This window comes from Triticum dicoccoides, chromosome 3B (genome assembly GCF_002162155.2).
Source record: "Triticum dicoccoides isolate Atlit2015 ecotype Zavitan chromosome 3B, WEW_v2.0, whole genome shotgun sequence".
NCBI lineage: Eukaryota > Viridiplantae > Streptophyta > Magnoliopsida > Poales > Poaceae > Triticum > Triticum dicoccoides.
This window is the reverse complement of record NC_041385.1, coordinates 182,883,379-183,021,559: the sequence shown is the minus strand read 5'-3', so window position 1 is coordinate 183,021,559 and position 138,181 is coordinate 182,883,379. Positions and strand designations below refer to the sequence as shown.

The 138,181-nt window shown below is 45.9% G+C and overlaps 3 protein-coding genes and 2 long non-coding RNA genes across 5 annotated transcripts; 3 read left to right on the top strand and 2 right to left on the bottom strand.

Moving 5' to 3' along the window:
• Positions 1–55,403: 55,403 nt before the first annotated feature.
• Positions 55,404–57,354, bottom strand: LOC119275451 (peptide-N4-(N-acetyl-beta-glucosaminyl)asparagine amidase A-like). The gene has a single exon (XM_037556301.1). The coding sequence runs from the start codon at positions 57,340–57,342 to the stop codon at positions 55,540–55,542; it is 1,803 nt and encodes a 600-aa protein (XP_037412198.1). The 5' UTR covers positions 57,343–57,354; the 3' UTR covers positions 55,404–55,539.
• A 951-nt stretch (positions 57,355–58,305) lies between these two features.
• Positions 58,306–59,061, top strand: LOC119279450. Its single transcript, XM_037560683.1, has 2 exons — positions 58,306–58,446; positions 58,524–59,061. The coding sequence occupies exons 1-2, from the start codon at positions 58,306–58,308 to the stop codon at positions 58,905–58,907; spliced, it is 525 nt and encodes a 174-aa protein (XP_037416580.1). The 3' UTR covers positions 58,908–59,061.
• Positions 59,062–60,355: 1,294 nt separating this feature from the next.
• On the top strand, positions 60,356–60,801 carry LOC119282793. Its single transcript, XR_005138881.1, has 3 exons — positions 60,356–60,382; positions 60,469–60,621; positions 60,718–60,801. It is a non-coding gene; the product is annotated as an uncharacterized LOC119282793 (long non-coding RNA).
• Positions 60,802–61,058: 257 nt separating this feature from the next.
• LOC119281095 lies at positions 61,059–61,608 on the top strand. Its single transcript, XR_005138265.1, has 3 exons — positions 61,059–61,242; positions 61,370–61,438; positions 61,551–61,608. It is a non-coding gene; the product is annotated as an uncharacterized LOC119281095 (long non-coding RNA).
• Positions 61,609–80,135: 18,527 nt separating this feature from the next.
• On the bottom strand, positions 80,136–80,782 carry LOC119279449. Its single transcript, XM_037560682.1, has 3 exons — positions 80,592–80,782; positions 80,281–80,505; positions 80,136–80,139 (listed from the first exon to the last, which is right to left on the bottom strand). The coding sequence occupies exons 1-3, from the start codon at positions 80,780–80,782 to the stop codon at positions 80,136–80,138; spliced, it is 420 nt and encodes a 139-aa protein (XP_037416579.1).
• Between the last annotated feature and the right edge of the window lie 57,399 nt (positions 80,783–138,181).

Sequence of the window (138,181 nt, the reverse complement as noted above, 5' to 3'; positions counted from 1 at the left end):
GGTAGCGACGCGGATGGTGAGACTAGAGAAGAATCTGAAGGTACGCCGACGGACACCCCCCTTAGTTGTAACGGTCGATGCATCGCGAAAGTCGTGGCTGGAGTGGAAACCGACGAGATTGCTCAAGCAAGGCGGTAGCCGTTTGTGCCATTTGTCGATGTAGCCGAGAGTGTAGGGTGGTGTAGCCATGGTCGAGGTAGCCGTGCGAAGAATGTCATGGTCGATGTCGAGTCGGGGTAGCCGGTGTCGAGTATGTCGCCATGGAGCCACGGGCGCAAGGAGGCGCCAAGGTAGTCATGGGCGCAGTGCTTCGAAGTAGTGTGCGACGGGTAGAGGACGCTGTTGATGAGGCGTTGCGCCGGGTTTTGCCAAACCCGGGGACACATCGTAGACAAAGGCACGCGTTGGTGTTGCCATCACTGGACATGCGTAGAAGGACAAAGGCGAAGTTGACGAAGCACCGCACCAGGCTTGCCAGGCCCGAGGACACTTCATGGATGAAGGCACGCATTGGTGTTGCCAACACCGGGCATGCGTAGATGAGGGACCGCACGAGCTGTACGCCATGTTGAGGAGTCGGAGGGTCCAGCTGAGAAGGTGACTCGACGACAGTTGTGGCACCAATCAGTGTGGGGCCGATGTCACCAACGGAGGTCGGAGTAGACGAAGTGGTCAGGGAAGATGACGATGACGTTAGCGACGGGCTGGTGCTGGACGAAGAAGGAGGAGGTGGACGGGCGACAGCTACGGGGGTAGCGGCGACGGCGGCGGCCAAATAAGAGCGACGCCGACCTGACGGCGGCGGCGGAGGCCAGGTTAGGAGCGCGGTGGCGATGCTCGAAGTAGGCGAGGAACCCGGCAGCACGACAAAAACCGGCGTGAACAGTACCGTTCCGCGCCAACAGAGGTGGCACAGTGCATACCATGGGAAGTCGACGCGCGGGGACGGCGGTGCACCGCGGGAAGCCGAGCCACGACCTGAAGGGGCGACATGGTGGCAATAGGTGGGTCCGGGCGACGTCGAGAAGACCTTGGGGCGGTAGCGGGACCACGGGCCGCGGTGCTACAGCCCGAAGGGGCGGCGCAGCGGCAGAGCACGGGTCGGTGCAACCGCAGGCACGACCTTGGGGCGGCGGCAGGGACCGTGTATCACGACACTACGGCTGACGCAGTGGCGATGCGCGAGTCGATGCATCCGTGAGGAGAACTGATACGTCTCCAACGTATCTATAATTTTTTATTGTTCCATGCTATTATATTATCTATTTTGAATGTTTTATATGCTTTAATATGCTATTTTATATTATTTTTGGGACTAACCTATTAACCTAAAGCCCAGTCCCAGTTCCTGTTTTCCCCCTGTTTTTGAGTTTCGCAGAAAAGGGATACCAAACGGAATGAAACCTTCACGATGAGTTTTCTTGCACCAGAAGACAACCAGGAGACTCGGAGATGAAGTTGGAAGAGCCACAAGGCGGCCACAAGGACGGAGGGTGCACCCAGGGGGTAGGGCATGCCCCCACCCTTGTGGGCCCCTCGTGCACCTTCCGACCTAATTCTTTCACCTATATATTCCCATATATCCCCAAACCAATAGAGGCATCCACGAAAACACTTATCCGCCGCCGCAACCTTCTGTACCCGTGAGATCTCATCTAAGGACCTTTTCCGACGTCTTGCTGGAGGGGGATTCGACCATGGAGGGCTTCTACATCAACACCATTGCCCTTCCGATGAAGCGTGAGTAGTTTACCATAGACCTACGGGAACATAGCTAGTAGCTAGATGACTTCTTATCTCTCTTTGATTCTCAATACCATGTTCTCCTCGATGTTATTGGAGATCTATTCGATGTAATACTTTTTTGCGGTGTGTTTGCCGAGATCCGATGAATTGTGGATTTATGATCAGCTTTGAAAGGATCGATATAGTTGACTAGAGGGGGAGGGGGGTGAATAGGCAACTAACAATTTTTAGCTTTTCTTTAACAAATTAAACTTTGCATCAAAGTAGGTTGTCTAAATATGCAACTAGGTGAACAACCTATATGATGCAACAACAATAAGTGCACAAGCAAGCAAGGGATACAATACAAAAAGCTTGCACAAGTAAAGGCGTGAGTTAACCAAGAGTGGAGCCGATGGAGACGAGGATGTGTTGCCGAAGTTCCTTCCTTTTAAAGGGAAGTACGTCTCCGTTAGAGTGGTGTGGAGGCACAATGCTCCCCAAGAAGCCACTAGGGGCACCGTATTCTCCTCACGCCCTCACACAATGCGAGATGCCGTGATTCCACTATTGGTGCCCTTGAAGGCGGCGACCAAACCTTTACAAACAAGGTTGGGGCTATCTCCACAACTTAATTGGAGGCTCCCAACGACACCACGAAGCTTCACCATAATGGACTATGGCTCCGAGGTGACCTCAACCATCTAGGGTGCTCAAACACCCAAGAGTAACAAGATCCGCTAGGGATTAGTGGGGGAATCAAATTTCTCTTAGTGGAAGTGTAGATCGGGGCCTTCTCAACCTATCCCGAGCAAATCAACAAGTTTGATTGGCTAGGGAGAGAGATCAGCCAAAAATGGAGCTTGGAGCAACAATGGAGCTTTTGGGGGAAGAGGTAAGTCAACTTTGGGAAGAAGACCCCTTTATATAGTGGGGGGTACAATCCAACCGTTACCCCCCAAGCAGCCACGCACAGAGCGGTACTACCGCTTGGGCAAGGCGGTACTACCGCTGAGCCAGCGGTACTACCGTTCCCTCCTAGCGGTACTGCCGCGCACACGAGGATAGCAAGGACCTGGGCCCAGAGCGGTACTACCGCGGAAGTAAGGGCGGTACTACCGCCACTACTGCCACTACTAGTACCGCACAACCCGACACGAAAAACAGAGGTCTCGAGTCGAGGCGGTAGAAGCCCGGACCCTCAATGGTACTACGGCCGAAGACAGCAAGCGGTACTACCGCTTGGGGAGCGGTACTACCGCTTGGGGAGCGGTACTACCTCTTGACGTGCTTCGGCGGTACTACCGCTAAGGATCGTGGTACTGCCACTGGAACATGTTAGGGCAGGCAAGTAGAGGAAAGAGAGCTCCAACGATGCGGAAAGGAACAGCGGGTGTGATAAGGATGTGTACGTGTTGATTCCGCCCTAGCCTTACCAAAGCGGATCCCCTCTTGATAGTACGGTGACTCCTACGAAACTACTCCACAAACAGAGAAACGAAGGATCTACACCGTCTTGAATAAAAACACCGAGGGGAGGGAATCGTCTCGTGCCAACGGATGAATCTCTGAAAAACTCAACGCACACGATTAGTCCACAAAAGCATTGTCATCAATCACCAAAACACCTTGGGGATAATATGCCCTTACAATCTCCCCCTTTTTGGTGGATTGATGACAATACGGGATTTGCACAAACGGGAAAAGACATAGGACATGCGCAAAACTCCACCGTCCTAAAATGTAGATGGGCTCCCCCTAGATGTGTGCTATCTAGATAAGTGCTTTGGACTGCACGGCACACATACTAGGATCAATGCTCCCCCTACATTTTAGATACAAACAACCTAAGCAGGGTATATGAGAGCAAAGTAAATAAGAGGATAAGCATGCAACTCATAAGCTAGGTAGACATAGATAAAGATAAACTAAAGATAAGGTAGCATATGTCTCACACCATATGTCTGGAACTTAGGTCTCACTGACACAAAACCAAACAAAGCAAATGGTGAGAAAACACAAACACACCACACAAAAGACAGAAGACACACTCGCGAAACAGACATACAACGAAAGCGACACAAATCCCTAAACTCCCTCCCCCTTTGGCATCGAGACACCAAAAAGGAGAGGGAGTGTTGCTACGGCTCCAGGTGATAGCAAGCGAGGATCTCAAATACCAGATCTCAGCTGGATCGTCTTCGCCATCATCATCGGTCGGGAACTGCTCGGCATCAGAATCTGTCCACGGGCAGTGCTGCTGAATCCACTCCTCCTCCTCAGTAAGCTGGTCCTCAGATCCACTGTTAACGGTGGCACCAATCTGACGCATGAGCTCCTTGTGACGTCCCCTGGCCTTCTTCTCAGCCACATGAGTCATGTACTGACCGTGAGCCTCCATGCAGAACAGCTTCTTCATCTTGAGCTTGAGCTTCTTTTCCCAAGAGGGCTCTGCCCCAGAAGGCTCATAGTCATCATCATCCTCAGCCTCAGCCTCTTCCTCGGTCTCCATGGCAGCAGCAGACGAAGGACCTCCAGACTTAGGGACCTGAGTGCCCCAGTTGTCCTTCTTCCTCAGATGCTTGATCTCATGAGAGACCAACTCTCCAGTGTCTAGCATAACCTTGGGATAGACATGATCCCAGGCCTTCTCAATAAGGAGCATGATGAACGGACCATAAATCGGGCACTTGCGCTCGGAGATAACAGATAAGAGCTCAGACCACATAACATGAGAGATATCCAGGGACTCGCCAGTGTTTTCTTCCTTCTCACGCTGGCAGAAGAGAAGCATGTCCACGAGATAAGAATGAACCATATCCAGATTCCCAATGCGAGGGAAAAGAGTCTCACGGAAGACAAGGTGAAGAATGTATAGAAAGGCATGCAACTCATAAGTTTCCTTCTTAGTCTCAGGGTTGATCTTCAGAGTGCAGTAGTGTTGGGGAACGTTGCAGAAAATTAAATTTTTTCCTATGGTTTCACCAAGATCCATCTATGAGTTCATCTAAGCAACGAGTCTAGGGAGAGAGTTTGCATCTACATACCACTTGTAGATCGCGTGCGGAAGCTTGCAAGGTGATGATGTAGTCGTACTCGACGTGATCCAAATCACCGATGACCAGCGCCGAACGGACGGCACCTCCACGTTCAACACACGTACGGGACGGGAGACGTCTCCTCCTTCTTGATCCAGCAAGGGGGAAGGAGAGGTTGATGAAGATCCAGCAGCACGACGGCGTGGTGGTGGATGCAGGGCGTCACAGCAGCAGGGCTTCGCCGAGACTACGAGGGAGAGACGTAACGGGGGGAGGTGGAGGCGCCAGGGGCTGGTGTATCAAGTCCCTCCTCTCCCCCACTATATATAGGGGTGCCAAGGGGGGGCGCCGGCCCTAGTAGATGAGATCTACTAGGGGGGGCGGCGGCCTAGGGGAGGTTTCCCTCCCCCCCAAGGCACCTAGGGGTGCCTTCCACCACTAGGACTCCTCCTAGGGGGAAACCCTAGGCGCATGGGCCTATAGGGGCTGGTGCCCTTGGCCCATGATGGCCAAGGCGCACCCCCTACAGCCCATGTGGCCCCCCCGGGACAGGTGGCCCCACCCGGTGGACCCCCGGGACCCTTCCGGTGGTCCCGGTACAATACCGATAACCCCGAAACTTGTCCCGATGCCCGAAATAGCACTTCCTATATATAATTCTTTACCTCCGGACCATTCCGGAACTCCTCGTGACGTCCGGGATCTCATCCGGGACTCCGAACAACATTCAGGTTTCTGCATATCCATATCTTCATAACCCTAGCGTCACCGAACCTTAAGTGTGTAGACCCTACGGGTTCGGGAGACATGCAGACATGACCGAGACGCTCTCAGTCAATAACCATCAGCGGGATCTGGATACCCATGATGGCTCCCACATGCTCCTCGATGTTGTCATCGGATGAACCACTATGTCGAGGATTCGATCAAACCCTGTATGCAATTCCCTTTGTCAATCGGTACGTTACTTGCCCGAGACTCGATCGTCGGTATCCCAATACCTTGTTCAGTCTCGTTACCGGCAAGTCACTTTACTCGTACCGTAATGCATGATCCCGTGTCCAACACCTTGGTCACATTGAGCTCAATATGATGATGCATTACCGAGTGGGCCCAGAGATACCTCTCCGTCATACGGAGTGACAAATCCCAGTCTCGATCCGTGTCAACCCAATAGCTACTTTCGGAGATACCTGTAATACACCTTTATAGTCACCCAGTTACGTTGTGACGTTTGATACACCCAAGGCACTCTTACGGTATCTGGGAGTTACACGATCTCATGGTCGAAGGAAGAGATACTTGACACTTGCAAAGCTCTAGCAAAACGAACTACACGATCTTTTATGCTATGCTTAGGATTGGGTCTTGTCCATCACATCATTCTCCTAATGATGTGATCCCGTTATCAACGACATCCAATGTCCATAGTCAGGAAACCATGACTATCTGTTGATCACAATGAGCTGGTCAACTAGAGGCTTACCAGGGACATAGTGTGGTCTAAGTATTCACACGTGTATTACGATTTCCGGATAATACAGTTATAGCATGAATAAAAGACAATTATCATGAACAATGAAATATAATAATACTTTTATTATTGCCTCTAGGGCATATTTCCAACAGTCTCCCACTTGCACTAGAGTCACCAATCTAGTTACATTGTGATGAATCGAACACCCATAGAGTTCTGGTGTTGATCATGTTTTGCACGCGAGAGAGGTTTAGTCAGCGGATCTGCGACATTCAGATCCGTGTGCACTTTGCAAATCTCTATGTCTCCATCTTGAACATTTTCATGGATGGAGTTGAAACGACGCTTGATGTGCCTGGTCTTCTTGTGAAACCTGGGCTCCTTTGCGAGGGCAATAGCTCTAGTGTTGTCACAGAAGAGTTTGATCGGCCCCGACGCATTGGGTATGACTCCTAGGTCGGTGATGAACTCCTTCACCCAAATCGCTTCATGTGCTGCCTCCGAGGCTGCCATGTACTCCGCTTCACACGTAGATCCCGCCACGACGCTCTGCTTGCAGCTGCACCAGCTTACTGCTCCACCATTCAACATATACACGTATCCGGTTTGTGACTTAGAGTCATCCAGATCTGAGTCGAAGCTAGCGTCGACGTAACCCTTTACGACGAGCTCTTCGTCTCCTCCATAAACGAGAAACATGTCCTTTGTCCTTTTCAGGTACTTCAGGATATTCTTGACCGCTGTCCAGTGTTCCTTGCCGGGATTACTTTGGTATCTTGCTACCAAACTTACGGCAAGGTTTACATCGGGTCTGGTACACAGCATGGCATACATAATAGAACCTATGGCTGAAGCATAGGGGATGACACTCATCTCTTCTTTATCTTTTGCCGTGGTCGGTGACTGAGCTGAGCTCAGTCTCATACCTTGTAACATAGGCAAGAACCCCTTCTTGGACTGATCCATTCTGAATCTCTTCAAAATCTTATCAAGGTATGTGCTTTGTGAAAGACCTATGAGGCGTCTCGATCTATCTCTATAGATCTTGATGCCTAATATATAAGCAGCTTCTCCAAGGTCCTTCATTGAAAAACACTTATTCAAGTAGGCCTTAATGCTGTCCAGAAATTCTATATTATTTCCCATCAGGAGTATGTCATCTACATATAATATGAGAAATGCTACAGAGCTCCCACTCACTTTCTTGTAAACGCAGGCTTCTCCATAAGTCTGCATAAACCCAAACGCTTTGATCATCTCATCAAAGCGAATGTTCCAACTCCGAGATGCTTGCACCAGTCCATAATGGATCGCTGGAGCTTGCATACTTTGTTAGCGTTCCGAGGATCGACAAAACCTTCCGGCTGCATCATATACAGTTCTTCCTTAAGATGCCCGTTAAGGAATGCTGTTTTGACGTCCATCTGCCATATCTCATAATCATAGTATGCGGCAATTGCTAACATGATTCGGACGGACTTTAGCTTCGCTACGGGAGAGAATGTCTCGTCGTAGTCAATCCCTTGAACCTGTCGATAACCCTTAGCGACAAGTCGAGCTTTATAGATGGTAACATTACCATCCGCGTCCGTCTTCTTCTTAAAGATCCATTTGTTTTCTATCGCTCGCCGATCATCGGGCAAGTCTGTCAAAGTCCATACTTTGTTTTCATACATGGATTCTATCTCGGATTTCATGGCTTCAAGCCATTTGTTGGAATCCGGGCCCGCCATTGCTTCTTCATAGTTCAAAGGTTCATTGTTGTCTAACAACATGATTTCCAGGACAGGGTTGCCGTACCACTCTGGTGCGGAACGTGTCCTTGTGGACCTACGAAGTTCAGCAGTAACTTGATCCGAAGTACCTTGATCATTATCATGGTTTTCCTCTTCAGTTGGTGTGGGCATCACAGGAACGGTTTCCTGTGTTGCGTCACTATCCCGCTCAAGAGGTAGTACTTCATCGAGTTCTACTTTCCTCCCACTTACTTCTTTCGAGAGAAACTCTTTTTCCAGAAAGCATCCGTTCTTGGCAACAAAGATCTTGCCTTCGGATCTTAAGTAGAAGGTATACCCTGCAGTTTCCTTAGGGTATCCTATGAATACGCATTTTTCCGACTTGGGCTCGAGCTTTTCAGGTTGAAGTTTCTTGACATAAGCTTCGCATCCCCAAACTTTTAGAAACGACAGCTTAGGTTTCTTTCCAAACCATAATTCATACGGTGTCGTCTCAACGGATTTAGACGGTGCCCTATTTAAAGTGAATGTAGCTGTCTCTAGAGCGTATCCCCAAAATGATAGCGGTAAATCGGTAAGAGACATCATAGACCGCACCATATCCAATAGAGTGCGATTACGACGTTCGGACACACCGTTTCGCTGAGGTGTTCCAGGCGGCGTGAGCTGTGAAACGATTCCACATTTCTTTAAGTGTGTACCAAATTCGTGACTTAAGTATTCTCCTCCATGATCTGATCGTAAGAATTTTATCTTTCAGTCACGTTGATTCTCCACCTCATTCTGAAATTCCTTGAACTTTTCAAAGGTCTCAGACTTGTGTTTCATTAAGTAGACATACCCATATCTACTCAAGTCATCTGTGAGAGTGAGAACATAATGATATCCTCCGCGAGCCTCAACGCTCATTGGACCGCACACATCGGTATGTATGATTTCCAACAAGTTGGTTGCTCGCTCCATTGTTCCGGAGAACGGAGTCTTGGTCATTTTGCCCAAGAGGCATGGTTCGCACGTGTCAAACGATTCATAATTAAGAGACTCTAAAAGTCCATCGGCATGGAGCTTCTTCATGCGCTTGACACCAATGTGACCAAGGCGGCAGTGCCACAAGTATGTGGGACTATCGTTATCAACTTTAAATCTTTTGGCATCTACACTATGAACATGTGTAATATTACGCTCGAGATTCATTAAGAATAAACCATTGACCATCGGAGCATGACCATAAAACATATCTCTCATATAAATCGAACAACCATTATTCTCAGACTTAAATGAGTAGCCATCTCGTATTAAACGAGATCCTGAGACAATGTTCATGCTCAAACTTGGCACTAAATAACAATTATTAAGGTTCAAAACTAATCCCGTAGGTAAATGTAGAGGCAGCGTGCCGACGGCGATCACATCGACTCTGGAACCATTCCCGACGCGCATCGTCACCTCGTCCTTTGCCAGTCTCCGTTTATTCCGCAGCTCCTGCTGTGAGTTACAAGTATGAGCAACGGCACCGGTATCAAATACCCAGGAGTTACTACGATTACTGGTAAGGTACACATCAATCACATGTATATCAAATATACCTTTGGTGTTGCCGGCCTTCTTATCCGCTAAGTATTTGGGGCAATTCCGCTTCCAGTGACCCTTCCCCTTGCAATAAAAGCACTCAGTCTCAGGCTTGGGTCCATTCTTTGACTTCTTCCCGGTAACTGGCTTACCAGGCGCGGCAACATCTTTGCCGTCCTTCTTGAAGTTCTTCTTACCCTTGCCCTTCTTGAACTTAGTGGTCTTATTGACCATCAACACTTGATGTTCTTTCTTGATTTCAGCCTCTGCTGACTTCAGCATCGAGAACACTTCAGGAATGGTCTTTTCCATTCCCTGCATGTTGTAGTTCATCACAAAGCTCTTGTAGCTTGGTGGGGGCGACTGGAGGATTCTGTCAATGACCGCCTCATCTGGGAGGTTAATGTTCAGCTGGGTCATACGGTTGTGCAACCCAGACATTTTCAGGATGTGCTCACTGACAGAACTGTTCTCCTCCATCTTACAACTGTAGAACTTGTCGGAGATATCATATCTCTCGACCCGGGCATGGCTTGAAAAACCAGTTTCAGCTCTTCGAACATCTCATATGCTCCGTGATGCTCAAAACACTTTTGGAGCCCCAGTTCTAAGCTGTAAAGCATGCCGCACTGAACGAGGGAGTAATCATCAGCGCGAGACTGCCAAGCATTCATAATGTCTTGGTTCTCTGGGACGGGAGCGTCACCTAGCGGTCCTTCTAGGACATATTGTTTCCTGGCAGCTATGAGGATGATCCTCAGGTTCCGGACCCAGTCCGTATAGTTGCTGCCATCATCTTTCAGCTTGGTTTTCTCTAGGAACGCGTTGAAGTTCATGTTGACATTAGCGTTGGCCATTGATCTACAAGACATATTTGCAAAGGTTTTAGACTAAGTTCATGATAATAAAGTTCTAATCAAATTATGAACTCCCACTTAGATTAGACATCCCTTTAGTCATCTAAGTGTTACACGATCCGAGTCGACTAGCCCGTGTCCGATCATCACGTGAGACGGACTAGTCATCGTTGGTGAACATTCTCATGTTGATCGTATCTTCTATACGATTCGTGTTCGACCTTTCGGTCTCCGTGTTCCGAGGCCATGTCTGCACATGCTAGGCTCGTCAAGTTAACCCTAAGTGTTTTCGCTGTGTAAAACTGTCTTACACCCGTTGTATGTGAACGTAAGAATCCATCACACCCGATCATCACGTGGTGCTTAGAAGCGACGAACTGTAGCAACGGTGCACAGTTAGGGGAGAACACTTCTTGAAATTTTATAAGGGATCATCTTATTTACTACCGTCGTCCTAAGTAAACAAGATGCATAATACATAATAAACATCACATGCAATTATATAGTTGTGACATGATATGGCCAATATCATATAGCTCCATTGATCTTCATCTTCGGGGCTCCATGATCATCTTGTCACCGGCTTGACACCATGATCTCCATCATCATGATCTCCATCATCGTGTCTTCATGAAGTTGTCACGCCACCGACTACTTCTACTTCTATGACTAACGTTTAGCAATAAAGTAAAGTAGTTTACATGACGTTATTCAATGACACGCAGGTCATACAAAAAATAATGACAACTCCTATGGCTCCTGCCGGTTGTCATACTCATCGACATGCAAGTCGTGAATCCTATTACAAAGAACATGATCTCATACATCACAATTCATCATTCATCACAACTTCTGGCCATATCACATCACATGATCAATCGCTGCAAAAACAAGTTAGACGTCCTCTAATTGTTGTTGCATCTTTTACGTGGCTGCAATTGGGTTCTAGCAAGAACGTTTTCTTACCTACGAATCACCACAACGTGATTTTGTCAACTTCTATTTACCCTTCATAAGGGCCCTGTTCATCGATTCCGCTCCAACTAAGGTGGGAGAGACAGACACCCGCCAGCCACCTTATGCAACTTGTGCATGTCAGTCGGTGGAACCGGTCTCACGTAAGAGTACGTGTAAGGTTGGTCCGGGCCGCTTCATCCCACAATACCGTTGATCAAGAAAAGACTAGTAGAGGCAAGTAAGATGACAAAATCCACGCCCACAACAAAGTTGTGTTCTACTCGTGCAAAGAGAACTACGCATAGACCTAGCTCATGATGCCACTGTTGGGGAACGTTGCAGAAAATTAAAATTTTTCCTACGGTTTCACCAAGATCCATCTATGAGTTCATCTAAGCAACGAGTCTAAGGAGAGAGTTTGCATCTACATACCACTTGTAGATCGCGTGCGGAAGCTTGCAAGGTGATGATGTAGTCGTACTCGACGTGATCCAAATCACCGATGACCAGCGCCGAACGGACGGCACCTCCGCGTTCAACACACGTACGGGACGGGAGACGTCTCCTCCTTCTTGATCCAGCAAGGGGGAAGGAGAGGTTGATGAAGATCCAGCAGCACGACGGCGTGGTGGTGGATGCAGGGCGTCACAGCAGCAGGGCTTCGCCGAGACTACGAGGGAGAGACGTAACGGGGGGAGGTGGAGGCGCCAGGGGCTGGTGTATCAAGTCCCTCCTCTCCCCCACTATATATAGGGGTGCCAAGGGGGGGCGCCGGCCCTAGTAGATGAGATCTACTAGGGGGGGCGGCGGCCTAGGGGAGGTTTCCCTCCCCCCCCAAGGCACCTAGGGGTGCCTTCCACCACTAGGACTCCTCCTAGGGGGAAACCCTAGGCGCATGGGCCTATAGGGGCTGGTGCCCTTGGCCCATGATGGCCAAGGATCACCCCCTACAGCCCATGTGGCCCCCCGGGACAGGTGGCCCCACCCGGTGGACCCCCGGGACCCTTCCGGTGGTCCCGGTACAATACCGATAACCCCGAAACTTGTCCCGATGCCCGAAATAGCACTTCCTATATATAATTCTTTACCTCCGGACCATTCCGAAACTCCTCGTGACGTCCGGGATCTCATCCGGGACTCCGAACCACATTCGGGTTTCTGCATATCCATATCTTCATAACCCTAGCGTCACCGAACCTTAAGTGTGTAGATCCTACGGGTTCGGGAGACATGCAGACATGACCGAGATGCTCTCAGTCAATAACCATCAGCGGGATATGGATACCCATGATGGCTCCCACATGCTCCTCGATGTTGTCATCGGATGAACCACTATGTCGAGGATTCGATCAAACCCTGTATGCAATTCCCTTTGTCAATCGGTACGTTACTTGCCCGAGACTCGATCGTCGGTATCCCAATACCTTGTTCAGTCTCGTTACCGGCAAGTCACTTTACTCATACCGTAATGCATGATCCCATGTCCAACACCTTGGTCACATTGAGCTCAATATGATGATGCATTACCGAGTGGGCCCAGAGATACCTCTCCGTCATACGGAGTGACAAATCCCAGTCTCGATCCGTGTCAACCCAATAGCTACTTTCGGAGATACCTGTAATGCACCTTTATAGTCACCCAGTTACGTTGTGACGTTTGATACACCCAAGGCACTCTTACGGTATCCGGGAGTTACACGATCTCATGGTCGAAGGAAGAGATACTTGACACTTGCAAAGCTCTAGCAAAACGAACTACACGATCTTTTATGCTATGCTTAGGATTGGGTCTTGTCCATCACATCATTCTCCTAATGATGTGATCCCGTTATCAATGACATCCAATGTCCATAGTCAGGAAACCATGACTATCTGTTGATCACAACGAGCTGGTCAACTAGAGGCTTACCAGGGACATAGTGTGGTCTAAGTATTCACACGTGTATTACGATTTCCGGATAATACAGTTATAGCATGAATAAAAGACAATTATCATGAACAATGAAATATAATAATACTTTTATTATTGCCTCTAGGGCATATTTCCAACAAGTAGGGCCAGAGAGCTTGCTTGTGGGTGGAGGTTGTGTTGCGGTGAGGGCGAAAGCCGACAAGAGACGCAAGCCCGTGATCTTCCACCCAAGTAACTCCATGAATGCCTTCCACTTGACAGAAAGCAACTTGCCATTGGTCATCCAAGTCAGAGTCCTGTCCTCGTCAGTCCCTAGATGGACAGTGGCATATAATTGAGCCACAATATCTGCATCATAGTCCTTGTTGAATTGCATGATTTTGAGAATGTTGAGTTGAGTGCACATCTGAAGGGCTTCACAAAAGTACTCAGGATCCTTCTCCATATAGTCCGTGTCGATGGAGCACACATCAATATAGAGATTCTTCTTGGCCTTGAGCACATAAAAGAATATGGAAAACTGAAACCTGTTCCAGAACGGACGGTTGACCAAAGTGGGTTCTTGGTCTACCTCATAAGGATTGCGGCGACGTCTTGCCTAGAACTCCTTGGCATTCATTTGAGGCACGGTTTTGCCTGTTGGCTTTGGCTTGACAGCAGACTTCTTCTTGAGCTGAGGTGGAGGTGGAGCACTTGAGGAACCTCCCGCAGACTCAGTTGTGCGGTAACGCTTTGACGTGGCATGACCAGGGTTGACACGGCGAGCTTGATGTTCAGGAAGTTCATCACCTGGAACCAAACACAAGAACACGCAAAACATCAAGAAAGAATGAGCATAAGCCACCAAACTCAACAAAAAGATCACTGAATGACAGGAGCATGGTGGAAATTGGTAGGCAGCGGTAGTACCGCGACCTGGAGGCGACAGTACCGCTCCAAGCGGTAGTACCGCTCAAGTGAGAGCAGTAGTACCGCTCGAGGAGGGGAAACAGCGGTTTCCTACTGCCGTGGTCAGATCCGGCACTACCGTCCTACCAAATTCAAAAATAATCCTACAAATCACTGATCCAATCCGTCTAGTTGCCTTCTCCATCCTACTCAAGCCTAGATTTAGCCAAAAATCTAGAGATGCAACCACTATTGCCCCTAAAACGCTAGATTTGAAACCTAGACAAGAAGAGAGAGAACGGGGGCAATACCGGCATCCATGGCAAGAGGACGAGGTGGGGATCGACTCCACCGAAGGGAATGGAGAGGGACGCCCCAGAGAAGGAGATCCGCCGGAGCCCTCCTACGGCGAACAGTTGCTGGAGAGAGGAGGAGGAGCGAGGGGGCGAAGCGAATGGGTATGGGGGAGAAGAAACCTCCCCCTGCCCCGATATAACCCCCTGACCCCCCTGCAGCGGTAGTACCGCCCAGCAACTCAAGGCCACTAGACAACGCGGCTAAGCTCAAAAAGAAACTAAAAACCAATGGCATGAAATGGAGGAAGGGCAAACTCGGCAGCGAACACACTAGCAAGAGAGCAAGACACACCTATTCAAGAGAGGGCGGTGGCCGAGGCCACCTATGTTTGAGTCAAGAGGTATGGCGCCGCAAAGATTTTAACCTTGGGACCATGACCAAAACTCGTCCATGAAGCACAAAAACCATTGAAGATGGTTAAAAAGAAGGACATAATCAATTTATGCATAATGGGGGGAGGAAGAGTTCATTGAGAGAACAACACTCCCCCTATGTCCATGCCTACACCTAATGTAGACAACATGTTGAATGAGGAGGGGTGTGCAAGGGTTCAAGTCACATTGCTCGAATCAATGATATTTAGCTCATGCCTTAACTCGCGAAATCTTGCTTCATCCAAGGGCTTCGTGAAAATATCTGCAAGGTTATCATGAGTGTTGACATACTTGAGCTCGATCTCCCCTCGCCTAATGTGATCCCGGATGAAGTGATACCAAATCTAAATATGCTTCATCTTGAAATGTTGCACTGGGTTGAGAGAAATCTTGATGGCACTTTCATTATCACACCAAAGAGGCACTTTGTCACAAATGACACCGTACTCCTTTAAAGTTTGCCTCATCCATAAGATTTGTGCACAACAACTACCGGCCACCACGTATTCCGCTTCGGTGGACGAGAGAGACACACAACTTTGCTTTTTGGAAGACCAACTCACCAAAGAGCAACCAATAAATTGGCACCCTTCGGAAGTGGACTTCCTATCCACTTTTTCTCCCGCCCAATCAGAATCCATATATCCTTCAAGCTTGAAGTTTGCTCCTCTTGGGTACCATAAGCCAAAGTTTGGGATATGAGCCAAATATCAAAAGATTCGCTTGACCGCCACATAGTGGCTTTCCTTCGGTGCGGCTTGAAACCGTGTGCACATTCCCACACTCAACATGATATCCGGTCTAGATGCACTAAGGTAAAGCAAGGAGCCAATCATGGAGTGATATACCTTTTGATCCACCGCTTTACCATTGGGATCAATGTCAAGTTGGCACTTGGTAGGAATTGGAGTGGTAGTCGGCTTGACATCGCTTAGCTTGAATCTTTTTAGCATGTCTCGAGTGTATTTGGCTTGATGTATGAAAGTACCTTCTCTTCTTTGCTTGATGTCGAAACCGAGGAAGAACTTCAACTCTCCCATCGACGACATCTTGAACTTAGAGGTCAAGAGAGCGGCAAATTCCTCATTGAAAGCTTTATTAGGGGAACCAAAGATAATATCATCAACATATAGTTGGCATACAAACAACTCCCCTTTGACCTTCTTAGTAAAAAGAGTGGGATCGATTTGCCCCACCTCAAATCCACGATCTTGTAACAACTCGGTAAGGTGGTCATACCACACATGTGGGGCTTGTTTAAGGCCATAGAGTGCCTTATCGAGTTGATACACATGATCCGGGAAGTAGGGATCCTTGAACCCGGGGGGTTGCTTGACATAAACCAACTCATTAATAGGACCATTAAGAAAAGCACTTTTCACATCCATTTGTTGTAACTTAAAGTTGTGATGGGAAGCATAAGCAATCAACAAATGAATGGATTCAAGGCGAGCAATGGGAGCAAAGGTTTCACCGTAGTCGATACCCTTGACTTGGGCGTAGCCTTGTGCTACCAATCTTGCCTTGTTGCGAATGATGTTCCCATGAGCGTCTTGCTTGTTCTTGAATATCCACTTGGTTCCAATGACATTGTGGTTCCCCGACGGCCTTGGCACCAATCTCCACACCTTGTTGTACTCAAAGTTGTTGAGTTCTTCATGCATGGCATTGAGCCAATCCGGATCTTCGAGCGCCTCATAGACCTTTTGGGGTTCAACACAAGAGACAAACGCGTGATGCTCACAATAGTTTGCTAATTGTCTACGAGTACTTACCCCTTTCTTAGGCTTCCAACCACATTCTCCATGAGATGACCTTTGGTGGTGAGCTTGGAAGCAATCTTCGCGGCATGACGCTCTAATTCCTCCTCGGATGTGGAAGGAGGAGGGTTAACTTGATTATCTTGAGCGCCGTCTTGAGCTTGTTCAAGATCTTGAGTTTGCTCTTGATCTTGAACTTGCTCGAGGGGGAGAACTTGACCTTGGACATCATTTGGTGGTTCACCACCATCTTGAGGTTGATCTTGTCCTTGGTCTTGTTCACGAGGTTGAGGGCCTTCACTTTGTTCTTCGGAAGCGTGTGGGTCTTGGGGAGGTTATGGCTCCACTTGAGTGGAGCATTGTCCTTCTCCTTCAGCCACAAGGGGTTCCTCAATGGGTAGAATATGACCAATACCCATTCTTCTTATGGCTTGGGGAGGAATTTCATCACCTACATCACAAGTACCACTTTGCTCCACTTGGGAGCCATTATTTTCGTCAAACTCCATGTTACACGTCTCCTCAATGAGTTTGGTGGACTTGTTGAGGACACGGTAAGCATGAGAGTTTGTAGCATAACCAACCAATATGCCCTCATAAGCTCTAGCCTCAAATTTAGACAAACGAACACCTTTCTTGAGAATGAAACACTTACACCCAAACACCCGGAAGTACTTGAGATTGGGCTTGCTACCGGTGAGTATTTCATAAGGAGTCTTGTTCAAGCCTTTGCGAAGATAGAGACGATTGGATGCATGACATGCTGTGTTGACGGCTTCGGCCCAAAAGTTGTATGGAGACTTGAACTCCGCCATCATGGTCCTTGCCGCATCCATCAATGTCCGGTTCTTCCTCTCCGCGACACCATTTTGTTGAGGGGTATAAGGTGCAGCATATTGATGCTTGATCCCGTCATCACTAAGAAACTCATCCAAGGTGTAGTTCTTGAACTTGGTGCCGTTGTCACTTCTTATTGTCAAGATCTTTGCATCATGTTGACGCTGAGCTTCATTTGCAAAGTCGATGACGATTTGTTGAGTCTCACTCTTCCTCTTGAAGAAATATACCCAAGTGTATCTTGAATAATGATACGTCCCGAACGTATCTATAATTTTTGATTGCTCCATGCTACTTTATCTACTGTTTTAGGCAATATTGGGCTTTATTATCCACTTTTATATTAATTTTGGGACTAACCTATTAACCGGAAGCCCAGCCCAGATTTGCTGTTTTATGCCTATTTCAGTGTTTCAAGGAAAAGGAATATCAGACGGAGTCAAAACGGAACGAAATCAACTGGAGAAGTTAATTTTGGAAGGAAACCAACCTGATGGGCTTGGAGTGCATGCTAGGGGAGTCCCGGGCTGCCCACGAGGGTGGAGGGCGAGCCCCCTACCTCGTGAGCAGCCCGGAGGTCCACCGACGTACCCCCTGCACCCATATATACCTACGTACCCTAAAACTTCCAGAACAGAAAATAGATCGGGAGTTCCGCCGCCGCAAGCCTCTGTAGCCACCAAAAACCAATCGGGACCCTGTTCCGGCACCCTAACGAAGGGGGATCCCATCATCGGAGGCCATCTTCATCATCCCGGCGCTATCCATGACGAGGAGGGAGTAGTTCACCCTCGGGGCTGAGGGTATGTACCAGTAGCTATGTGTTTGATCTCTCTCTCTCGTGTTCTCTCTCGTGTTCCATCTATGGCACGATCTTGATGTATCCCGAGCTTCTCTATTGTAGTTTGATCTTATGATGTTTCTCCCCCTCTACTCTCTTGTGATGAATTGAGTTTCCCCTTTTGAAGTTATCTTATCGGATTGAGTCTTTTATGAACACTTGATGTATGTCTTGCGTGGGATAACCATGGTGACAATGGGTTATTCTATTGATCCACTTGATGTATGTTTTGGTGATCAACTTGCGGGTTTCGTGACACTTGGGAACCTATGCATAGGGGTTGGAACACGTTCTTGAATCTCCGGTAGTAGCTTTGGGGCACTCTTTGAAGTACTTTTATGTTGGTTGGATGAATCTGAGACTGTGTGATGCATATCGTATAATCATGCCCACGGATACTTGAGGTGACAATGGAGTATCTAGGTGACATTAGGGTTTTGGTTGATTTGTGTCTTAAGGTGTTATTCTAGTACGAACTCTTTTATAGATCGATCCGAAAGAATAGCTTTGTGGTGGTTTCGTACCCAACCATAATCTCTATGTTTGTTCTCCGCTATTAGTGTCTTTGGAGTGACTCTTTGTTTCATGTTGAGGGCTTGTCATATGTTCTATCTATGTTATTATTGTTGAGAGAACTTGCACTAGTGAAAGTATGAACCCTAGGCCTTGTTTCCTATCATTGCAATACCGTTTACGCTCACTTTTATCATTAGTTACCTTGCTGTTTTTATTATTTCAGATTACAAATACCTTTATCTACCATCTATTTTGCACTTGTATCACCATCTCTTCGCCGAACTAGTGCACCTATACAATTTGCCATTGTATTGGGTGTGTTGGGGACACAAGAGACTCTTTGTTATTTGGCTGCAGGGTTGCTTGAGAGAGACCATCTTCATCCTACGCCTCCTACGGATTGATAAAACTTAGGTCATCCACTTGAGGGAAATTTGCTACTGTCCTACAAACCTTTGCACTTGCAGGCCCAACAACGTCTACAAGAAGAAGGTTGTGTAGTAGACATCAAGCTCTTTTTTGGCGCCGTTGCCGGGGAGGCTAGGTAAGTGAAGGTATATATTTAGATCTTGCAATTGAATCTTTTTGTTTCTTGTTTTAGCACTAGTTTATTTTATAAAATAAAAAAATGGAGTTGAGTTTGTCTCATACGCTTCACCTTTTTAATATCTTTCGTGAGTATGATGGAAAGGATAATTGTGCTCAAGTGCTAGAGGAAGAAGTCTATAGAATGTTTGGTACTAAATCTTTGAATGATGAGAATGATTGCAATGTTGTTAGTATGAATTCCTTGAATATCCATGATGCTAATGATATGCAAAGCCACAAGCTTGGGGAAGCTATGTTTGATGAATATGATATATTTTGTCCCCCAAGCTTTGATGAGCAAATTTACTATGATGAAAGCATGCCTCATATCTATGATGATTATTGTGATGACACATATGCTTTAAAGAATAATGATAACCATGAAACGTGTCATCTTGATCTTAATTTTCAATCACATGATAGTTATTTTGTTGAGTTTGCTCCCACTACTATTCATGAGAAAAAATTTGCTTATGTTGAGAGTAGTAAATTTTCTATGCTTGTAGATCATGAAAAGAATGCTTTAGGTGTTGGTTATATTGTTGAATTCATTCATGATGCTACTGAAAATTATTATGAGAGAGGAACATATGCTTGTAGGAATTGCAATAATATCAAGTTTCCTCTCTATGTGCTTAAATTCTTAAATCTATGCTTGTGTTATCTTCCTATGCTAGTTGATTATTGTTCTCATAAGTTGTTTGCTCACAAAATCCCTATGCATAGGAAGTGGGTTAGACTTAAATGTGCTAGTCATATGCTTCATGATGCTCCCGTTATGTTTCAATTCTTATCTTTTTTGTTAGCATCATTGTCATCATCATGCCTAGCTAAAAGACATTAAAGGAAAGCGCTTGTTGGGAGACAACCCAATATGTATCCTTACTGTTTTTGTGTGTAAACATGATTATGCTACTGTAGTAATCATGTTTTATAGCTTTTGTTTCAAAAAAGTGTCAAGTAGAACCTTTGGGAAGACTTGGGTGAAGTTTATATGATCTTGCTGTGAAAAACAGAAACTTTAGCGCTCACGAGATTAGCTTCCATTTTTTTACTGGAGAGAGATTTTAGGTTGATTCTTTTTGAAGATGATTAATAGACAAATTACTTAGGTCCAGCAATTTATTTTATAATTTTTGGGGTTCAATAAGTATACGTTTTATACAGATTACTACAGACTGTTCTGTTTTTGACAGATTCTGTTTTCTATGTGTTGTTTGCTTATTTTGATGAATCTATGAGTAGTATCGGAGGGTATGAACCATAGATAAGTTGGAATACAGTAGATATTACACCAATATGAATTTAGGATGAGTTCATTACAGTACCTAAGTGGTGGTTTTATTTTCTTATACTAACGGAGCTTACGAGTTTTGTGTTGAGTTTTGTGTGGTTGAAGTTTTCAAGTTTTGGGTAAAGATTCGATGGACTATGGAACAAGGAGTGGAAAGAGCCTAATATTGGGGATTCCCAAGGCATCCCAAGGTAATATTCAAGGACAACCAAGAGCCTAAGCTTGGGGATGCCCCGGAAGGCATCCCCTCTTTCGTCTTCGTTCATTGGTAACTTTACTTGGAGCTATATTTTTATTCACCACATGATATGTGTTTTGCTTGGAGCGTCATTTTATTTTGTTAGTATTTGATTTCTGTTATTTATATTAGCGTTTTTCATCTTTAGTTTCAATAAAAAAGTCAAGGATAGCCTTTGCCATGCTTATTTTGCTAGTTTGCATGTTGCTGTTTGAAAACAGAAAGTTTACCGCTGTTGCAAAAATTCCCTAGAAAATTCAGAGCATGGTATAACGTTGAATCTTTTTGCATATTGAGATCTGATAAATTTATTACAGTGGGAATTTTAGTTCATAATTTTTGGAGTCAGGGAAGTATTGATACTCTTGCATTCTTTACAGACTGTACTGTTTTGGCAGATTGCTGTTATGGTTGCATTGTTTGCGTATGTTTGCTTGTTTAATGATTCTATTTGAGGATAGGAGTATTAAATATACAGAGGCATTTAGTATGCAATGTTGAATAATAATTTAAGTGATTTTCTACAGTATAATATGATAAGGTTTTGCATTGGTTTATACTAACCTATCTCACGAGTTCTTGTTGAGTTTGTTGTGAATGAAGCTTTTGATAAAAAGAGAAACCATGATATGAGAGGAATTAAGGAGACACAAAAGCTCAAGCTTGGGGATGCCCAAGGCATCCCAAGATAATATTTCAGGAAGTCTGAAGCATCTAAGATTGGGGATGCCCCGGTAGGCATCCCACCTTTCTTCTCCAACAACTATCGGTTACTATCGGTTGAGCCTAAGTTTTTGCTTCTTCACATGAGTTGTGCTATCCTTGCAATGTAGTTTTATTTAGCTTTGCTTGCTGTTTGAATAAGTATCAAAATCTGAAATTCTTTAATGAGAGAGAGCCTTACATGAATTGGAATTTGTTAGAATACTCTTTGTGCTTCACTTATATCTTTTGAGCTTGATAGTTTTTGCTCTAGTGCTTCACTTATATCTTTCAGAGCATGGTGGTAGTTTTATTTTGAAGAAATAGATGAACTCTCATGCTTCACTTATATTATTTTGAGAGTCATTAATAGCATGGTAATTTGCTTAATGTTAATATACTTGGTGTTCAAGATATGTGAAACTTTCTTTTGAGTGCGTTGAATACTAAGATAAGTTTGATGCTTGATAATTGTTTTGAGATATGGAGGTGATAATATCAAAGTCGTGCTAGTTGGGTGATTATGAATTTGAGAAGTACTTGTGTTGAAGTTTGCAAATCTCGTAGCATGCACGTATGGCTAAAGTTGTGTAACAAATTTTAAACATGAAGTGTACCTGGCTTGTGCATCCTTATGAGTGGCGGTCGGGGACGAGCGATGGTCTTTTCCTACCAATCTATCCCCCTAGGAGCATGCGCGTAGTACTTGATTATTGATGACTTCTAAATTTTTACAATAAGTATATGAGTTCTTTTGACTAATGTTGAGCCCATGGATTATACGCACTCTCACCTTTCCGCCTTTGCTAGCCTCTTCGGTGCCGTGCATTGCCCTTTCTCACCTTGAGAGTTGGTGCAAACTTCGCCGGTGCATCCAAACCCCGTGATACGATACGCTCTATCACCCATAAACCTCCTTATATCTTCCTCAAAACAGCCACCATACCTACCTATCATGGCATTTCCATAGCCATTCCGAGATATATTGCCATGCAACTTCCATCATCATCATCATGACATACACTACTGTTTTCATATTGCCATTGCATGATCATGTAGTTGACATCGTATTTGTGGCAAAGCCACCATGCATTATTTTTCATACATGTCACTCTTGATTCATTGCACCATCCCGGTACACCGCCGGAGGCATTCATATAGAGTCATATCTTATTCTAAGTTTCGAGTTGTAATCTTATGTTGTAATCAATAGAAGTGTGATGATCATCATTATTGGAGCATTGCCCAAAAAATAGGCCAAAAAAAAGAGAAAGGCCCAAAAAAAAGAGAGAAAGGCCAAAAAAAAGAAAGGCCCAAAAAAAGAAAAGAAAAGGGCAATGCTACTATCTCTTTTTCCACACTTGTGCTTCAAAGTAGCACCTTGTTCTTCATGTAGTGAGTCTCATATATTGTGCTTCAAAGTAGCACCTTGTTCTTCATGTAGTGAGTCTCATAAGTTGTCTTTTTATACTAGTGGGAATTTTTCATTATAGAACTTGGCTTGTATATTCCTACGATGGGCTTCCTCAAATGCCCTAGGTCTTCATGAGCAAGCAAGTTGGATGCACACCCACTAGTTTTCTTTTGTTGAGCATTCATAGCTCTAGTGCATCCGTTGCATGGCAATCCCTACTCCTCATGTTGACATCAATTGATGGGCATCTCCATAGCCCGTTGATTAGCCTCGTCAACGTGAGACTTTCTCCTTTTTTGTCTTCTCCACACAATCCCCATCACCATTCTATTCAACCCATAGTGCTATATCCATGGCTCACGCTCATGTATTGCGTGAAGGTTCAAAAAGTTTGAGATTATTTAAGTATGAAACAATTGCTTGGCTTGTCATCGGGGGTATAGGAGTTGGGAACATCTTTGTGTGACGAAAATGAAGCATAGCCTAACTATATGATTTTGTAGGGATGAACTTTCTTTTGCCATGCTATTTTGAGAAGACATGATTGCTTTGATTAGTATGCTTGAAGTATTATTATTTTTGTGTCAATATGAACTTTTTTCTTGAATCTTTCGGATCTGAATGTTCATATCACAATTAAGAAGATTCACATTGAAATTATGCCAAAGTATCACTCCGCATCAAAAATTCTTTTTTATCATTTACCTACTCGAGGACGAGTAGGAATTAAGCTTCGGGATGCTTGATACGTCTCCAACGTATCTATAATTTTTGATTGCTCCATGCTACTTTATCTACTGTTTTAGGCAATCTGGGCTTTATTATCCACTTTTATATTATTTTTGGGACTAACCTATTAACCGGAGGCCCATCCCAGATTTGCTGTTTTATGCCTATTTCAGTGTTTCGAGGAAAAGGAATATCACACGGAGTCAAAACGGAACGAAATCAACTGGAGAAGTTAATTTTGGAAGGAAACCAACCTGATGGGCTTGGAGTGCACGCCAGGGGAGTCCCGGGCTGCCCACGAGGGTGAGGGCGCGCCCTCCCCCTGGGCGCGCCCCCCTACCTCGTGAGCAGCCCGGAGGTCCACCGACGTACCCCCTGCACCCATATATACCTACGTACCCTAAAACTTCCAGAACAGAAAATAGATCAAGAGTTCCGCTGCCGCAAGCCTCTGTAGCCACCAAAAACCAATCGGGACCCTGTTCCGGCACCCTGCCGGAGGGGGATCCCATCATCGGAGGCCATCTTCATCATCCCGGCGCTATCCATGACGAGGAGGGAGTAGTTCACCCTCGGGGCTGAGGGTATGTACCAGTAGCTATGTGTTTGATCTCTCTCTCTCTCTCGTGTTCTCTCTCGTGTTCCATCTATGGCACGATCTTGATGTATCCCGAGCTTTGCTATTGTAGTTGGATCTTATGATGTTTCTCCCCCTCTACTCTCTTGTGATGAATTGAGTTTCCCCTTTTGAAGTTATCTTATCGGATTGAGTCTTTTATGAACACTTGATGTATGTCTTGCGTGGGATAACCATGGTGACAATGGGTTATTCTATTGATCCACTTGATGTATGTTTTGGTGATCAACTTGCGGGTTTCGTGACACTTGGGAACCTATGCATAGGGGTTGGCACACGTTCTTGACTCTCCAGTAGTAGCTTTGGGGCACTCTTTGAAGTACTTTTATGTTGGTTGGATGAATCTGAGATTGTGTGATGCATATCGTATAATCATGCCCACGTATACTTGAGGTGACAATGGAGTATCTAGGTGACATTAGGGTTTTGGTTGATTTGTGTCTTAAGGTGTTATTCTAGTACGAACTCCTTTATAGATCGATCCGAAAGAATAGCTTTGTGGTGGTTTCGTACCCGACCATAATCTCTACGTTTGTTCTCCGCTATTAGTGTCTTTGGAGTGACTCTTTGTTGCATGTTGAGGGCTTGTCATATGTTCTATCTATGTTATTATTGTTGAGAGAACTTGCACTAGTGAAAGTATGAACCCTAGGCCTTGTTTCCTATCATTGCAATACCGTTTACGCTCACTTTTATCATTAGTTACCTTGCTGTTTTTATTATTTTAGATTACAAATACCTTTATATACCATCTATTTTGCACTTGTATCACCATCTCTTCGCCGAACTAGTGCACCTATACAATTTCCCATTGTATTGGGTGTGTTGGGGACACAAGAGACTCTTTGTTATTTGGTTGCAGGGTTGCTTGAGAGAGACCATCTTCATCCTACGCCTCCTACGGATTGATAAACCTTAGGTCATCCACTTGAGGGAAATTTGCTACTGTCCTACAAACCTGTGCACTTGCAGGCCCAACAACGTCTACAAGAAGAAGGTTGTGTAGTAGACGTCAAATAATCATCCACAATCACCAAGCAATACTTTCTACCCCCAAGACTATCAAATGATGGAGGTCCAAAGAGGTCCACGTGAAGGATCTCTAAGGGTCTCTTCGAGTAGATGATAGTCGTGGGAGGGTGAGCCTTTTCATGAAGCTTTCCCTCGATACAGGCACTGAAAGCACGATCTTAGAAGACGAGGCATCACCCCCACTCGACATTGGTGGGCATAGAAGGAATCTTGTGCACATCCACCACCAAGTCCTTGCTCCCGGTCATATGATTTGTTGCTCCACTATCGAGCAACCATGATCCCCCATCGGAAGCAAACACCTACAGGAGATCAATGCTTGGTTTTAGGTACCCATTTAGTAATGGGTCCTTTGATGTTAGTAACAAGGGTCTTAGGAACCCAAATAGACCATTCAATGTACTCATAAGGAGAACCAACAAATTTAGCATAAACATGCCCATCACTAGCACTGCACAACACATAAGAAGGGTTAAAGTCGCCGGCTTTGTTGGAGGTGGTGGTCTTGCCCTTTTTGACATCAACACCCTTCACATTGTTCTTCTTCTACTTAGGAGCACCCTCTCCATCTTTCACAAAGGTTTGCTTGAGAGGAGGAGGTCGTTTGGTCTTGTCGTTCTTCTTCTTGTTCTTGGACTTGGGTGCGAACCCAATTCCTTCCTTGGACACAACTTCCTTTTGATTGCTCAAAAGGTCGTTGAGGTTCCTCTTACCTTGAATACACGTCACAAGGCCTTTCTCAAGTTGATCCTTCAACTTGGCATTCTCCTCCACAAGATGCACATGCTCACAACACGGGTTAGTAGCATATGCATTATCAATTAATACCATATGAGGGAAGGTGGCATTTTCCTTGGGTAGCTTAACTTGGAGTTGAGCATGAGACTCCTTGAGGTTTGCATGAGCACCCTTCAAGACCTTGTGGGCCTTGTCAAGTACATCAAACTCCTCCTTGAGTCTAGCATGATCAACCCCAAGTTTAGCCTTCTCGGAAGTTAGCACACGAGACACAACAAGAGCATGATCAAGATCTTTCTTTAACTTGGCATGGTCATTATTGTGTGACTCCTCAAGAGCCAAACGATGCCCATGATCTTCCTCAAGAGCATTAGAGAGATCCAATATCTCATCGGCATGGTCACGACTATGACCTTCCATCTTAGAGATGGTTTCTTCGTGAGCCTCGATCATGTCATTGGCTTCACCAAGTTGTTCCAAGAGAGCAACAAAATGCTTCTTGGATTTTCCCTTGAGCTTACTCATGAAAGACTCAAATTCATTGACTTCCTCATTAGACCCTTCACTTTCATCAATGCCATCCGTCAAAGAGGGATTAGTAATGATGGTGGTTTTGATGTTGGGGGTTACCTTGTTGGTGGATGTAGCCATGAGGCACTTGGCGGTGATGTTCTCGTTGGTTGAATCAAAGAGAGACATCCGGGGAGGTGTGGCAATGGCAACGGATGCCATGGAAATTTCTTCACTATCTTCATCATCATCGTCATCCTCACGGTATTCTTCTTGAACCACCAACCCTCGAGTAGGAGTCTTCTTGGTGAAGTTGTTCTTGTTGGGGAAGGACTTGGCTTTGTCCTTTCGGATGAGCTTGCCACCATTGTCTTTCCGCTTCTCGTAAGGACAATCCGCAACGAAATGGCTTACATTGCCACAGTTGTAACAAGTTCTTACTCGTTGCTTGCCCTTGAAGCCACTTGAGTTGTTCTTGTTGAAATTTGTCCTTGAGTTCTTCTTGCTCCAAAATTGCCTTGAAGCAAGAGCCATGTGCTCATGATAATCATATTTTGTATCTTCGGGGTTGCTCTCCTCATCTTCCTCTTCTTCCTCTTCTTCCACAATAACCTTAGCCTTCAAGGCAAGGTTGGGCTTCTTTGCCCTTTGAGAATGGAGCACCGCGTTATCGGTGGTCTTGTCTAAGATGCTCATTGCAACGAACTCATCCAACACTTCACTTGAGGTCATGGAGTGGAAGTCCGGTCTTTGACGAATGACGGAGGACATGGCCTTGTTGTAGGGCATCATGGCCTTGAGAAACTTGCGCTTGATCCAATTGTCATCCATGTCCTTGCTCCCATGATCTCGGAGTGAGACGGCGAGTTTGGTCACTCTTCGAAAGAGCTCACGAGGTTCTTCATCTTCTTTCATTGCAAACTCATCGGCTTCATCTTGCACCACTTCATAGTTGGAGTGTTGAATGCTAGCACTTCTCCGATAGAGAGACACAACGCATTGCCATGCGTCTTTGGCCATGGCATTGGGTCGAAGATGAGGGAGATCTTCGGGAAGGATTGCATCTTGGATGATGAAGAGAGCATTCTCATTGAATTGATTATCCACCGCTTCTCTCAGGGTGAAGTTGCTTCGGTCATGTGGATAGAAACCTTCTTCAATGGTTCTCCAAAGATTAGTATTCACATGATTTAAATGACGCTTGAAGCGATACACCAAAGAATCAAAATCCTCATTTTCACGATTTTAGGAGGAGGACCGACATGATTTAAATGAGTAGAGGGAATCGGTCCTCCATAAGTCAAAGGTTCCACATGGGCAAAGATGCCGGTGCCATTTCTACCACTAGTAGAAGGACCCTTCTCACTATTAGCTTCCCCCTTGTCGGAGTTAGCATCCATCACCTTGTTAGTGGGATCACCCACTTTCAACGGCGAGGTAGGTAGTTTAAGTCCTTCTAAGTATTTATTAAACATGCTTTAAACCGTGGTTGTCATGGGTGGCCGATGGCTCCCTCTCCCACCCCTCCCCCTCCACGGCGATCTCCACCACCTCCGGCGATCTCCACCCCTAACCACCAAATTTTAGTTTCTCTCCAATAGATCTCTCCGGTGTCTTGAGATCTACTCATTCATACCCATCTTTCATGGGTTCCAATGATGCTTCCACCCTTGGCTTGGACTTCTCCAAGGGTTTGGTTTTTGCTGAGAAGGTTTTTTAATCTACGGGCTTTTCGGTGCATCCCATGGAAGACTCGGAGATCTTCACCATGGTGGTCTCTTTTGGACGTCATTCTTTCCGTTTGAATGAAGATTTGGTGGCGGCAGCTCTTGAGGCAGCAATTGGCGTCTCAGGCATTGATCTCATGGTTTTCTTGATCAAGGATAAGGTATTTGGCTTTCAGGTATCTTGCAAGGCTGTCGCCATGATCATTATTAGTCTTAGATCTTTTGCTTGTGATCATTTCAAATGTTACTTTCATCTTTGGAGTAACGGTGGCCTGAATTGGAGTCCTGAGTTTAGGATCTGGAATTTGGAATGTGATGCCGAGTGGATCCTCGTTAGTCCTTCTAAGCGGCGTGCAGCTCTTGGGGTTTTAGCCATGCATTCTAGGCCATCAAAATCCTCATTCAAATCCTCAAGTTCTGTTGGCAAGAAATTATCATTTGCGGTCTTTCAAAATTATAATGCTTGTCGAGGTTATCGGTATCTGAGGGAGTCCTAGACTAGGGGGTGTCCGGACAGCCGGACTATCATCATCCGCCGGACTCCAAGACTACGAAGATACAAGATTGAAGACTCCGTCCCGTGTCCGGATGGGACTTTCCTTGGCGTGGAAGGCAAGCTTGGCGATACGGATATGTAGATCTTCTACCATTGTAACCGACTCTGTGTAACCATAGCCTCCTCCGGTGTCTATATAAACCGGAGGGCTTTAGTCTGTAGGACAACATACATTACAACAATCATACCATAGGCTAGCTTTAGGGTTTAGCCTCCTTGATCTCGTGGTAGATCCACTCTTGTACTACCCATATCATCAATATTAATCAAGCAGGACGTAGGGTTTTACCTCCATCGAGAGGGCCCGAACCTGGGTAAAACATCGTGTCCCTCGTCTCCTGTTACCATCCGCCTAGACGCACAGTTCGGGACCCCCTACCCGAGATCCGCCGGTTTTGACACCGACATTGGTGCTTTCATTGAGAGTTCCTCTGTGTCGTCACCGATAGGCCCGATGGCATCTTCAACCAACGACGCTGTCCAGGGTGAGACTTTTCTCCCCGGACAGATCTTCGTATTCGGCGGCTTCGCACTGCGGGCTAATTCGCTTGGTCATCTGGAGCAGATCGAAAGCTACGCCCCTGGCCGTCAGGTCAGATTCGGAAGCCTAAACTTCACGGCCGATGTCCGCAGAGACTTGATCTTCGACGGACTCGAGCCACATCCAAGCGCGTCACACTGTGATGATGGGCATGATCTAGCTCTGCCGCCGAACAGTGCCTTGGTGGCCGCGCGCGAATCCGCTTCGGCCATTAGTCCGAAGCCGATTGCCCAGATAGAGGATCGGTGGATGGACACTGCCTCGGGGGATTCAACTTCCACGGCGATGGAGCCAAACACTAATCTTGTCCCTCGCAAAACTCATGATTCCGAGGTGCCGGGCTCCTTGCCGGACTCCGAACCTCCTACGCCCCTACCAACCAAATCGGATTGGGCGCCGGTTATGGAATTCACCGCCGCAGACATCTTCCAATACTCGCCTTTTGGCGACATCCTGAATTCACTAAAGCATCTCTCGTTATCAGGAGAGCCCTGGTCGGACTATGGCCAGGATGGTTGGGATATGAACGACGAAGAAATTCAGAGCCCACCCACCATCCACTTTGTAGCCACTGTCGACGATCTAACCGACATGCTAGACTACGACTCCGAAGACATCGACGCTATGGACGACGATGCCGGAGACGAACAGGAACCAGCGCCTACAGGGCACTGGAAGACCACCTTGTCATATGACATATACATGGTGGATACCCCAAAAGACGGGGACGGCGAAGAAACAGCGGAGGCAGATTCTTTAAAGAAACAGCCCAAGCGCCAGCGTCAGCGGCGCCGCTCTAAATCCCGCCACAACAAGAATGGAGATTTCGGCACAGGAGATAATAATACCCCAGAAAGTGCCGAAGACAACCCCCTCCAGCAAGACTCAGCGTAGGAGGATGCAGAAGCAAGCCCTCACGAGAGGGCGGCAGACGAAGAGGTTGAGGATTACAACTATATGCCTCCCTCCGAAGACGAGGCAAGCCTCAACGATGACGAATTCGTCGTGCCCGAGGATCCCGTCGAACAAGAGCATTTTAAACGCAGGCTTATCGCCACGGCAAACAGCCTAAAGAAAAAGCAGCAGCAGCTTCAAGCTGATCAGGACCTGCTGGCCGATCGATGGACCGAGGTCCTCGCGGCCGAAGAGTATAAACTCGAACGCCCCTCCAAAAGCTATCCAAGACGCAAGCTGCTCCCCCGATTAGAGGAGGAAGCATACATACCTCCATCACCAGCGCACGATACGGCTGACCGACCACCCCGCGGTCGTGACAGAGAGGCATCCAGGCCCCCAACCAAGACCGTACCCCGGCATCGCTCCAAAAGTACGAAGCCAAGAGGGAACGCGCCGGACTTGCGGGATATATTGGAGGACAAAGCAAGGCAATCCAGATCCATCTACGGATCACGTGGGCGCCCCACGACCCATGACGAATACCGTCGCACCGGATATAATAACCCCGGCCGGGCCGAACACGGCAGACAGCGCTCTCTCGAGCTGCGTCGTGATATTGCTCAATACAGAGGCGCCGCACACCCGCTATGCTTCACTGACGAAGTAATGGATCATCAAATCCCTGAAGGGTTTAAACCCGTAAACATTGAATCCTACGATGGCACAACAGACCCCGCGGTTTGGATCGAAGATTATCTTCTCCACATCCATATGGCCCGCGGCGACGATCTACACGCCATCAAGTATCTCCCACTCAAGCTTAAAGGACCAGCTCCGCATTGGCTTAACAGCTTGCCCGCAGAGTCAATTGGCTGTTGGGAAGACCTGGAAGCCGCATTCCTTGATAACTTCCAGGGCACGTATGTGCGACCACCAGACGCCGATGACCTAAGCCACATCATTCAGCAGCCAGACGAATCGGCCAGACAATTTTGGACACGGTTCTTGACGAAGAAAAATCAAAACGTCGACTGTCCGGATGCAGAGGCCCTTGCAGCCTTCAAGCATAACATCCGCGACGAATGGCTAGCCCGGCACCTGGGACAGGAAAAGCCGAAATCTATGGCAGCCCTCACATCATTAATGACCCGCTTCTGCGCGGGAGAGGATAGCTGGCTAGCTCGCAGCAACAATCTCCGTAAAAATTCTGGCAGTCCGGATACTAAGGACAACAACAGCAGGTCACGTCAAAACAAAAACAAACGCCGCATTAACGGCGACGACAAAGAGGATACGGCAGTCAACGCCGGATTCCGAGGCTCTAAACCCGGTCAACGGAAGAAGCCATTCAAAAGAACCACTCCGGGTCCGTCCAATTTGGACCGAATACTTGACCGCTTATGCCAGATACATGGCACCCCTGAAAAACCAGCCAATCACACTAATAGAGATTGCTGGGTGTTCAAGCAGGCAGGCAAGTTAATTGCCGAAAACAACGACAAGGGGCTAAACAGCGACGACGAGGAGGAGACCCGACCGCCGAACAATAGAGGACAGAAGGGTTTTCCCCCACAAGTGCGGACGGTGAACATGATTTACGCGACCCATATACCCAAGAGGGAGAGGAAGCGCGCACTAAGGGACGTCTATGCGATGGAGCCAGTCGCCCCGAAGTTCAACCCATGGTCCTCTTGTCCGATCACTTTCGATCGAAGAGACCATCCGACCAGCATACGCCATGGCGGATTCGCCGCATTGGTTTTAGACCCAATCGTCGATGGATTTCACCTCACGAGTGTCCTGATTGACGGCAGTAGTAGCCTGAACCTTCTTTATCACGATACAGTGCGCAAAATGGGCATAGACCCCTCAAGGATTAAACCTACAAAGACAACCTTTAAAGGTGTCATACCAGGTGTGGAAGCCAACTGTACAGGCTCAGTAACACTGGAAGTGGTCTTCAGATCCCCGGACAATTTCCGGAGCGAGGACTTAATCTTCGACATAGTCCCGTTTCGCAGCGGCTATCACGCTCTGCTCGGACGAACCGCGTTTGCAAAATTCAACGCAGTGCCGCATTATGTATACCTCAAGCTCAAGATGCCAGGCCCTCGTGGAGTCATCACGGTCAACGGGAATACGGAACGCTCCCTCCGAATGGAGGAACATACAGCGGCTCTCGCGGCAGAAGTACAGAGCAGCCTCTTAAGGCAATTCTCGAGTCCGGCCGTTAAACGGCCGGATACAGCAAAACGTGTCCGAAGCAATACCAAACAAGACCACCTGGCGCGATCAGAGCACGCGTAGCAATGCGGCCCCAACCCCCGCCCGCGCATGATCGCAAGAATAACACTCCGCGTACATCATTACGCTTTGGAGATACCATGGGCGCAGGGGAAGGGGCACGATCACAATGGACCCAGAGTGCGGTTCGACCACACGAGGGGCTCGCAAGTGTGCCCCCCTTTTTTTATTTATTATTTTCCTTCTTTGTGTACACAGGACTCCGGTAACCAGAGGCCCTGTCTGGCGGCGAACCTGCCGAACTCGTGATGCAACAGTCAGGGATGAAAGAAGGCTGCGATGAACACTCAGGTGGTCTCAATTACGAGCATTAAATTTGATTATATACACCAAGTCCGCAGCTCACCCCTGGAGGGGGACATGTTTACTTAGTCCAAATCCCTTGCTTACCGCACTATTTGTATCAGTCCGCACTTATAGCAGACTTCCTTTAATAAATAATGCAACACTTTTCGACTGCAATTACATTACCTTTTATGTATATATGTTCATTACATGACATCTTGCACCCGTATATTTTGGTACGGCCTAATACACCAGGGGCTTATGTTCCCCACATTGTGCTGTGATAAGTCCGAACACTTTCATAAGTGCGGCACCCCGAACTTATAGCATTATATGAATCAGCTCCGAATCATGTCTTGGGTCAATAGTTGGGTTTGCCCGGCTCCCACGTTTTGGTGCCTTACGTTCCGTTCTGTCGGCTAAGGTGGCACTGGGAGAACCACTACGATTGCGCCCCGGTTGAGCCGGGCGAGCGCCTCAGTGGAGAAAGCTAAAACTGACCGGCATGATAAGGCGAGAGACTGGTCGCTGTTCGAGAGGTTTCTTCGGGTCCTTAAAGACTCACGCCGCTTCGAGCGAAGTTCCGGACCATGTCCGACGAAGGCGTGGATAGCGCCCCGGATTCGGCCTTCCGAATACGAGGGGCTTCGCCGAAATTTAAAATTATAGAATTCTATGGCTAAGTGAGAGTGTTCAAGCATTATAAGTCCGGTCGCCTTGTTCGTTGTCTTGAGCGCCTCCCTAGATGGACCCAAAAATGGGAACAAGAGTGCTCAAGGTTATCCCGAACACCCCAGCACTCGCGGCTCGGGGGCTGAAGCCAACGACTTGCCATCTCTCAGATTTTATAAATGACCGAACAGAAGGTAATATTTTAAATTAAAACAAGCGTTGCTCAAGGTGCATATGAACGCAGTTTTCAGCGCACAGGATAATACACAGCGAGTTTACTCAAAGATTACATTTCTGGGGCACTCATCCGCAATATCGCGGGCTCCCTTCAGGACAGTTTTATAATACATTTCAGGCATGCGATACTCCTTGCCCGGTGGCGGTGGGTCCGTGAGAAGCTTCTCCGCATCCAACTTGCCCCAATGCACCTTTGTGCGGGCAAGGGCCCGACGAGCACCTTCAATACAGGCGGAGCGCTTGACGACCTCCACCCAGGGGCATGCATCCACCAGCCGCCGCACGAGGCCAAAGTAGCTCCCAGGCATGGCCTGTCCAGGCCACAGCCGGACTATAAGGCCCTTCATGGCCTCCTCAGCTACCTTGTGGAGTTCGACCAGCTGCTTCAGCTGGTCGCTTGGGGGCACCGGGTGTCCGGCCTCAGCGTACTGAGACTAGAAGACTTTCTCCGTCGAGCTCCCCTCCTCGCCACGATAGAATGCGGTGGCATCGGACGCACTACGCGGCAGATCTGCAAACACCCCTGGATAGCTCCGAATGCGGGTAAGTGTCAGGTATTTTACATTAACATGCTTGCTTTGCATGAAAAATGCCTTACCCGCCGCTATCTTCTTCACATCTTCAACCTCCTGAAGGGCCTTACGGGCCTCGGCCTTGGCGGACTTGGCACTTTCGAGAGCCGAGGCAAGCTCGGACTCTCGAGTCTTGTAGTCACGCTCCAAACTCTCATGCTTCTCCTTGAGAGCCTGGAGCTCTTGCCGTACTTCCGCCACCCGTGCCTCCTGCTTCTCTCGCTCTTCCCGCTCCGCGGCCGCACTGCGTTCGGCCGCGGACACAGCCTCCTTCAGGGCTGCCACCTCGTTCGTGGCCCCTGCAATACCCATATTATCCTTGTTAATTTTATCGCAACCAAAATCCTTTTCTGTAAGGTAACTATTCAAAGTGGTGTGACTCACCTTCTTTGTCCTCGAGGTGCTTCTTGGCATGGCCGAGCTCTTGCTCGGACCGCTCGAGATCCTTCTTCAACACATCGACCTCCGCCGATAATGCGGCAGAGGTCAGCAGCGCAGCCTGCAAACCCATATTGACATATTTTAAGCAACCCTGCGTATATCTTGTTAGATCCTCAGTCCGGCTTTTCTTTCTGAACACCGAACTGAGCATCAGGGGCTACTGTCTATGCGGTATTACATTACATAATTTTAACTTCTTACCTCAAAGCCTGTTAGAAGGCTGCTGCAGGCTTCGGTCAGCCCGCTTTTGGCGAGCTGAACCTTTTGAATCACTGCACTCATGATAGTGCGGTGTTCTTCCTCGATGGAAGCGCCTTTAAGCGCCTCCAGCAAGCTATCCAGTGCCTCCGGTTGGACGGAGGTCGCCGGTGTCACGGTCTTGCCCGCCGCCCGCCGGACTCTAGAACCACTGCGGGTTCCGATGTAGAGTCCGGCACAAAGTCCGGGAGGCAGCCTGACGGTGCCTCCGGAGCCTCCTCCTGATGGGTCCTTCTCTGGGATCCCACCTCGGCGTCCTTGTTGGCGCGGGGGGTAGAGGCGGTCGGAAGTGAGTCCACATCCGACGGGGCCAACGACCCGCTCGATGAAGCGGGGAGATCATCATCGGCCGGGCTACAGACAGAACGCGGCATTAGAAGGACACTACGCGACACGAAAGAAATTGCACATCAAGGATCCGGATACTTACGATCTTGCCGGACGCCTGGCCCTTGGAGGCCACTCATCCTCGCCAACGGTGGTGTTGGCGAAACTGTACGGGGGGATAGTCCTCCCCCTCTTGGACCCTTCGGCCTCCCCTATTGGGGAAGCCTTCCTCTTCTTCTGTCCCTCCTCTGGGAGAGAGTCCTCCTCCTCCTCGTCGTCTTCGGGGGAGGAGTCTGCCTCGTCGTCGGACGCCTGATTGCGGGAACTCTTTCGAGTCCCCGCGGCCACCTTCTTGGCCTTCTTCTCCGGCACCATGTGCGGTGCCGGAACCAGCAACCCTGCTAAACGGGCGTTCTCTGGGTCTTCTGGCATGGGAGCCGAGCTGATGAGCTGCTTGGCCTTCTCCATCCATTCCTGTTAAAGGAAAAGAGAGATTGAAACCCTCTTAGAATCGGTTTAATTATCACAAGTGTCCCGTAACGGGGTTGAATCACTTACCTCGTCAGCTGGATGCTGCGAGCGAAATCCGCGATCTTCCGTCGCGGATGCGGGGGCTTCGGCGCCCTTAAACAGCACCCTCCAGGCGCCTTCGTATGTCGTATCGAAGAGCCCGCTCAGCGCCTGGTGCTGTTCCGGATTGAACTCCCACAGATTGAATGTCCGTTCTTGGCATGGGAGAATCCGGCGGATGAGCATGACTTGGACCACGTCGACAAGCCTGAGCTTATTTCTCACCAGCTTCTGGATGCAGGCTCGGAGTCCTGTCACCTCCTTCGGATTGCCCCACAGCAAGCCCTTCTCTTTCCAGGAGGTGAGATGCATGGGGACGCCAGATCTAAACTCGGGGGCCGCAGCCCATGTGGGCTTGCGCGGCTCGGTGATGTAGAACCAACCCGATTGCCACCCCTTGACGGAGTCCACGAAGGCCCCTTCGAGCCAAAGGACGTTGGGCAACTTACCCAACATGGCGCCTCCGCATTCCGCTTGCGTGCCCTTCACAACCTTCGGCTTGACGTTGAAGGTCTTGAGCCATAGGCCGAAGTGGGGCCGGATGCAGAGGAAGGCCTCGCACACAACGATAAACGCCGAGATGTTGAGGATGAAGTTCGGCGCCAGATCGTGGAAATCTAGGCCGTAGTAAAACATGATCCCCCGGACGAAAGGGTGCAGTGGAAAGCCCAGGAGGAAGTGGGGAAGGAAGACAACCCTCTCATGGGGCCCAGGGGTAGGGATGAGCTGCCCCTCGTCGGGCAGCCGATGCGCGATATCGCCGGAAAGGTATCTGGCGCTGCGCAGTTTGGTGATGTGCTCCTCCTTAACGGTGGAGGCCAACCATTTGCCTCCCGCTCCGGACATATTTGGAGAAGGTCGGGGCGAGATGCGCGAGCTTGGGCGTTGGAGCTTGAGTACGCGGAGATGGATAAGCAAAGGAGGAAGAAGGCGTAGGTGAGAAGGTAAATCCTTATCCCTTATATATAGGCGGACGAAAACTATGCGTCCCCACCGGCCTGATAAAACTCGCTTATCTCCCAAGCGCCACCATCAATGGCGCGGTTGGGTTACCCACATCCGTATTGATGAGAATCCCGGAATAAGGGGAACACGATCTCTGCTTCGACAAGACGTGCCAAGGAAACCGCTTCGCTAAACGTGCTGAGGTGGTATGGTAAAAAACAATTCAAACAAAAGCTTGGTAGCGGTGTGATGTCACGCCGCATAATACGTCAGCAGATTGGACTGGTGTACATTTTATTCTCTCTACGGTGGAATGTGGAATTTGTTTTGCAGAGCCGGACACTATCCTGGTGTTCATGATCTTCTCTGGATTATTCAAGGGAGGAACCCGCCTTGCAATGCCGAACATTATGCACGCCGGACTTATCATCATTGAAGCCCGGTTCAGGGGCTACTGAGGGAGTCCTGGACTAGGGGGTGTCCGGACAGCCGGACTATCTTCATCCGCCGGACTCCAAGACTACGAAGATACAAGATTGAAGACTCCGTCCCGTGTCCGGATGGGACTTTCCTTGGCGTGGAAGGCAAGCTTGGCGATACGGATATGTAGATCTCCTACCATTGTAACCGACTCTGTGTAACCCTAGCCTCCTCCGGTGTCTATATAAACCGGAGGGCTTTAGTCCGTAGGACAACATACATTACAACAATCATACCATAGGCTAGCTTTAGGGTTTAGCCTCCTTGATCTCGTGGTAGATCCACTCTTGTACTACCCATATCATCAATATTAATCAAGCAGGACGTAGGGTTTTACCTCCATCGAGAGGGCCCGAACCTGGGTAAAACATCGTGTCCCTCGTCTCCTGTTACCATCCGCCTAGACGCACAGTTCGGGACCCCCTACCCGAGATCCGCCGGTTTTTACACCGACAGTATCCGGCTACGGAAAATTGTATTCAAACTACTGAAGACGCTGGTTATTCTATCCCTCCACATGAGAGAGTTGTCATCCATCCCATGCTGCCGGTGAGCCTACGGTGGACGGCGACGAGGCCATCTATCTCGTTTGGTACGGTTCAAGATCTCCTGCCGTTATCTGATCGCTCGCCGACTATCTCGGGCGGGAATTCGGGTGCTTTGAATGTGGACGTGCCAACACGTGCCACGGGCCATGGGCTTCTTCTGCATATAATTTGGATATTCCTTCTTCTCAGCAAGCCAAGGATGATTTTGAGGATTTAATTTCTAATATGGTTGATGAGGTTCTCACGTGTCAAAAGTGTTTGAGGAAGGGACACTTTGCGGCCGCTTGCACGTCCAAGTTGTGGTGCATCTCCTGCCTTAGGACGGGTCACATCAGGAAGGATTGCAACAAATTTGCACAGGTTTTGGGGCTTGTTTGGCAACCCAAATCCACTAACGCTACGACTTCCGAGGCGCGCTGCGAGAATATCTCTCTGACAACGCTTTTACCAAACTTGGACCTTCCTTCCACTTCCGCATTAACTCCCTCGTCCAGTTCCATCAGCCCTGGCCCCAAGACTCCCTCTGCCTCGCCGCCTGAAACCCCTCCTTCGCCGTTGCACTCGCCGTCGTTGGAGGCCGAGCCCTCGGTTCCGATGGCGAACTTCCATCTGGATCCTCAGCTTTACATCCCCGCGGGCCACCATGTCATCGACGATGGTGAAGATCGCCTTCCTAGAACCTTCATCTCGCCGCATACCCCAATTGTGCGCCGCCATGAGGAGTTTATGCTTGCTGAGGTAATGCCTATCCCCCAGCCAGATGAGATGGGTGCTGCTAGAGAGGCTGTAGTTCAATGGTTGCAAGAGCATGGAGTTTTAGTCAGATCAGCTCAGCCATGGATTCGCTCTGTGGGGCTTTTTGAGCTTCGCGATGCTGCTGTCCGTTTCCATCTGCTGCAGCTCCCGCCGCAGCCCCTGGGTAATGATCGCTTTGTGCGCTTTATGAAGCATGACGAGGGAGAAAACTTCCGCGGCGTTCAGGGTTTCCGTCAGGGCCTCCTCATGTTCCTGGGTATTCCCTTGGGTCTTCGCAATACAGAGTGTATCAGGGCTGCTGTCAACACTTTCGGCAAATTTCATCATTGGGTTAGCGAGGATCCGTACTTGGTCAGGTCTCTGGTGTTTGCCTCCTTCCCTGAAGACATTCTGGTGCCACGTGATGTGGTGTTTATGGATTTTGCACCCTATGGAGGTGCAAGAGTTTCTTGGACTGCTCCCCTATATATCTTGGGGGCAAACTTTGCTGAGCAGATGCCTCAAGATGAGGATTGGATGCCCATCAATGGCAATCCGCACCCGGTGCCTGGTGTTCCATTCCCTGAGATGCCCCCTTTCAATTTACCTGCTTTTCCTGCTTTGGGATGGAACGCAGTGCCCGCACCTGCACCTGTGGTCAATGAGATAGCTGATGACAACTTGGATGACAATGTAGCCCCTGATCCTGTGCAGGACCAGGAGTCCATGGTGGTAGATTTGTCTGCACAGCCAAGCTCTGCTGCTGATGCCCATGTGCCACCTATTGTAGTTCTTGATGATGAGCAGCCTGAGGCCCCTATTCCTCCTCCAATCAATGAGGAGTTTGTTCCTGATCATTGGGCCATTGTGGTCTATCAGCCTCCTGTGATTAGGGAGGAAATTGTTCTGCCTGCTGTACCTTATGGGCCTCCTCTACCTCCTGACATGATTTGGAGAAGATCTTTTGAAAGTCTACTACAAGCTCCTATGGTTTTTTCTGTTCCCAAGCAAGTTTCAATGCAGCCTCTGTCGCCTGTTGTTCTGTCTAAGCGAAGCTAGGATTTCACTTTCTCTGACCTGGATTTGCCACGTCTCACTTGGAAGGACCAGGAAGTGGCCAGGCCGGTCGCTAGAGCTCTGTTTGTTGATTCTACACCTGATCAGGCGATTCCGCCTGTGACTGTGGTGACTGCGAGAAGGCCACGACAACCTATGGCGCCAACACCAATTGTTGATACTGCCGTCAGACGTTGCACTAGGAATTCTGTCAAGCGGGATGGTTTCAAGCCCGTTTTCCATGAGCTTGCTATCCAGCCCAAGAAGAAGAAGCCCAGAGTGAAGCCCTTCACGGCCCATGAGACTGAAGAGCAAGCTTCTGAAGAAATCCCCCCGGCGACACCGATTGCGCGGCTTCAGGAAATTGGGAGAGAGTTGGAAATTGATGCCACTCAACTCTCTGTGGATGCACTTATGGTGGACCCACTTGCTTCTGCCTCCGTCGACCCTGATGTTTAGCCTGCTACTGGACTTTTGGGTGTGGCAGGCCCCTAAGCTTGCCGCTTTTATGTTTGATGTCTGTCAGTTATGTCATGAACTTTCTTATGTCTGTGCGGTGGGTCAGACTTTGTACTGTTATTTTGGACATGTGACATTGTGTGTCATATGGGTTATGCTTCCTAGTATATGCTTTAATGAGTAATTCATGTAGAAACTGGAATGTGCTGTGCTGGAATGTTAGAGGTTTGAACTCTGAATCTAGGCAGAGAGTTGTCAGACAGAAAATTGAGGAAAGTCAATGCTCTATAGCCTGCTTGCAAGAAACTAAATGCTCATCTTTTGATTCCAGATCAATCAAAAGTTTCTGCCCTAAGAGATTTGACTCTTTTGCATGCTCCCCTTCAATAGGGGCTTCTGGTGGTATTCTTGTGGTTTGGAATTCAAATGTTTTTATTGGAAATCTAATCGAAGTTCAACAATTTGCTGTTGTGATTAAGTTTACCTCCAGGCAGAATAATGAAAGTTGGACCTTGGTTGTTGTATATGGTCCTTGTCAGGGAGAAGCAAGGGACAATTTTATCAATTGGCTATATAATCTCTGTATCCCCATTGATGAGCACTGGCTATTGCTTGGTGACTTTAATTTCCTTAGGTCAGTGGACAATAGAAACTTACCTGGTGGGGACATAAATGATATGTTCATCTTCAATGAGGTTATTGGACATTTGGGACTACTTGAATTGCCAATTAAAGGTAGATCATACACTTGGTCCAATATGCAGGACATCCCTCTTCTGGAGCAGTTAGACTGGTTCTTCACCTCAGTAGATTGGGTTACTGACTATCCAATGACTGAAGTATTGCCCCTGGCCAGGACTGCCTCTGACCATATCCCTTGTTTAGTCTCAACCAAGACAACCATACCTAAATCAAATCTCTTTAGGTTTGAAAACTATTGGTTGGAACTAGAGGGCTTTATGGATTGTGTGGAATCATCTTGGCTAATCCCATCTAGGAAGACTCACATTACTGCTAGGATTGCTGAGAAGTTTAAGCATCTAAGAGTGTGCCTTAAGAGATGGCAAATGAATGATTCCAAGCTAAAATTGTTGATTAGCAAGTGTAATCATGTGGTCTTCCTTTTAGATGAGCTGGAGGAATGGAGGCCCCTGTTTAGACAGGAGTTCAATTTCAGAAAAATTGTGAAGGTCCATTTGGAAAAGCTTTTGCACCTGCACTGCATGTACTGGAAAAAGAGATGCACTATCAGGTATATTAAGGTTGGGGGTGAGAACACCAAGTTTTTTCATGCCATGGCCACTGAGAGGCACAGGAGAAATTCAATTGCTAATCTTAAATTACCTGATGGCTCTGTGGTCTCTGACCATGATCAAATGGCTGGAATTATTTGGAGCTGTTTTAAGAACAGAATGGGCACTTCTATAGGGATTGTAATGGGTTTTGATTTAGCATCTCTAATAACTCTAGTGGATGGCCTGGATGTGCTTACTAAACCTTTTGAAAAAGAGGAAATGGATGATGTGGTCAAGCATATGCCTGTGGATAAAGCACCTGGACCTGATGGCTTTAATGGTCTATTCTTCAAGAGGTGCTGGCACATTATTTCAAGTGATTTCTATGATCTGGCTCATGCTTTTCATGAGGGGACTGCAATGCTGGACAACATTAATAGTTCTTTCATTACTCTGATACCCAAGAAACTCTCACCGGAGGAAGTGGGAGACTATAGGCCTATTTCTCTCACAAGCATGGGTCTGAAATTCCTTTCTAAGATGACTACCAATAGGTTTCAGAGGATAATCATGAAATGCATTCATAAGAATCAGTATGGTTTAATTAAGAGCAGAACAATCCAGGACTGCATTGGTTGGACCTTTGAGTATCTGCATCAATGCCATCAGTCAAAGAGGCCAATTGTGATTCTCAAATTGGACTTTGAGAAGGCTTTTGACTCTGTTGAGCATGAAGCTATCTTCCAAATCCTAAGGCACAAATGTTTTAATGAAAAGTGGATCCTATGGATGAAGCAGCTACTTGCCACTGGTACTTCTTCTGTCCTCCTGAATGGTGTGCCTGGGAGGAAGTTTATTTGCAAAAAAGGAGTTAGACAGGGGGACCCTGTTTCTCCTCTCCTCTTTGTAATAGCTGCTGATCTTCTGCAAACAGTGATTAATGATATGTTCAGCAAGGGGATCCTAAAGCTACCTATTCCCTGCCATGATCAAGACTACCCTATCATTCAATATGCTGATGATACTCTGATCATCCTCCCTGCTGACAGGCAACAACTTCTAGCACTGAAGGATATGCTGTTGGTGTTCTCTCTGTCCACAGGTCTTGATGTCAACTACCGTAAATCTTTTATCATTCCTATAAATGTTGAAAATGCAGTCATGACAGATCTTGCTTATGCTTTTGGATGCCAAATTGGAAAGATGCCTTTTACTTACCTTGGTTTGCCTGTGGGTACTACAAGGCCGAAGATGGTGGACTTTATGCCTCTTGTGGATTGTATGGAGAGGAGAATGACTGCCAGCTCCTCATTCCTTAATCAAGGTGAGAGACTGCAGTTCTTAAATTCTGCTTTGTCTTCCATGCCAATCTTCTTTATGGGAAGCCTGGCTGTTCCTGCTGGAATCCTCAAGCAGCTGGAAAGAATTCAAAGACAATGTCTGTGGAGAAAAAATAGGGAGGAGCCTGCTCCATCTCTTGCTGCTTGGGATTTGATTTGTAGACCAAAAAACAAGGGTGGTCTTGGTATTTTGAACCTGGGTGTTCAAAATGTGGCTTTGCTTCTCAAGCATGCTAGTAACTTTCTCAACAGGAAAGACCTCCCTTGGGTGTCCTTAATTTGGGATTCATATTATCATGATGGAATGCCCCAAGGAACAACTTCTTGTGGCTCTTTTTGGTGGAAGGATATTTGCAAGGTCTTGCAGAATTTTAGGGACTGCTCATGGGTGCAATTCAATGCTGGGGACACTGCCCTTTTTTTGTCTGATAATTGGAATCTTGGCAATGAAGTTTCTAGCTTGCAGTCTAGATTCCCAAGATTATTCTCTTTTGCCAAGGATCCATGGATTTTGGTCAAGGACATCTTTAATTCAATGGACTTATACCAACACTTCCACCTACCTTTGTCTGCTCAAGCTTTTGATGAGTTAAACTTTATAAGAAATATGTTAGTCTCCCATGGAAGAGATGACACTTGTAAGGATTTATGGTTATGGCAGGGCTTTTCAAAGGTTTACAAACCTAAGCTGTTCTATGGTCATGTTTTTCAGATTGAAACATTCAACCACTTGCTGTGCTGGATCTGGAAATCCTCTTGCACTATCAAGATCAAGGTTTTTGCATGGATGCTCATCATGGACAGACTCAACACTAAGGATATGGTTGATAGAAGGCACTGGCACATGGATGATGGTGTTACTTGTAGGCTATGCCCCCTTCAAGTGAGAGAAACCAGAGACCATCTCTTTTTCAACTACAACTTCAGTGTCAGAGTTTGGAATTATTTGCAGATTGATTGGTCGGCTGGAACTTCAATGTCTGAACTAGTCATCCAGGCAAGGAGAAGTTTTGATAAGCCCTTTTTCACTGAAGTAGTATTTATTGCCTGCTGGAATATCTGGATCATCAGAAATGCCAAGGTGTTCAGAGGTGAGAGGGCAATTTTCAATAAATGGAGAGGAGCTTTCAGGCATGACATAACTCTCATGCAGCATAGAATCAAATCTGGCTACAAGGATGAGTTACTCAAGTGGATTTCTTTCTTGCCACCTTAAGTTTTAGCCTTTTCTTTATTTTGTTTTTCTTCTTTCCTTTCGGTTACCTCTTGTAATCATGTTGTTGTAACTGTTGTCTAGTTTTAATAAAGTTTTGATATGTTGTGGGGGTTTTACCCCACAGTTCACAGTCAAAAAAACCGTGGTTGTCATGGAGGTTTTCAATGTGTCCAAGGCCACATTGAATTCCTCACGGGACACCGTGGTTTCCCCATCACCCGTAGACGAGATCGGATTCACACCGGAGTGCTCCTCCTCCCCATGGTCTACGGTGTCAACCATACTCTTCGGACGGCAAAGTCCTTAATAAAGAGACGAGGCTCTGATACCAATTGAAAGGATCGATATAGTTGACTAGAGGGGGGGGGGGTGAATAGGCAACTAACAATTTTTAGCTTTTCTTTAACAAATTAAACTTTGCATCAAAGTAGGTTGTCTAAATATGCAACTAGGTGAACAACCTATATGATGCAACAACAATAAGTGCACAAGCAAGCAAGGGATACAATACAAAAAGCTTGCACAAGTAAAGGCGTGAGTTAACCAAGAGTTGAGCCGATGGAGTGTTACCGAAGTTCCTTCCTTTTAAAGGGAAGTACGACTCCGTTAGAGCGGTGTGGAGGCACAATTCTCCCCAAGAAGCCACTAGGGCCACCGTATTCTCCTCACGCCCTCACACAATGCGAGATGCCATGATTCCACTATTGGTGCCCTTGAAGGCGGTGACCGAACCTTTACAAACAAGGTTGGGGCTATCTCCACAACTCAATTGGAGGCTCCCAACGACACGACGAAGCTTCACCACAATGGACTATGGCTCCGAGGTGACCTCAACCGTCTAGGGTGCTCAAACACCCAAGAGTAACAAGATCCGCTAGGGATTAGTGGGGGAATCAAATATCTCTTGGTGGAAGTGTAGATCGGGGCCTTCTCAACCTATCCCGAGCAAATCAACAAGTTTGATTGGCTAGGGAGAGAGATCGGGCAAAAATGGAACTTGGAGCAACAATGGAGCTTTTGGGGGAAGAGGTAAGTCAACTTTGGGAAGAAGACCCCTTTATATAGTGGGGGGAACAATCCAACCTTTACCTCCCCAAGAAGCCACACACAGAGCGGTACTACCGCTTGGGCAGGGTGGTACTACCGCTGAGCCAGCGGTACTACCGTTCCCTCCCAGCAGTACTACCGCGCACACGAGGATAGCAAGGACCTGGGCCCAGAGCAGTACTACCGCAGAAGTAAGGGCGGTACTACCGCTTGGAGCGGTACTACCGCCACTACTGCCGCTACTAGTACCGCACAACCCGACACAAAAAACAGAGGTCTCGAGTCGAGGCGGTAGAAGCCCGGACCCTCAACGGTACTACGGCCGAAGACAGCAAGCGGTACTACCGCTTGATGTGCTTCGGCGGTACTACCATTGAGGATCGCGGTACTACCGCTGGAACATGTCAGGGAAGGCAAGGAGAGGAAAGAGAGCTCCAACGATGCGAAAAGGAACAGCGGGTGTGATAAGGATGTGTACGTGTTGATTCCACCCTAGCCTTACCAAAGCGGATCCCCTCTTGATAGTACGGTGACTCCTACGAAACTAGTCCACCAACAGAGAAACGAAGGAGCTACACCCTCTTGAATAAAAACACCGAGGGGAGGGAATCGTCTCATGCCAACGGATGAATCTCTGAAAAACTCAACGCACACGATTAGTCCGCAAAAGCATGGTCATCAATCACCAAAACACCTTGGGGATAAATATGCCCTTACAAGCTTATCTATGAATATTATTTGAATCTTCTCTGAATTCTTATATGGATGATTTGATATCTTTGCAAGTCTCTTTGAATTATCGGTTTGGTTTGGCCAACTAGATTGGTTTTTATTGCACTGGGAGAAGTGCTTAGCTTTGGGTTCAATCTTGCGGCTTTCGTAGTGAGTAGGGCAGCAAGGCACGTATTGTATTGTTGCCATCGAGGATAAAAAGATGGGGTTTTCATCATATTGCTTGAGTTAATTCCTCTACATCATGTCATCTTACTTAATGCATTACTCCGTTCTTTATGAACTTAATACTCTAGATGCATGCTAGATAGCGGTCGATGTGTGGAGTAATAGTAGTAGATGCAGGCAGGAGTCAGTCTACTTGATACGGACGTGATGCCTATATTCATGATCATTGCCTTAGATATCGTCATAACTTTGCGCTTTTCTATCAATTGCTCGGCAGTAATTTGTTCACCCACCATATTATTTTCTATCTTGAGAGAAGCCTCTAGTGAAACCTATGGCCCCTGAGTCTATTTTCCATCATACAAGTTTCCGATCTACAATCTTAGTTTCCAATCTACTATTCTTGCAATCTTATACTTTTTGATCTATAAACCAAAAATACCAAAAATATTTTCTTTATCATTTATCTATCTCTATCAGATCTCACTTTTGCAAGTAACCGTGAAGGGATTGACAATCCCTTTATTGCGTTGGGTGCAAGTTTGTTTGATTGTTTGTGTAGGTATTCGGTGATTTGTGCATTGTCTCCTACTAGATTGATACCTTGGTTCTCAAACTTAGGGAAATACTTATCTCTACTTTGGTGCATCACCCTTTCCTCTTCAAGGGAAAAACCAACGCAAGCTCAAGAAGTAGCAGGAAGAATTTCTGGCGCCGTTGCTGGAGAGATCTACACCAAGTCAAGACATACCAAGTACCCATCATAAACTCTCATCTTTTGCATTACATTATTCGCCATTCGCCTCTCATTTTCCTCTCCCCCACTTCTAAAATGATTTTTGAAAAGATTTGCCTTTTCTTCGCCCCTCTTTCGTTGGTCTTTTTAGCTTGCTTTTTGTGTGCTCGTGTGCTGGATTGCTTGCTTTGTCCCGATGGCTCAAGAGAATACCAAATTGTGTGATTTTTCCAACACCAATAACATTGATTTCACTAGTACTCTGATTGCTCCCGCCACTAGTGCGGAATCTTCTGAAATTAATGCCGCTTTGCTGAATCTGGTTATGAAAAATCAATTTTCTGGCCTTCCTAGTGAAGATGCCGCATCCTATCTAAACAATTTTGTTGATTTGTGTGACATGCAAAGAAAGAATGATGTGGATAATGATATTTTTAAATTGAAGCTATTTCCGTTTTCACTTAGAGATCGTGCTAAAACTTGGTTTTCATATTTGCCTAAAATTAGTATTGATTCATGGAACAAGTGTAAAGGTGCTTTCATCTCTAAGTATTTTCCTCCCGCTAAGATCATCTCCCTTAGGAACAATATTATGAATTTTAAGCAACATGATCACGAACATGTTTCATAATCTTGGGAGATGATGAAATTGATGATACAAAATTGCCCTACTCATGGTTTTAATTTGTGGATGATTATACAAATTTTTTATGCCGGATTGAATTTTGCTTGTAGAAATCTTTTAGATTCATCCGCGGGAGGCACTTTTACGAAAATTACTTTAGGAGAGGCTACTAAACTCCTAGATAATATTATGGTTAATTATTCTCGATGACACACCGAAAGATCTTCCACTAGTAAAAAAGTGCATGCAATTGAAGAAATTAATGTTTTGAGTGAAAAAATGGATGAAATTTTGAAATTATTTGCTAGTAAGAGAGCTTATATTGATCCTAATGATATGTCTTTTTCCACTTTGATTGAGAATAATAATGAATCTATGGATGTGAATTTTGTTGGTAGGAACAATTTTGGTAATACGTATAGAGGTAACTTTAATCCTAGGCCATTTCCTAGTAATCCCTCTAATAATTATGGTAATTCCTACAATAATTCTTATAGAAACTTTAATAAGACGCCCTCTGATTTTGAGATGAGTGTTAAAGAATTTATGAGTTCGCAAAAGAATTTCAATGCTTTGATTAAAGAAAAATATCTCAAGATTGATGATTTGGCTAGGAACATGGATAGAGTTTCTCTTGATGTTGATTCTTTAAAACTTAGATCTATTCCACCCAAGCATGATATTGATGAGTCTTGGAAAGCCATGACAATTTCCATTGATGAGTGTAAAGAAAGAATCGCTAAGATGCGTGCTAAACGAGATTTGTTTGAAAAAGCGTGTTCTTCTAGTTTTCGTGAAATAATGATGAAGATCTTAAAGTGATTGATGTGACTCCTATTGAATCTTTGTTTTCCAATATAAATCTTGATAAAGATGAGACTGGAGACGAGTCAACTTTAGTTAAAAGGCGTCCCAATGATTCAGATTTTTTAGATCTCGATGCAAAAAATAATAAAAGTGGGATTGGAGAGGTCAAAACTTTAAGTAGCAATGAACCCACTCCTTTGGATTTCAAGGAATTTAATTATGATAATTGTTCTTTAATAGATTGTATTTCCTTGTTGCAATCCATGTTGAATTCTCATCATGCTTATAATTAAAACAAAGTTTTTAGTAAACATATCGTTGATGCTATGATGCAATCTTTTGAGGAAAAGCTTGAATTGGAAGTTTCTATCCCTATAAAACTTTATGATGAGTGGGAACCTACTATTAATATTAAGATTAAAAATTATGAGTGCCATGCTTTGTGTGATTTGGGTGCTAGCGTTTCCACAATTTCAAAAACTTTGTGCGATGTGTTATGTTTCCGTGAATTTGACGATTGTTCTTTAAATTTGCATCTTGCGGATTCCACTATTAAAAAACCTATGGGAAGGATTAATGATATTCTCATTGTTGCAAATAGGAATTATGTGCCCGTAGATTTCATTGTTCTTGATATAGATTGCAATCCTACATGTCCTATTATTCTTGGTAGACCTTTCCTTAGAAGAATTGGTACAATAATTGATACGAAAGAAGGAAACATTAGATTTCAATTTCTATTAAGGAAGGGCATGGAACACTTTCCTAGAAAGAAAATTAAATTGCCATATGAATCTATTATGAGAGCTACTTATGGATTGCATACCAATGATGACAATACCTAGATCTATTCGTGTTTTTATGCCTAACTAAGGGCGTTAAACGATAGCGCTGGTTGGAAGGCAACTCAGTTTTATTTTTGTTTTTTTGCTTTTTGTTCCTTTTTTGCTTTGAGTAATCCACCTAGCCTCCAGTTAGATGTGGTTTTGTGTTTTAATTAGTGTTTGTGCCAAGTAAGACCTTTGGGATAGCTTCCGGTGATAGTTGTTCTGATCCTGCTAAAAACAAAAACTTTTGCGCCCAGTAAATAATTTCCTGGATTATATTGAAATGTGATTTTGATCTGATTCTTTTTGCTCTGTATTGGTACACAAATTGCCCAGGTTGTCCTAATATGTCAGAATTGTTTGAGTTACAGAAGTATTCGAGAGTTACAGATTGCTATAGACTGTGTTGTTTTTGACAGATTCTGTTTTAATATGTGTTGTTTGCTTATTTTGATGAATCTATGGGTAGTATCGGGGGGTATGAACCTTGGAAAAGTTGGAATACAGTAGATATTACACCAATATAAATAAAGAATGAGTTCACGACAGTACCATAAAGTGGTGATTTATTTTCTTATACTAACAGAGATTATGAGATCTTCTGCTGAGTTTTGTGTTGTGAAGTTTTCAAGTTTAGGGTAAGGATTTGATGGACTATGGAATAAGGAGTGGCAAGAGCCTAAGCTTGGGGATGCCCAAGGCACCCCAAGGTAATATTCAAGTGCAACCAAGAGCCTAAGATTGGGGATGCCCCGGAAAGCATCCCCTCTTTAGTCTTCGTCTACCGGTAACTTTACTTGAGACTATATTTTTATGCACCACATGATATGTGTTTTGCTTGAAGCGTCTTGTATGCTTTGAGTCTTTGCTTTTTAGTTTGCCACAATCATCCTTGCTGTACACACCTTTTGAGAGGGACACGCATGAATCGTGATTTGTTAGAATACTCTATGTGCTTCACTTATATCTTTTGAGCTAGGCAAGTTTGCTCTAGTACTTCACTTATATCTTTTTAGAGCACGGCGATTGTTTTATTTTATAGAAATTGATGAACTCTCATGCTTCACTTATATTATTTGGAGAGTCTGTAAACAGCATGGTAATTTGCTTTGGTTATAAATTTAGTCCTAATATGATAGGCATCCAAGAGGGATATAATAAAAACTTTCATATAAAGTGCATTGAATACTATGAGAAGTTTGATTCCTAATGATTGTTTTGAGATATGAAGATGATGATATTAGAGTCATGCTAGTGGAGTAATTGTGAATTTGAGTAATACTTGTGTTGAGGTGTGTGATTCTCGTACCATGCACGTATGGTGAACCGTTATGTAACGAAGTTGGAGTATGCAGGTATTTTTGATTGTCATCCTTTGTGTGGAGGTCGGGTCGCGTGATGGTTAACTCCTACCAACCCTTCCCCTAGGTGCATGCGCATAGTGATTGGTTTCGACGACTAATATATTTTTGCAATAAGTATGTGAGTTCTTTATGACTAATGTTGAGTCCATGGATTATACGCACTCTCACCCTTCCACCATTGCTAGCCTCTCTTGTGCCGCACAACTTTCACCGGTACCATACACCCACCATATATCTTCCTCAAAACAGCCACCATACCTACCTATTATGGCATTTCCATAGCCATTCCGAGATATATTGCCATGCAACTTCCCACCGTTCTATTTTTTATGACACGTTTCGTCATTGTCATATTGATTTGCATGATCATGTAGTTGACATCGTATTTGTGGCAAAGCCACCTTTCATAATTCTTTCATACATGTCACTCTTGATTCATTGCACATCTCGGTACACCGCCAGAGGCATTCAATAGAGTCATATTTTGTTCTAAGTATCGAGTTGTAATTCTTGAGTTGTAAGTAAATAGAAGTGTGATGATCATCATTATTAGAGCTTTGTCCTATGTGAGGAAATAAAGAAAAGAGGCCAAAGAAGCCAAATAAAAAAAGAGGCCAAAGAAGCCAAAGAAGAAAAAAAATGAGAGAAAAAGAGAGAAGGGGCAATGTTACTATCCTTTTTCTACACTTGTGCTTCAAAGTAGAACCATGATCTTCATGATAGAGAGTCTCCTATTTTGTCACTTTCATATACTAGTGGGAATTTTTCATTATAGAACTTGGCTTGTACATTCCAATGATGGGCTTCCTCAAATTAACCTAGGTCTTCATGAGCAAGCAAGTTGGATGCACACCCACTTAGTTTTTCTTTTTTAGCTTTGATAAACTTATAACTCTAGTGCATCCGTTGCATGGCAATCCCTACTCACTCACATTGATATCTATTGATGGGCATCTCCATAGCCCGGTTATACGCCTAGTTGATGTGAGACTTTCTCCCTCTTTTTTTTCTTCTCCACAACCACCATTGTACCTATAGTGATATGTCCATGGCTGACGCTCACGTATTGCGTGAAAGTTAAAAAAGTTTGAAAATACTAAAGTATGAAACAATTGCTTGGCTGAAACCGGGGTTGTGCATGATTTGAATATTTTGTGTGATGAAGATGGAGCATTGCCAGACTATATGATTTTGTAGGGATAAGCTTTCTTTGGCCATGTTATTTTTACAAGACATAATTGCCTTATTAGTATGCTTGAAGTATTATTATTTCTATGTCAATATTAAACTTTTGTTTTGAATATTATGGACCTAAATATTCATGCCACAATAAAGAAAATTACATGGATAAATATGTTAGGTAGCATTTCGCATCAAAATTATGTTTTTATCATTTACCTACTCGAGGACGAGCATGAATTAAGCTTGGGGATGCTTGATACGTCTCCAACGTATCTATAATTTTTGATTGTTCCATGCTATTATATTATCTATTTTGGATGATCTATATGCATTAATATGCTATTTTATATTATTTTTGGGACTAACCTATTAACCTAGAGCCTAGTGTCAGTTCCTGTTTTCCCCCTGTTTTTGAGTTTTGCAGAAAAGGGGTACCAAACGGAGTCCAAACGGAATGAAACCTTCGCGATGATTTTTCTTGGACCAGAAGACAACCAGGAGACTTGGAGATGAAGTCAGAAGAGCCACGAGGCGGCCACAAGGACGGAGGGCGCGCCTAGGGGGTAGGGCTCGCCCCCACCCTTGTGGGCCCCTCGTGCACCTCCTAACCTAATTCTTTCGCCTATATATTCTCATATATCCCCAAACCAATAGAGGCATCCACGAAAACACTTTTCCACCACCGCAACCTTCTGTACCCATGAGATCCCATCTAGGGACCATTTCCGGCGTCCTGCCGGAGGGGGATTCGACCATGGAGGGCTTCTACATCAACACCATTGCCCTTCCGATGAAGCGTGAGTAGTTTACCACAGACCTACGGGTCCACAGCTAGTAGCTAGATGACTTCTTCTCTCTCTTTGATTCTCAATACAATGTTCTCCTCGATGTTCTTAGAGACCTATTCGACGTAATACTTTTTTGCGGTGTGTTTGCCGAGATCCGATGAATTGTGGATTTATGATCAGCTTATCTATGAATATTATTTGAATCTTCTCTGAATTCTTATATGCATGATTTGACATCTTTGCAAGTCTCCTCGAACTATTGGTTTGGTTTGGCCAACTAAATTGGTTTTTATTGCAATGGGAGAAGTGCTTAGCTTTGGGTTCAATCTTGCGGTGTCCTTTCCTAGTGACAGTAGGGGCGGCAAGGCACGTATTGTATTGTTGCCATCGAGGATAAAAAGATGGGGTTTTCATCATATTGCTTGAGTTAATTCCTCTACATCATGTCATCTTACTTAATACGTTACTCCGTTCTTTACGAACTTAATACTCTAGATGCATGCTGGATATCGGTCGATTGTGGAGTAATAGTAGTAGATGCAGGTAGGAGTCAGTCTACTTGACACGGACATGATGCATATATTCATGATCATTGCCTTAGATATCGTCATAACATTGCGCTTTTCTATCAATTGCTCAGCAGTAATTTGTTCACCCACCGTATTATTTTCTATCTCGAGAGAAGCCTCTAGTTAAACCTATGGCCCCGGGGTCTATTTTCCATCATATAAATTTCCGATCTACAATCTTAGTTTCCGGTCTACTATTCTTGCAATCTTTTACTTTCCAATCGATAAACCAAAAATACCAAAACTATTTACTTTATCGTTTATCTATCTCCATCAAATCTCACTTTTGCAAGTAACCGCGAAGGGATTGGCTACCCCTTTATCGCGTTGGGGACAAGTTTCTTTGATTGTTTGTGCATGTACTCGGTGATTTGTGCATTGTCTCCTACTGGATTGATACCTTGGTTCTCAAACTGAGGAAAATACTTATACTTTGCTGCATCACCATTTCCTCTCCAAGGGAAAAACCAACACAAGCTCAAGAAGTAGCAAGAACCACGGGGCGGCGGCACTGCGGCCCGACGAGGCGACGCAGTGGCAGCCCGTTCCTCGATCGCTGGAGGGGCGAGCTGAAGGACGCTTTTCACGGGACCTGTGAAGGCGCGCGCAAGCGACGAGCCTGGTCGGTCGCATGACGCTAATGAAGCGGAGCGGTAGACAGGTGATCAATGTGACCACTCAAATTCGGGAACACTGCTCAGCGTGATAAGTACGACCGAACGCGGGAACACGAGCGACCACCATATGCAGCTGCGGACTGACGTAGTAGGAGCATGCAACCGACCCGAACACATACCATATATGAAGGCCGATTGGAAACGTACAACCACATAAGGGCATATGTACAATGGTTGATAAGATACTTTTATTTTAAGTCTTGCATGTAATTTAGAGATGACAAGAAAAATCTCTACAACGGGTCATCTCTTAACCTTATCTTCAATAACTAGTTATTCCTAAAAACATGGTGAGACATATTATGCTAAGAGATTATCTCTTGTCTTCTCTTAAATAAGAGAAGACAAGCCTTTGCTTATGAGGTCCCTCTCCTCCACCTCATCATTTATCCTACTTGGCGCTCCTAAAATAGCACCATTGTACATGCCCTAAGCAGCATGCCTACATGGGACACAACTTGCAACTAAGACCTGTACGGACGTGTGGTCCGGGGCAAGCGGCGGGCCACACTAGAGCCAACAACGCTTGCATGGCACACGGTAGGGGACGTCCAAGGCAGCGCATGCGCTGCCGTTGCACGTCACGTGGTGCATGCACGAAGCTGGGGCAGCCGTGCCGTGGATGAGGTGAAATGGATGCAGATGTCTCGATCAGATCATGGCGGTGACGGCTGGCGGATGCGCGGACGACGGCCTTTTCGGGCCGCCGAGTCAAAGAAGACATCGGTGTAGTCGATGCCAAAGTCGTACCAGAGGCGCGCGGAGGTCGATGACGGTGGCGTACGACGCCAGCCGATCTTAGATCGGAAAACCAAAAAGAAAGCACCGATCAAAACGACCGGCAAGAGAGAAAAAAACCTGGAGCAAGGACTCGGGAAAAGACTCGCTAGGACAGGCGGTCAACACAACCGGCGGATGGACCCTAGGTACGGGCGGCGCGGTCCCCAGCGGCGGTCATGGAGGCCGACCGTCCCGGGGGCGGCGCGTGAGGCGGAGCGGCAGGCAACGGCTAGGGTTGGATCGGTTAGGCTGATACCATGTTAGAAGGGATAGAGGGATTGGTGAAATAGTTGATTGTACTGCTTAAGCCTCGTGGGATACAAAACAAGGCATGACCAAATCCTAGTCTATCATATACTTCCTAATAATCATATACTCAAGAATGAGGTGTCTGATTTCCTTCATAAGAGAAGAGTAGATCGATCAGTTGGGATCTTGCGCCCGAATCAACTCGACGCACGCATATTTTACTCCTATTAGCACCTCCAAAAGGCTGATCATTGATCTTAAGATTGATAAAATCATCATAAGAGCTTCGTTATCAACGAAATATTGCCTCTAACTGAAAGAATACTCCGCCTGTACGAGACACACAACTACCAAACTTCTGGTGTGATCCGTTATGGGCTCGGGTACAACCATGTGGTTCCGCCTGTACGAGACACACAACTGCCAAACTTCTGGTGTGATCCGTCGTGGGCTCGGGTACAACCATGTGGTTCTACCCATTGGTCCCAAAATATGAGAAACCAAAACGATTTTGCTAGAACTCATCTAGCCAAGTTCTAGTTATGTCTCATTCACCTTTATAGCCATTGGATGTGATGCTATAAGACGTGTGTGTGCTGACGTGGGTTGGTACTTCTTTGTATATATTTTTGTTTTTCAGGTGAATGAGACCAAATTATATCTCATCTGATGAGTTCTAGGCACTCCAAGCAAAATCATGGAGGGTGCATCTCGTTTAGTCTTTTATTATTGTTATAACTTCTTTCTGTTTTTCATTTTGGAGATTGTCATTCTGATTATTGTATAGCAGTCGTATAAAGTATGCATCACATTGGCATTGTTTTACACTAGAATAGTCCAGCTGACCATTGGATCGGCTTGTCACGAGCTCGTCCGACGCGCCAAAGCCGGCGATGCCACGGCGCCGACACCGGAAGGAAACGACCCCTTCACGCAAACCTCGTCGGAGCGGTCTGAGACTATGCCATAACCGCTGCTGGCCACGTCCCGGGAGTAGCACCCGTCGGTCGCCTCGTACCTGTAGTTCTGCCTCGTGCCCGACGACACCCCGACCACGTCCCCTTCGTCGTCCACGTCCACGTTCACAGCGCACTCCTGCGCGTTGCTAAGCGACCGAGAGCAGAAGAACCCCGCGCGGCCGGCGGCGACCCTCTCCTCGGCGAACCCCAGCCGGACGTCTCTCGCCACCGTGTACGAGCCGTTGAACGCCTCGTTCACCACGCCCACGAACACGTCGAGCCGGAAGCTCTGTTGCGCCTCTTGCGAGTACGCGATGCCGCCGCGGTCCGTGACGTGCACGCCGGAGTACGCTTCGGTCGTCTGGTTCACCACCTGCTGGCTGTCGCCCTCGACCTCGTTCGTGTTGTCGTAGCTGAGCCTCTGCGTCCACGTTGCCGTGATCTTGCCGTAGGACGGCGTTTGCACCCACCCCGTGGCAGAGATGCGCCGGAACGCCGTCGTGTAGTAGAACTCGGTGCCGGGGCCGTCGGGCCGGAACGCTGTGGTACTGTCCAGCGGTGGCGCGTCGTAGCTGGTGGTGCTCGCTGTCGTCGGCGCTCCCCTGGGGTCCAGCCAGAGGTGTAGGTTGGCGTCGATGAACCACGCGTCCTTGGCGTTGGTCACTGACAGGCCAAACTCGTGCGCCTTGCCGTCCAACAATTTTTCCAAGAAAGGCGTGATCTCGATATCGTAAGACGGGAGATTGAACGAGCCGATCCCCGTGATCGGGCGCCAGAGGAGGGGGTTAATGCCGCCGGTGTAGATGACCGGGAACGGCCAGACGGCGCCGACGAGATCCCCGTCGATGCTGACGGTGACCTCGCGGAAGGGGCCGTTGCTGCCGATCGTGTTGGTGTACCAGAACTCATCGTGGGCGTGGTACGAGAGGTACACCTCGAGGACGGCACGGTAGGCGTTGGTCGGCACGGCGAGGCTCGCTGACCCAACGTCCTCGCCGTTCTGGATCTGGAACCATAGGCCGTCGTTCAAAGGGAGGCTCCGCGAGACGGGGACGATGACGTCGGCGGGACCCAGCCCGGGCTGCGGAGGCTGCGGCGGGTGGCGGAAGTAGAGGTGTAGCGTGAGGTTGGCGTGGTACACGCCGGTGTACTGCTCGTCGACGACATTGCCGAGGTATACGGCGAGGGTGGAGGGGTTGCGGGCGGCGAGGAGGGACGCGTACTTGGTGATATCTTTGGACACGGACCACTCGATGCCGTTTCTTCGTGGCTCAGCCGTGCAGCCGCGGAGGAGCTCGGCGCCGCCGAGCCAGACTCCGAAGATGCGATCGTACTGGACGCCCCGGCAGGCGGCTCGCCACTCAAGAACGGCAAGGGAGATCAGCGAGGCGTGCCCGCCCGCGGCGGCGAGGCACGGCGGCGGGGAGTAGGCGGCCGTGACCGGGGGCTTGGTGTAGGTGTAAGCGAAGGAGTGTGAGAGAAGCACGGTCGAGCATGGGCCGAAGCTGCCCGGCGGTGGCCGGTGCGGCCGGTCCACCTCGAAGAAGGTGGTGGGCTGGTCCGGCGGAGGCGGCGCGCGCTCCTCGATCGCGGCAACTTCGGAGGCTGAGAGACGGAGCTTGTGAAGCGAAGCCATGGAGATCGGAAGGGAAGTGATGGCTAGCAGGAGGAAGAGGAGGAGAACTTGTGCGAAGTGCTCGGCCATGGTCGATCGAGAGTGGAGGGGCATGCAGTGTGCTTGCGCATGGCGCGCTCGTGGAGAATTTAAAAGGTTGAGAGTGGAGTGAGGGAATTTAAAATTTTGGGAAGAGTAGAAGGGAAGCAGAGCATATTTTTTGCAGGGGCCATGTAATGATCTTATTCCCTCCAGGGTTGCATTGCAAGTCTGAGTACAGCGACAGTTAGCCCGATCGATCGATGCAGGGCCGGACGAGGGCGATGAGATTGATCTTGTTTGGATTGCAAGTTTACCTTGCTAGTATATATTCTTTTGACTGTGACCTTACTAATATACTAAAGTTGAGACATTTATCTTAAGACGAAGGGAGTATATTAGATGGATAGATATACCTCGAACTACTCGAACTTGTGATCAGAGCTAATTAGTTCCATGACAAACGGAGTTCTACGCTTCTAACCGTACTGTTCTATAACTGGATAAGAAAATGTGCACATGTTTTATTTGATTGATTTATCTAGCAGAATCACTTCACCTTTATACTTTTCTCACGTGGTACAAATGGTTTGATAAGATATTTAAGACTCGAAAATTCCAAGGAGTGGACGAGCGCGTGCGCTCCTGGAATCGCCAGCCATCGAACGGGGTATGGGGATGCGGGTCTCACGGTTTATTATATTGTTCTACGTTGTACATGTACGGGATACGTACAGGCACGGTATTGCGGTATTGTGTACGACACTAACGGATGTCAAGTGGACGGTCGTTGTACTCTAACTGGAACTGGGGTTATGTACCAGTGGTACGGGAACGAGGATAGAGATGGGCAGCTGTTGCCGTTTACGGTCACCGTCATCGCGGTTGTTGTGTGAGCGGCGAGAGGCAGTGCGGCTCAGCGAGGGCATTTATTAGGCCACCGCCCCACCAGCCCCGTCTCCATCTGCTCATTCCTTCCACCAAAATCAAGAGGAACAACCATAGACAGAGCTCATGGCGAACGTCAATCAAGTTGCAGATCCGGTCGCGCTGCCTTTAGTTCCTTGCCCGGACTGTGGAAAGCAGGTGGTGACGTTCGTGGCGAGGCGCGGCCAGTTCGAGGGTGAGAGGTTCTACAAGTGCCGCAATCACAATGTAAGCGGATCTTGCTTCTATGAGTTCTTGATCCTCTCCGTTGTTCACGTCTTATTAGATTTGTCTATCAATGGCAGCCGGGAAGAGGAGGATGCGATTTCTACAGGTGGCAAGAAGCATATGCGGGACACCTGGCTGGGCTTGGACCGGCGGCACCTCCGCTGGCGCAAGTCAATCCAGGCGAAAATGAGGTAGTTCCAGCAATTGAAGGTGGTCAGATGCAGCCGGCGGACGGCGCGGCGGGGCAGCAGAACAGGGCACCGGATGGATCGCAGCTGCCGTCGGCGGCAAGTGGCGTTGCTGGATCTCATATCCGAGCGGGGGATGTTGGTCGACGTCAGATCTCCTTCACTCTCAATGCCGCATCTATCAATCTTGTGGTGTCTCTTGGGAATATGGACATCTGCATCTGCATCCTTGTACTGCTAGTGTGTTCCACGATGATGCGTGCGTTTGATTAGATGGATCTAAGAACACTAAGGTTATGTAGTAGATGAGCTAGCTCAGCGAACATCATGGGCTAATTAGCTTTAGATTAGTATGTGGGGGAAGGAATCTGTGATGGCTCGTGGAGATTTTGGATGCATGTTTGGGTGACTGGATGCCTAGTGCTAATGAATTTTCGTTTTTGAGCTAATCATGATCAGTCTATTACTGTTTTTTACAACACCTGCTTGCTGAATTCCTCGCATGTTGCCCACGTGGCAGGGGTGGGTGGTGGTTGGGGGGCAGCATTCTAAATGGAGAGAGCCTGGCATGCCTTCATTTCTAAAATGCATTCATCAGTCAAGTGAGAGCGTGTCTTTCCCCGTAGCTCACCAACTCCCCACTGCCGCCCGCTCACCACATTCAAACCCCCGTCACCCCCCCCTCTCAACCAGCCACCTCTTCATATAGGCACACTCTCCACTGCGGGGTTAATCATTGAATCCCCACCGCTGCGTGAAGGTATATCGTAGCCAGCAGAGGAGAACTGGGCAGAGCAGGATCTAGAGGTGGGAAGGAGGAAGCTGTCGGCGTGCTGATCTGCATTCTGTTTGAAAGCGGGTACGTATGATCTAAACTTGTGTATGCTTTTTGCGAGTCATCCTATACACCTAGGTCTGAGAAGTGAATGGTTTCTTATTGATGAGATTTCCACGCTGTTTGTTCTGTAGTTTGGGTACTGGATGGAAGAAGAGGTTGAAAATCAGCATGGCTTGCCATTCGGAAGGCAGGGGGGCCCAAGGATTCAGTTTATGCTGTCCAGCGGTTATCAGATGATTTGGAGGATCAGATTGCATTGACTTCACGGCTGTCAGTTAAGCATGTCGTCGAGGTTGTAAAAAAGTTTGATGACTACAAGAGGTGGCTTGTGGCTGAGATTGGGTTTGAAGGTATGCTGAATCTTCCATTGTTGGGAAAGCTAGATCTGAAAATGAGTGCATGGGTTATGAGGAAGGCGAAGGTGAAGACGCGCACAATAGTTATTGACAAGGATCGGGTGATTATGTTTACTCCAGAGGATTTTCACAAAATTTTTGGAGTTCCTTGTGGCAACCGGGCTGTCCGTGGAAGGGATGGTGAAATCAAGACAGCAGCAGTTGAGTTTATGAAGCAGACAATTGGGATGAATGCATCACCTGCTCACAATCTGAAGGCTGCGGAAGATTTTTTGTGTAGAGAGATATCAGAGGAGTCGAGCAAGATTGAGAAGGATTGTTTCCAGATTTCGTTTGTTATATTTGTAATGGGTTATGTCCTGTCACCGGGAACGAAATACGAGCACATGACAATTGATTTCTGGGGTGCACTGGCCAATCCAGAACTGATATCACAATTCAATTGGTGCGAGTATGCTGTTGACAATCTAATGGCAGGTGTGATGAAGTTGCAGAGTGAATATCACAACAAGGCACAAACAGTTCATCTTACTGGATGCCATTTGTTCTTTCAGGTATGTGTGAAGGTATACTCAGAGAAAACTATTAGAAAATGTTTCCCTTTTGTTGATGCAGAAGAAATTGTTTGTGGTGTGATTAGATTTTCGTGCTGGACAACATTGACCTTGGGATATTCAACATGGAGCACTCTGTATTTCCGCGTGTGCAGTGTTTTCAACAGAAAAAACTTAACCAGATGATCATCATGGCTCGGTGCACGCAGCGGGGCATGATAACCTATGTCCCAGGAGCTGTAAGGCCTTTATAACTTATCCAGGCTTGTTAGTTTTTATGCACATGCGGGTTATTTTCAATAGAAAATGTGATTCATTTTTTTGTATGTTTGCAGTTGCGTCCTCCAGATTCGGTTTGCTATATTCGGGTCATTGCGTCGAGCCCAGTGTACAGAGACAGTAGATTAATGGAGTCCTCATCAAAGCATCCAGTTTCGAGGATGTTTGTTACACCAAACATTCACGGATTGAAGGGTGGCTCACATGACAGCACAGCTGCAAAAAACTTTTTTTCTAATCCTATGTCTGCCACCCGTTCAATAGGACCAAGTGATTTTAGCAAGCATCTTAGAGAAATTTGCAAAGATGACCCTGTATGTTTGGGTGTTGTTTTTCTTCTTATTTTTTGCATGCACGAGTTATGCATTAGTATGATGTTTTGGGGTTGCAGGTACTGGAAGAGTTGAGCCTAATGTTGAAGCAGCACAATGCAAAGTGCACGCTGAGCACGACATTGCTGCGCAACCAACTTCAGCATGACATGCTTTGCTTTGCTGAGAAAATGGTTGCATTCGTGAAGGATCGTTGTAGATGTTGTGCGGAAAAAGGATTGTCCAAGTGCATCACCATCAACAATGATGGTACGAATATCACATGAGCTATAAACTTAGTTATTCATGCTTGGTGTAACGAACGTGTAATCGGTCTTTTTTCAATTTGGTGTTGCGGTTCATAACGGGCGTCTTACCTTGATACGTATGTGTATAGGTGAAGATGGCACTTCACTGAGACGAGTGTTTGAAGGTGCCCGAAAACTCGATATGTCTGATGATGAAGGTAGGAGCTAGTTATATTTATATGTTTTTTTCTATGTTTTGTAAGTAGCAGCTGATTTGTTCATTTTATCTGAATCGATGACCATTTGTCCCCATGTATGTGTTCTTTTCAGGGCCAAGCGATGCAAGAGATGAGGAAAACCAACATAGAACGAAAAGGGTTTGCATGGAACAAAGTGCAAGCAAAGGAGGTATGTTATTTTTACAGTGGATTGTAAAGATGTAGTAAGTACACGGTGTGTCCACAGGTTTAATATTTATGTGTGCTGAGTTTCTATGTTATTATATTCGTTCTGGAACAGGGGTGGCACATTGGGAGGATGAAGATGATGCTCCTGTGTATAATAATCCTGTCATGGAGAAACAATCAATCACGGAGAACAAGATGTTTGCGGACAGAATCGTGGTTTATGCACAGACTATTGCTGAAATGGTTAAGTCCCTTTATGATAATGATGATGTAGAGGAATCAAATGTTGTTCTTTTTAACTCAGTTGATGCAAAGTTACCAAGGCGTAAGTATGCAATGTCCGCAAGTTTCTGTGCTGATCCATGGACACAAGGATGTCTCCCGCAGCCTCCTCCGATTCCACTGACAAATAAGTTCAATGAATGGATAGAAGGTGACAAAGATTTTGACCTCACCAGGTAATTTTAAATGACGCAGAGATGCAAATTTGTATGAAATTTAGGTTACGTAGTTCAATACATTCAAGCTGGAGGGGCTTTATGCATGTCTCACACGAGTCATGGTTTTATGGCAGTGTTTGGTTCTTGCATACGGTGCCAAGGATTTTGAGGGTAAATGGTGTATGTGTTGAGCAGCAGTTAGTGGGATCAAACGCTCTTGACCATGAGGTTGCTACTCTTGTGTTGCGGAGGTTTCATCAGCTTGATACAGGGGTTGGAGGAGTATCCAGATATATGTTGTGGAGGGAGGTTCTTGAACCAGATTTTGCGGCGAGCCCATGTTTCAGCTTATATGTTTACTTTGTTGTTTCATGTTTATCAACAGTACATATCTTCCTGTGGAATTCTAATTGTTTTCCACAACAGACGCACGCGCTTGCAGGGGAGAAAGTCATGTACCTCAAATCTGTTCAGCGCATGCTTGCATGTGCGATTCATGATATCATGGCGTGTAGGATGGTAAGATAGTGTGACTGCTGCAAGGATTTGCTTTTGTCAATATTCCTGATTTTGACTTGTTTTTCATACTTGCAATTTTTTGCCCCTGTTGTACTCGATCAAGGATGGGCTGCTTACATGTGGGACATGATGAGGAAGGAAATTCATGTGCTTGATCCTCTTTGTTGCCAAGTTGCAGGTGTAGCCCAGCGTCATATCATGCATGAGGAAGCAGTTTCACAGATCCACGGTGCATTATTCTCCTGCTTGAATGAGTACTTTGCAAAGTGGCACTGCACATCTGAAAAATGGAAACGGAAGTTTCCAAAGATAACCAATGATATTTTCTCAAGGTAATTGGGAAATGTGGATATTGAATTTATTTATCATTGCAGAGAAGCCCTCATGCATAGATCATGTGGAAATCACGCTACTTGTGTTTACTACCAGGGATGAGTCTGGAATTTGCATGATGCATGCTATTAGGAACTACAATGGAGTGAAGATGATGTGTCCACTAACGAAGGTATTTCTGATAATCATTATTAGTTTCATTTTGCGAATGCCTTGGTTGTGACGTTTTTCTCGTTAGAAGTTCGATATGGGCTTGATTTGTCAAATATGCAGACTAATATTGTGAGTTTTCGGAAAGTGGTCGCATTCGAGGTCTTCCGTTTACGCGACGAGCATGGGGTTTTAGTGGCTGACAATGTACTGCGTGTTGCTTTTGACGAACCCGAGGAATGACGTGGATGAAATTGATATGGGGTAATCAAGTTTTTAGAGTTATAGCGAGTAAGGAGACTAGAGGGGGTCAAGCTGATTCAGGAGATGATGGAACCATGTACGCTACATCCATGAAATGTATGATGGATATATGTATTGTCTTAATCTAGTATGTTACAAATGAATCAGCGAAATGAATGGTTAAAGGTTTCAGCAGTTGTAGGAAAAAAGGCAAAAAATTTGCGAGTTATTATATCTGGGTAGAGGCACACAACATTTTTGTTTGGATTCATTTGCTTTTTGTGGCATGGGATGGAGTTGATGTCCGTGTTAACTTAAAAAACCAAAAACTTTTTTCAGTCTAAAAATACCGGTGTGACAGAATGTGGACTGGCGTCGCGAATGATGTATGTTGGGTTCAAAATGCGTTTTATTGCCCTTATTTCATTATCTCATATAGCAGGCAGTGGAATACTTTAGTTTTGCAACAAGGTTTTCAATATTGTAATGGGATAATTTTACGATGTAACATTAGTTATGAGAGAGTGTTTGAGTGTTTCAGTACTGTCTGAATGATGATCACAAGGTCTGACTCCTCTTGTGGGATTCTAACACACCGGGGCATAGAATTTTGTTTACAGACTGTTACACTTTTGTTTGAAGTGCATACATGTTTAAGGAAACACAAGCTACATGGTTTTTTTTACCAACTGGTTCTGAGATGAATGGCGGGGCAATGAGTGTTGTCTGATGCTGATGTGGTCATGGGATACGGGATGGATATTGTTGGATTTGGTTGGTTGATGAATGCGTTGTCTGTGTAATTATTGTTGCCAATTACCTGATTGTACTTTCTATACAAATATAAAAAAATGGTTTATCATATTGCAGTTACGAGCGCCATATCAACCCGTCGTTTGATTTTCATTACCAGGGTAGGAAACGTTCTGATTGTGCTCATTGGGGAGTTTTTGATGTGTTAGATTGTGACAGAAAGCAAATTTGGTTTGCTTCTTTGTAACATACTCTTATTCAGGGTTTCTGTTTGTGTGGGCGTCAATACGAAGGGAAACCTTTTCTTCTTGCAGATTACAACTCCAAAAGAAACCATACGTTATTTCATCAGATATATACATGTTTTCAATGACTGTTTTTTTCTCCACTGGGTGCTGTTACATTATTTTTTTTGATTAATTTTACAGCGAACAGGTATTGCCCGAAGGGATTATAAATATGGAAGGTGCAATGATAAATTCAGGTAAGCACACAATCTTTGCAAGCAACATGATGATATAACTCAGAGCATGAAAGTGCATACTAGTAGGCGTAGGTCTCATAATACATAGACACATTAGATAGGCGACAGTCACACCTAGGTCCACAGCATAATTAGTCTAAAAGTCTTGACTTGGCTCGCAAATACGATAGATAATAACTATTACATAAGGGTTGGTACGCGTGCGGTCACACTGACCGACATCTTCATGGTTTCCATAAGTAAAGAAGATGCGCGTCGATAGATTCACTTATTTCATGCTCCGTTTCTGCTAAACGAAGTGTTGGATCACCATCCAAGTGAGTCTAGATCTGGACACCCCCATAGATGTTGGACGAGAATTGTGCTCCATTGCCATCAATGTGCAGAATCTCATATGCCATCTGCATCTTCATGTATCCAATCAAAGCCTGTGGGAAAACACAAGTTGGTGGTAATCAAGTGTGTGTGGCATGGATATATGTTTAAATTTAGTCTACCACATTATTTGAGAACTCACCGGCGTTGGTTTTATGCATAGCTTGGAACCATCATGTTCCTTGAGGTAGTGTAGAATGTAGAAGCCGCTTTCAGAACTGTAGATTGAGCAAGTAGCGATCAATAGGGCATAAAAGTTATAAAATTTTGATTTTTCTACAAGTCGTGCTGGGTTAACTTACACACTGCAGTTTTCATGCATGTTGTAGCTATACTTGTAGGTCCATGGTGATGTAGGGAAATGCCAATCTGGGTAGCATTCATGAAGGCAACTGAAGAGGGATCGCAGGATCTTTGTGCTGCTCTCTTTGTGCTTATCTTCAAGCGAACCCGGGGGAGAGGTTGTAAGTGTTGGATCCATTATACGTATAGTTTTGGCAATGATGTCGACATCGTAAAGACACCATCCTTTTGCAATTTCCACTACTACTGAAAACTGCTAGATCAAGACAAGGGGAGATAGTTTCAGTGAGGTCATTATACATAGTATTCTGATGCAGAAGGCAGCATAAGAAGTAGGGAGTTTATATGCATTTTGTTTTTTGATCTACCTTTGTGCACTGCTTCAGGTTGTAGTTGTGGCTTTCTTTTGCAAACATCCAGTGCACACTTTTCATTGCATCTTTCCTGCTGGTGCAAAGGGCTGTGTCCTGTAGAAATCATGGACAGCAGGACAATCAGAACTCACGGAAGCATGATAATTCATCAAGGCAGAAAGCAGTTGTATGTGATGATTCAAATGTGGAAGGAAGGTGCGCTATTACGTACCGAAAAGGTCGGATCCAAGATTGCCCTAAATTGTGGATCTCCATCTGGGTACAACTTGTTGCACTTAATCTTGAAAACTCTGACTGCGGCGGACATGCCGTCCCTTTTAATCCCATGCCCTGTTCCAAAGTTCCTCACAATGGCATGACCAGTCAGCTCGAGGCGATAGGGCTGATGATGGGAAACACACGTTCTGCACAAAACATGGAACATGTTTACTCAACACAGCAGGCACAGCCAGAGGAGGTGAATGAATTAGTTTCTTTTTGAACGGATGGGACACGAGACATAACCTGCGAAGCTCACGTGATCTCAAGCTTTGTATTTTATCGTAGGTTGTGTAGACAGCATATGCATCAGGCTCATCTATTGATATCCTTACAAATTGTCCTCTTGCATCTTCCTGCTCTTTTGACGTTGAATCAAATACTACAGCACAGATCAAGTTGCAAGGTGTCAGGCCAGGGTGGGATACGTGCGGTATGATATTACATGCTACCAAATTGATGAAGCGAAATGCATCAAGGTTTTTTTAACGGTGAATATTGCTTTTCCGTCAAATGGAGAAAAGTTCGGATGTAGGGGATGAGCAAACCTTCTGTGATTGGAGCCAAGGGCTTGCTGCTGGATGAAATTAGATCTGCCTGCCATGATTGAATAAACTGGCATGGTGTTCGATCATTGCTGTGTCCTGCAACTGTATATTCATAAAAAAAATCAGCCATACTGTTTGCAAGGTGTTAATCATGATTGTATCAGCATTGCAAAAATTTTGGAATTTTTAGTAATGATACCTGATGCCAGCAAGTCCATGCCAGACAAGTCAGCATCCACACCGTATGATGGACTTGTATCCCATTTTGGATTAGTTGGTGTTATCGATTTAGAGCAATTGTAAAAGAATTACACAGAATGTGGAGGTTAAGAGTCAATGCGTGCATATGTGGAAACACACAATGTATAAGACATTAGTTATTGTTATGGTTAGATGATTGACCTAATTTTTTGCTTGCCAATTTCAAAAGAAGAGGGCTTGTGATTTCTTCATCAGCTGATACTATGGTGGTTATACTCGTCGCAGAACACAGTGCATTCTGATCACCTGAACCCAACAATCACAGAACAGAAGATATGTATGTGGTTAGCCCAAAAAAAGTGGTGTTTCATGTATATCTGAGAAAGCACGACAGAAATGATTTTTGTTGTGGCACCTGAAGTTTGTTCTCTAGAAATTGTTGCACTGGATTTCAGGGGGCGGCGACGACGGCTGTACGCCTTCACAGCTACTTCTGTCTTATCGGAATTGCCAAAGCTTTTATCTGCAAGCAGAGTAAGCACGTTGAGCAAATAGTGAGGAAGCTTTTACATATGGGTTTGGACGATACACTACGTCAGTTTCACGAGAAAGGCGCTCACCAAGATGTGATGTTCTGCTGGCCTGAAAATTGAATGTGGCAGTGACAGATTGGATTGATGCGGGTGTTGGGCCTTCTTGAGCTCTGTTTTGTTTCATGATAACAGATAGTTGCTCTGTTCTTGGTTTCTTGTAATCCAATTTTCTTGCAACCTCCGAGCGTGATCGCTTTTTTTTTTCCATCCGAGTGGGTCTCTCATGTCATTACTGAAGCTGTGGGTACGTATGTGGAAGGGTGTACGTGGGCATTTGGGTGACGGATGTTGGTTTGGATCAGCTTCAAGCTTATCTGACAAATTTCCAGAGCATACTATATGTTAAGATAAGGTTGCAAAAAATGAAGCAGAGTGCATATGAATGTATGGTTAGATGTAGTGGGTGGTGAAGCATACTGTCTGTTTACCTGGAGTTTTTGAATCATCTCCGATGTTTGCACTGTCGAACAGGAGAGCACGGGGTGCCAAGGGACAACTTGTATCTTCCGAGGCGACCTGTGCAGGGGCACTTGGCAGGCCTGGTGCAGGCAGAATGGCAGTTGGTGTTTTTGCTACAGAAGGAGGCTCATTATCTGCAAAGAAAGTACAATTTTACTATAAGGGAGGCAATCACATTGTCAATAGAGAAGTTAAACATGTGTCCAGTTATGAGTGAGGGAAATTAAACCTGGCAATTCGACATCCGGAGGAGGAAGTTCTGTCGCTTGTGTTGCACTTGGAGGAAGTCCCACTTGCAGTGCTGAGTAGTACACAGAAGATATCAATGTCAGTCAAATGAATTTAGAGTTTAAATAGTAAATATGAGTCAGGGGTCCTTCATGGCACGTACGTGTGACATCAAGTGCTGTAGAGCAGGTTGGTGTGGATCCCGGTAGGTTTTCTGTAATGGATTTCTGTTCCCCTACAGAATCTCGCGATACTTGTGCTTTGGTAGAATCAATGTTCAGCTTCAGTCCTGATGAAATCACGTTTTTACTGTTAACAGCAGGAATTTTATAGAAACAAGGCATGCATATATGTGCATCATGATGATGAAGGGAGATATAACCTTCAGCTGGAGGTGGAGGAATTATATTTGCTATCTGGTTCGCCATCCGAGCAGTGTTGGGGAAATTTGTTTGGGTTCTTTCTGCAGATAGCAGCATTGTCAAAAATTCTGTATACAGAGATCTTGATCCAGCGTCAACCTTGTCAAATATTTGGAGTACAAGCGCAACAATTCTTCTGTAGTTCTCGTCTGTCAAAGCTTGTCCAGGAGGCGTGTGATTGATGGCAAAATGCAGTACTGCATCTCGGATTCTTGAGGAAACTGAAGATTTGATGAAATTGGTAGCAGCAGTTGTGGCCGCACCAATTGAAAATGCACGTTCCTGACGAAGGATTGGATGCAATTCCCATCTCGTGCTAGCATAAGAGGCAATGCTTTTCGTCTGTATATGATGTAACAGTCAGTAGTTCAGACATTGTAATTAAAATTAGGCAGGAGTGATAAAATTCTGATTTGCTGAAATGTAAACACAGCTGAATTCGAGGGATAATCACCTTGAAACGAGTTGTGGCTTCTCTTGCTAGACCAAATATCTCTTTTAGTGTTTCATTTGTGTAGGCGGATATACGTGGCCAGGAATTGTCCTTGAGGTTGTGATCTTCGAAATCCACCCACTCCACAAAGAAAATCTGTTAAAGTGGCAAAATAAAGGAATCAGGTGAGCAATGAGTAGTACTACAAAAGGCAACAGACAAGGACAATGACATGCATGCACGTAGATCCATTACGTACTTGGGCCACAAGCTGGAATCCTCCCACCACAGCTATCTTCACGTCTTCCTCACCAAGTTTTTGGGCTTTGTCCGCGCTTATCATGAGTTCATCAAGCAGGTACTGACCCCAATTATACGTGTTGATTTTAGATGGATCCAGCACACATTGGAGGACCTCATCCGGCACATCTGTGCTGGTATATCGAGGAGAAACCATTGTGGCACATACAAGCAGAGTGTAGGCAACATTTGCCGCATCAATTTCATTTTTCTTAGTTGTCCGTGGATCAAATCCGCGGATCACATCAAGGAGCTGATCTACTTTTATGGTGCCTTTTTGTGTGTGCTTTAGACTAAGCAGATCTTGCACTTTCCAAAGCACATCAAGCCTTTTAGACGGGTCTAGGTGTGTTGGGACGGGTGTGGCACCCGATTGTATGCCTGTAATGTGCTCTACATCATGGACTGTGATGGATCTAACTTGCTTATCAGGGAATGTCATCGTCCTTTTTTTTGGATCTATGCATCTAAGCACAGTCCAATACATTTTTTTGTCGCCACCACCACATGGTCGTGTACTTAGCAGGGCTCCCAAGCCGGTCCGCTTGAAGTGTGTGTACCAGAAGGGAGAGATGCTCGTCACCTGCTTGGTGTTGAATCCGCACCGGATTGAAGGGATTACCGAGCCGTCGGCCCCTTGCAAGCCGGTGAGTTTTCTTGGCCCGCGCGTGCCTCCTTGCTTCTCATTGTGGGAGGGTTCGCAGGCCATTCCTTCACCATCTCCGCCGTCGATGTGCAGCACCACCGCACGTGGAGATCTTCTAAGTCTGCATTTCTTCTTGTTCAGCTCGGCCTTCTTCTTGGCAGGGGATCTAGCCGCATGATCGTCGGCGCCGGTGTCTTGCTCGGAAGGAGCCATGTCTTGATCAACAACTCCACGCGGGGCAGAGCTGAGTCAATGGATTTCCAAGAGGGAAATGTTAGACATGCATGCTAGAAATCTAGATCCAGGAGGAATTTTTTTTCCGAAATGTATGCCACCAATGTCTGTACGTGAGCTCACCTGGAACACCGCCGGCCGGTGTTTCGCACCACATGAAAAACGGTTTGAGCGGCAGTTGATTCAGCCCGATTTGGCGGCGTACGGATCTGCGGTACGAAGCTTACTAGAGGGGAAACAAAGAGACGATGCACATGAAGGGAGAAGAGAGGATATTGATCTGGAGGAAGAAGGCGGCTGGGGGAAAGCAGAGGAGAGGAGAGGACTAGTAGGAGGCGTAATGGCAGTGGCAGTGGGGAAGGGCACGCGGCACGCCAAATACAACAGGAAATGGGTCCCGCGTGTCTTGTCAACCACTTGCGTGTTCAGAGCCCTGCGACCACCATCAACGCGGCTACAATTTTCTTGCCTCTTTTGCATAGCCAAGGCGCGAAAGTCCAAGCTGTACACCACATTGACTGAGTGGGCGGGCGTCCATGGGAGAGCAAGCAGGGTGATATGATTGCAGGGTGTATGGAGCCAGCCCGAGCTGACTTGGTGCACGTGGCGGAGGAGCCAATCTGTCCGAACTGCATGCAGCTGCTGTGAATATATCCAAAAAGCAGGCATATGGATCGTGCGGATCGGTCGCTCGGGGAAAGAACTAGGTCGGTCACTGTTCAGGCCCCTTCCCGATACTGCAGACACCATACACCAGCAGCACATGTGTCGGGCCTGAAGGACCAGTACGCGACAGTTTAAACTGAGATCCGAAGCATGTGCGCGCCCACGCGTACAGGTGGCAGATGCATGCGATCCCAAATGAGATCTACTGCTAATCAACGGGAGGGCGAATGTTTTATTCGCGGCCCCACACGGCTGATGCCAATTTGATATCGTGGTTAGCAGTCAATGTACACCGAAAGTGTGTGTTCCCCGATGGGGGATCCTAATTTTTACAAAGACGTTGTGGTGCCCGGACTAAGTCGGAGCCGTGTTGACATTGAATGAACTAATCATGTTTGGATGCGACGCGTAAGTTAAGCGTGGCTATTTTTTTAATGCATCTCCCTTTTTTACGAGGGGCCACACATGGAGAGTACGACCAAACTAATGATTATTCGGAAGTCAATTTAAAAGAATAATTAGAGTTACCATGCCCATATTGTCAACACTTTTTATTGAACAATGAAATTACAGCAATTCTTTTAGCCACATCTGCAGTAAACGAGACACCACTCCTTTTTTTTTGATAATTTGAACATTTTTTGCATACTTACAACTACTTCATTGTGTTTGTGTTGTCTGCCCTGTCCGCGTTGTCTGCCCGCCCCCATTGTGTTCTGTGCTGCGTCATTTTGCAATATGGAGTGTACGCTTTGTGACAATCTCTGCAACCCCAAGGATGTACTGTACTGATAATTGATCCAAGATGATGGTAGGTACACCTTTGTTGTTCGTGCCGCCGCCAAACACCATGCTCGATACATATATCCCAATGCGCATGTCTATCTATGTACTTGGGGGCGGAGAGTCAGGTTCGTACAACAGTTCCGTTCATTTCTAACGTGCAACTGTTGGGGGGGGGGAGTTAGTTGATGCAGTTGGGAGGAGAAGTGTTGATCTCCCTTGTATCCAGCAAACCAGATGGAGAGGGCCAAAGGCGAAGGACGTGGAGGACAGCGACTTGAACATGGTGTACATGGGGATGGTTGCAGAACAGAGATGGGTTTACAATCTTCAACAACAGGATACTCAAGTACGGAGTAGTGCACGTTACGAGACATGAAGACCATGTGGGTGCATCTAACAAGGGTTTTCAACAGCTCAACTTGGGCGTTTGGCTATGGTATCGGGAATCAAGAAGTAGGGGTTGTCTTAAATTTTTTACTGCAGCCCATGAGATGACTGCACCCAACAGACTCGTCATAAAGTATGAATCACATTTGCTGACTCCTAACTTCCGCAACACTTGTAATTAGTTTGATTTCGTCATCTCGAGTAGATAAAGATAGGCGTCCATGTGTTCTTTGTATGTTGGTACCTGAAGAGAGTGTTCTATCTCACCATAAGACGGTTGTTGTTGACTTCTGGTTTCTTGAGTTGTCTACAGCGGGATAAGTGTGCCACAGTCAGTAGAATGAACCTGTGGAAGTTCAAGGGAAAGGTAGCTTAGGCGATCAAGGGAGGGATGTGGACAAAGTGTGGATGAAGAGGGGCAGTTGAGTTTGCATGGTGCTTTTGCAGGAGTTTGGACTATATCGGGGAAGCAAAAAAGCAAAGAAAAGGAAACTTTTTCCGGTGGAATGACAATACATACGAGTTTTTGAAAGAGAAGACCTAAGTAGTCATACATTTATGCAGGGGTAGGAGTGCTGACAAACTATAGAAGTACGATTTGTCAAAGAAGGTGGCAACGGGAGATGCCCGTGGAACAAGGCGTTGGGCAGACGAGCTATTCTATGAATGCTTAAGTAGGAAGGGAGGCGGAAGGGTTGTCTATACAATCGACAATACTCGAGAGAGGGAGAGACCGAATGTCCACCAAGACGAGGGAATCAAGAAGTAGAGGGTGTCTTTTTTTTTTTGCTGCATCCTATGAGATGATTGCACCCAACAACCTCGTCATAAAGTATGAATCACATTTGCTGAGTCCTACTTCCCGCGACGCTTGTACTTAGATTGATATCGTCACCTTGAGCAGATAAAGATAGGCATCCATGCCTTGTGTGCATGTTGGTACCTAAAAAGGGTGTGCTGATTAGGCGATCACGGGAGGGATGCCAACAAAATGTGGATGAAGAGGGGACAATTGAGTTTGTATGGTGCCATTGCAGGAGTTTGAACTGTATAGGGGACGGAAAAGCAAAGCTAAGGAAACATTTTCCAGTGGAATGAGGAGACATAGGAGTTTTTAAAAGAGAAGACATAACTAGTCATACATTTATGCAGTGGTAGGACTGCTGACAAACTATAGAAGTAAAATTTGTCAAAGAAGGTGGCAATGCGAGATGTACGTGGAACAAGGGGTTGGGAAGATGAGATGTATTATGAATGCTTAAGCAAGAAGGGAGGCGAAAAGGGTTATCTATACTGTGGACAATACCCGAGAGTGGGAGACAACGGACGGCGACCAAGGTGAATGCATAAAGGGTGGAGTAGGTCAACAAGTTGTTCAATCGGGGGAGCAAGAGTTCTACCATTTGATCTACATGACACCTGTCGGCGACCCCACAGGACGAAGTACTGGTTCCGGAATGAGCATATATGATACATAATTGGGGTAGCAATATCTGAATAGAAAACGGTCTAACATCGTTTCACATATCTGTGGGCATACACATTGCAGGTATCCAGAAACTATTGTGCATACTGTTCGGTGCAGTTTTAAACAGAGGTCAGCGCCGTTTGAATTTGACACGGCAAGAGTCCGTTTGGAGGAAACTAAAGGATTGATATACGATCAAAGAACTAGACATGGAAAGCTTTCATATCCTGGCGAATGAGACATGATTTCCTGTGAGGTGTTATAGGTTTCATATTTTAGCATAGCCCAAATTGTTTTGGGAATGAATGCTTTTGTTGTTGTTATTGGGGGATGAGTGTTTGACAAAAAAACTACCACAATTGGGGTTCAGGCCCCACAGAAATACCACTTTTCGAAAAAGTGAATGATAAATATCGAAAAAACGGTATCTCTTGACTAAAAACTAGCACTTTCGGAAAATAGCCAGTTTAGAAGATTTCATCGCATTTATGACATGCGGGGTCCATCTGTCAGGGTTGACGTGGCAAGAAAGTCAACTCCATTTATTTTTTTTACCGTTAAGTTCACTGTTATGATTTGTGGGCCCCACATGTTAGCATCTATGTTCTTCTTCCTCATCCTAAATCTCTTTCAGTCATTTCAACAAACAACTCGTCGGTGAGGACTGTTGTTGTCCAGTTCGCATACCCAGAGGCTGCCGAAGTCGACGATGATGCAGGCAGCACTGGGGAAGGCACGAGATGGTGAGCCGTCCACCAGGCGTCCCGCAGCATTCTTGCTCACCCCGTTCCTCTCGCGCGCCAGCCCGAAGAGATCCCCGTCGTGACATAGTGACCTACTCATCTCCAGCAGCCGGCCTCATGGGCTTCTCCAGCCCTTCATGAACCCTATCTGGCGAGCTCCGCTAACCAGCGCCACCAGGCCATGCATCCTCCATCATATATCTGTTTCTACTTCCCTCCTCTCTCATTTCTTTCTCTATGACCTCACGGTTGTTCTTCTCTGGTCCTGGACAGGAGCAATGGCGTCATGGCCGCCACCCGTGCAAGCCCCTCAGCTGCCGGGATATGTTCGCCTCTCCACCTCCTGTCGTCTCCGTTGACATTGGACTGCGCTGCTGCATGCCGTGCATTGTGAGGTAGAGCCGACCTGGAGCTAGTTCGCCCGGCGCTCGTGCTAGGGTCCGACGTGCTGTGAAGCGAGCAGGCGGCCGGAGCCCCCCTGCTTCCGGCTCATCGACAACAGGTGTATGTTGAAATGCCAAAGAGAGAGAGAAGGGGAGCTAGAAGAAGGTCTAGCATGATCCGTGGGTCCCACCTGTCATAACGTTTAACTTGGCGGTCAAAATAAATAGAGTTGACTTTCCCGTCACGCCAGCCCCGACAGACGGGCCCCACATGTAATGAACACGCGTAAATCTACTGAATTGGCTATTTTTCGCAAGTGGTAGTTACCAGTCATGAGATTCCATTTTTTTGTTAGTTATCAGTAACTTTTTTGATAGTGGTATTTCTGTGGGATGCGAACCCCAATTGTGTTATTTTTTTGTCAAGAACTCTTGTGGGATCTATCTGCTCGACATGAACTTTGCCGGTGCTACAGCCGGATTGTGTGTCATAGAATAACGTTAGAAATTCCTCTAAAAATGTACCACTGTAATACAATTTCAACGAATGTGGACGAAAACAATTTGTATTCATTTTGTATTTATTTAAACATAAAAAAAGGAAAGAAAAGATTGATATACATGCGAATACTGGATCAAATCTAAAGACCAAGGTTTGTTCTCTTTGTTATGTGAATGGATTTATCCTTTTCTTCTTTTTTTATTTATGCTTTTTACTGTTTAATTCACTCAAATGTGGAAACCTACATTCATGTTTGTATGAGTGTTCCCTTTTTTTCAGTTTATTGGATATTTTCAAAGCCCGACAACATTTTTTTGCGAAATACGATTTTTACGCACTAGAAAACAAATCCAGATGTTGAGTTGGTGGAGGACGGAGCTTGTTATCATACATCACAAACGAACACACATTGATCATTATGGTCACGGCTGGTCACAGATTATTTCGCTAGTCACGGTACGTTTGGCCATTTTATAACAACCGCCGGCCGACAGGGGTACAGCACTGAAACATGCATAAGAGAGTAAACATTGCAGGATAGATTTCTAATTATTATTAAGCCCAGATTAGTACTCGGGCTCGTTGATCCTTGCTCGCTTGGCAGATCTGTACTCATCGTCATCTGATTCGCCCTCAGCATGCTCCCAGTTGACTACCGATTCAGAGTGGCTTCCAGGATGTGTCAGAGATGCACCAGCCTCATTGCCAAGGAGAAATCGATCTGGATCGTGGTCGCCTACCTCTTCTACAGCAACAAACTTTGATTCCACTTCAGAATCACCGTCGTTCTCAACATCTTCTCCACTTTTCCACGGTCCTTCGGCTCTGCCGTCCACCGAATCCTGCATGCACAAAATGGGAAGATCAGTTTTGGTAGAGGAAACCAAGCACATAAACCTGAAACTTACAGAATGTGGAACCAAATCCGATGTATATAGAACGTACCTTCCCAACGCCTTCATGCATGATCCACTCGGCGGCGACTGGAGCACCGTCTCCTCCGGGATGATCTTCATATTCTGCGAGAGGTGGAGAGTTTAGGTTGCCATCGGCGATTGCAGGCTGCGGGGAGTTGGAACCAGATGATGCTTCATGTGGAGAGCTGCCTACTGAAAGTGGAGGAGACATCTGGATGGCAGCCTGATTGATTGCTTTGGAGACTAGATATGGCAAGCACATATTGCCGGTGAATGTGAGCAGGTGTCAAAGCTGGGCTCACTTGAACTACTAGTAGACTTCAATGTGGCTCACGGTAGTAGGTGTAGTAACTGCAGGCGTTGTTGGGCGGGCGCTCCAAATGGATTCAAATTTCAAAGTGCACTTCCACAGTGTTGCGTCCGCGCCCATGAATTGAACAGAAGAGATGGTGTGCACTGTGATGTCGGTCAGAGTTTTTCTTTCCACCAGTCTCATTTATGCGGACCCATGCGTGAATGTTGTTTAGCACCAATCTTATAAATTAGCAGCCGATTGTGTATTGATTAGATCACATAGATTTGAAGGCATGACAACTTGGCAGCATCATGAAACCTGCCTTTCAAGAGTACATCCATTTAACCAAAGGTCTCACTCAAACAGGGTACACTTTATTAGTCAAGAGAAATGGAAGAGACCAGGCAAGATACAAAGTAGTAGTAACTAAAATTCAGACACACTCTGAAGCTTGCATACAAGCATCATGGATTCACAGGTTTCACACAAGTACAGAATACTAAGATGCTAGGACACAATTGACACCAGGATAGCGGAAGTGATCAATCAGGATACATCAACAAACTGGGTTCTACCTGGCATGTTTTTTGTTTTTGTATAGATTAATCACTCATTGATTGAAGGATCATGAGTTGCTTGCTCAGCAACATGTAGCACAATTTTAGGATTGTTACAAGTGTTCTTTCGATGTCCTCCCACGCCGCAGATTGAGCATTTCGGTTCTTTCCTTTTTTTTTGAGGCATGTCCCCTCTCTGTGGGCAAGTTGTGCTTTTGTGACCGGGGCTGCGGCATATGGTGCAGAACCGTGTTCGTTTACTTGTGCCACATCCAAGGACTGTATCAACTTGTGATGTAACCTTCAACTTTTTGCTCTTCCCAGATCTGTCGTCATACGGAGGTTTGTCTCTGCTGTTTGTTGGTCTTCCAGCCTTCCGTTTGCGTTCTGGAGCACACAAGCCAATGAAATTTCCAATGGCACTGCCCTCATCATCGCTGATGCTGCCATTGTGTGCTGCTTGTATGAGACTCAATTCCTTAACATTTGTCTTCTTCATTTCTATCCTGTGTTCTAACCCCAGACCATCATGATCGGCAGCTAAAGGAGTCAGTTTATCCATTGCTGCTCTAAGAAGTTCCATCGCGCAATCGTATGCAGCTAGATTTGCATCACCTAGTTTCACAACCTCTAAAGCATGTGTATATAGATTTGAATGTCTGAATGTTACTGAGTTAGCTGAAATATTATCTTTCTGCAGGTGGGCCAAGTGATCTGGAAGTATGTCTCTTGCATCTTTTGTCCACCTCTTCAGGATATGTTTTGATGGGATACTGTCTATACCAAGGAAGTCAAGAACCTGGAAAATAATTATTCAGTTTTTGCAGTGCATATGGTTGTATAATTTGACGCAAACAACTATAATGTTACTTTTTTATAAGACAACCCGTTGAGTTTTTACCTTAATGGAATGGCAGCAGAGCAATCCTATGTGCTCAAAGTTGCCACATTCACAGGTTAATTCTTCACCTTGCGAGAGGACATGTACTATGTACATTACTCTGCACCATTTTTCATGTTTCTCTGGGTGGTATCGATGTACATGGTACTTTGAACCCTTTTCAATTTCTTCTACTCTGTATTGCCCTGCCTCGTAAAGGATCTCACCAAACTTGTCAAACATTGCTCGGGTGTATATCTTGCTGGCATGGAATTCCAGTGGTGTGTTTACCTTCATAGCTGGCAATGTCTGAAATTATGTTAAAAAAAAGTTAGCATGTCCCATGTTTTTGGTAAGGCATAATTAGAATCATGCATATGCAGAACATGATTGAAACAACTTACTATCTTTGTTCGCCGCTCCTCATAGTTTTCGTTTGATTGTCTATCGAAAAGAAGCCTCATATATTGCCTTACAAATAAGTGCATGGGGCAGCTTGCTGGCACATATCCCTTTAGCATATGGTTTGCGCTCTCGCTGCGTTGCGTGCTTGTCATTTTTGCACAAAATACGCCTTTGAAATATGGTTTTGCCCACTTTGTGCGAACTTCATAGATGTGTGAAAGGTAAGTGTTTTTTTGCAAATTGTATTTCTCAAGGAGATGTGCCCATGCATTTTCAAATTCATCTTCTGTTATCATGTGATTAACAACCTTATGGAACTCTGCTCTGAAGTTGCTTCGTTTGGAGTAGTATGTGCCAAGTTTTTCCTTTGCCTTCTTCAAGATGTGCCACTTGCACCAGCGGTGTGTACTGTCTGGCATTACTTTCTCTATTGCAAGCTCCATAGCTCTACATTGATCTGTGGAGGCAACAATATGTTTTGTTATAAACCATATGATTTGAATGTAACCCACATTATGCTGCATTATAATAACTTCATGGATCATTTTGTATATTTACTTCTGAACAATGCATGCGGATGTCTATGTGTTTCAAGTTATGCAGATAGACATGTTTTTCGGATATCAGATTATTACCTGTAAGAATGGTTTGAGGATGCTTGCCGCCCATCATGCGTATGAATTCACTGAACACCCACTCGAAAGTTTCAGCTGTCTCATCCCTAACAAGCACGCCACCAAAGATAACGCTCTGAAAATGGTTGTTAACTCCAACAAACAGCCCAAATGGCATATCATACAGGTTTGTACGGTATGTTGTGTCAAATGTTATTGCATCTCCAAAATAGTGGTACTGCATTCTGCTTGCACCAGTTGACCACAGCATATTCCGTATCCGGCTATCACTGTCTGATTGTACCCTGTAGTACAAACCAGAGTCCTTTGAACCCAATTATGCAAATACATCCATTGTTTTCCGGACATCATCATCTGCCTGGTCGCGGCTGATTTCACCACATAGACCCCTGAGAGCCCTTTTGGTGAAAGGCACATTATTCATTGATCCGAAGAAACTACCGATTATGTTGTAAACTTTTCCAATGCTGATGTTGTTCTCCCTAAGCTGTTTGACAATGTCTCTTGTGTACATATCTATATGTTTATGTGAAGGCCAGTACACCTTTTCACCACATTTATCTGTCAACACATGGTTGTGGGATGGTCTGTGCTCACTTATGTACCAGCCATTGTCATTTGATCGTAGCAAACGTATCATTGCAGGGCACTCACATCGGCATGTCCGTGTGTTTCCTCTCTTTGGTTTGCCCTGAAAACACGAATCCATTGTGTTATATTATGTTCAGAGAAAACATATACAACATTTATGGGTACTTATTTACTTTCAACTCACCGAGCATCCACAAACTATTTCTTGCATACATTTGGTTCTTTCAACGTTCAGCCTACTTTTGCCATATCTTATCCCAAATCCAATCTCCCACGAGTACAGGTTGTAGAAGTCATATGCTTCTCCCAATGAATCAAATGTGTATCCAACAGCTGGTACCACGACGGTATCTGTCCTTTTCTCTGCGTATCCCCTCAATGTTTTTTCAAGGGCAGAAACTCTGCCAGCACAGGGTGTCCGTTCAATGGGAGCTCGCCCAATACGAATCCTGCATCAATATTAACAGAAATTTATTTTTCAACGGTAACTTTGGGAACTGTTTTGTACTGAAGAATGCAGTGTCCACAGAAAAACAATGCAATAGCACATTCTTGAATTTTGCTATTTCAACTACTCATACATTATTTATCACACTGGCTTTAGGCTGCATGACGATACATGCCAAACCCAAATTTTGCAGGTTTATTTTCAGATTCCTATAATAAGTAATACTGAAATGCACTCAAAATGTATAAGACATCTGGTTTCACAAGCGTCCACAATGCAAAGCAGAGTTTTACAGATGGACATATACATTTTTGTAATTGTAATTTTTACACATATGATCACCACCAATGTCTATATTTCCATGACTATTTCCATAGATGTTTTTTTTTCTGAAGAATTTTGAATGCTGTCAGTACGCAAATGTGAATAACACAGAGTTGACAAATTTCCGTTGAGTAATGCATAGGCTGAAGGATATCAAATGTGTCTGACGGTGCAATTGGCGAAAACATAGACGCCGATCAGCAATGTTTATATTTCCATATATTGTTACCTGTATGCAAATATGAAGAATACAGACATGACTCGCAAGCAGTTTGCAACTACAGCTTTCTGATTCAGAGGTATACTATTTCCACACTGCATTTACTGGGATATCTACAGTGTTGAGCAGGATTAAGAACAACAGAGGTACCTTCTAGTCCAACCATGGGCCTGAGGGTCATCTTTTCCTGTTGATTGCTGCGAATCGCCCGCTGACAAGCTCAGTGCTTCGCATCCGTTATTAATGGCCAACTGCAGTGACACTGGACCGTCGCCAATGTCTCCCATGCTTGATTCACCAGCCGACTGTGTGAGACAAGTACCTGCCTCACCGCCCGGAGGTAAATCGTTGGCTTCAAGATCCGGCCAGGGGAACCTGCGAGAACACCCGAGCATCCACTTGTCGGCGCTTGCGAAAGATTCAGAGATACTGATACAACAAAGATGAAGTAGGAAACATACCTGTCGACAGGATCTGTTAGGAACTCCAGCCCATTGCCGTTCTCTTCGGCGGCCGCCATGGATTTGTGCTCTCTGCAGATGTAGCCGCGGAGCAGTCGTAATGAGGGTGCGGGGATGTAGATGACGGTCTCGTAATAATGCAGCCGGGCCGGAGATGGGTATATCAGCTTCTGGCAGGCCCGCGTGCGCATTTACTTTTTTCACCGCTACGCGTACGCCGTGTAGTTGACGGATTTGTGGCCCCGGTAACGGATGTACCGCGATCCATCAAATGTACCGGCGGTATGGTTTCAACGTCCGTCCGTTACTCTGTTACTGCACGCCCTACACGAACTGTCCGTATGTATCGACAGTACACTACATGTATGTCCACCGTACGCTCCTGATGCCCATCCACGAGTTCTTGCGCCATTGGTCCACCTAGCAGGAGCGCGCGCGCCCGAGCACGCTATCGCCGCACTCATTTAAGACTTCCGTTCTTACCTTTTGTGGTGCTTTAGGCCTAGTCTAGCTAGACGGTTTTTTTTTCGGTTTTCCTCAATAAACCGGGCAACCCTGTTTCCTTTCTTCTTTTTTGGCACTCGCTTTTATGTGGTGTGTTTGTTCTTTGGGGGTGTTCTTGTAATGCTTTTTTTCAAATGAATAAATTTGTCAGCTCTCCTGTCAACATTAAAAAAAGACTCCACTTCTCATGGAAACCTGGATGCATGCATGCACATCTTTTTCGCCAATACTTCTGATTAGTGCAACTTATTCTCTGTCGAGATATACTAGTACCCCTCAAGGTGTATGTCTGCCTAAAGTCTACTATGCACCTGAAGGATACAAGAATACCGCTAATCCCAGTAGCCCCCGAGACTTAGGTCAATTCCGCAAATTGACCTGAGGATCGAATCCTTGCTTGACAACATACTTTAGGGAAAAAAATCACGTTGCACAGGTGCCCCCGAGACTCAGATTAGATGCGGCCGACCGACATGAGGATTGTAATATCCTCAAAAACCATGTTGCACTTTAAATTGTCTGCATTAAATCGTCGATGCAGTAGCCCCCAAGACATGGCTTGGGCAACATGGCCGACCCTAGGATCGAATCTCCTCGAGAACTAGCTCAGCCAAATACCAGCGTGTGTGTTTTGCCGTTACTGAGGTGCAGCTCGGCAAACAAGATGTCGAACAACGGGTTGGACAAGATCTTTCTTGAGCAAAATTATAACTCAAAACAACCCAGGATGGTTCTGCGGGAGCCTTCGGTCGACCCGTGAGACGCTGGCGTGGAAATAATTTAACCGTCAGCGGTGTGGGCTTGAACAACCCCCAAGCCAGTTCTGCAGGACCCGTCAGTCGCCTGTGAGATGTCGGCCTGGAAATTTTTGCTTTAACAGTCCCAGGCTAGTTCTGGGGTACCCGTCGCTCACCTGTAAGATGTCGGCATGGGGAGTTTATTGCTTTAACAACCCCCAGGATAGCTCTGCAGGACCCATCGGTCGCCTGCGAGATGTCATCATGGAAATTTTTGCTTTAACAGCCCCTAGGCTGGCTCTGCGGGACCAATCGATCACCTCGAGATGCTAGCATGGATAGAGATATGGAAGGCATCAAAAGCTTGGGAAGGCGCTCGTCAGGCTTGGGTGATGCAAGACTGCCGCCAGAAGAAAATTATAGATTAAATCCATTAGCAGTGAACACTTGGCAAGCTGAGAAGAAGTATATATAAACATTTAAGTTTGACAAGCTACTTTGTTTATATTGTTTTTACTAGGCAAATCGAGTTTGCTTTTCCTCAAAATTCTTATTTTTGACTCGGCCTTGATGTTTAACCGCGTAGTCTTCGGCTTCCACCTCTAAGGGGATTTCCTAGAGTGCTTTGCGATATATAGCCTTATCCGATGTCTTGGTGCCAGGAGGCGACTATATAAAAAAAATCAGGCAACCCAACTATAGGTCCTAAACTTACGCCTGTCAGAGAGCATGTCTGAGCGAGTAAATAGCCCCCGGGTAAGGTACTTCTAGGCCGAGGTCCTTCCAATCCCGGTTAGTTAATCGCGATTGCGATAACCGAGCTGCTTCTCTATTGTGCCCCAACGAGCACCGTTATGAAAGCAAGCCTCTTATCGAAAATTCCTTTGTTTCACACAGACAACCTTTATGGTTTTAGCTTTTATAGTTCTAACCCACCGATCGAGTTTGCGCATTTTGTGATAGTCAACTTTCCACTTCTCCCACATGAGATACTTACCGGTTTAACCAAAGGTAACAATCATAGTGGTGCTCCCGGTACACCCTTAGCCAAACGTGCAAAAACGTAAGGGGTAAACATAGGGGCCAGGCAATCCAACTTTTGACCCAAGACACAAGTCAAAATTGATGCATATAGTGGTTTTATGTTAGAGGAGAGTGCTTCAACGTTCATTATGTTTGGACTGTATGCAGCCCCTAGACAAAGCATGTGGTTCCACTTTGTGGAATCCGACAAGGCATTCAATCCGAAGATTATAAATAGCTGCACCAGCGCAAAAAGCGTATATGAGGCCCAGATTTGGGACATCTTTTCATTCAATTCAAACTAAGGTCGAACATAATGATTGAGCTAAACATTATAAAAAGGGCCAATTCCAGTTCTGCCCCTAACTCGAACCCACTACTCAGTTTTGCCCCTAGTTTTCGGGTATGCTCAGTTTTGCCCCTCTGCCGTCAGTGCCACTTATAGAAATGCCCCCCCCCCGCTCCGTTTTCGTCCAGTCAAGGTTGTTTGACCGCTAACTTGCCGTCAGGTTGACATATTTGCCCCTCTTTCTTACATGTGGGCCCTCTCTTACCTCTTTGCTTCACACTCTCTCTGTTCTTCTTCAACCTCTTGACGGCTCAATTTGGAGAGGGGAGAGAGCGACCGCGGCAGGATTCAGAGGCCGACGGTGGTCGATTTGGAGGGCGGCGGCATGTCCACGTCGAGCTCGTCGGTGGCTTGCGAGGTAAGTGTGGCTCGTCGATGGATCGATCTGGGGGGATTTCTGTCCCAATTAGGGTTCATCAGATTGGGGATTTCCTGCGTTTAAGTCGATGGTGTTGGGATTGTTCAGTTTCAATCCGAGTTCTACCTCCCCATCTGCCATTCTCTGGGCTGGAGATGAGCACGACGCGGCGATGCACAGGGCACGGTCTCATCCCCGCTCGTCGCGTCGCCTGGGGAGGTGCAAGCACGGGAAGAAGATTCTTAGGCTGCCCCCTAGATGTAAGATTAACTCTCATTCCCGCTCTCTCTGTCCTCTCATTTTGCTGTCATTATTTGCCAACTTTTTGTTGTATAATGTAAGATTAATTCTGCAACTCCCTGATGAATGCGACTGGGTAGTTTGGATTGATCCCCCTCCCACAGATTGTGTTGCTCGTGCATTTGAGGAACTTCATGCTGGATTGGAGAAAAGCTGGCTAAAGTCCCATCATTTGGAGAGGAGGTTGATGTACTTAATGAAGGAAATATGCCCTAGAGGCAATAATAAAGTTATTATTTATTTCCTTATTTCATGATAAATGTTTATTATTCATGCTAGAATTGTATTAACTGGAAACATAATACATGTGTGAATACATAGACAAACATAGTGTCACTAGTATGCCTCTACTTGACTAGCTCGTTAATCAAAGATGGTTAAGTTTCCTAACCATAGACATGAGTTGTCATTTGATTAACGGGATCACATCATTAGGAGAATGATGTGATTGACTTGACCCATTCCATTAACTTAGCACTTGATCGTTTAGTTGCTATTGCTTTCTTCATGACTTATGCACGTTCCTGTAACTATGAGATTATGTAACTCCCGCTTACCAGAGGAACACTTTGTGTGCTACCAAACGTCACAACATAATTGGGTGATTATAAAGGTGCTCTACAGGTGTCTCAAAAGGTACTTGTTGAGTTGACGTATTTCGAGATTAGGATTTGTCACTCCGATTATCGGAGAGGTATCTCTGGGCCCTCTCGGTAATGCACATCACTATAAGCCTTGCAAGCAATGTAGCTAATGAGTTAGTTACGGGATGATGCATTACGTAATGAGTAAAGAGGCTTGCCGGTAACGAGATTGAACTAGGTATTGAGATACTGACGATTGAATCTCGGGCAAGTAACATACCGATGACAAAGGGAACAACGTATGTTGTTGTGCGGTTTGACCGATAAAGATCTTCGTAGAATATGTAGGAGCCAATATGAGCATCCAGGTTCCGCTATTGGTTATTGATCGGAGACATGTCTCGGTCATGTCTACATAATTCTCGAACTCGTAGGGTCCACACGCTTAAAGTAATATGACAGTTATATTATGAGTTTATGTGTTTTGATGTACCGGAGGTTGTTCGGAGTCCCGGATGTGATCACGAACATGGCGAGGAGTCTTGAAATGCTCGAGACATGAAGATCGATATATTGGACGACTATATTTGGACACCGGAAAGGTTCCAGGTGAGATTGGGACAATACCGGAGCTCCGGGAGGTTATCGGAACCCCCCGGGAGGTATATGGGCCTTAATGGGCCTTAGTGGAAAGAAGGGGAAAGGAGCAAGGGAGGGGCACCCCCAAGCCCTCTCCGAATTGGGAGGGGGGCCATCCCCCCTTTCCTTCCTCCCTCCTTCCTCTTCCTTCCCTCTCCCTCTCCTAATAGGAAAGGGGGGAGTCCTACTCCTGGCGGGAGTTGGACTCCCCCTAGGGTGCGCCACCCCCCTTGGCCGGCCCCCTCCTCCACTCCTTTATATATGGGGGAGGGGGGCACCCCATAGATACAACAATTGATCATTGATCCCTTAGCCGTGTGCGGTGCCCCCCTCCACCATAGTCCTCCTCCATAATATCGTAGTGGTGCTTAGGCGAAGCCTTGCGATGATAGAACATCATCATCGTCACCACGCCGTCGTGCTGACGGAACTCTCCCTCGACACTCGGCTGGATCAGAGTTCGAGGGACGTCATCGAGCTGAACGTGTGCAAGAACTCAGAGGTGCCGTAGTTTCGGTGCTTGATCGGTCGGGCCGTGAAGACATACGACTACATCAACCGCATTGTGCTAACGCTTCCGCTTTCGGTCTACGAGGGTACGAGGACACACTCTCCCCTCTCGTTGCTATGGATCACCATGATCTTGCGTGTGCGTAGGATTTTTTTTGAAATTACTACGTTCCCCAACTGTGGCATCCGAGCCAGGTTTTATGCGTTGATGTTGTATGCACGAGTAAAACATAAGTGAGTTGTGGGCGATACAAGTCATACTGCTTACCAGCATGTCATACTTTGGTTCGGCGGTATTGTTGGATGAAGCGGCCCGGACCGACATTACGCGTACGCTTACGCGAGACTGGTTCTACCGACGTGCTTTGCACATAGGTGGCTGGCGGGTGTCAATTTCTCCAATTTTAGTTGAACCGAGTGTGGCTACGCCCGGTCCTTGAGGAGGTTAAAACAACACTAACTTGACGAACTATCGTTGTGGTTTTTATGAGTAGGTAAGAACGGTTCTTGCTCAGCCCGTAGCAGCACGGTAAAACTTGCAACAACAAAGTAGAGGACATCTAACTTGTTTTTGCAGGGCATGTTGTGATGTGATATGGTCAAGACATGATGCTATATTTTATTGTATGAGATGATCATGTTTTGTAACCGAGTTATCGGCAACTGGCAAGAGCCATATGGTTGTCGCTTTATTGTATGCACTGCAATCGCCCTGTAATTGCTTTACTTTATCACTAAGCGGTAGCGATAGTCGTAGAAGCAATAGTTGGCGAGACGACAATGATGCTACGATGGAGATCAAGGTGTCGCGCCGATGACGATGGTGATCATGACGGTGCTTCGGAGATGGAGATCACAAGCACAAGATGATGATGGCCATATCATATCACTTATATTGATTGCATGTGATGTTTATCTTTTATGCATCTTATCTTGCTTTGATTGACGGTAGCATTATAAGATGATCTCTCACTAAATTTCAAGATAAAAGTGTTCTCCCTGATTATGCACCATTGCCAAAGTTCGTCGTGCCCAGACACCACGTGATGATCGGGTGTGATAAGCTCTACGTCCATCTACAACGGGTGCAAGCCAGTTTTGCACACGCAGAATACTCAGGTTAAACTTGACAAGCCTAGCATATGCAGATATGGCCTCGGAACACTGAGACCGAAAGGTCGAGCATGAATCATATAGTAGATATGATCAACATAGTGATGTTCACCATTGAAAACTACTCCATTTCACGTGATGATGAGTTATGGTTTAGTTGATTTGGATCACGTGATAACTTAGATGATTAGAGAGATGTCTATCCAAGTGGGAGTTCTGAAGTAATATGATTAATTGAACTTAAATTTATAACTTAGTCCTCGTAGTATTTTGTGAATTATGTTGTAGATCAATAGCTCGCGTTGTTGCTTTCATATGTTTATTTTGATATGTTCCTAGAGAAAACTGTGTTGAAAGATGTTAGTAGCAATGATGCGGATTGGATCCGTGATCTGAGGATTGTCCTCATTGCTGCACAGAAGAATTATGTCCTTGATGCACCGCTAGGTGACGGACCTATTGCAGGAGCAGATGCAGACGTTACGAACATTTGGCTAGCTCAATATGATGACTACTTGATAGTTAAGTGCACCATGCTTAACGGCTTAGAATCGGGACTTCAAAGACGTTTTGAATGTCATGGGCCATATGAGATGTTCCAGGAGTTGAAGTTAATATTTCAAGCAAATACCCGAGTTGAGAGATATGAAGTCTCAAACAAGTTCTATAGATAAAAGATGGAGGAGAATTGCTCAACTAGTGAGCATGTGCTCAGATTGTCTGGGTACTACAATCGCTTGAATCAAGTGGGAGTTAATCTTCCAGATAAGATAGTGATTGACAGAGTTCTCTAGTCACCATCACCAAGTTAGTAGAACTTCGTGATGAACTATAGTATGCAAAAGATGACAAAAACGATTCTCGAGCTCTTCGCGATGTTGAAATCAACGAAGATAAATCAAGAAAAGAGCATCAAGTGTTGATGATTGACAAGACCACTAGTTTCAAGAAAAGGGCAAAGGCAAAGAAAGGGAACTTTAAGTAGAATGACAAGCAAGTTGTCACTCCCGCGAAGAAGCTCAAAGCTAGACCAAAGCCTGAAATTGAGTGCTTACACTGCAAAGGAAATGGTCACTGGAAATGGAAATGCCCTGAATATTTGGTGGATAAGAAGGATGGCAAAGTGAACAAGGGTATATTTGATATACATGTTATTGATGTGTGCCTTACTAGTGTTTATAGTAGCCCCTGTGTTGAGGATATAACTACTGAGTGTAAACGGCCCAGGAGGGGCCGGTTCACGCTCAACTATGCTGAAGCCCATGAAGACAAGAAGATGGCGCTTTACTGTTAAAGCTAAGAGGCCCTGAGCCCAAAGGCGGATTAGGGCCCATAGTGGTACACCGCCATAATTGTACAACTTGTATTGTAAGTTAGGGAAAGGTAGAGACCGAGCTAAACACTTGTATGAGTCGGCCTAGGGACTCTGTAAACCGGCCGGGCGTCTTGTATATAAAGGGACGACCCGGCGGCGGTTCAGGGATAACAGACAACAACTCGAGACCCAGGCAAAGCGTATGTGCTCCCTGGTCATCGAAACCCCAATAATCCCATCACAACTAGATGTAGGTTTTTACCTTCATCATAAGGGGCCGAACTAGTATAAAACTCTCGTGTCCCTTGTCCGATTTAACCCCTTCAGGCTAATCTCATTGCGATGGCTCCACGACTAAGTCCTTCTGTTAGGACATCTGACGTGATATTTCCATGACAGTTGGCGCCCACCGTGGGGCTATCGCACGATGGTTTGGAGTTCTTGAAGGGCAGCTTTGAAGGACTCAAGGGGTACATGGTTGGCCCGATGACCAAGAGTCATCGCGGCAAGCTCTACATCGATGACGCAGGATGGGGCCCCGAGGCCGGTTCAATCGAGTACGGGTACCGGGTCCCCTTTGGTGGAATTCACGTTTTCATTGGCAAGATCGGCGAACCGGGCCCTGAGCCGGACATCTCCACCGACCTCGTCGAGACGGCTCAGCGTGCAAATCCTGCCCGGGTTCAGCCTACCATGAAGCGTGCGTTCGTGGGATTCATCCATGGAGCGGAATCTGAACTGGTGTCCGATGGCAAGACAGCCATCTACTCAGATGGAGAATCATCCACTGGTGAAACCGAGTCGTTATATCAACTACGAGATGGCCGATTGAGGGATATTCCGATGGCGACAGTATTCCGGGCCCCCTTGAACCGCCAAAACGGGTCGCGATCTTCATGGCCGGTACACAGCCCACCATGCAATCTTCATCTACAGCAGCAATGGTCTCCGGATCGGCAGCCGCGGCAGGAGGCCCGGCGCGCCGGCCGGCTCAAGTTCTTGTCAGTTTACTGGACGATTTGATAGCATTATTGACCACAGCGGTGACTCCAGAGACACAAGTTCAGCATAATGCGGATGTCACGAAGCTAAGGGATCAGATAACTCAGGCCAAAGCAGACTTGGCTGCTGAGGAGGCCAGGATGGATGAAGAGCGGGCCGCTTTGGATGCCCAGTCACAACTGATCCAGGTGCAGAACTACCGGCTTATGTTGGATCAGAACGCGTCAAACGAAGTTATGAGAAGGAAGTACAGGTCTCGACTGCCGCAAATTTATGAGGGTCTGAATCTCTTCAGTACACCAGGAGCTGGGCCTAGCAATCCGGCAGGAGTAAACCGGACCAAGGCACCTGGGGCGGCGCCGGATCAGCCACGGACGATGGACCCGCCTCGACGGACGGACATCCCGCCGCAGTATGTCACAACACCACCGGGTCACTTTTGCAGTCCTTTGGACAACATGATCGCGGCAGCATCGCGTTTGGTAGCTATTCCGATGGAGAGCGACTCACTCGTGGCGGTTGAAACACGACGAGCCAGGGATCTTCTTCAAACCGCCGTTGTACAGCAACAGGCTTATTCTTACAGCCGAGACAGAATACATTCAACCACTCGTCCGAGCAAGAGTTATAGCAGGCACATAGACGAACCAACCGTGTCAAGCAGCGCGCGGTGTCGTGATGCCCCTCGAGGGCCTAATCCAGCGAATGGCGGTTGAATGCTCAGGATGTGGTGGATAATGGCAGAGCGCGAAGGGAGGTCGCATTAGCAGCGCAACATGAAGGTCGTCATCAACCCGCCCCGGTTCAGCCAGCGGCATCAGTAGAGCGAGGGACAGGGCTTGCCTTCAGCTCTTGGGGAGTGCCGTGTCTCATCCCGGCTCTCCGTAATGTGCGGTTGCCTAATGATTTCAATGGGCCACGCAAGGTGCCTAATTATACCGCTGATCAGCCCCCCGAGGTGTGGGTGGAAAGTTATGAGATGGCAATGGAGATGCTAGATGTGGATGAAGCGGTGTGTGCAATATACTTCACCATGATGCTGGAAGGAACGGCTCGCACCTGGTTGAAGAGCCTGCCTGCTAACTCGATCAATTCATGGGATGAGTTGAAGGCCAAGTTCATAGCAAACTTCAAAGATACATGCAAGCAACCTATGTCCATTGTAGATCTGGCGGCTTGTGTCGAAGGAGAGAATGAATCAACAACCCATTGGGTGCGCCGGTTTCAGAAATTTTGCATTCATCCGGGAGCATGAATCCGGATACAGCAATTGTGACATTGGAGGGCAATTGCCAGTTTAAGTCACTAAAGATGAAGTTGGGACGGCTCAAGCGTCACTACAATGATATGGGGACACTCATGGCGGCTCTCGTTAAGTATGCTGATTCTGATAATACCAAGGACCCTGACTCTGATGAAGAGAAATAGGAGAAGGGAAAGAAGAATGTCGGTTCAAAGGGACGGCATAACCAGGCGGGCCACGGAAATAATGGTAAGCGTAAAGCGGACAATTCCGATTTTGTGGCTAACACCAGTATGCAGGGTAATATGCAGCACCGTAAGGGTAAACCGCCCCAGTGCGGTGGAGGAATGAATCTGGAACGCCTGTTAAACCAGCCTTGCCCAAAGCACGGGACAAAGGAGGTTCCGGCGACGCACCTTTGGAAGGATTGCCACATCATGAGGGAATTCAAAAACTCTGATCTTTTTCGGTATGATCAGGGTCCATCTGGTGGTTCCGGTCCAGGATTTCATGGGCCAAGTTACGATGGTGGCGGTTCAAACTCTGGGTTTCAAAATAATCAGGGCAATCAGAATAACCAAGGTGGTAACCATCAACAGGGTAATCAGGGGAATCAACAGCAGTCGGGTTATCAGAGCAACCCAAAGCAGTTAAACGATGGACAGTATCATGTCTTCACTACCAGCTTGTGCAAGCGCGATCAGAAACTCCATAAAAGGGCAATGAACTCTGTTGAACCGGCGGTGCCCCGTTATCTATGTTGGTCTGAGCAGCCTATTGTCTAGAGCAGGGAGGATCATCCGCCCCGGGTTGACAATCCGGGTCACCTAGCTTTGGTAGTTGCACCGTAGGTGGGAGGTTATAAGTTCACTAAGGTGCTCATGGACGGAGGGAGCAGTATCAATATCTTGTACTATGAAACCTTCCGGCGTATGGGGTTGACAAATAAGAATCTTAGACCGTCAAACACCGTTTTTCACGGAGTGGTGCCTGGTAAATCGGCTTACCCAGTTGGTAAGATAGCTCTGGAGGTGGTTTTCGGAGATGATCATGATTCTAGGTCCGAGACGCTGACCTTTGAAGTGGTCAAGATCAGAAGTCCATACCATGCTTTATTTGGACGGCCGGTTTATGCTAAATTCATGGCAAGGCCGTGTTATGTTTATCTGCAGCTCAAGATGCCAGGTCACAAGGGGACCATCAAGGTTCATGGTAGCCGTAAGATTGCTCTGGAGTGTGAGGAAGGTGATGCGGCGTATGCTGAATCGGTTTGTGCAACAGAAGAGTTGAAGTTTTATAAGGACAATGTTGATCCGGCCGACATGACCTCTCTAAAGAAGCCCACTACAGAGCACGATCCGGCTTTGAAATTCAAATCGGCTGATGAGACTAAACTGGTTGATTTTGTTCATGGCAATTCATCCAAGCAGTTCAGCATCAGCGTCAACTTGGATCCCAAATAGGAAAGCGCGGTCATCGAGTTCATCCGTGAGAACCGGGACATCTTTGCATGGAAGCCTTCTGACATGCCAGGTGTACCGAGGGAACTCGCTGACCACACTCTTAATATTGATCCGAAGTTCAAACCGGTCAAACAGTTTCTTCGTCGCTTTAATGAGGAGCGGCGCAAGGCCATTGGAGAAGAGGTAGCCTGGCTCCTGGCAGCAGGGTTTATCGTGGAAGTGTTTCACCCAGAGTGGTTGGCTAATCCAGTGCTGGTACTTAATAAAAACGACACTTGGCGTATGTGTGTGTGGATTACACAGATTTGAACAAGGCTTGCCTAGCTGATCCCTTTGCCCTCCCTCGTATTGATCAAATCATTGATGCTACGGCGGGTTGTGAGCGTTTGAGTTTCTTGGATGTTTATTCTAGTTATCATCAGATCAAGATGGCAGTAAAGGACCAGGAGAAGACAGCTTTCATTACTCAGATTGCCTAGGCAAATTATCAACGCTTATCTATGCCTTTTGGGCTCAAGAGTGCCCAGGCAACTTATCAACGTTGTGTGCAGAATTGTCTTCATACTCAGATTGGGCGCAATATTCATGCCTATGTGGATGATATTGTGGTTAAGTCCAGGAAGGCACAGACGCTCATATCTGATTTGTAAGAAGCCTTTGATAATTTGAGAGTCTATAAGATGATGCTTAATCCGGCTAAGTGTGTTTTTGGTCTACCGGCTGGCAAGCTCTTGGGTTTTCTAGTGTCCAACCGTGGTATTGAGGCTAATTCGGAAAAAGATCAAGGCTATCACATCTCTGGCTAAACCGGCATGTATCAATGATGTTCAACGTCTGGCGGGTCGTATTGCGGCTTTGAGCCGGTTTATCAGCAGGTTGGGCGAAAAGGCGATCCCTCTGTACCAGATGTTAAAGAAGACAGACAGTTTTGTCTAGAGCAATGCTGCTAATGCGGCGTTTGAAGACTTGAAGAAGCAGTTGGCTGAACCGCCGATTCTTGCCGCTCCAGTTGATAAGGAGCCACTGCTGTTTTATGTGGCTGCTAATGCCCGGGCTGTCAGTGTTGCCATTGTGGTAGAGCGCAAGGAGGCTGGGAAGGAATACCTGGTTCAAAGGCCGGTTTATTATATTAGCGAGGTGCTCATCGAGTCAAAGCAAAGATATCTGCATTGGCAGAAGCTGGTATATGGGGTTTTTATGGCAAGTAGGAAGCTTAAACAGTACTTTCAAGGTCATCCCATCACAGTGGTCAGTTCTTCTCCTTTGGGGGATATAATCCAGAACAGGGAAGCAACTGGCCGGGTTGCTAAGTGGGCTATTGAGCTTGGGCCGCATGGTTTGAAGTATATGCCTCAAACAGCAATCAAATCCCAAGCCCTTGTGGATTTCATCAATGATTGGACAGAGTTGCAGATACCGGAGGACAAACCGGACAATACATACTAGACTATTCACTTTGACGGGTCCAGGCAATTGAAAGACTCGGGGGCTGGAGTTGTCCTTACTTCCCCTCCAGGTGATAAAATTCATTATGTTCTTCGCTTAATGTTCCCTTGTACTAACAATGCAGCTGAGTATGAATCTTTACTCCATGGTCTTCGAGTGGCTAAGGAGATGAACTTAAGCCGTGTACGGTGCTTTGGAGACTCAGACCTGGTAGCCCAACAAGTTTCAGGTACTTGGGATTCCAAGGATCCACTCATGGCGGCTTACCGACGCGAGGTGGATATTGTTGCTGGTCACTTTAAAGGTTATCAGGTGGAGCACATTGATCGGCGCAAAAACGAAGCAGCTGATGCTTTAAGCCGGTTGGGATCTCAGCGTAAACCGGTGCCACCCAATACCTTTCTGGATGTCCTGCATAATCCGTCGATTCAACTGCCTACAGAGGAGGACCTCGCTATTCCTGATCCGGAGGCACAGTTGGTTGCCGCTTTACATATCATTCTGGATTGGACGGTTCCATATTTGGCATATATGAACCAGGGCGAGTTACCAGACGATGAAATTTTAGCCAGATAGATAGTCCGGCGATCCAAGTCCATGACAATTGTCAATGGTGAGTTGCATCATTGCAGTGTTTCACAGGCGTTTCAGCGTTGCGTTTCTCCTGAAGAAGGCCGTGAAATTTTACACGAGATCCACGAAGGAGACTGTGGTCATCACGCCGTTTCAAAATCCTTGGTTGCTAAAGCTTTCCGTCATGGCTTCTATTGGCTGACAGCTCATGCTGATGCTGAGGACTTGGTGAGGCGGTGCGACGGCTGTCAAAAATTCTCACGATGAGCTCATGTTCTGGCTCAGGAGCTACGGATGATTCCTATCACCTGGCCATTTGCCACTTGGGGGCTTGACATGGTAGGGCCTTTCAAGCGATCCAAAGATAAGAAGACCCACTTGTTGGTGGCGGTTGACAAGTTTACTAAATGGGTTGAAGCAGAGCCAGTAAGCAAGTGTGACGCAGCCACGGCGGTTCAGTTCATCAAAAAGGTGATCTTCCGTTTCGGTTTTCCACATAGCATTATCACAGATAATGGCACGAACCTCTCTAAAGGCGAGATGGAGGACTTTTGTCAACGAGAGCACATCCGGCTTGATGTAGCGTCTATGGCTCACCCCCAATCTAATGGTCAAGCTGAGCAAGCTAATCAGGAAATTTTAAAGGGTATAAAGCCCCGGCTTATGGTTCCTTTGAAGCAGACGCCGGGTTGTTGGGTGGAAGAGTTACCATCTGTCTTATGGAGCATAGATACCACCCCAAACCGATCTAGGGGGTATACACCTTTTTCATGGTTTACGGGGCAGAGGCAGTCCTCCCAAGTGATATTCATCATGATTCGCCCCGGGTTGCCAATTATGTTGAAGCAGACAATGAGCATGCTCGCCAGGAGGCGCCATACCTGTTAGATGAGAAGCGGGACATGGCTTTAGCTCGTTCGGCGGTTTACCAGCAAGACCTGCGGCATTATCACAGCCGCCGGGTTAAAACAAGAACCTTTCAAGAAGGCGATTTAGTGCTGCGGCTCATCTAGGATCAGACCGATATGCACAAGTTATCCCCACCTTGGGAAGGACCCTTTGTGGTCAGCAAGAATCTGCACAACGGATCATACTACCTCATTGACGTTCGAGAAGACTCACGCAGTTCTGAGGAGGAGACCCGGCGGCCGTGGAACACAGCTCTCCTTCGGCCTTACTACACCTGAGCTATAGGCTCTCCTTATGTACATATTTCGACAATGTATATATTATGCTTAATATAATAAACCGGCATCCTTGCTACAAGCAGGGCCTCTGCGGTTCTTCCAATATTTCTTGGTTACAAGGGGGCTTCTGCTTCCAAAGCGATGACCCGTTTTTTTCCATCAAACCGGCTATCATGCCATCATACAGCTTGGGAGCTTCACACCCAAGGGTCCAAAGAGAGTTCTGTTGCTAAAAGCACGAATCAAACATAGGCACCCATTGAGCATAGCTCACAAAGTTACTTGGGGGCTCTTTGTGTAAAGTAACAAAGAGTTTGAAAGGACCCTTGTAATTGGGTATCGACCCACGGCTTGGAAGCCCGGTGTATTCACCTAAAACCCCGGGTTAACCTGCCTTCATCAAGTAAGCCACTCCTATCCAGGTAATCCTGGCACGACCCGCCGAACGTTTCACAAGTTACTCTCATTGAGACCCTGAACTTGTCAAAGTTAAAACGATGATTGGTTAGTTGGAGGCCCATCTTAAAAGGCTTTGTCAAATGGTTTAACTCAGCGGCCTGGCAGCCCACGGAAAGCCTCAAATTTGGGCCTGGCAGCCCTCGAAAAGCCTTGACTACGAGTTTTTATTCGCTTTCGTTTTTGCAAGTTTTATCTTTATTGATCAACTTTTAAAGTAAGCCGGCGTCTTTCGACCCGGCCAGACTATATGTCTTCATATCAACCCGGTGTTTCTTAACCCAGTGTGGCTTACAGTTATCATCTGTTAAGTATATAATCAATGGTGAACCGGCATCTTTCAATCCGGTCTGGCTTTGACTACATGTCGCCAGTATGATCATCCGGTGTTCATCACAACCCAGTGTGACTTAATACATACTAGCACTACATGGTGGAAGTTATGAACATTAAAAGAGTTGGGTGTTCACCCTTACTACAATCAAGTTGGTAAACCAACATCATAATTTCATATCACATGTATGATTTATTTTTGCTATTTTTACAACCTTGGTTACCTACCAGGTTGTGTATTGGGCATTATGACCCGTCCAGCGGTAAACCGCCCAGATAGATCTTTTTTATGCAAACACAGGGATTGCATAATACTATGAAGATATATAAGCCAGCGCCACAAATATCATGGCGGATCAAACAAAGTCATATATCAGCGCACGATGGCAGCAGCTCAAAGTATGCCAACTAGCCTATTACAAGGCGCTTTAAGGCCCAAAATAAGTGATTATTCTTTACATAGCACACAATCTGTGAACATCCACCTAGTTGCCGGATTAAGATTCATCGCCGGGTTGACGAGAGGTGGATGGATCTTCTGGCGTTGTTTCAACCTCCTCCTCCCCATCCAGTGGCTGGAAGTCAACAGTGGTCCAGTCAATCCGGGTTAAAGCTCGAAAGATAGCCTCTTCACTTATAAGTTTGGACGGTTCAACGTCAGGGGTATAAGTGTGCTTACGGATTGGCAGGATAAGGTTTTGCGCTTCTTTCACAGCAGTGTCAATCCGTTGGTTATTGGCATCATAGAAGGACCGATGAACAGTCAAGTTAGCCTCTTCCGCCAGTTGACTTGCCAGCAGACACATCTCCTTTGTCAGGGCTTTGAGGGCTTCATTATCAACTTCTGACCCATTTTCTTGTTCACCGGGATAGCCCTTGGCAATATCAACTGGATCCAGGTCAGCTATCCCTGCTTTGGCCCGAGTGAGTGCCAACAAAGCGCCAGCCCTGGCAGTAGATCGCTTCATTTCTTCTATCTGCGCTGGTGTCATCGACAATTTGGCTAGTGTCTCCTTGATCAAAGTTGGTGCCGGTTTGTTGTATGAGACTGCGCAGGTAACTCGTTGGGCACCAGTATACAGTTGCTCTATCAACGTATATGCTGCCTTAAGCTTCATCCGCATGTCAGCACCCAGATGAGCAACACGGCTACCTAAAATGGTTTAAGAATTCACAACGGTTTAAGAATTCATAGTTAAACCGGATGTTTTAGATGGATAGTCAAGCTCTATACACAAGGTACTTACCAAATATCACAAACGTCATGGCATTTACTCGATGTTTTAACCCAGCTAGCTCTTCTGCCACCGGTTTAAGAGCTGCCTCGACGTCTTCAGCCTACTTCAACAAGGCTGCCTTTTCAGTTTCCCAGCTGGCCCGTTCAGTCTTGAAGCCGTCTTTCAGTTGTTCCATGGCTATCAAAGCGCCTTTTAGCTCCTCTTTAGCTTTGGAGGTCTCTGCTTGCTGGGACTTGATATTCTCTTGAAGATCCAAAATTTGAGAACCTTGGTGGTTTATATCAGCCTGCAACAGTCACATGAGGAGGATGTTAATATTTTTCTCAAAAGTCCCAAGCATATAACCAGTTATACACTTGGCACTTGGGGGCTAATGCGGATTGCTTCTTTACTGCTGATTGTTTGAAGTCCCAAGGATCAATACAAGTATTAATCTTGGCACTTGGGGGCTAATGTGTGTTTGATCCGAAAATACACAGGCAAGGGAATTACCAAAATGTAGTATGGAACATAAAAGTCCCGGTTTATCTTCAAGAGATAAACCGGCCCTTGGGGGCTACTCAGTTGGTGTTCTCTATCTTAAAAGTCCCGGTTTGTCTTCAAAAGACAAACCGGCCCTTGGGGGCTACAATGCAGTGAATATACAGAACATGGATTAAAGTGTTTGGAAGATTACCTCATAGCGCTCCTTCATCATATTCACCAAACCGGCCTCATAATCTCGACTTGTGTATAGACGGTTTAGGAATCCGGAATGAAGCTCCTGGCAGAAAGGTTAACATAATTGGATAAATCTGTCTTCTCTTTCCCCTTGCCCATAGAAGCAAATTCTTCCTTAGCAGTGTGCTTTGATAAGGCAACCGGATTGCCTGGGACGATGTGAGCAGTACCGGTGATAATAACATCATCACCGCCACCTTTTGACGGACTCGGCGGATTGACAATATCCCTGTCTGGGCTCGACGGATTAGCAGCTGGGCTCGGCAGATCAGCAGCTGGACTTGGAGGCGTAGCATGCGGGCTTGATGGATCAACATGAATAGCCGGGTCAGCTTCCGGCGGATTAGCATCAGTGGCTGGATCTTGTGGCGCAGAGTCATCCATGACAACATCAGTGTCTCTTCCAGCATCTTCCGGGGTCTTCTCCGGTTCAAATTCATCAGTGGGGGCACTGGTTTTAGCTTTCTTGCTCAGTTGGGCTTTGGCACTACAATATCAAACAAAGATTAGTATGGTAAACTGACGCATGAAGGAAAAAGCTGAAGGGCAGTATACTTACCCAACGACGGTCTTGAGGGGAGGCAATTGCGTGGTTGATGAATCGCCAGATGAAGAATTAGAAGTCACCTGATAATTTGAATCAGACGGATTAAGTGGGTACCGGAAGCAACCCGCCAAGGGATAAGGTTTATTAAAAGAGGAAGAGACCTCTGGACGACGTTTCTGGGGTGGAGTGTCTGGTAAACCGGAGGAAGTGACTTGTTGGCTACTGTGCCGGGTTGTGCGACGACCTTCATGTTGCTGTTTCTTCAAAGAAAATTGCGGATCCAAATGAGCAAGAGGGTGAGAGCATTTTACTTTCCGAACTGCACGTCGAAATTTTTGAACCGGCACATGATCTGAATGGGTGGAAAGGGAGATTACCTCTACATGGTCGGCACGACTGGCTTCTGCATCATCCTGGTAATAATTGTTGTCAATAAGGTGTATGAAAAGTAAGCCAAGGGAGTCAAGTTCTACCTCTTGATCCGATTCCTCAATATCTTCGGGCGGATCAGCGGACTCGGCGGTCTTCCTCTTGGCTGGTTTCTTTGTGACTTTGCTTTTTGCACGAGGAGCCCTCGCCAGTTTATCTTGAGTTTTCCTCTTCCAGAAGGAATCTTTGGCCTGTAAAATTAAACAAAGGATTATTATAGTAGTGTTAAAACGCATAAGGATCAAAAAGCACAAGGTTAAAGTTTTTTACCGCTGGCGGTTTGTTGGAGGTATAAAAAGGGGGCAGCCCAGTTTTGCTGCATGCAGTGATCGGTTCGTCCAGCATCTTCTTCACAGATTCAGTGACTTCATCATCAGTCATTTCTATTTCATTAAACCGTTGAGGATCCTTGACGTTGCCGATATACTCATATATCAACCCGGAACGACAACTTAAAGGTAGGATACTCCATGAAACCCAGCAGCGAACAAGGTCAACACCGGTTAAACCGTTGGCTAGGAGAGCCCGGAGCTTGGCGAGTTGAGGTGCATAAGCTTGTCTCTCTTTGGCAGTGAGTCGTTGAGGTAATGGGTGGCCGTTGCTAAGCCGGAAAGAACGGTAACCCGCCAGCGGGTTTTCTCCAACAGGAGTAGTGTTCTGACAATAAAACCAAGTTTGGTTCCAGTCTTTGGGGTGGCTGTGATGTTTTGCATGAGGGAAATCAACTTCTTTCCTCTTCTGGATCGACACTCCACCAAGTTCAGTGTTGGGACCATCAGAGAACTCAGTTCGGCGGTTTAGATGGAAAAAGTCTCGAAAGAGCTCAACAGAGGGTTCTTCTTGAAGGTAAACTTCACAGAATACTTGAAAATTGCATATGTTGGACACAGAATTCGGTCCAATATCTTGTGGATGGAGTTGGAAGCTAGCGAGTACATCCTGGAAAAACTTTGATCCGGGAGGGCTGAATCCCCGGTCTAGATGCTGCATGAACACGATCACTTCTCCATCTTGAGGTTCAGGAGGGCACTCAGGGCCAGGAACTCGCCAATGAAGGAAATTTTTTGAGGCTAAAGCGCCAGTCAGAACATATCCATTGATTTGCGTTTCCGTGATCCGGGAAGGAACCCAGTTGCAAGCGGTGAATTGCTTGGTCATTATGGAAAACAAACTGTAAAGGAAATGTGAAGGTCGGTTTACGATTCGAGGTTGATGTGTACTAACCAGTGTTAAACCGGGGAATTCAGTCAAGGCATATATATAAGGTAAACCGGAAATTACTACTTAAGTCAAGATGGCGGTTTAAGTGAGGGCTAATGGTATCTGGCGGATTATCAACTACTAAAGGTTAAACCGCCTTTAACGGAAGAAGCAGATCTGAAATCTACTAAGGTTACAGAAACAAGTTTCACAAGATGGTGATGTAATTTTGGATCTACCGTGGTTCAGTAAAGATATTTTTTCTGAGCCCTACAATAGCATTAAGCAGAACGGAGAAGGTCTAGATGGGATTTATCCAGGAACAGCAACGTGCTATAATACGGCAGATTAAAAACCAGGGATCTACCGCAAAGGGAAACTATCAGGCCTAGCTGAGATTCAGTAAGATGCCAAGGGAAAACGGATAAGAGTCGATGAACAGGGAAGAACAGGAAGCCCTAATGGAGATCTAGGGTTACAGGAAGAAAGCTTACCAGATTCTCAGGAGCAGCGGAGGAGAGTTGCGGATCTCTAGAAACGTTCAGGTTGATGCAGCAGCCTGAGATGATGCAGAGCTTCGAGGTCGACGGCGGCGGCGATGCTTGAGATCTTCGGGTCGCAAGGAAGAAGACGATGCGAAGAGGCAAAGGGAAAAAAAATGGAAGGACCCCTCGGTCTTATTTATAGAGAAAAGGGAATAAACGGCAGGCACGAGAATCAAGGGGCCTGAAGCGGCAAAAGGGGGTGCAACTGTCGCCTCGATCTTTGGGAATTAATTAAGAGAAGGGAATCTTCATAAATCTTTTTATGCGGAGATGACATCTTGACGATTTACTGCAGTAACAAAAGATGATGTCACGGCGGTTCACCAAGATTTACAAAGAGATGATAATATGGCGGTTTACAAGAATCATTAGAAGATGCTCACGGAATTTTTTCTAAGTATTGAAGATTGACATGAATAGGTTCAAATCAATCTGGGGCCCAATGTTGAGGATATAACTACTGAGTGTAAACCGTCCAGGAGGGGCCGGTTCACACTCAACTATACTGAAGCCCATGAAGACAAGAAGATGGCGCTTTACTGTTAAAGCTTAGAGGCCCAGAGCCCAAAGGAGGATTAGGGCCCATAGTGGTAAACCGCCATAATTGTATAACTTGTATTGTAAGTTAGGGAAAGGTAGAGACCGAGCCGAACACTTGTATGAGTCGGCCTTGGGACTCTGTAAACCGGCCGGGCGTCAACCTGTGTATATAAAGGGACGACCCGGCGGCGGTTCAGGGATAACAGACAACAACTCGAGACCCAGGCAAAGCGTATTTGCTCCCTGGTCATCGAAACCCCAATAATCCCATCACAACTAGATGTAGGTTTTTACCTTCATCGTAAGGGGCCGAACTAGTATAAAAGTCTCGTGTCCCTTGTCCGGTTTAACCCCTTGAGGCTAATCTCGTTGCGATGGCTCCACGACTAAGTCCTTCTGTTAGGACATCTGACATGATATTTCCACGACACCCTGAGTATTTGATACTTGTTCGGTTGCTAAGATTAGTAACTCGAAACATGAGTTACATAATAAACAGAGACTATTTGAGGGGAAGTGACGATGAGTGTTGGAAATAGTTCCAAGATTGATATGATCATCATCACACACTCCCTATACTTTCGGGATTAGTGTTAAACCTAAATAAATGTTATTTGGCGTTTGCGTTGAGCATGAATATGATTTGATCATGTTTATTGCAATATGGTTATTCATTTAAAGTCAGAGAATAATTGTTGTTCTATTTACATGAATAAAACCTTCAATGGTCATACACCTAATGAAAATAGTTTGTTGGATCTCGATCGTAGTGATACACATATTCATAATATCGATGCCAAAAGATGCAAAGTTGATAATGATAGTGCAACTTATTTGTGGCACTGCCGTTTGGGTCATATCGGTGTAAAACGCATGAAGAAACTCCATAAAAGATGGATTTTTGGAATCACTTGGTTATGAATCATTTGATGCTTGCGAACCGTGCCTTTTGGGCAAGATGACTAAAACTTCGCTCTCCAGAACAAGGGAATGAGCTACTAACTTGTTGGAAATAATACATACTGATGTATGCAGACCAATGAGTATTAAGGCTCGTGGCGGGTATCGTTATTTTCTTACCTTCACAGATGATTTGAGCATATATGGGTATATCTACTTGATGAAACATAAGTCTGAAATAGTTGAAAGGTTCAAAGAATTTCATAGTGAAGTGGAAAATCATCATAACAAGAAAATAAAGTTTCTGCGATCTGATCGTGGAGATGAATATTTGAGTTATGAGTTTGGCCTTCAGTTAAAATAATGTGGAATAGTTTCACAAACTCATGCCACCTGGAACACCACAGCATAACGGTGTGTCCAAACGTCATAACCGCACTTTATTGGATATGGTGCGATCTATGATGTGTCTTACCGATTTACCACTATCGTTTTGGGATTATGCATTAGAGACAGCTGCATTCACTTTAAGTAGGGAACCATCAAAATTCGTTGAGACGACACCTTATGAACTGTGGTTTGGCAAGAAACCAAAGTTGTCGTTTCTTAAAGTTTGGGGCTGCGATGCTTATGTGAAAAAGCTTCAACCTGATAAGCTTGAACCCAAATCGGAGAAATGTGTCTTCATAGGATACCCAAAGGAAACTGTTGGGTACACCTTCTATCACAGATCCGAAGGCAAGACATTTGTTGCCAAGAATGGATCCTTTCTAGAGAAGGAGTTTCTCTCGAAAGAAGTGAGTGGGAGGAAAGTAGAACTTGATGAGGTAACTGTACCTGCTCTTTTATTGGAAAATAGTTCATCATAGAAACCGGTTCCTGTGACGACTACACCAGTAAGTGAGGAAGCTAATGATGTTGATCATGAAACTTCAGATCAAGTTACTACAGAACCTCGTAGGTCAACCAGAGTAAGATCCACACCAGAGTGGTACGGTAATCCTATTCTGGAAGTCATGCTACTTGACCATGGCGAACCTACGAACTATGAGGAAGCGATGATGAGCCCAGATTCCGCAAAATGGCGTGAGGCCATGAAATCTGAGATGGGATCCATGTATGAGAATAAAGTGTGGACTTTGGTGGACTTGCCCGATGATCCGCAAGCCATAGAAAATAAATGGATCTTCAAGAGGAAGACGGACGTTGATAGTAGTGTTACTATCTACAAAGCTCGACTTGTCGCAAAAAGGTTTTCGACAAGTTCAAGGTGTTGACTACAATAAGATTTTCTCAACTATAGCGATGCTTAAGTCTGTCCGAATCATGTTAGCAATTGCCACATTTTATGAAATCTGGCAAATGGATGTGAAAACTGCATTCCTTAATGGTTTTCTTAAAGAAGAGTTGTATAGGATGCAACCAGAAGGTTTTGTCAATCCTAAAGGTGCTAACAAAATGTGCAAGCTCCAGCGATCCATCTATGGACTGGTGCAAACATCTCAGAATTGGAATATACGCTTTGATAAGTTGATCAAAGCATATAGTTTTATACGGACTTCCAGTGAAGCCTGTATTTACAATAAAGTGAGTGGGAGCACTACAGCCTTTCTGATAAATATATGTGAGTGACATATTGTTGATCAGAAATGATGTAGAATTTTTCTGGAAAGCATAAAGAAGTGTTTGAAAGGAGTTCTTTAAAAGAAAGACCTCAGGAAAGCTACTTACATATTGAGCATCAAGATCTATTGAGATAGATCAAGATGCTTGATAAGATTTTCAATGAGTACATACCTTGATAAGATTTTGAAGTAGTTCAAAATGGAACAGTTAAAGAAAGAGTTCTTGCCTGTGCTGCTAAGGTGTGAAATTGAGTAAGACTCAAATTCCGACCACGACAGAAAATAGAAAGAGAATGAAAGTCATTCCCTATGCCTCGGTCATAGGTTCTATAAAAGTATGTCATGCTATCGACCAGACCTATTGTATACTCTGCCCTGGTTTGGCAAGGGAGTACAATAGTGATCTAAGAGTAGATCACTAGACATTGGTCAAAATTATCCTTATTGGAATAATGATATGTTTCTCGATTATGGAGGTGACAAGAGGTTCATCGTAAACGGTTACGTCAATGCAAGTTTTGACACTGATCCAGATGACTCTAAGTCTCAATCTGGATACATATTGAAAGTGGGAGCAATTAGCTAGAGTAGCTCCGTACAGAGCATTGTAGACATAGAATATTTTGCAAAATACATACGACTCTGAATGTGACAGACCCGTTGACTAAACTTCTCTCACGAGCAAAACATGATCACACCTTAGTACTCTTTGGGTGTTAATCACATAGCGATGTGAACTAGATTATTGACTCTAGTAAACCCTTTGGGTGTTGGTCACATGACAATGTGAACTATGGATGTTAATCATATACAGATATGAGTATTGGTGTTAAATCACATGGCGATGTGAACTAGATTATTGACTCTAGTGCAAGTGGGAGACTGAAGGAAATATACCCTAGAGGCAATAATAAATTTATTATTTATTTCCTTATCTCATGATAAATGTTTATTATTCATGCTAGAATTGTATTAACCGGAAACATAATACATGTGTGAATACATAGACAAACATAGTGTCACTAGTATGCCTCTACTTGACTAGCTCGTTAATCAAAGATGGTTAAGTTTCCTAACCATAGACATGAGTTGTCATTTGATTAACGGGATCACATCATTAGGAGAATGATGTGATTGAATTGACCCATTCCGTTAGCTTAGCACTTGATCGTTTAGTATGTTGCTATTGCTTCCTTCATGACTTATAATGTTCCTATAACTTTGAGATTATGTAACTCCCGCTTACCGGAGGAACACTTTGTGTGCTACCAAACGTCACAACGTAACTGGGTGATTATAAAGATGCGCTACAGGTGTCTCCAAAGGTACTTGTTGAGTTGACGTATTTCGAGATTAGGATTTGTCACTCCGATTATCGGAGAGGTATCTCTGGGCCCTCTTGGTAATGCACATCACTATAAGCCTTGCAAGGAATGTAGCTAATGAGTTAGTTATGGGATGATGCATTACGTAACAAGTAAAGAGACTTGCCGGTAACGAGATTGAACTAGGTATTGAGATACCGACGATCGAATCTCGGGCAAGTAACTTGCCGATGACAAAGGGAACAACGTATGTTGTTGTGCGGATTGAATGATAAAGATCTTCGAAGAAAATGTAGGAGCCAATATGAGCATCCAGGTTCCGCTATTGGTTATTGACCGGAGACATGTCTCGGTCATGTCTACATAGTTCTCGAACCCGTAGGGTCCGCACGCTTAAAGTAAGATGAAAGTTATATTATGAGTTTATGTGTTTTGATGTACCAAAGGTTGTTCGGAGTCCCGGATGTGATCACGGACATGACGAGGAGTCTCGAAATGGTCGAGACATGAAGATCGATATATTGGATGACTATATTTGGACACCGAAAAGGTTCCGGGTGAGATTGGGACAATACCGGAGCTCCGGGAGGTTATCGGAACCCCCCGGGAGGTATATGGGCCTTAATGGGCCTTAGTGGAAAGGAGGGGAAAGGAGCAAGGGAGGGGGCGCGCCCCCCAAGCCCAATCCGAATTGGGAGGGGGGCCAGCCCCCCTTTCCTTCCTCCCTCCTTCCTCTCCCTTCCATCTCCCTCTCCTAATAGGAAAGGGGGGAGTCCTACTCCCGGTGGGAGTTGGACTCCCCCCCTAGGGCGCGCCACCCCCCTTGGCCGGCCCCCTCCTCCACTCCTTTATATACGGGGGAGGGGGGCACCCCATAGACACAACAATTTATCATTGATCTCTTAGCCATGTGCGGTGCCCCCCTCCACCATAGTCCTCCTCGGTAATATCGTAGCGGTGCTTAGGCGAAGCCCTGCGATGATAGAACATCATCATCGTCACCATGCCATCGTGCTGACGGAACTCTCCCTCGACACTTGGCTGGATCGGAGTTCGAGGGACGTCATCGAGCTAAACGTGTGCAAGAACTCGAAGGTGCTGTAGTTTCAGTGCTTGATCGGTCGGGCCGTGAAGACGTACGACTACATCAACCGCGTTGTGCTAACGCTTCCGCTTTCGGTCTACGGGGGTACGTGGACACACTCTCCCCTCTCGTTGCTATGCATCACCATGATCTTGTGTGTGCGTAGGAATTTTTTTGAAATTACTACGTTCCCCAACACTTAACAGAGAAGAACAAGAAACTCAAGTTGAAGATCAAGAAGAGAAATGAACTTATGCAAACATGGGGATTTCTCATAGTAATTTGCATTAGAATTTTGGCATCAGTTTTTCTGAGTGGTTTAAGAATCCATACTAGCTGGATTATGGTATGTAATGAAATGTAATGTATTGCTATGTGAGCTATCTTAATTAGTTGTATTTGTTCCAAAGCACATTGGAAATGAGTTTCATCTGGTGTAATGTGACAAGTTTTAACTGGAAATGAGTTTGCTATTTTGAGTATATTGTGTTCCATTTTGTAGCAATGTAGTAATGTGACAAAACTTGACAGAGCAGTAGTAATGTGACAAAAATGACAGTTAAATGGGCACACTAGCAACTGGACCAAACATAGGACATGATCACATTGAGACATAAGAGAGTTCACAAAATTGTGCCACAACAAACTTCAAATCTAGTACATGACCTTACAGGTTTCACACCCACAACAAATTTTCATAGCATTACAAGTACTACCACATCTACTTGTTTTTCTTGCTCCTGGTATTGCAAGCTGGGTTTGAAGAGAGCCTAGAACTCCTCCTGGTGCTCATAGTTTTGCTCACAGCCTTGTTTGGAGTAGAAGAACTGGTAGGATTATTGCTTCCAATGACAGAACCTATAATCTCCTCTTCTGCAATTTTGAACTTCTTCTTATGTGGTGACTGTCCCCTATCAACTGGCCTTTTGTAGTTCTTTCTTGGGCTGCAAAGTCACAAATAAATGGAAGAGGCCAGTTAGCAAACATTGAAGAATTTAGGAAATAACTTCAAAAATAAACCAAAAAAGTACCTGACTGCACTACTGACTGTTGTTGCATCTGCAAAAGTTGCATTTGCATTAGCAGCATCTCCAGCACCTGCATTTTTTTCACTTACATCATCTCCAACATTTGCATTTGCATTTGCAGCATCTTCAGCACTTGCATCTGCATTTGCATCATCTCCAACACTTGCATCTGCATTTGCATTATCAGCACCCCAATGTTCTTCCTCTCCAAATGCAGGGTCAATGGACTCTTTGCAGTGGCTGCCTTTGTGCCCAAGCTTCCCACCAGCTACAATCTGCTGTCTCAAGTCAAACTTTTCCTTTATGAACTGCCTAATTTTGTCAAGCAAGTCCACAATGTGTATCCCCTTCCACTTCTTAATTTTGGAATTGAATGACTCAGCTAAATTGCTATTGACATAATCAACTTTGCATATTTCATTGAACAAGGCCCTGGCCCATAGTTTGCTATGATGCTCTTCTAGGTACTCTTTCACACCAGGTTTGCTGTATAGCTGTCTAAGATGATAATTGTGTTTTTTCATGCTATATGTCAATGAACAAGGCCACAAATTATCATCAAAAAACTTTCCTCTAAATATTTTGGAGAAATTAGCTGCCAAATGCCTCATGCATTCCCTGTGCTCAACTCTTGTGAATACATCTTCAACAATAGTCTCTAGTCCTTTGCATGCATCTGTGTGGATGACAAGACTTGGTGGATGTCCTATTAGTTCTTTTAAATTCTGGAAAAACCATGTCCAACTATCTGTATTTTCAGACTCAACAACTCCAACTGCTACTGGGAAGATCCAGTTGCAAGCATCCACTTCATATGCACTCACAAGTTGGCCTTTATATCTGCCATTCAGTGATGTGCCATCTACTGCAAGATAGGGCCTACATCCATCTAAAAAACCCTGCCAGCATGCTTTGAAAGAAACAAACACTCTTCTAAAGCACTCTTTTGTCTAGTTTTTCCAGCTATTTTGTACTCTATAGTGTGCTTGTCAATGTTAACTACACTTTCAGGAGATGCTTTCTCAACTTCTGCCTTGTAAATGTACAACAATTGAAATGAGTCAGTCCACTTACCATAAATGTTGTCCAGTGCCATCTGCTTTCCATAGAACACTCTCATGTATGGGACTTGCAGGCCATATTTTTTTCTTCAGGTTATTTTTCAACTCTGTAAATCCAACCTCTGAATCCTCTAAAACCCAATGCTTCACTGCATCAGCAACCCATCTGCACTTAGCTAACTTCAGTCTTTGCCTTCTGCCTACACTTGGACAAGTATGTGCAGACTGGTTCACTTTGACCTGCAATATTGAAAGTTCAATTACATGTCAGACATACTTGCTGCAACAAATGACTGAAAAATATGCACCTACTGTTTGTACCCGAAACAATGAGTTATTTCTCATTAAGGAGGCATGCATCCTCCATCTACACCTCTTATAAGCACAATGAACAGTCAACCTGGTAGGATCACTCTTGTCTACTACATACTCACTCTGAGTTTTAATTGAAAATGTAGCTAGTGCATTCCTATAGTCTAAAGCACTGGAAAATATAGTTCCTTCTTTAAAGAAGGATCATCTCTGTTGTACTGCACATCTGGCCTTCCATCATCAGAATCCTCACTATATCCCATGTCCTGATCCTCCTCCAACTCATCTTCACCTGGCTCATTAAACATTCCTTCTGGTAGTGGCATATAATCTTCATCCCCATCATCATCTGTCTTCTTGGCCTTCTGTTTTGTAACAAAATGAGGGAAAAGCCTTTCATCCTCATCATCTGTAGGCCAGTCATCAGGAAGTCCCTCCTCAATATTTGGATCAACAGAATCTCTGCTCTGAGTAGGAGCTGCGTAAATAGGCACTTGCTCTGATGGTGTTCCTGGTACCTGCATAGAGCTCTCTCCTGCACCGGAAGCTCTCTTCTGACTGCTAACACTTGTTTTTCTCCCCCTGGATGTTCTGCTCCTACCTCTAGAACTTGTAGATTGTGATTTTCTGCCACTGCTCTCTGTCAATCCTCTTTTCCTTTGTATGACAATGATTTCCAATTTGACTGGGAAATGAGCATGATTTCTAAACATTTTTTCTAACTCAGCATCACATTGGACTGAGACCCAAACTGAACTATCAATATCCCAGTACCTGAATTCAACTTCATCATGTATTCCCCACGGGTATTTAGCACATACATGAGATCTAAACTGCACAAACTTCAGTGTGCTCTCCACTACCAAAGGAAATGAAAATCCTATGTTCCCTGCTTTTGTACCAGCAGGAACTAGAAGAGTTGTTTCCATTCTACAATCCAAACATATAGAGTCCACCCTACGAATGACAATGAAAAATAGGGGAAAATCGAACCAAATGAGCACTACGAACGCAGATGAACACTAGGAATCAAATCGAACTACAATACGTAAAGCAGGCTCCAGATCTGAAAGTACGGCACTTACCCCTTCGGATTTGTGCTCCCTTCATGGCCGCCGCCGGCGCCGCAACCACCGTCGACCTCCATCCTCAGCGGTTGGCTCCGAATCGCAGCACAGCTCACATAAAGAGTCAGGTCCACCGAACCTCCACCGTGCCCGCCATTGACCTGGAGTTTTCCATGGTGGGGATCGAAGCCGCTAGGGTTCAGGTGAGGGGGCGATTTGGGGAAGAGAGAGAGCTAGGGTTAGGGTCGAGCGAGAGAAAGAGCACACAGAGAGAGAGAGAGAGAGTGAAGCGAAGAGGTAAGAGAGGGCCCACATGTAAGAAAGAGGGGCAAATATGTCAAACTGACGGCAAGTTAGCGGTCAAACAACCTTGACTGGACGAAAACAGAGCGGAGGGGCATTTCTATAAGTGGCACTGACGGCAGAGGGGAAAAACTGAGCATACCCGAAAAGTAGGGCAAAACTAAGTAGTGGGTTCAAGTTAGGGGCACAGATGTAAATGTCCCTTATAAAAAAGCGGAGAAATAATGAAAGATGTACAAAGCATCATCTTGGAGATAGAGTTTCGAGCTCGAGCTTCCGACTTCATGTCTAGTGCCATCATGTCATCCCGTGCTCTCCGCCTTCCATCCCTTGTCCACCCAAGGGTGGTGACAGATGTGTTGGAAATATGCCCTAGAGGCAATAATAAAATGGTTATAATTATATTTCCTTGTTCATGATAATTGTCTATTGTTCATGCTATAATTGTATTGATCGAAAACCGTAATGCATGTGTGAATACATAGACCACACCATGTCCCTAGTGAGCCTCTAGTTGACTAGCTCGTTGGTCAACAGATAGTCATGGTTTCCTGACTATGGACATTGGATGTCATTGATAACGGGATCACATCATTAGGAGAATGATGTGATGGACAAGAACCAATCCTAAGCGTAGCACAAGATCGTGTAGTTCGTTTTCTAGAGCTTTTCTAATGTCAAGTATCATTTCCTTAGACCATGAGATTGTGTAACTCCCGGATACCGTAGGAGTGCTTTGGGTGTACCAAACGTCACAACGTAACTGTGTGACTATAGAGGTGCTCTACAGGTATCTCCGAAAGTGTCGGTTGGGTTAGCACGAATCGAGACTGGGATTTGTCACTCCGTATGACGGAGAGGTATCTCTGGGCCCACTCGGTAATGCATCATCATAATGAGCTCAAAGTGACCAAGTGGTTGTTCACGGGATCATGCATTACGGATCGAGTAAAGTGACTTGCCGGTAACGAGATTGAACGAGGTATTGGGATACCGATGATCGAATCTCGGGCAAGTAACGTACCATTTGACAAAGGGAATTGTATACGGGATTGCTTGAATCCTCGACATCATGGTTCATCCGATAAGATCATCGTGGAACATGTGGGAGCCAACATGGGTATCCAGATCCCGCTGTTGGTTATTGGCCGGAGAGCTGTCTCGGTCATGTCTGCGTGATTCCCGAACCCGTAGGGTCTACACACTTAAGGTTCGATGATGCTAGGGTTATTAGGAAGATTTGTATGTGATTACGAATGTTGTTCGGAGTCCCGGATGAGATCCCGGACATCACGAGGAGTTCTGGAATGGTCCGGAGGTGAAGATTTATATATGGGAAGTTGTCATACGGTCAACAGAAATATTCGGGGGCATACCGGTATTGTACCGTGGCCACCGAAGGGGTTCCGGGGGTCCACCGGGAGGGACCACCTGTCCCGAAGGGCCTCATGGGCTGTAGAGGGAAGGGAACCAGCCCCTTGGAGGGCTGGGCCCCACCCCCCTTTGGGGCCATGCGCCTAGGGTTGGGGGGAAACCCTAAAGGGGGCGCCCCCCTTACTTGGGGGGCAAGCCCCCTCCCCTTGGCCGCCCCCCCTCTAGATCTCATTTAGAGGGATCTCATCTAGAGGGATCTCATCTAGAGGGGGCCAGCCCCCTACCCCCTTCTCCCAATAAATAGAGGTGCAAGGGGAGAGCTGCGACACCACATCCAAGGCGCAGCCCCTCCCCTCCCCAACACCTCTCCTCCTCCGCAAGTGCTTGGCGAAGCCCTGTCGGAGAACTGCCACTCCATCACCACCACGCCGTCGTGTTGCTGCTGGAGCCCTCTTCCTCAACCTCTCCCTCCTCCTTGCTGGATCAAGGCGCGGGAGACATCACCGGGCTGCATGTGTGTTGAACGCGGAGGTGCCATTGTTCGGCGCTTAGATCGGAGTCCACCGCGATCTAAATCGCTTCAAGTATGACTCCTTCATCCACGTTCTTGCAACGCTTCCGACTCGCGATCTTCAAGGGTATGAAGATTTACTCCCCTCTCTCTCGTTGCTCGTTACTCCATAGATTGATCTTGGTGATGCATAGAATTATTTAATTTCTGCAACGATCCCCAACAACATGTACATTCAAGCATGCAGATGCATTCCGATTCTCGTCTAAACCATAGAGTACGACACCTAATGACTTTTATAATCTTCGATAATGATCCGCTACGTTCAGTAGCCCAAAGGGTGTTGCTCAGATACTTATGCGGCTGCCCGAGGCCAGGACCAAGGCTAGCCCCCGGCCAAGCCTAACCAGATCATCACACTGTTGCTCTTGACGAACAACAGAATATCCGAAGGGGTAGCGACTTGGATATATGGTAGTCCTTGTTTGTGGCACTACTATGAGCACATTTTTATTGCCCGTGCTCGTGGTGGATTGGGTATGTTGATTTCTACCCATTTGACGCTAGGCGTAGGTTTTATACCTCGTCTAGGTTCAAGTATCTCTGATAATCCAGAGCTTGATGCTTGGGTTATGATGATATTATAGGTGAGATTTTGTCAGACCTTGGGCAGATTGCCTATATTGTATGTGCTCCACTAGCCCCTAGGGAATTTTCAGTGCAAAATTATGGTGCCGAGAAACGTTATTCTTGGGAACGGACTGGGGGTAGCGGTGCAAGTATCCCTATTTAGGGTTTTGATTAGTCGGCTCTGAAGTGTTGTCCATCTGGTTCACTAGGGGTGTCTGGCATACACCAAAGTCATTGTCAGATACTCCCTAGTCAAAGTTGTGGCGCTTTATGGGAGGGTCGCTTACCCTGACCTCGCCCCTTGAGGCCTCCTCGGCTGTGATAGCCGCGGTATGTTCCTCCTTTTGAAGAGAGCGTTTCATGTTGCCATTTAATGTTATGGCGCCCCTAGGCCCTGGCTTCTTTAGCTTTAGGTAAGCGTAGTGCAGGACGACATGGAAACGAGGGAAAGAAGTTCTTTCGAGGAGTGCATGATAACCACTTTGGAAAGGAGCAATGTCGATACAGACGTCCTCGATGTGGTAGCTATTGGGTTTTCCAAATACTTCATCCAGGTTTACCCAGCCCGACCACTGTGCCTATATGCCTGGTATTGTACCCTTTAATTTGGTACTACTCGAGCGAATTCATGCTGGGTTGATACGCATCTTCTTGATAGTGTCTGCGTATATGAGGTTGAGGATGTTGCCTTCCTCCATAAGGACTTGGGTCAGGTGAAAGCCGTCAACGACGGGATCGAGGACCAGGGCTACTATTCTGCTATGGCAGACGCTCGTCGGGTGGTCTAGTCGATCGAAGGTGATTGACATTTTCGACTATATTTTGTACTTGGATATTGCGGGATCCACAACATATACTATGCGGAGTGCATGCTTCCTCTCCTTCTTACTAACCTGGGTAGCATATGTCATCTTCATGTCCTTCACCTCGGGAGGGAATTGCTTCTAGATGACATTTCTCAGCATGGGTTGGTCCCCATTATCATTGTTGTGGGGTTGGTTCCCGCCCTGATTCTTGTCTGCTACTTTTCCGGCCTGCTTGATCACCCAACAGTTTTGGTAGGTGTGAGTGGCTGCTTCTCAGGATTCCCGTGGATGGCACAAGACTAGTCCAAGATTTTGTTCAGTTGTTTGCTGCTGCCTTTTCCTCCTTGGAAGGGCTTCTTATTGTTGCCACCACCTTGCCGCTGATTGCCTAAATTAGCATTAAATTCACCATCCTCGGCGTCATTGTCTCTTATATTATGGTGTAGATTTTTTCTGTTACGCCGAGGTTTCCTAGTGCCGCCATGGACCTCAGACGTAGCAGGTTGTCGTGCCGGTCTCACTTCCAAGAAAACAGTTGTCTTCGCCGACACATAATTTAGTCATGTGTTTGGTGAGATGTACCATCGTCCTAGGTTTGACGTGCCCTAGTCTCTGGCCAGCCACTCCTTGCTAGTATTGTTTCGGAACACCGCAATGGCCTTTGAGTTAGAATATTCGACTATCTGGGTTTCCTTCATTAAGAACCAATTTTAGAATCTGTGTACTAACTCAACATCCTTTTAAAAAATTGATGTTTACTTGAACTACGTCGGTATTTCTTCAAAGAGGAAGGGATGACGCAACACATCACCGGTAGGTATTTCTCTTAGTGATGAGACCAAGGTTATCGAACCAGTAGGAGAACCATGCAACACAAGTAAACAACTCCTGCACACAAATAACAAATACTCGCAACCTGACATGTTAAAGGGGTTGTCAATCCCTTTCGGGTAACGGCGCCAGAAATTGGCACAGAGTCGGGATAAAGTTGTAATAGATAGGATAAATAGATCGCAAATAAAATAAAGTGCAGCAAGGTATTTTTTCTATTTCTGGTTTAATAGAACTGAAAATAAAGGCAAAGGAAATTAGATCGCAAATGCAAATATGATAAGAAGAGACCCGGGGGCAGTAGGTTTCACTAGTGGCTTCTCTTGAGAAAACTAGCAAACGGTGGGAAAATAATTACTGTTGGGCAATTGATAGAACTTCAAATAATCATGACGATATCCAGGCAATGATCATTATATAGGCATCACGTCCAAGATTAGTAGACCGACTCCTGCCGGCATCTACTACTATTACTCCACACATCGACTGCTATCCAGCATGTATCTAGTGTATTAAGTTCATGGAAAAAATGGAGTAATGCAATAAGAACGATGACATGATGTAGACTAGATCTATTTATGTAGAAATAGACCCCATCGTGTTATCCTTAATAGCAACGATACATACGTGTCGTTTCCCCTTCTGTCACTAGGGTCAAGCACCGTAAGATCGAACCCATCACAAAGCACCTCTTCCCATTGCAAGAGAAATAGATCAAGTTGGCCAAATAAAACCCAAATATCATAGAAGAAATACGAGTCTATAATCAATCATGCATATAAGATATCAAAGAAGACTCAAATACCTTTCATGGATAAAAACATAGATCTGATCATAAACTCAAAGTTCATCGGATCCCAACAAACACACCGCAAAAGACTTACATCATATGGATCTCCAAGAGACCATTGTATTGAGAATCAAGAGAGAGAGAGAGAGAGAGAGAGAGGAAGCCATCTAGCTACTAGCTACGGACCTGTAGGTCTACAAAGAACTACTCACGCATCATCGGAGAGGCACCAATGGACATGATGAACCCCTCCGTGATGGTGTCTAGATTGGATCTGGTGTTTCTGGAACTTGCGGAAGTTGGAATTGATTTTCCTCGACTTCCCTAGGGTTTCTGGAATATTGGGGTATTTATAGAGCAAAGAGGCGGTGAGGGAGGCCACCGAGGTGGGCATAACCCACCTGGGCGCGCCTCGGGACCCAGGCGTGCCCTGGTGTCTTGTGCCCCCCTCGGGATCCGTCTCTGGTACTTCTTCGGCCCACTGGATGTTTCTGGTCCAAAAAAATCCACAAAAAGTTTCGCTGTGTTTGGACTCCGTTTGATATTGATTTCCTGCGATGTAAAAAACAAACAGAAAATAACAACTGGCACTAAGCACTATGTCAATAGGTTAGTATCAAAAATGATATAAAATGACTATAAATGAGTGTAAAACATCCAAGAATGATAATATAACAGCATGGAACAATAAAAAATTATAGATACGTTCGAGACGTCTTAGCATCCCCAAGCTTAATTCTTGCTCGTCCTCGAGTAGGTAAATGATAAAAACAAATTTTTTGATGTGGAATGTTGCCTAACATGTTCATCACATATTCTTTTCTTTATAGCATGGACATTTGGACTTTTATATGGTTCAAAGCAATAGTCTAGTTTTGACATGAAGACTTTAATACTCAAGCATACCAACAAGCAACCATGTCTTTCAAAATATCAATACTAAAGCAAGTTATCCCTGGCCCATTATATTCAACAATTGATCCATTCATGAAACACACTCGAATATTAGTTATACCCAATGCTCAAATACGATCATAGTGCCCCTTAGTTGGTGCTTTATAAGAGAAGATGGAGACTCAAGTTCAAAAATAAAATTGCATAAAGAAAAATAAAGGCCCTTCGCAGAAGGAAGTAGGGATTTGTAGAGGTGCGAGAGCTCAAAGCGAAAATTGAGAGATAAAGACATTTTTGGAGCCATACTTTTCCCACCAACGAAAATGACTTCGAGCTCCCAACACTTTCCATGCTAGATACATCATAGGCGGTTCCCAAACAGAAAATAAAGTTTATTCCTTTTTCCACCATACTTTCACTTTCCATGGCTATCCGTATCCACGGGTGCCCTCCATACCAACTCTTTCCAAGGAATTTATTATTTAACAACATAAAGTAAATTCGTTTTTCATTTCGGGACTGGGCATCCCAAATACCTTTGTCATACTCTCGTGCAATGACAAGTGAATAAACACTCATCGTGAGAATAACACATCTAGCATGGAAAACATCGGCCACCCCTCACTGCCTCGTGAGCGGTACGAGCACACAAAAGAGAAATTTATTTTGAAAATTAGAGATGACACATGCAAATTTGCTTAGAACAGCACGGAAATACCGCATATAGGTAGGTATAGTGGACTCATATGGCAAAACTGGTTTAAAGGGTTTTGGATGCACAAGTAGTGATCATACTTAGTGCAAAATGAAGCCTAGCAAAAAGATTGAGAAGCATTCAACCAAGAAACAAAAAATCTCGTACCCAAGCATTAAGCATAAGTAACACCGAATAATTCACCATAAGTAGGATGTAATTTCATTGCATAACTATTGACTTTCGTGCTTGCATAGGGAATCACAAACCTTAAAACAAATATTCTTACTAAAGCATAATTACTCATCAACATGACTCACATATCATATCATCATATCTCAAAACAATTACTAAGAACCAAGTTTATTTTGTCCAATGATCTTCATGAAAGTTTTTATTATATCCTCCTTGGATATCACTTTGGGACTAATTTCATGTGTTGCTTTTAATAAGCTCAAACAAATATAAGTGAAGAACATGAGCATAATATTTCTTTCTCTCAAAATAATCTAAGTGAAGCAAGAGAGAATTTCTTAAAAAAATTACTAACTCCCAAATAAATCTAAGTGAAGCATGAGAGCATTTCTTCAAAAATAACAAAGCACACCATGCTCAAAAAGATATAAGAGAAGCACTAGAGCAATTCCATGGCTCTAAACATTTAAGTGAAGCATAGGAGCAAGCAAAGCATAATTTTTGGCTCCCTCAAAAAGGTGTGTACATCAAGGATTCAATACTTAAAACACAAAATAAAACAAGCAAAGACTCATATCATACAAGACGCTCCAAGCAAAACTCATAATATGTGACGAATAAAAATAAAGCTCCAAGTAAAATACCGATGGTCGTTACAAGAAAGTGGGGATGCTACTCGGGGGCATCCCCAAGCTTAGTTGCTTGCTACTTCTTGAATATTATCTTGGGGTGCCTCGGGAATCCCCAAGCTTAGCCTTTTGCTAATCCTGATTCTTTCATCCATCATAATCACACCCAAAACTTGAAAACTTCAATCACACAAAACTCAACAAAACCTTCGTTAGATCCGTTAATATAATAGAGAAAACCACTACTATAAGTATTGTTGCAAATCCATTCATATTTTATTTTTGCATTATATCTACTATATTCAAAATTTTCTATGGCAAAAAAATTCAAAGAAAACCACAGAATAATCAAAACAAGCACACAACGCAAAGAAAACATAATCTGTCAAAAACAGAACAATCTGTAGAAATTTGACTACTTTGAATACTTCTGTAACTCCAAAAATTCCAAAAGATTAGGACGACGTGAATAATTTGTTTATTAATCTTCTGCAAAATGAATCAACTGAAAACTCTTTGTTAAAAATGAAAAATATATTCTTGAGCGCAAGAGTTTCTGTTTTTCAGCAAGATCAAATCAACTCTCACCCAAATCATCCCAAAGGCCTTGTTTGGCACAAAGACTAATTTAAACCACAAAAAAACATCTAATCAGAGGCATATTTGTGTATTTTATTGAAAATAGCAAGAAAACCAAAAATCAAAAAGATACAAGTTGGGTTGCCTCCCAACAAGCGCTATCGTGTTACGCCCCTAGCTAGGCATAATATTTTATTGATGCTCACATAAATACAAGAATTGAAGCATAAAGAGCGCATCATAAAACTTGTGACAAACATATTTAAGTCTAACATTGTCAGGACCGGATTTTCGGGATATTAATTTCCCAGGAAATGGTCCTTGTGCTCACCAGCCCCAGGATTACTGTTAGCTGATGAGGCACCAACTTGATACAGAAATTCCAAGCAAAATACATAATATGTAGTACAAGACCATTCTGGCCTATGAGTACAACAAATGACTTCTAGTGGCTGATGGCGGAAGCGGTTTGTGGTCTCTCAGCGTCTATGGGACTCCATTTCCCACAGGAACAGCTGACCTGGATAACTCCTATCTTCACGAGGCTGCTATCAACATTGCGTAGGTTCTGGGGTTGTCATCGCAACGCTCCTCTCCAAGCAAGATATCTGGCCAAGACAATAGCCAGGGACAAGCCAGTGAGTACTTTGAATGTGCTCGCAAACATTATGAACACAGGTATGATATAACAAATGATAATCATGCTCTCAAATATTCTATGATCACAACTTTAGTCACGAAATAAAAATCCATGATGCACGCAAGCAGGTTGTTCATATAAAATGTGAATATGCAATCAGAGAGTAGAGATAAAATGCTCCGATCGGGTGTCTAAAGTGACGCCTCAAAAGGACAATAATATAAAGCATGCCTCAGTCGGGCGTCTGAGCGACACCATATAAAGGGCTTATAAATGAAATAAGTAACAAACATGCCACAGTCGGGCGTCTGTGCGACACCACATAAAGGGCTTATAAGGTAAATAAATAACAAGCATGCCACAGTCGGGCGTCTGTGCGACACCACATAAAGGGCTTATAAGGTAAATAAATAACAAGCATGCCATAGTCGGGCATCTCAGCGGCACCACATAAAGGGCTTATCAAGTAAATAAATAACAAGCATGCCACAGTCGGGCGTCTCAGCGACACCACATAAAGGGCTTATAAAGAAAATAATACAATGAATATCCTGGAGGTAGAACCGTCCCAGGGATACTCAATAATTCAAATAGTATAATGGGTTAGTCCATAATAATAATAATCATAATTATCACAAGTCACAAGTCATGATCCATGTTCTGGTTTTGCAGTTTCTCCTCCGAAGACCGACACTAAGACCGACACTTGACCCATCCCAGACTATAGTCCTTAACCATGGACACGGCTATTCGAATAGATATAATCTCTGCAGAGGGTGTACTCTTTACCCACGAGTAACGTATTCCTTTAGTCCATCAGGACTAATTCCGTCTACGGTCTTTTGATTGAAAACACACCTGACCCGCACACACCAGCTTAACTTAACAGTGTCTAGAATCACCCACGACACCTGTCAAGAAAAACTCTAAGTGGGGAGGCTACAACCTCGATTAGCATGGGATCAAATTTATACCGCGCGCTACTAAGGGGTGCCCCCCTCTCGGTCCCAACCGGAAACACCCATGCCCCCAGACCAGGTGGCATGCCTACCGGATGCAGCCGGTATCTTCCACCATGGCCTCTCTGTATGATGTGTGCCAAGAAAGGGGTTGACAATTTACTAAACTATACCCTACCTGCGGCAGGGACAAGTGCTAGTACGAAACAAGTATGGGGGTTACTGGAACAAGACTCAATCTACGGTCGACTCAGGAGGTTTAAATATTCCCTGCATCATTAGCATAACGAATATATTTCATCCAACAGATAGAATCACCACTCATCATACCCCATCATGCCATACCGGACACACTCGTCTCGACGAGGAACTAGGGACAAGCTCATGTCTACCCAAGACAGAGACTTTCCCGGCTTCCTTCCAGTAGGCACAAAAGGCATACGAGGATGATCACTATCACAAGCATGTCCATTTCCAACAGCAAAGAATCTTCATTATGCACTCATGCGTATGATTGTATCATCACATAAAATATCGAATGCTCCATGTCAAAGTGGTGTGGTAACCGTATCAAACAACACACGATAATATTATGCCGAGGTTCAAAATGCTTGCCTTCAAGAGTATGCAAGTGGGGGTGCATTTTTGAAAGTTGCCTTCTTCTTCAAAATCCTATTTTGAAAATATTCAAATTAACACAAACTTTAAAAATGGTACAAAAAGTTTTCCTAATTATTTTTGAAATAAATAAACTAGGTGAAATTTGAGAGAGGTAGGAAAAAGAATCAACTCATTTGGAGTTATATTTAAAAAGTTATAGCCTGTCAAAGTTTAGTCAAATTTCTGTTTTTTTTAATAAAATAGAAAAATAAAAAATGTTTCGAATAAAAAAACACATCGAAGACGTACTCTGGGTTTACGCCTCCACTTACGCCAGCGTGGACTGGCTCGTGGTCACTGACAGTGGGTCCAAGGTGCCCACTGGTCAGGTTTGACCGGTCACCCCCGCCTCCCTCCTCCTCTGTCCAAGCAGAGGCGGGGCTCCGGCCATCGACGCCGGCGAACGGCGGCTCCTCGCGGGATCCCGAGGGCAGCGATGGATCCGCCAGTCTAGGGCTGTCCTCCCGGTGGTCGAGTGGGTGGCGGGGATGGAGGGAGTCGCCGGCAGCGAGCTTCGCGGCGGATTACGACTTCGGGAGAGTTGGGGCTTCGCGCTACGGTGGTTCCCGAGCGAGTTTGAGAGGCTGGGAAGCTCCGCATGGTCGAGGGGAGCCGGGTGGTGGTGCTGGATGGACGGGGGAGGGCCTGCTCGCGGCGAACGGAGCCGGAGCATGGCGGCGGCCGAACCTGCCGGAGATGGGGAAGAAGGCTTCCCGTCGTCGCTTGCTAGCCGTGGGGGCTTTGGTGGAGTGGCTTGAGGTCGCCTGGGTGCCTGGTCGAGCTCGGGGTCCCTTTTATAGCGCAATTAGGTCGGTTCCGACGGCGACCGTGGATAGGATCGACGGTGAACCGCCGTTCTGTAGCTGCAGGGTGACGTGGCGATGGCTGGCGGGTTCTGGCAGGGCGAGGGGATGAGCTCGAGCTGTTCCGGGCGAGCTGGCGCGCGACTGTGGCTCGGGCGGCGCCGTCCAGGGCAGGAGCCTGCTGTGGCCGGCCGCTAGTGGCCATGGCCGACCTGACGGCGGCGCTGTGGAGCTCCAGGGGCGGCTCTGCGGTGAAGGAGGGGTCGAGGCGCGCTGGCTGGTAGCGGGACGGGGCCAGAACGGGCGCGGGGAGGCGGCAGTGGGACGCGGCGACTCGGTGCGCGCGCATGCAAAACGTGCGCTCTGGGCGCGCCCAGTGCACGCATGCCAGGCGTTCGGCAAAATGCCAAGGCATGCCAGGAGGCTTGGGTGGGGTTGGGGATTAACAGGTCTAGGTTAGGGTCATCTAGGAGCTTAGTGGACAAGCTTGTTGGGTCAGAAGATCAAGTTTTCAATGCAAACTAAAGATCATGCCAAATCTGTTCATGCACTCAAGGTGTTTGACAGAATGCCACAGGCATCTAGGCAACTCTTGGGGTGGCCAAAATCTCCAGATCCTAGTCTCTTTAGATTATAAAGAGGGTGGCAAGGTTAGTTTGGCAAAACTAGAAACTAGTTAGTGCAAATTTTTGAGAAAACCATTTCTGGACAGAAAGAAAAGGGCATAGTTTCATGGACCAACAACACTCCAATGGGTCCACTCTCTTGGACTTAAGGGTTTTGTAGGGAGGACTGTAAGCAGGAAAAAGAATCATGGGCAACAGAGCAACATAAAATGGGGTTGCAGTAGAAAATGCCAAACTGGACCACAGAGCAAAAGAGGATGATTTGCTCAAAATTTTCAAAGAACATTAGTGGGTTTTTACACAAGGATGAATAATATACTCCTACTAACATCCCCTAGTTTTGGTGGAAGTTTTAAAGAAATATTTAAATACGTTGTAGTGCAAAAGTGCAACTGGACAAGATTTGAAAACTTGGGGTAAAGCTCAAAATCTCCAAATGACTAGAGGATATTTTTGCATAAAAGTGATTTAGGGACATCATGTGTCATCCCCAAATTTTGGTGAGATTTTTAAATAAATTTATAAAAGGGTTGCAGTGCAAATGGGACCCTAAACTTAAGAAAAATCATTTTTAAAGGAAAATAAAGCTCAGGGAAAATAATCATATAAATAATTCTACTGATAAAAGAAATGTTTCAAGAGAGGGTATACAAGCCCAACAACATTTTTGAAAAGTTTTTACTTGGGGCAAAAACTCCACAATATCAAAGAAAAGAAAGGTTCTGAAATCAAAAGATAAATCCAGAAAATAGAAAATTTAATTTCCTGGCAGAATTTTAATAAACAAATCATGGTTAAATTTTTGGGGTGTTACAAACATGCTTCCTATGCATAGGAATTTTGTAGGAAAATTATCAAGACAAGAAATATTTAGCATATGCAAGGAAGAAGAAAGAAACAATAGCAATCTCAACATAACGAGAGGTAATTCAGTAACATGAAGATTTCCACAATCATATTTTACTCTCTCATAATAATAATTATGTGTAGGATCATAATTAAATTCAACAATGTAACTGTCATATAAAATTTTCTCTTCATGATCCACATGCATGCAGAGTTGACACTCTTCCAAAATAGTGGGATTATCATCAAATAAAGTCATGATCTCTCCAAGCCCACTTTTATAAAAAAATCATAAGATTGATCATGCTCCAAAGTAGTGGGATCATTATTACCTAGAGTTGACACTCTTCCAAACCCACTTTCAATATTATCGCAAACATATTCATCATGAGTCTTAAATAAATTTTCAAGATCATAAGAAGAATCACCCCAATCATGATCATTGCAACAAGTAGTGGACATATCAAAATTAGCATGGATTTTTCATATCATTAACACAATTGACATTAATAGAATTTATAGTAACATTGTTGAAATCATTCTTTTCATTCAAGGAGATATCATGAATCACCTTATAAATTTCTTCGTTTAACACTTCATCACAATTTTCATATTCATAAATCTCAAGAAAAACTTCATAAAGATAATCTAGTGAACTCAATTCACTGTTGATTGGTTCATCATAATTGGATATTTTGAAAAGATTAGCAAGTGGATGAGGATCCATATCAAGAGATTTTTAGCAAGCAAAGATGCAAGCAAATAGAAGACACATGTCACACAAGCAAAGAAGATATCTGACGAGAAAACGGCGAACGAAAAAGAGGGCGAATAAAACGGCAAATTTTTGTGAAGTGGGGGAGAGGAAAACAAGAGGCAAATGACAAATAATGTAAATTGCAAGGAGATGAGATTTGTGATTAGGAACCTGGTTGATGTTGATGATGTCTCCCCGGAAACTGCGCCAGAAAGCACGTTGACGGGAGACTATCTTCACGTGATCCTCCCCAGCAACGGCGCCAGAAATTCCTTTTGATGTTTGCTTGAAATACGTCGGTATTTCCCCAAAGAGGAAGGGATGATGCAACACAACAACGGTAGGTATTTCCCTCAGTGATGATACCAAGGTTATCGAATTAGTAGGGGAACCACGCAACACAACGTAAACAACTCCTACACACAAATAACAAATACTCGCAACCCCGTGTTAAAGGGGTTGTCAATCACTTTCGGGCAACAGCTCCAGAAATTGGCACGGAGACGGGATAAAGTTGTAATAGATAGGATGAATAGATCGCAAATAAAATAAAGTGAAGCAAGGTATTTATGTATTTTTGGTTTAACAGAACTAAAAATAAAGGCAAAGGAAAATAGATCGCAAAGACAAAATGATAAGAAGAGACCCGGGGGCCGTAGGTTTCACTAGTGGCTTCTCTCGAGAAAAATAGCAAACGGTGGGAAAACAATTACTGTTGGGCAATTGATAAAACTTCAAATAACCATGACAATATCCAGGCAACGATCATTATATAGGCATCACGTCCGAGATTAGTAGACTGACTCCTGCCTACATCTACTACTATTACTCCACACATCAATCGCTATCCAGCATGCATCTAGTGTATTAAGTTCATGGAAAAATGGAGTAATGCAATAAGAACGATGACATGATGTAGACAAGATCTATTTATGTAGAAATAGACCCCATCGTGTTATCCTTAATAGCAACAATACATACGTGTCGTTTCCCCTTCTGTCAGTGGGATCAAGCACCGTAAGATCGAACCCATCACAAAGTACCTCTTCCCATTGCAAGATAAATAGATCAAGTTGGCCAAACAAAACCCAAATATAAGAGATCAAAGAAGACTCAAATAACTTTCATGAATAAAAACATAGATCTGATCATAAACTCAAAGTTCATCGCATCCCAACAAACACATTGCAAAAAGACTTACATCATATGGATCTCCAAGAGACCATTGTATTGTGAATCAAGAGAGAGAGAGAGAGAGAGGAAGCCCTATAGCTACTAACTACAGACCCGTAGTTCTACAAAGAACTACTCATGCATCACCGGAGAGGCACCAATGGACATGATGAACCCCTCCATGATGGTGTCTAGATTGGATCTGGTGTTTCTGGAACTTGCGGTAGCTAGAATTGATTTTCGTCGACTCCCCTAGGGTTTCTAGAATATTGGGGTATTTATAGAGAAAAGAGGCGGTGCGGGAGGCCACCGAGATGGGCACAACCCACCCGGGCATGCCTGGTGGCCAAGGAGCACCCTGGTGTCTTGTGCCCCCCTCGGGCACCCTCTCGGCACTTCTTTGGCCCACTGGATGTCTTCTGGTCCAAAAAGTCCACAAAAGGTTTTGCTACGTTTGGATTCCGTTTGATATTGATTTCCTGCGATGTAGAAAACAAGCAGAAAACAGCAATTGGCATTGGGCACTATGTCAATAGGTTAGTACCAAAAAATGATATAAAATGATTGTAAAACATCCAAGAATGATAATATAACAGCATGGAACAATCAAATATTATAGATACGTTGGAGACTTATCAATAATGTGGCTCAAGTCATCGAAGTCGAGAGTCTTGACGTAAGTGCCTTGGAATTTAGCCATGAATTCATCTTCGAGGTCATCCCATTCACGGATCAAGTCGGGGGGAGACTTTTAAGCCAGTGTCAGGCCGAGCCCTTCCATTTTAATGGCAAGTATTTGACGGTGAAAGATTGTGGATATCTCTTAGAGGGGGAGTGAATAGGCGCTTTAAAATAACTATGGTTTAGGCTTGAACAAATGCTGAATAAAACTAGCGTTTAAGTTGACAAGCATAAAACCTAAATCAACTAGGCTCACCTATGTGCACCAACAAATTATGCTAAGCAACGTAAACAACTAAGTGATAGCAAGATATATAACATGAAACATTATGTCTATCACAAAGTAAAGTGCATAAGTAAAGGGCTCGGGTAAGAGATAATCAAGGCACGTGAAGACGATGATGTATCCCAAAGTTCACACCCTTGCGGATGCTAATCTCCGTTTGGAGTGGTGTGGAGACACAATGCTCCCCAAAATGCCACTAGGGACACCGTAATATCCTCACACCCTTGCATAATGCAAGATGTCGTGATTCCACTAAGGGACCCTTGAGGGTGGTCACCGAACCCGTATAAATGGAGATCGTTGGGGGCGATCACCGAAACCATACAATTGGCAACCCTTGGGGCGGTCATCGGAACCCATACAATTGCTCAGGGAATCTCCACAACTTAATTGCAGACCCCGACGCTTGCCATGAAGCTTTACACCAGAATGATTGAGCTCACGACACCACCAACCGTCTAGGCCGCACAAATATCTAAGAGGAACAAGCTCTAGGGTACCAAGAACCCAGGAGTAATAAGCTACTCAACTTTCACTTCCACGTATGACCGTGGAGAACTCAAAACGATGCCCCAAATGCAATGGCAAGGGCACACGAAGTACCCAAGTCCTTCTCTCCCAAATCCCACCACAACAAATAATGATATGGAGGAATATGAGAGGAAGAACACAAAGAACTCCAAGGTCTAGATCCAAAGGGTTCCCCTCAGTTAGAGGAGAAAATGATTGGTGGAAGAATAGATCTAGATCTCCTCTTTCTTTCCCCTCAAGAAGGAGTAAGAATCATTGGAGGGATTGAGAGATAGCAAGCTCAAAGAAGGTCAACAATGAAGGGCAAACACGAGCTTGAAGGATAGAAACCATTTGGTAAGAAGACCCCTGAGGGAGTCCTGGACTAGGGGGTGTCCGGACAGCCGGACTATCATTATCCGCCGGACTCCAAGACTACGAAGATACAAGATTGAAGACTCCGTCCCGTGTCCGGATGGGACTTTCCTTGGCGTGGAAGGCAAGCTTGGCGATACGGATATGTAGATCTCCTACCATTGTAACCGACTCTGTGTAACCCTAGCCTCCTCCGGTGTCTATATAAACCGGAGGGCTTTAGTCCGTAGGACACAACATACATTACAACAATCATACCATAGGCTAGCTTCTAGGGTTTAGCCTCCTTGATCTCGTGGTAGATCCACTCTTGTACTACCCATATCATCAATATTAATCAAGCAGGACGTAGGGTTTTACCTCCATCGAGAGGGCCCGAACCTGGGTAAAAACATCGTGTCCCTTGTCTCCTGTTACCATCCGCCTAGACGCACAGTTCGGGACCCCCTACCCGAGATCCGCCGGTTTTGACACCGACATTGGTGCTTTCATTGAGAGTTCCTCTGTGTCGCCACCGATAGGCTTGATGGCATCTTCAACCAACAACGCTGTCCAGGGTGAGACTTTTCTCCCCGGACAGATCTTCGTATTCGGCGGCTTTGCACTGCGGGCTAACTCGCTTGGCCATCTGGAGCAGATCGAAAGGTACGCCCCTGGCCGTCAGGTCAGATTCGGAAGCCTAAACGTCACGGCCGATGTCCATGGAGACTTGATCTTCGACGGACTCGAGCCAGAGCCAAGTGCGCCGCACTGTGACGACGGGCATGATCTAGCTCTGCCACCGAATAGTGCCTTGGTAGCCGCACACGAATCCGCTTCGGCCTTTAGTTCGGAGCCGATCGCCCAGATAGAGGATCGGTGGATAGACACCGCCTCGGGGGCTTCAACATCCACGGCGATGGAGCCGAACACTAATCTTGTCCCTTGCAAAACCCGTGATTCCGAGGCGTCGGACTCCTTGCCGGACTCCGAACCTCCCGCGCCCCCACCAATCGATCCGGATTGGGCGCCGGTTATGGAATTCACCGCCATGGACATCTTCCAATGCTCGCCTTTTGGCGATATCCTGAATTCACTAAAGCATCTCTCGTTATCAGGAGAGTCCTGGCCGGACTATGGCCAGGATGGTTGGGGTACGGACGACGAAGAAATTCAGAGCCCACCCACCACCCACTTTGTAGCCACTGTCGACGATCTAACCGACATGCTAGACTATGACTCCGAAGACATCGACGGAATGGACGACGATGCCGGAGACGAACAAGAAACAGAGCCTATAAGGCACGGGAGGACCACCTCGTCACATGACATATACATGGTGGACACCCCAAAGGAGAGCGATAATGAGGACCAACGGGCCGCGGCAGAAGATAACCCCGCCGATAAACAACCAAAACGGCGACGCAGACGCCGCCCTAAGTCCCGCCCCGACGACAACAACGCTCCCAAGGAGCCCGCAATACGGCAGGGCTCACAAGTGGACGACGAACATGCGGATAAGCAACCGTCCGAACATGACGAGTCAGATAATCAGTCCAGGCCCGGTGAAAACAACAGTCCGGACGACCTCATGCCGGACACGCCGCCGGAGAGCAAGAACCTTCGGAAAAGACTCGTCAGTACTGCAAGAAGCCTGAAGAAGGAAAAACGGAGGCCCAAAACAGTGGAAGACACACTCAGAATGAGATGGAGAAAAGTGCTCAAAACCGCAGATAAATACGGCAATGGCCACCAATCAAAGAGCTACCCGAAGCGCAAGCTGCTACCAGAATTCGACGAGGAAGCCATAGAGCCTCCACCGCCCAAAAATAAAGAGGCTGCCTGGTTGGATAGACGGCCAGATGATAGGCCAAATTCTGACAGTGGCGCCACACATAAACCAACCAACAAACTTGGAAGGATAGATGGCCCAGCCAGGTCCATCTACGGGCCAAAGGAGAAGGCCCCAAGAAGCAAGGCAACACGCCAAGTGTCCGATGATAGCGGCACACACAAATACAGGGGCGCCGCACACCCACTATGTTTCACCGATGAGGTGCTGGACCATGAATTCCCAGCAGGATTTAAACCCATAAACATAGAGGCCTACGATGGAACAACAGACCCTGGAGTCTGGATAGAAGATTATATACTGCATATACACATGGCCAGAGGAGACGATCTCCACGCCATAAAATACCTACCCCTCAAGCTCAAAGGGCCAGCCCGTCATTGGCTTAAAAGCCTCCCAGAAAACACTGTTGGAAGTTGGGAAGAGCTCGAGAATGTGTTTAGAGCAAACTTTCAAGGGACTCATGTCCGCCCTCAAGATGCAGATGATCTAAGTCATATAACTCAACAGCCCGGAGAGTCAGTGCGGAAATTCTGGAACAGGTTTCTTACCAAAAAGAACCAAATAGTCGACTGTCCGGACGCCGAAGCCTTAGCAGCTTTCAAGCACAATGTCCGAGACGAATGGCTTGCCAGGCACCTCGGTCAAGAGAAACCGAGGACAATGTCCGCACTAACAAGCCTCATGACCCGCTTCTGTGCGGGAGAGGATAGCTGGCTAGCAAGATGCAGCACCAGCGACCCAAGTACATCCGAGACAAGAGATGGAAATGGAAAATCACGGCGCAGAAAAGAGCAGCGCCGGAATAAAGAGAAAAGCCCAAAGAGCACGGCGGTCAATGCCGGATGCAAAAGCTCACGGCCCAACAACAAAACACAGCCTTTTAAGGATGACAGCGATGAACAGTCCAACTTAAACAAGATTTTGGGTCGGATATGTCAAATCCACAGTACCCTCGGAAGGCCTGCAAATCACACCCACAGGGATTGTTGGGTTTTAAACAGTCCGGCCGACTAAATGCCGAACACAAGGGGCTCGACGCGTCAAGCGAAGAAGATAAACCCCACCAGCAGAGCACCGGAAAACAAAAGACTTTCCCACAAGGGGTCAAAGCAGTAAACTCACTTCATGTGATAATACGGAAAAATAGTGCGGCACTTTCTAAAAAGAGCTTCGCGCGGTCCAACCCAGCAGACCATAGAGATTGGATATCAAAACCAATCACTTTCGACCACCTGGACTATTCCAGAAGCGTTCGAAACGCGGGACGGACTCCCCTGACATTGAATCCCATAATAGACGGATTACAATTTACTAACGTCCTAATGGACGGAGGCAGCGACTTAAACCTGCTGTATTCAAACACAATCCGTAGGATGGGGATAGACCCTACCAAAATCCGACACAGCCGCACTTCCTTCAAAGGAGTGACGCCAGGCCCTTACGCCAAGTGCACAGGCTCTATATTACTAGAAGTTGTGTTCGGATCGCCGAACAATTTTCGACGCGAAAAATTAATTTTTCACATCGTCCCATTTGAAAGTGGATATCAAGCACTCTTGGGACGAAAGGCTTTTGTCCGCTTCAACGCCATACCGCATTACGCGTCTCTTACACTCAAGATGCCCGGTCCGCGTGGCGTCATTTCAGTGCGAGGGTCACTTAACGACCCCGGACTCGGATAGACGAATCCGGCTTCAGCAGGCTAGGGGCTCCCTAGCCACATACCTCTTCACAGGGGGCTGCGCGCACAAACAACTGCGGGTTCTAACAAACCCCGCTTTAATCATTTATATTTCTTCTTTTACACATCTATTTTTTGCACACATCATTTTCAAACTGAGCGTTCCTCTCTTTTTACAGATGAACAACGTGCATACCCGTCCAGGATAACGGCGCAACGGAGACACAGGCGTAGACGTGCAGTAGGGACCCGTTGTGAGGATTCTTTTCAGATTAAGACCCTGCGTAAACCTTTTTTACTGTCGCTTGTTGTTATTCTCCCTTGGTTTCTCCCTATAGCCAAAGCGGAGCCTGCCATTTTGGCATCGGCCGCATCAGAAGACCATGCCCGTACCTGGACACTAGGGGCTTAGGGCATCGTTCTGCCCATTATTATAAAGACCGAACACCTTAGGGAGTGTTCGGCGTCTCGAGTTAGGCATTATATGCATCAGCTCCGAATCATGTCTTTAGTCAAATGTTGGGTTTGCCCGGCTCCTGTGTTTTGCTGCCTTACGTTCCGTATCATCGGCTAACGCGGCACCAGGAGAACTACTACGATTGTGCCCCAGTTCGGCTGGGCGAGCACCTCAGTAGAGAAAGCCGAAAACTGACTGTCATGATACAGCGAGAGACTGGTCAACCACTCGATCGACTACCGGAATGTTTAGAATTCCCCGCTTTGACGAAGGACCGTTTCCCGGTCAGGCACATACGCACCCCGAATTCGGAGATGTGCGGTGCCACCAGGGGCTATATCATAGCCCCACCCTCGAGCTCCACTGGCTAAGTGAAAGTGATAAAGCATTATAGTCCGGATTGCCTCGTTCGCTACGCTAACACCTCCTTAACAGGACCGAGACGTCGGATTAAGTGTGAAAATGCGCTATTTTTGCGAACACCCCGCACCTTGTGCGTGGGGGCTGAAGCCGAAGACTGCAATCTTTCAAGTTATACAAATGTATACGTAAACGGCTGCACAGGAGAAGTTTTACTACTTGGGACGCACAAGTATAAAAAGCAGTTATAGCATAATCATTGTTTTACAAGCTAAAACGTTCATTTGAACGTGATATTTTTCGAGCACTGCGACTCTATTACACGAGCGTCGCGCATAACTTCCCCGAAATAGTGCTCGGCAGGGAGCCGGCTTTCATCCGAACCCTGGGCGGCAACAGCAGTGGCATCCATCTCCGGACAGTGCGCCTTCACACGGGCAAGAGCCATCCGCGCGCCCTCGATGCAGGCCGACCGCTTCATCTCCTTTATATGTGGCACCGCTCCAAGGAATTGCTGCAGTAAGCCGAAGTAGCTCGTCGCCTTGGGCCTCTCTGGCCAGACATGGGCCACGATGTCAGTCATGGCAAGTCCGGACAATCTATTTAGCTCGGCCCATTCGGCCAACCGGTCTGTCAACGAAAGTGAGCGATCCGGACTATGGAATTGAGACCAGTATAGCTCTTCCGTCTTGTGATCCTCCTGGCTCCGGAAGTGCTCAACGGCATCAGCCGCACTTGCAGCTAAGTCCATATACGGATCCTCCGGACTCCACAGCCGCTCAAATTGAGCATACTTTCCATCCATAAACCGGCGACGCAACAGAAAAGGCTTGCCAGCCACGATATCTCCGGCCTGGCGCAGTTCCTCCTTCATAGCCCGCATTGCAGAGCGGGCATCCTTGGCTTCGGCGGTGGCCTTCTTCAGGTCTTCCCGCTCCGATAAGTGCTCCTTTTCAAGAGCCTCATTGCGGTCGGCAGCATCCTTTACTTTCATGGCCAATTCGGCCACCTCTGCCCTGCTTAGGCAGTGCGCAGCCCTTTCGGCTTTCAACTCCTCGGCCGCCCTCGAGGCAGCCGCGTCACTCCTTCGGGCTTGCTCCTTAGCTTGAGCAAGTTCGGCCCGAAGGCTCTCCACGGCAGCAGCACCGTCTGTACAACAGCATATAACTTATCAAGAGGAGGGCTTTGACCCCATTAATAAAGTGACCGTGGAGAACTCATTTACCTTGCAACTCGTCAAGTCGCCGGTTGACAAGTGCGATGTCCGCATCCGCCGCGTCAAGTTGCTGCATTAACTCAGCAACCCCACTAGTCCGGCTAGCCCTCGAACTATCCGCCACCTACATAGGAACGGTGACATTCATTTCTTGAGATTTCGATCCTCGGCACGCTGTCGTCTTCGACAACCTACCGAGTCTCAGGGGCTACTATCTATACAGAGAACACTTTCATGTGCAATACTGTCAAAAATAGAAGGTGCATCATTTTTTCGTACCTCAAATCCCGCCAGCAAACTCATTGCGGCGTTACGCAATCCGCTCTCGGCGGACGAAATCCTTCCAATCACCATGTGCATCAACGCACGATGATCTTCTGAAATGGACGCCCTCTCAAGCAGATTCTTCAGTTCTCCCGGCCGGATACTAGTGGGTGCCGAACTCTCTGGCCCCTCCGGACTCGGGGATACCCTCCGTGACGATACTTCAGGCTCGCCTGCCTTATCTGACGGCGCTGCAGACGGAGGCGTTTCGCTCTCCATCATCTCCGAAAGAAGGTCCCCCGAAGATGAACTCATCTGAGAAGGCTGCAGATCCGAACTGCAATATAAATATTTCGGTTACCCACAGAAGCACAAATGAAGGTATTTCCTTACTAATTAACTCCCTTTTTCATACTCACGGCTCGCTGGAGGGCGGTGAAGATCTCTTCCCACGCTTAGGGGCTTTGGCCTCCAGATCTTCGGAGGCGGTCCTCTTCTCCCCCTGAAGGGAGGGGTTCTTGATTCCCCCCTCTTCAGACGCCCCTTTGGGCGAAATATTAGCTCCTCTATTTTCCCCTTCGCCCCCTTCTGTGGGCGTGACCTCCAACATTCTGACCAGCACGGGCTCCAGTGCGGTCTCTGGAAGGGGGGCCGGATACCTTATCAGCCTTGATTGCCCCACCCATTCCTGTGAAGAGTAATGGGTCAGGAGGCGAACTCTAGAAAGGCGTATAAACAGAATGTCCGGACTCTGAGCTATTTACCTGAGTATCCGGGCGATTGCGGCTTAGGCCTGCGTCCTTGGCTGATTTTGGACACGCCACCTGCGGTCCGAAGAACAACTTGTACATCTCCACGGGTGTCGCACCCATAAAGTGTTGGAGAATCCGAGGTCCCTCCGGGTTGAACTCCCATAGACGGAGAGGACGGCGTTTGCAGGGCAGAAGATGCCTGATTAGCATAACCTGCATCACCACGATCAAGTTGATCTCCCTCGCTTGGAGGTCTCGAATCCGGCCCTGCAGTGAGGGCACGTCTTCGGACGGCCCCTAATTGAGTCCTTGGTTGACCCACGACATCAGCTGGCGTGGAGGTCCCGGGCGGAATGAAGGCGGCGGCTTTTGCCTGCTGCCCCTCGGAGCGGTGATATAAAACCACTCCTGCTGCCACAACCCGAGTTCCTCTTGGAAGGAACCCTCGGGCCACGGGGCATCGGCCTTTTTGCTTATGGCCGCCCCGCCGCACTCCGCTTGACGCCCCCTGATCATCTTCGGCTCCACCTTGAAGGTCTTCAGCCATAGGCCGAAGTGGGGAGTGATGCGGAGGAAGGCTTCGCAGACGATAATGAATGCGGAGATGTGGAGGATGGACTCCGGAGCCAAGTCGTGAAAGTCCAGCCCATAGTAGAACATGAGCCCTCTCACGAAGGGGTCCGTCGGGAAGCCTAAACCCCGACGGAGGTGGGATACGAAGACGACGTATTCACCGGGCTCGGGGGTAGGCACGGCCTGCCCTTGGGCAAGCAACCTGTGCGAAACCTCATAGGCTAGGTACTTGGCTTCACGTAACTTCAATATGTCCTCCTCCGTGATGGAGGAGGGCATCCACCGGCCCTGGAGGCCGGAGCCGGACATGGTTGAGGGGCCGAAGCGCTCGAATCTGAGGCTCTGGGTATTGGAACTGGGAGTGAGGAGGAGATTCGATGCGAGATTGAAAAACAAGAACGAACCTTGGTCCTCTTATAAAGGGGGAAAATACCAAGAGTCGTCTCCGTGACCGTTTGGGATTCACCTTCGATAGAGGAGGCGTGGCGACGGGAACGGTTGGGTTACCCACGCACGTATTGATGAGAATCCCGGATAAGGGGAACACGATCTCTGCTTCGACGGGACGTGCCAAGGAAACCGCTTCGCTAAACGTGCTGAGGCGGTATGGTAAAAAATGATTCAAACAGTGGCTTGGTAGCGGTGTGATGTCACGCCGCATAATACGTCAGCAGATTGAACTAAGTGTACATTTTATTCTCTCTACGGTGGAATGTGGAATTTATTTTGCAGAGCCGGACACTATCCTGGTGTTCATGATCTTCTCTGGATTATTCAAGGGAGGAACCCGCCTTGCAATGCCGAACATTATGCGCGCCGGACTAATCGTCATTGAAGCCTGGTTCAGGGGCTACTGAGGGAGTCTTGGACTAGGGGGTGTCCGGACAGCCGGACTATCATTATCCGCCGGACTCCAAGACTACGAAGATACAAGATTGAAGACTCCGTCCCGTGTCCGGATGGGACTTTCCTTGGCGTGGAAGGCAAGCTTGGCGATACGGATATGTAGATCTCCTACCATTGTAACCGACTCTGTGTAACCCTAGCCTCCTCCGGTGTCTATATAAACCGGAGGGCTTTAGTCCGTAGGACACAACATACATTACAACAATCATACCATAGGCTAGCTTCTAGGGTTTAGCCTCCTTGATCTCGTGGTAGATCCACTCTTGTACTACCCATATCATGAATATTAATCAAGCAGGACGTAGGGTTTTACCTCCATCGAGAGGGCCCGAACCTGGGTAAAAACATCGTGTCCCTCGTCTCCTGTTACCATCCGCCTAGACGCACAGTTCGGGACCCCCTACCCGAGATCCGCCGGTTTTGACACCGACAACCCCCTTAAATAGGTCCACCCAAATCCAGACGGTATGCCCACTGGTCGTGCACAAGCGGTACTATAGCTTGGGGGAGCGGTACTACCGCTTAGCACAATCAACGCAACCCAACGAGACACAGAAACAAGAGCAGTAGTTCTGCCAGAGCAGTACTACCGCTTGGGGAGAAGTACTCCCACTTGGGGGAGCAGTACTACCGCTCTACTACGACTTAATCATACTGGGCAACAAAAGCACCAAAAAAGGAGAAGTGATCGCGGTAGAAGGAAACAGAAGTACCGTGCAAGCGGTACTACCGCTCTACTACCGCTTATGAAACAGAAACTCACAAAAGCTAAAAAAACAAGCGGAAGTACTAGCAAGATTGACATAACTTCTACAAATGAACTCTGATTACAACGAAGTCATGGTTGATAGGAAGCTAATGACAAGAGTTGTCAAATCACAACTGGAAATCTTCAGAAGTGGCAACAAAGATATGCCAATGATAAATAGGTGTGAAACCTCCATCAGTGAAGATCCGGCATAAATCCAACATCAAAAACATAAAAGATGATGCATACGAAATCCATTTTTGATGAACCTGAGCTTGTCATGAAGGTGATCACAAGATCCAAAACTCACACAGAGAAAAGCCAAACAAGAACCAAGAAAGATGATGCCAAGGATGCAATGGTTTGAGCTCTCTACAAACGATACGATCAATCTACTCACTTGAGAGCCGCACTTGATAGTACGACAATCGATCCTATAACCTACTCTCCCAACTAACACCCTGAGACTGGTAAAATAGAAAACCTATCAAGTACAAACCTTTCCCTTGTGCATAGTCCACTTGAGCTAGATGATGACGACCTTGTACTCCTCAAGTAGGACCACCTTTCTTGATTCCGCTGCCTCAATGAAGACTAGTAGATTGCTCCCCCATACTCCACTATGGGTGAGCCACTCTTTGGCACATCTTCACAAGTACATTGTCACCACAACGGGCGGCAATCTCCAAGCATTTGATCTCTTCGTGATGCTCCACTTGAACTTGCGCACTGCAACCTTGATGGTGATCACCACTTGATGTCATCGTCCATGGGTTATATGATATCTTCCCTTTGATGCACACCCATGAAAACATACCTAACCCCACAAGGAACTCTCACATAGACTATCGGTTAGTACACTCGATACAACTTCTACGCTCTTTGTGTCGATCAACTCGATTCACTCTTTGACTTAGTCTTGATCAGCCTTGAATCATATCTTCTCTATTCATAAAGATGATGTCTTGAAGATAAACATGAGTGTTCACATAATCTTCTCTTTCAATACATGCTTGCAATAGGCTCAACTCCCACATGAACAATCTTTGTATAACTAGCACCTTGGTCAACACATAATCTTCTTCTAATAACCTCGAAACCAACAAACAGTCTTCAAGCAATGCATATGGACAAACCCTTCAAATATAACTCAAGGCAACCATTACTCCATAGGGATTGTCGTCAATTACCAAAACCAAACATGGGGGCACCATGCTCTTTTAGATGGTGTGGATATTGCCTCCATCTGCTATGTGCACACAAAAAAACACTTCTGTGATGATACGTGATTGTCACAGTAGGTCACGTTTTCTGTCATGCATGTACTTCCATGATGATTTTATGACAGAATCAAGATAGTCATACATGTGTTGTCATAGAAGTGTTCCATGACAATACAAAAATTATCATCATGGAAGTGGACAGAAGTGTTCCATGACAATACAAAAATTATCATCACGGAAGTGTCCACTTCCATGACGATAAATTGCGCGTCATGGAAGTGCTTTCGTTATTGGGCCAGCTGTGGGCTGACACATATTTTGGCATGTTAACGGCTCATTTCGTGGCTGGGTGATATGTCTCCATCGTATCTATAATTTTTGATTGTTCCATGCCAATATTATTCAACTTTCATATACTTTTGGAAACTTTTTATACTATTTTTGGGACTAACATATTGATCCAGTGCCCAGTGCCAGTTCCTGTTTGTTGCATGTTTTATGTTTCGCAGAAACCCAATATCAAACGGAATCCAAACGGGATAAAAACGGATGGAGAATTATTTTGGAATATTTGGGATTTTCCGGAGCAAGAATCAACGCAAAACAATGCCCGAGGTGGCCAGGAGATAGGGGGCGCGCCCTCCCACCTAGGCATGCCTGGCACTCTCCTGGGCCACCCGTAAGGTGGTTGACGCTCTTATTCTGCTGCAAGAAACCTAATTTTACAAGAAAAAACTGGGCAAAAGATTCACCCCAATCGGAGTTACGGATCTCCGGATATAAAAGAAACGATGAAGGGGCAGAATCTGAGAAGGCAGAAACAGAGAGATAGATCCAATCTCGGAGGGGATCTTGCCCCTCCCACACCATGGGAGCCAAGGGCCAGAGGGGAAACCCTTCTCCCATCTAGGGAGGAGGTCAAGGAAGAAGAATAAGAAGGGGGCTCTCTCCCCCTTGCTTCAGGTGGCGCCGGAACGCTGCCGGGGGCCATCATCGTCACCGCGATCTTCACCAACACCTCCATCATCTTCACCAACATTTCCATCACCTTCCCCCATCTATATCCAGCGGTCCACTCTCCCGCAACCCGCTGTACCCTCTACTTGAAAATGGTGCTTTATGCTTCATATTATTATCCAATGATGTGTTCATATCCTACCATGTCTGAGTAGATTTTCGTTGTCCTATCGGTGATTGATGAATTGCTATGATTGGTTTGAGTTGCATGTTTTATTATTGGTGATGTCCTGTGGTGCCCTCCATGTCGCGCAAGCGTGAGGGATTCCCGTTGTCGGGTGTTGCAATGAGTTCATGATTCACTTATAGTGGGTTGCGTGAGTGACTGAAACACAAACCTGAGTAAGGGGATTGTTGCGTATGGGATAAAGGGGACTTGATACTTTAATGCTATGGTTGGGTTTTACCTTAATGAATCTTTAGTAGTTGCGGATGCTTGCTAGAGTTCCAATCATAAGTGCATATGATCCAAGTAGAGAAAGTATGTTAGTTTATGCCTCTCCCACAAATGGAATTGCAATAGTGATTACCGGTCTAGTAATGTAGTCAATTGCTTAGGGACAATTTCACAACTCCTACCACCACTTTTCCACACTCGCTATATTTACTTTATTGCTTCTTTATCTAAACAGCCCCTGCTTTTTATTTACGCTCATTGGATGAAAAAGATGATGAGGAGAGCGAAGAACAAAAGGAGGAAGAGCGGATTGATCACCCGTGCCCACCTTCTAATGAGAGTAACTCTTCAACTCATACATTGTTTAATTACCCTTCGTGCTTACCGAAGGATGATTGCTATGATGATTGCTATGATCCCGTTGATTCTCTTGAAATATCCCTTTTTGATGATGCTTGTTATGCTTGTGGCCAAGAAGCCAACATGAATTATGCTTATGGAGATGAACTTGGTATAGTTCCTTATGTTAAACATGAAATTGTTGCTATTGCACCCACGCATGATAGTCCTATTATCTTTTTGAATTCTCCCGACTACACTATATCGGAGAAGTTTGTGCTTATTAAGGATTATATTGATGGGTTGCCTTTTACCATTGCACATGATGATTTTGATGAATGTAATATGCATGTGCTTGCTGCTCCTACTTGCAATTATTATGAGAGAGGAACTACATCTCCACCTCTCTATGTTTCCAATATTATAAAATTGCAAGAAACTTCTTATACTATGCATTGACCTTTACTTGGTGTGCATGAATTGTTCTTTCATGACATGCCGATCCATAGGAAGAG

Bases quoted from the DNA above. Each gene is read 5' to 3' on its own strand.
- LOC119275451 (XM_037556301.1), bottom strand. From the start codon at position 57,342: ATGGCCGAGCACTTCGCACAAGTTCTCCTCCTCTTCCTCCTGCTAGCC.
- LOC119279450 (XM_037560683.1), top strand. From the start codon at position 58,306: ATGGCGAACGTCAATCAAGTTGCAGATCCGGTCGCGCTGCCTTTAGTT. The intron at 58,447-58,523 runs GTAAGCGGATCT...TATCAATGGCAG, and splicing joins ACAAGTGCCGCAATCACAAT to CCGGGAAGAGGAGGATGCGA.
- LOC119279449 (XM_037560682.1), bottom strand. From the start codon at position 80,782: ATGCGCACGCGGGCCTGCCAGAAGCTGATATACCCATCTCCGGCCCGG. The intron at 80,506-80,591 runs GTATGTTTCCTA...GTGTTCTCGCAG, and splicing joins CTAACAGATCCTGTCGACAG to GTTCCCCTGGCCGGATCTTG.